The sequence below is a fragment of the Sprattus sprattus genome (genome assembly GCF_963457725.1).
Source record: "Sprattus sprattus genome assembly, chromosome: 4".
Classification (NCBI taxonomy): Eukaryota; Metazoa; Chordata; class Actinopteri; order Clupeiformes; family Clupeidae; genus Sprattus; species Sprattus sprattus.
Window position 1 is genome coordinate 24017279 of NC_137923.1, and position 135101 is coordinate 24152379.

Consider the following 135101-nt stretch of genomic DNA (forward strand, 5'->3'; position numbering starts at 1 on the left):
GTGTAGTCAATGTCCTGAGAAATTGAAGGCGTCCGTTTCCCTGAGGTGAGCAGGTTCTCTATCTCTGGCGTACCAGCCAGAGCTGCTTTACACGCGTCAGATTCACTGAAACACAGATGCTAATCCTGATGGGCTCAGTGAGCTGTGTTAGACCAGCAGCCAGATAGAAAGCAACACCTTTAATTCTGAACAGTCTACTTCAGCACCTGTCCCAACAATGACCGTTTTTTGTTTATTTATATCCCAGTCGTGTCTTATTTATGTGTGTTTTTTTGTTTTTATTTTTTTTAAAGAATGTCCTCAAATTTGGCTCTTGTAGTCCCCTTTCTATAGTTGTACATTCTTTCAGAGGCAGATTTGGCAGCTAATACATGCAGGGAATGGTATGCGTTTATGAGATGTCTTGATCAACAACATAACTGACCATGTATGGGCAGTACAACGATAAGCATGCAGGACTCTGAACCTCTGAACTGAAAACAGAGCTGTTTGAAACAAGATTTGCATGGGAGGTTGGAATGTACATGAGGCGGTCCTTGGAGATTGAAGAGACAATAAACTCCAAGTGTAAGTGATCAGAGCCCATACTGTGTGTTGAGTTTATACCCATCACATGTCTGCTGCAGCCTCAGCGTCATCAAGCTCTTGTATTGAAAAAAAGAACCATTTTCATGTGATTTCTATGTGTTTATTATGAACGACTGTGACCAAACTGAGACGTGGTGAATATGTCATAGCTTGTCGACTAATAATCATGAAGTACATTAAAGTAAGATAATGTGTACTGTATAACAAGATATAGAATTGTGGAGGTGAATCCATTAATGCAATAGACTTCCAAGTCTGCCTGTGGAAGTACACATTTAGGTCACATCACGTGATCATCCTGTTGTTTAAGCTAAGTGTACAAAAGTGTTTGCAAAGCTTTATGCTTGCTTTCTGTGGCTTCATAACAGACCATTTTCTTTTTAAGATGTAAGCATGATTCATGAAGATGTATCGATCCATTTCTCTTGTTGGTTTCTTTTTTTTTTTTTCTTTTTTTACAATATTTAATGAAATCTCACATTTGTAAATATTTGTATTACTTTTGCATATCAAATTCAGAATCAAATCTACCGTGTGTTGAAATGTATTTGCTTTCTTGAAACATTGGTATCTTTTCAAATGATTGTGTTAGAAAGCGTCCACTACTATGGAACTAGCCACTGTAAGAAGGCATAATGCGTTTGACCCAAATTAACTTGATTTTATTTGTACCCATTTCTATGCGAAGTAGAAATGGTTCAACTTATATCAGTGATTGCCCCACATACGACAGTATGTATGTGTACGTTTGTGTGTATGAGAAAGAGAGAGCGTGAACGATTGATTGATTGCCTGCAAGTATGTACTGTACCTGTGTGTGTTTGGTAGCCATTTGGATGGGCTTATGGACGTTACTGCACAGTGTGTTTTCTGTCAGCACCTTGTATGTGTTCCTGTGATTGGTTTAAAATAATGATTTAAATGAACTGGTTTCTGATGTGATTATTTAAATTGTAAATGGCCTCCAGAGAGATGCCTAACCTCGTATTTTCCCCCATAATCGGGTATTTATTTTTTTTATCCCAACCAGTGCAGATACGCTCACCCTAAGTAGGGAAAGACCAAGTCGTTCTTACCTAATGGTCTTAGTTTGTTTCATAGGAATACATAGGACAAGATGGTTTGGGGGGATAACTACCTCAGTCATCTGTCTGTTTGGGCTGTAAACTTTAAAATAACACCATAAAACACATTGGGATCCTTCACGGAAGAGTATTAGGGCCAAGTATAAGGAAAACATTTTTTGGGGGGGGAAATCGAGAATAATGTCGACATGTAAAATCGAAATGTCGAGAATAAAGCCGACGTGTCGAGAATAAAGTCGACGTGTCGAGAATAAAGTCGACGTGTCGAGAATAAAGTCGACGTGTCGAGAATAAAGTCGACGTGTCGACTCAACATGTCGAGAATAAAGTCAACATCTCGAGATTTAAATCGACATGTGGAGAATTTAAATCGACATGTGGAGAATAAAGTAAATAAACTGAAATAGCTGGTAATGGACAGATGCAAGGGTATTGATGGCTACACCTGCGTGCAATACAGAGAGGATATGTTGTATCACAAGACACAAATATAGCTGCAAGCAGCGATGGCGGTTTCCTCCTCCAGACATTGCGAACCAGGGAAAAATGTATTTTTGTGACAATTTGTCACTGTATAGAAAGATCCATGCTGCAGACTTGCCAATGGGATATTACATTTCAAATGCATTACTTTGAAGTTCCTCAAGGGCCATGGCTTTAAGCTAAGAGTGAGAAGGGGTGTGGTCATCCCTACATTTCCTTAAATGTTGTGTGTGTGTGCTTGCGCGTGTCAAAGGAGCCTGTCCCTGTGTGTGTGTGAGAGAGAGAGAGAATCTGGAGCACACACGCACGGAGGAGCAGAGAGAGAGACCTTCTACTGAAAATCACCCTAGAAATTAGCCAAGCATGCATGTTTCAAATATTCACCAAAAATCCACTTTTCATCTTACAACTTTTTTTCAGATTTGTGTACTTAACATTCTCAAGTGTCTTCAAATGAACTTGTGATTGAATCAGAGTATCACTTTTTGACCTGTTGATGTGGTAAAGCATTATTTTAGCGTTAACAATGTATCCAATTTGCTTTATATCAATCATTTTTTAAGATATGAAGTTGCCTTTGCACATGGGAATATGTTGTAGTGTCTTCCAGTGACATATCAAGTTTGGTGTTGATTTCACAAAGATTTGCCAAGATATGACTTCACTTCCTGTTTGGCGACTTTTCAGCTGAATTTGAGTGGCTGTACCGGACAAACGGTTGTGACGATCAAAATTCTAAAAAGTAACTTTTGAGGCTAGGTCTGAAGATCATCTCTGGTGATTTTGAAGAAGATTTGCCAAAAATTGTAGGAGCAGTAGGCTTTCAAAGGTTTTTGATAAAACCGGAAATAGTGGAAAATCTGTGTAACCGGAAATTGACGCCATAGGGTGTGTTTAATTCGTCTTGATCCAGGGAATCCAATGGTACCTCATTTTTGAAAATCGGTCATGCGTGTGTTACAAAAGTCCTACTTTGACCTGTTGGTGGCGCTAGAGTGGTGTACTGAGAGCCATGAAACTTGGTGTGAATGAAGAAGGGACTGTCCTTAATGAGTGTGCCAAATTTCACAAAAAGTTACCATATGGTTCTAGGGGCTGCCATTGACTCCCATGGAACAAGAATAATACTAACAGATACAATAGGTTACCTCCTACCGGAGGAAACCTAATAAGACACTTGAAAGTTAATGGATCCTGTAGGTGTGGAGCACAGGTGGGCGCGGCGTCGGAGACGCAGGCATTACCACAACAAAGGTACAAACGCGCTATGGCATATCGATTCGTACGATAAGCTGAAGCCATACAGCATTGCCATCAATTGATGTATTGATGGTTTTAGTCGCTATGTTGTGTTGATGGAAGCGTACAGAACAAACAACGACCCAAAAGTAATAGCAGACTGCTTCACCACATCCATTGCAACCATATTATGGTGCTTTTAAACTCTCATGAAAGAGTCACATTAAGTTTACACAATCTATATCTAATAGCTGGACGTTATGACAATCAAGATCGGTGCCCTGTCTTTATTTGATGATGGACCAAAGGAGTTGACTTTATTCTCTACATTTCGACTTTAATCTTGACATGTTGACTTTATTCTCGATATGTTGACTTTATTCTCGACATGTGGACTTAAATCTCGACATGTTGACTTTATTCTCGACATGTCGATTTTAATCTCGACATGTCGACATTATTCTCGATTTAAAAAAAAAAAAAAAGTGTCCTTATACTTGGCCCTAATACTCTTCCGTATTCATGCCAGTTTTTCAACTGTTTTTTTTTTTTTGTAGGTAGCTAGTTTTTATAATATCCCCATTTTTTTTGATGGTACATCTTCATGGGAATGGAATAACATTTACCATAATCTCCACAGGCTATTCGCTATGTGGTTTTGTGGTCATGGACACACAACCCTGCAAACATTTAATAACAGGTTTTACAACACAGCATCAAATCCGTCTTCCAAAATACAGTACTGTGCAAAAGTTTTAGGCAGGTGTAAAAAAAAAAAAAAAAAAAATGCTGTAAACTAAAAATGCGTTAAAAAATCTAGACAATAATTGTTGATTTGAATGGGCCATCCCAACGTTTTCCCTTAATTAATTCCTGTTCTAAAACTAATTGTTCAAATCCTTGATTGTGATGGGCTAAAAGCCGTTGTAAAATCCAGCATAACCTTACAAGTTGTCCTCATAACATTCTATGATAACATTCCATATTACTGCGCAGCGAATAGCAAGGCAAGGCAATTTTATTCATATAGTGCATTTTATACACATGTGGAGCAACATCATCTGGGACACTGAAGCGTCAAAATCAGGATACCCCTGTCGCTGCACCAGCAAAGAGGAGCCCGTTTGAAAACTATTTCAACAATTGCACTATTAATGGCGATATACAAATTCATGTATTTGTAGTGACAGTTTTAGAAAAGCAAAAAGCCCCGCAAGTCCGTGGCTTGCGCTGATTTTAGAACAGGTAAGTGGGTTTTAGGCACAACGCGAAGCCCTTACCTGTTCTAAAATCAGCGCAGACCACGGCCTCTTGTATTCTGGGTGCCATCCGTTTTGTACGCGCTCCACTGATTGCTGCCTTCTCGCTGAACAAACGGTCTGGGATCTCTCCACCCGCTTTGGTTTGGTTATGACGGTATTATGGCAGAATATGGCCGAGAGCGCTGATTGGTCCCTTCCATATGCGCCCCACAAACCTGTGCACCACGACCCTCCGTCAACTGAAAAATTTAAACAAAGATGGCGGACCAGACTTCGCTGACGGTCGTGTTTTGTATGTAAATGAACATTTTTCAGCGTTTTCGCGCTTAGATTTTTCAAAAGTTACCGAGAAATAGACACTGCACTATCCGATAACACCATTATTGTATCCAGCAATAATGGTTGATGTGATTTGCGAGGCGTCAGTCAGCCAACTGTCTAACATCAGTACGTTAGCCTACGTAAGTTAGCTACGTAAGTAACCTATGTTCTTTCAGCATACCAACGTCATAAAATAACGTTCGTAAACAACGGTGTTTTGAATAATCTCACCCTTACAAAGCTGTCTGGACGAGACACCAAGGTAGTAGAATAACATAACAAAATGAGGCACTGAAAGCGTTTCTTTCCGGGAAAGACATTCTCGCCCTGCTACCAACTGGTTTTGGAAAGAGTTTAATTTATCAACTTGTGCCTCTTGTATGCAAGAAACTTGCCGGCAGTTCTGTGTTCCACATGGTTCAGCTCATTACGTGACGTCATAACCAAACCAAAGCGGGTGGAGCGATCCCAGACCGTTTGTTCAGCGAGAAGGCAGCAATCAGTGTAGCATGTACAAAACGGATGTCACCCAGGCTAGGCCTCTTGGGGCTTATTGCTTAAATAATTCACTGCTGCAAAAAGATAATGACCGCTGTCATTGGCAACGGGTTTTGTGCTTCTAATTCACCTCTTTCATATCATTCCGCTAGAAGTACGGTCATTTTAACGTAACAAGACTCGTGGTAATTTGAAGTCAGCAAGTAATGGGTTGCTAAGGAACACCTGAAACTTCAAAGTTCTATTTGCTTCAAGAACTATTTATTTCTAAACGCGACTCATGAAACGGCAACTAAATCATTAAAATTGCTTGGAGGAATGTTTTCTATCGTTTTTGGCTGCACGTCGGGGTGTTGTTCGCCCCGTCGGGATTTCTTTTTGGATAATGACCTCCGGACAATACATTATCCCTTACTTACTAACCTTTGCCTTCAAACTAGCATCAATTCTTATTGGTAAACTTACACAAAGTCAGGGATTTTGTAGGACTAATCAACCAATAATAATATGTATGATCAACCAATAATACCAAACAGGTGTTAATGACCATCAATTTCACATGTAAATTGAAACACAGTCAGTAACTGAAACAGAAACAGCTTAAAACTGGGTGAGGAACAGCCAAACTCTGCTACCAAGGTGAGGTTGTGGAAAACAGTTTCATGTCACCGGTCATACACCATGTGTAACGTTTGCTGATTCAGACAAGGAGGAACCCAAATGCACGACAACGGACACAGTATAGAAGAAGTTATTTTACTTTGTGAGTTCAATACAGGGTAAAAAACAGGATAACAGTCCAGCGTATAAACAATCCAAGGAGCAGGCAGGTAAACAGAAACCGAAGGCAGGCAGGGTCAAAATCGGGTGATCAAACAAGGCCGCAGATAATCCGACGAGGGGCAGGCAGGGTAATCGAAATCCAGAAAACAGTCCAAAGGTCTAAACAAAGGTAGTCATGTTATAGAACAATGTATAATCGCGGGAAAGCTTGGCAAAACACACAAGACAATATGGCGAAGAGCAAGTGCGAGTGGACAGGTATAAATACACATAACCCAATGAGGAGATGAGCTGCAGGTGCAGAGATGGGCGGAGAATGCCAGGTGAGAGTGATGAGGAGCTTACCAGGCAAGTGGGAGTGGCCGGATCTGAAATGACAGGAGCTAGTGAATACAAGAACACAACCAGATGAAAACAAACTACAATTCAGGGGAATTTGTGACAGAACCCCCCCCCCCCCCCCTCTAGGGACGGCTCCTGAAGTACCACCCGGTTGTTCAGGATGCGACTGATGTGAGTCCCTTATGAGGGGTGGATCCAGAATCCAGCAACTGGGGACCCATGAGCGTTCTTCAGGTCCATAACCCTCCCAGTCCACCAGGTATTGTATTCCCCTACCGCGTCGTCGGGACTTGAGGAGGCGATGAACCGTGTAGGCGGGTGCTCCGTCTATGAGCCGGTGGGGTGGTGGGGCTCTGGAGGGAGGCTGAAGCGGACTCTCATTGACAGGTTTAACCTTGGACACATGACAAGTGGGGTGGACCTTCATTGACCTGGGCAGACGGAGACGAACCGCTGTAGGGTTGATGACTCTAGAGATGGGGAAAGGACCCACGTAACAGGGAGCCAACTTCTTGGATTCCACTCTGAGAGGAAGGTCCCGTGTGGATAACCAGACCCACTGCCCCAGGGTGTAAAGGGGTGCCGGGATGCAACGTTGGTTGGCGGACCATTGGTAGCGGTCGGAGGAGAGCAGAAGAGTAGAGCTGGCCTGCTTCCAAGTACGTCGACACCGCTGGATAAATGCCTGAACCGAGGGGACGCTGGCCTCTTGCTCAGGGAAGAGCGGTGATTGGTAACCCCGTGAGCATTGGAAGGGAGAGAGGAAGGGAGAGAGTCCAGTAGCAGTAGCAGTAGCTTGGCAGACAAACAGGCGGTTATTCGGACAAGCACTGGGAGCAGGATGTTCGGCATTCGAGCGTTTTACTTTGTCCTCCACCTCCAAGGTTACGGCACCAATCACACATGCCGCAGGAAGGATACCTTCGGGGTGGGAGGGAGAGGCCTCCGACTGGAATTGACGTGACAGAGCATCAGGCTTGCTGTTCTTATCCTGGTCTGTATGAGAGTGAAAATGCAAAACGGTTAAAGAACAGAGCCCATCTAGCTTGACGAGAGTTGAGCCGCTTGGCCGACTTGATATATTCTATGTTTTTGTGATCCGTCCAGACCACAAACGGCTCCTCCGCCCCTTCCAACCAGTGTCGCCATTCCTCCAAGGCCAGCTTCACAGCCAACAGCTCCCGGTTTCCCACGTCATAATTTCTCTCGGCTGGCGACAGTTTCCGAGAAAAAAAGGCACATGGGTGAACCTTCTGATCTTCAGCCGAGCGCTGGGAAAGTATTCCCCCTACACTGGTGTCCGAAGCATCCACCTCCACAATGAACTGGCGAGAGGGATCTGGAAAAATCAGAATTGGAGCAGAGGCTAATCGTGCCTTCAACTCACCAAAAGCCCTCTCAGCCGTGGAGGACCACCGGTAGGGCACATTCTGGGAGGTGAGAGCGGTGAGGGGAGCTGCCCCTGAACTATAGTTCCGGATTAATCTTCTATAGAAGTTCGAGAAGCCCAGAAATCGTTGCAGCTCCTTGCGTGTAGAAGGTAGGTTACCAGCATTGACTATAAAGCCAAGGAAAGCTATTTCTGCGGTGTGGAACTCACATATCTCAGCTGGTTCTCCAAGAGCCTCTGGAGGACTTGACGAACATGCAGAACATGCTCCTGTTTAGATTTAGAAAAAATGAGAATGTCATCAAGATACACAAAAACACATATGTTTAGCAGGACCCGGAGAACATCATTCACCAACCCCTGGAATAGTGCAGGTGCATTGGTGAGGCCAAAAGGCATGACTAAATATTCATAGTGGCCACTAGGGGTGTTAAAGGCCGTCTTCCATTCATCCCCCTTCCTGAGCCTTACCAGATGGTAGGCGTTGCGAAGATCGAGCTTAGTGAAAATGGTAGCCCCTTGCAAGAGCTCAAACGCAGAGGAAATTAGTGGGAGGGGTTATCTGTTCTTTACGGTGATGTCATTGAGTCCTCTGTAATCAATGCAGGGTCGCAGACTCTTGTCCTTCCCCACGAAAAAAAAACCTGCCCCAGCCGGGGATGATGATGGCCGAATGAGTCCTATCGCCAAGGAATCCTTAATATATTTCTCCATAGTCCTGGTCTCTGGAGCAGAAAGGGAGAAGAGTCGACCTCTAGGAGGAGACGACCCCGGAAGAAGGTCAATGGCGCAGTCATATGGGCGATGTGGCTGCAAAGAGGTGGCCCGAGCCTTGTTAAAGACCTCTTTAATATCCATATAATCCTTAGGAATACCTGAAAGATCTGGAAACTCAGAAAATACAGGTGTAACAGCAGGTGACAGAGCAGATCTCAAACAAACAGCATGACAATGAGTACTCCATTGCATTATGGTCCCTGATGCCCAATATATGTGAGGATTATGCCTCCTTAGCCAAGGGTATCCCAAAATGACAGGTTGATGAGGTGCGTTAATTAAGTGAAAAGAGTGTTTCATGGTGGTTACCTGACATGTTCATTTGCATAGGAATGGTTTGGTGTGTAACTCTGCAGAGGAGACGACCATCCAGAGCAGTGGCGTGAATGGGTGTTCCCAGCACCTCTCGACCAACTCCCAGCCTGGAGGCAAAAGACATGTCCAACAGTTTGGCATCAGCACCAGAGTCAATCAGAACAGCGACAGTATTCTGATTCCTAGCACAGCATAATTGTGCCTGAATCAAGGGTCGAGAGGGCATTTCAAAACTCATGGTTCGGCTCACCAGCGCCCTCTGGATGACTGGTGAGCCACATCTTTTAATGGACAAGATGAAACATAATGGCCGTCCTGGCCGCAGTACATGCACTTGTTCTCCTTTAGGCGGCGCTGTCGTTCAGTCCCTGACAGGCGGGTATGTCAGAGCTGCATAGGCTCTGAACTCTCGTGAAGAACGCCAGTGTCTGTTTCAGTAGTCAAAAACTGAGAACGAGATGGCTGGCTACGTTGCATCTGTGAATCTGAGAACGTGTCCCTGCCTTTCCTCCGTTTGCGTAAACGGTCGTCAACACGAATGGAGAGGGAGACAAGTTCATCTAGGTCCCCAGGAAGATATTTGCCCACCAGCCCGTCCTTGATGCGGTCTGCTAGTCCATTGTAAAACGCGTCTAAGAGTGAACTATTGTTCCAATCACTCTCCGCCGCCATGGTGCGGAATTTACTGGAGTATTCCGAAACCGATCCTCCGCCCTGCGTCAGCTTGAACAAGCCCCTTGCCTGTTCCCTTCCTGGTGTCACATGATCAAAAACTTTTTTCAGTTCAGCAGAAAACAACGCAACAGAAGTAAAGGAGTAGGATCCCCTCTCCCATTCAGCGGTTCCCCAGTCTCTTGCTTTACCTGCGAGCAGCGCAATGATATATGCAACCCGGGCCTTCTCCGTGGGAAAAACAGATGGCTGGAGATCGAAGGCGAGGCCACACTGGACTAGGAATGAATGGCAAGAGTGCGTAGCCCCGGAGTAACGCTTTGGGAGAGGCAGGAGTGCTTGGTCTGATAAGGACAGTCTTCGAAGCTGCTCCTGAATGGAGCTCATGCCCCTACTGTGACTATCCGACATCTCCTGCAAGCTCTCAGTGATTGAGGTAAGTTGATCGTTGTGTTGTCGAATCGCACTAGCCTGTGCGTTCAGCTCCCTTTGGAGTGCTTCCATGTCGGCTGGGTTCATTTTGGCCAGATTGTACTTTAACAGTTTCTGATACAGACAAGGAGGAACCCAAATGCACGACAACGGACACAGTATAGCAGAAGTTATTTTACTTTGTGAATTCAATACAGGGTAAAAAACAGGATAACAGTCCAGCGTATGAACAATCCAAGGAGCAGGCAGGTAAACAAAAAACCGAAGGCAGGCAGGGCCAAAACCGGGTGATCAAGTAGTCCAGCAGAAATGTCTGACAAGGAGCAGGCAGAAGAATCAGATCCGAGGGACAGGCAGGCAGGGTCAGAACCGGGAGATCAAACAAGACAGCAGATAATCCGACGAGGGGCAGGCAGGGTAATCGAAATCCAGAAAACAGTCCCAAGGTCTAAACAAAGGTAGTCAGGTTATAGAACAATGTATAATCTCAGGAAAGCTTGGCAAAACACACAAGACAATCTGGCGAAGAGCAAGTGCGAGTGGACAGGTAAAAATACACAGAACCTAATGAGGAGATGAGCTGCAGGTGCAGAGATGGGCGGAGAATGCCAGGTGAGAGCGATGAGGAGATTACCAGGCAAGTGGGAGTGGCCGGATCTGAAATGACAGGAGATAGTGAATACAAGAACACAACCAGATGAAAACAAACTAGAATTCAGGGGAATTCGTGACACCATGGCAAGATTGAGCACAGCATCAATACACAACGTAGTTATACTGCATCAGCAAGGTCTCTCCCAGACACAGATTTCAAAGCACACCGGAGTTTCCATATGTGCTGTTCAAGCTCTTTTGAAGAAGCACAAAGAAACGGGCAACGTTGAGGATCGTAGAAGCAGTGGTCAGCCAAGGAAACTTAATGCAGCTGAAGAAAAACACATCAAGCTTATTTCCCTTCGAAATCGGAAGATGTCCAGCAGTGCCATCAGCTCAGAACTGGCAGAAACTAGTGGGACCAAGGTACACCCATCTACTGTCCGGAGAAGTTTAGCCAGAAGTGGTCTTCATGGAAGAGTTGCAGCCAAAAAGCCATACCCTGACATGGAAACAAGGCCAAGTGATTCAACTGTGCATGAAAACATAGTAACTGGGGTGCAGAAACATGGCAGCAGGTGCCCTGGACTGATGAGTCAAAATATTTGGCTGTAGAAGAAGGCGGTTTGTTCGCCGAAGGGAGAGCAGTATAACAATGAGTGTCTGCAGGCAACAGTGAAGCATGGTGGAGGTGACTTGCAAGTTTGGCGTTTGCATTTCTGCGAGTTGGAGATTTGGTCAGAATGAATAGTGTCCTCAATGCTGAAAAATACAGGCAGATACTTATCCATCATGCAATACCATCAGGGAGGCATATTGTTTGCACCAAATGTATTCTGCAGCAGGGCAACGACCCCAAACATGCAGCCAATGTCATCAAGAACTATCTTCAGGGTAAAGAAGAACAAAAAGTCCTGGAAGTGATGGTATGGCCCCCATAGAGCCCTGATCTCAACATCATCAAGTCTGTCTGGGATAATATGAAGAGACAGAGGATTTGAGGAAGCCTACATCCACAGAAGATCTGTGGTTAGTTCACCAAGATGTTTGGAACAATCTACCAATCGAGTTCCTTCATATCTAGAAGAATCCACATCTAGAAGAATTGATGCTGTTTATAGAGGTGGTTACACCAAATATTGATTTAATTTAGATTTCTCTTCTGTTCATTCACTGCATTTTGTTAATTGATTAAAATAAACTGTTAACACTTCCATTTTTTAAAGCATTTTTAGTTTACAGCATTTTTCACACCTGCCTTAAACTTTTGCACAGTAGGCCTACTGTATATCTGTTGATTAGTTAGCTACTTTCATTAGCTGCTGGTCTTTGAAAGACTGTTAACAAGTTAGCTAACAATATTTTAGATAAAAACTCTTTGGTTTGATGGCTTGATGCAAGAATAAGAGGTAGATACCGTTGCGAAGGCCAAAAACAGATCAGCTGGTGTGAGGTTGACATTGGACCAAACTCAGTATAGGGGAAGGGAAGGGGTTGCTGGTGGCACAGCCCACCAGGGATACAAATGAGGGATACGGGAATAGGCTATAACACAAACCATTGTCTGTCTGCAGTCACGAACATTAGTATGTTGGGTGATTATTAGTGCTGTCAGTTTAACGCGTTATTAACCGCGTTAACACAAACCCATTTTAACACAATTTTTTTTTTGCGCGATTAACGTGCGTTTTCTTTTTTTTTTTTTTTGATTAACCTTCTTTTTGGCCTCGCAAACTGTGATTTAGGCTAACGTTACAGTTTGAGTGAATGGTGAGAGCGATACGGCGAAATGGATGATTTAAAGCTTCTGAATAGAAAGTTTACCTATAAAAGTTGTGTTGTGCAAAAGAAGCGAGCTTCACTGCTTTCTGAAAATGTCAACAGGCAGCTGGCTGAAAGCAAAGAAGTAGTAGGCTTACCTTTTATTGGTAACCTAACTGTTACGGTTCATTGTTTATAAAATAAGAGGCCTGACGGCACACTTGAAAAAAAGTAAATATTAAGCCATGGTTTAACTGCACTATAGGCTGAGTCCTTGTTTATGGGCCATTTTACCGAATTGGTGCAAAGTCAGGTCGGAAATATTTTGAATTTTTGTATGTTTTATTCCCAAAACTTTGTCCGTATGTATGTTGTACCATATCTAAAGTACACATATCTAGTAAAAGAAGAGTCAATTTTTATTGTATTTTCAGAATGTGTTTTTCCTCTTCCCAAAAATCACATTTACTATAGTAAAAAAATATTATTATTGACCGGTTCAGATTGTGTTTCCTTCACTTCTTTGAAGAGTATTTTTACAAATATTTCTTGAAGGTTTTCACAATGAAATCCATAAAAAAGAAATTTTTACCAAATTTCCAAATTTACAATTCATCAAAATCTAAGTGCAATATTTCTTTGTAAAATGCAAAATACTGATCATATTGATTCCAGAGTTGTTGTTTGATGCAATTGAACATACATTAATCCAATCAGTATCATAACATTTTAGTTGATTACTCAATATACTTTTTTTTACGAAACATCCAGTGTTTCGGTAGTGCTGCACTGTTTCGGTAATAACTGCACTATTGGATGGATGTTAATTTTTCTCCAAAAATCTTCCAAAAGGTGCTCTGAGCCGCCCTTTAGTCCAAACAACACATTTATTTAAAAATGATGGGATTGAACTACTTACCATTTCATTTTGTCACTACCGAAATCATCAGGTCACTATTATGTTTCAGTAGTGACTGTTTCGGTAGTGACAATTCTAGCTAACTTTAAGCATAAATAAAGAATTCTAGCAAGCACACGGCTAGCAAACACATCTTTAAAGTGATGTACACACATACAAACATAAGATTTTGCATAAAACCCCAAAAGGTTTACTTAATTGAAGAAAACATGGGTTTCGGTAGTGACAATTCTTAAGGTTACACGTCGATTTTCAGACTTTGGAACACATCAAAACTATGGGATTTAGCTACTTACCATTCAACCATGAGGGACAGGGATGCAGTGTCACTGCATGGTCAAAAATGCAGGGTCGTGGCTAAAACACAGGCTCAGCCAATGGACTAAAACTCTTGTGTTTCGGTTGTGACATGAAAACTGGGGACACGATTTTTTGAGCATAGTTTAATTATTTAAAAATGAAACCCACAATAAATCTAAATATTCCAAATTCTGTTTAAACCCAACTCTCCTAGTTCGTCTTCTCTGATGAGTCCAATTTTCAGCTTTGCCCAACACATGGTCGTCTGATGGTTAGACGGAGACCTGGAGAGGCCTACAAGCCACAGAGTCTTGCACCTACTGTGAAATTGGACTCATCAGAGAAGACGAACTAGGAGACCCTCCAGTCCGCTTTGGTTCAACCCTTATGGTCTTTTACAAACCTCAGCCAGGCAAAGTACAACGTTGTCCCGGAAGAAAAACTTGCTTCCTTTTGCTCTGACAATGTTCCCCAACTCTGAGAAGTATTTTTCCAGCAGGGCAATGCTCCATGCCACACAGCCAGGCCAGTAAAGGTGTGGATGGAGTATCACCAGATCAGGACCCTGTCATGGCCAGCCCAATTTCGAGACCTGAATCCCATAAAAAAAAACTCTGAAATGTGATCAAGAGGAAGATGGATGGTCACAAGCCATGAAAAGAAGCCGAGCTGCTTGAATTCTTGCGCCAGGAGTAGCATAAAGTCACCCAACGGCAATGTGAAAGACTGGTGGAGAGCATGCCAAGACACATGAAAGTTGTGATTTTAAACCAAGGTTATTCCACCAAATATTGATTTTTGAACTCTTCCTAAATTAAAGCATTAGTATTGTGTAGTTTAAAAATGAATATGAGCTTGTTTTCTTTGCATTATTCGAGATCTGAAGACACTGCATCTTTTTTGCTATTTTGACCAATTGTCATTTTTCTGCAAATAAATGATCTAAATGACAATATTTTTATTTGAAATTTGGTAGGAATGTTGCCAGTAGGTTATAGAATAAAACAAAAATGTACATTTTACTTTAACACATACCAATAAATAGTAAAACCAGAGAAACTGATTTTGAAGTGCTCATTTAATGCATTGGGTTTATATAGACCATAACATTTTCTTACTAAATATCTATGCCTAAATACCTAATTGTTTGTAAATAGTTTTTATTGTTGAGGGACTGCACTTTACACGAATTCGGTAGAATGGCCCTTATCTGAAATGTGCACTTTATAATTTTATTTTGTACCGCCCTGTTTGGCAATGTTGTTTTTCAATAAAACAAAACACTGCATAAAGCAAGCCAATCCACTTTTCCATGATAAGACCATTAAATAAAATATAAATGATGGGAAAAAAAAGAATTGAAGGGACATTTAGAATAGATACAAATTTGCGATTAATCGCGATTAATTTTGAGTTAACTATGACAAAAATGCGATTTATCGAGATTAAATATTTTAATTGTTTGACAGCACTAGTGATTATAAGTCACACTTGCGCTATACTTTTCCGCAACATAACATTTTAACTAAGTTGTGTTTATACCACTTCTATAATAATACCCATTCACAACCCCTTTCTGTCGCTGACCTCGATGTGGTAAAAATGAGAAAACTCCAGGAAGGACAGTGCATTTGCATTAGCCTAGTTTCTGCATTATGATGAAATCACTCAAAAATGTTTTTAAAATTGATTAATTGCATGTAATCAATCTACACAAAATGACAAAGCAAAAACAGATTATTGAAGTGTGTTCATTTATTAAAAATAAAAGACCGAAATATCCCTTTCACATACGTATTCAGACCCTTAGTTATGGCACCTGTAGTTGCGCTGTGATGCATCCTGCTATCAATGGTCCTTGAAATGCTTCTACAACTTGTTTGGAGTATTCCTGTGCCTAACTGAATCTTTTGGACGTATTTGGATGTTTTAGCTTTGTCTTTTTCTGGTCCTTGACGTAGTACCCCATTCCGCTGGGATCCTTTCCATGTTGTCAGACCCTTATACTAACGTTTGTGAGCCAGTGGAGGAAACAAGCGGTTTACTCTGCCGTGGTGGCTTGCCTAGCATTCCATTTAATTGCCTTTTTTGCGGTTGCCGGTTTTAGCGTTCTAACTCAAAACTGGACTGATCTATCGTTTCCCTTTTAACTCTGTTCACAGTAATTTTTTCCCAACTATTCAACCAACCTATTACTGAAATGTAAGTAACTTCCTGGTGTGGCTTTCACTGCTTATGTGCAGATCAGGCAGTGAGCATTTCATACTTGCCAGTTTTGTCAAGCAAAATATAGGGCCCTCGACACCCTGCGTTGGGGTAAAGTGTCTTATAAGAATGTGCAAAGGCTTCTGAAATTTGTAATGGTTCTGTCACAAATGTTCTTGGGTTATCAGTTTTATTCATTTTAGTTTTTTCATTACCACTTGAGAGGACTGCTGTTTTCTTAGCTGAAATGCCAGTACATTTATTTGTTAGGTTAGTGGGCAGCCTACATTGTGCAAAAGCTGTTCAGGTGCAACCCTTCTCTTTCTCTCTCAGGTAAGAATAGCCTTAATAAAAAAAACACCTAAAGTTTGTGTGTGGAATATAATATCAGTATGTAGGCCAATATATTTTAGGCATGTCATGGGTCCATGTTTCTTCACGTTGTTCTACAAAAAGGCATGTAACACTATAATCTGAGAGGTGCTGGAAAGGTTAATTGGGCCTTTACGTTGTAAAAGAGTGTAGTTTGGAATAATTTACTCACTTTGAGTAATGTAACGACAAGTCGTTGCGTTAGACATTTTAGGGCATGTATTCTCTAGTGGAATACGTTTTTTAAAGTAAGCCCTCAATATTTCCGAATGGTCGTTTAACGACTGTGGTATTGTCTTCTTTTCTCTTTTTTTTTTACCAACATTGTTGTTCGTATTGAGACATGTATGCTTGAGACATCCGCTTGCCAAATAGTGCGCCCTACTGACATCATTGCGCATGACTGGAAAATGCAGAGAGAAGTGGGCCTACTGTTTTGAGTCGAAGGCTCTTGCAGCCCCAGATCAAAACAATCCACGACGTGAAGGTATATTGGTAAGGTTATATATAAATATATGTACAAGCTATTGTATACTAAGATTTGTATTCACTAGTCGCTAAAAGCATGAAACCCTTCGACGTATTTATTTGGGCGCGGACTTACCGAAAACACTAGGGACGAATAGGAGTTTCCGCAAGCTAGATCGACAAGGCCTAGTGACCCACATTCGAGCACAGCGAATGTCTATGCGAGTAGGTCGTGAGTGCGAGGGCGAATGTGTGTCAATGCGCTGATATTATGTCCACGGAATGTATGACTCGCGCCAATCCATTTGGGAGATACATGTTGTAGCAATATTGCGGGGGTCTACTATATTAGGCTATTTGATGCATTTGCGACTCCCTTAGATTAGACATTATATTAAGCGCTGTATGTTAACGTACCGTAACGTTATGCGTGACAGCTTCGGGCTTCAGTCCTGGGTGAGGGACACGATCTAGCAGGCTAGCTAGCGAACATGGGTAGTTTGAAACTCCGTAAACCCAGTTATTAAAGAATTTGTCTTAATTCACACACACGCACCATAACGTTACAGCTTACTTGATATAAACGGTGTTGTCGATATCACTGCGTATTTACCTGCCATGTATTGCAAGCGTTAGCCAATTTAGCTGGGAAGCTAAGTTGCTGCTACAGATTGTGTCTGTTGATTTTGTGTGAACTTACAGAGGAACTAGGTTTATGATAGCTGTCTAGTTTGTAAGGAAATTAACCGGTCTAAACATTTGCTTCTTTCTCTGTATCTTTAGAACACCGTTCGAGACATCAAATTGAAAGCCACCCATCACAGGTCTCTTGTAAAGGCTATGATGCTCAGTGGTAACCTTAAAGCAAGAATGTGAGTGTCTGTATTGGCTGATGTGGTCTGGCATATGTTAACATTAATTGGTGAGTTGGTGAGTCATTTGCTGTAATTGGCCCCTAAACGTGGCGTGTTGTGAGGCTGTATTTTTCCCTCAAATGTAAACTATATTTGTTAGATTGTTTTAACTTTATTTGGGTGCAATGAATCTTGCACTATATATTATTCTGTTATCGGTTACAGGAATGGCTTTTCCTCCAGCAACCTTTATTTGTGCAAGTAATATCTGTAACGTTTGCTGTGGTTAAATAAAGTTATAGGCTCTAATGTTTAACAATCGTGGTCATTATTGAAGGGAAGGAAGCCGTAATGTTTGGCAGTAATCTGCGCTATCTGAAGTCAAGTACCAGCCCTAACTTCACGTGGAGTGGGACCTCACAAGGCAACAAACACGCTGCAGCGGCCTAGTGGTAAACTCACTCACTCACTCACTCACTCACTCACTCACTCACACACTCACACACTCACTCACACACTCACACACTCACACACACACACACACACACACACACACACACACACACAAACACATACAGATCTGAATTTCTACAAACCGCCTCATTAACACTAGGCCACAGTATTTTACTCCCTTAAACTCCCTGTATTGGAACTGAGCAGAACACAAACCAAGACTTATATTTTATGTCACTGTCTGAAAGTGGGTTTCCATGTCCATGTCTGCAATACAGGCACTGCACCAAATGTCTTCCTCACGTCTAAAGAGTCTTCCTCCATTAAGGCAGCCCTGAAGCAACTCCAAGATGACAAGTACTACAAGTATTGACAGGTGGGTGCTGTAAAAACATTCAGACATGTGACGAGAGCATCTTTTAAACATTTTCAGGTGCACATATCCTCTTCATGTGTAGAAATATCCTTCAGTTGGGATGAGTATTTGACTTTAGAGGAATTCGGATAGCAATCCCCATAAGCTATTTGTGGCAATATGTATCTGCAATGGGGAACTTAAAGAAACCCCTCTTTCTCCTTCTCTTTTGTGACCCCTTGCACATGCATGCAATTGCGCTGCCATTGATAGTGAGCTTGAGGAAAGGTTTTTTATTTTGTAGGGATGAGGATTTTGATGGATTGGAGGAAGATGAGAAGGATAAAGCCAAACGGTGAGAGGGTCACACGTTCATCTAAAATTTAAACCTGTAACCTCTCATCGAAGTTGAGGGATTTGAGAAGAACTAACACACCTGATTCCCCATAGAGTTTCCAGAAACAAGTCAGAAAAGAAGCGCAGGGACCAGTTCAATGTGCTCATCAAGGAGCTCGGCACCATGCTGCCGGGCAACACGCGCAAGATGGACAAGTCCACCATCCTACAGAAGAGCATTGACTTCCTGTGCAAGCACAAAGGTAGGGTCGGGTGTGAGGAAGGCTATGCTTTCATAAACAACCACTTGATGGTGGGTAGAATGTGGTACTCTGAGACATGTTCCTGTAGTTACCATAGGATGGGAAACATTACTGAAAGTTGTTTACTTTTCAGATAAAACTTGCCTGCTGTGCTCATTAAAGTTATATTCACAACATTAAACGCTGGGTTCTTGACCTTGATAAAAGACCTGATAAAAGTGCTTAATGAAAGCAGCAAAAGCCTGTACGCTAGGCTCAAACACATAGTCGTAACCAATATATAAACATAGTTTATAAATGAGTTATAAGAGGATATTTAGTTCTGTATGTGTTATGAATACTTATTTGAAGTCTTGCATCAGGGCAAGGACTGCATAGAACGTCATTTCACTGTTGTTGACCATTAAAGAAGTAATTGCCTGTTAGAAAAAGGATGTGGTATAGAGGTGTTTGTGACTTCAAAAAGTTATTTTAGTTCTTAGCAGGGTATAAGATATTCAGAGGAGTTTGTGTGTGTGTGTGTGTGTGTGTTTATGTGTTTGTGTGTGTGTGTGTGTGTGTGTGTGAGACAGAAATTGCAGCTCAGTCCGAGTCAAGCGAGATTCGTCAGGACTGGAAGCCGCAGTTCCTCAGCAACGAGGAGTTTACACAACTCATGCTGGAGGTGAGGAGGCTGTGGCCATGGTGCTGTTTACTTCCATTTTTGTCGAAGGATGGGGTGTTTTCCAGTTGCACAACGATAATGCCTAAAAGCTTTCATGCAAAAAGAGCGACTGTTTGCTAACTGTTTGTTGCTTACGCTGAAAATCAAAACGTCACTTTTGTTTCAGGCTCTGGATGGATTTTTCCTTGCAATAATGACAGACGGAAATATCATTTATGTGTCTGAGAGTGTTACTTCCTTATTGGAACACCTGCCTGTGAGTATTCAAGTATTAAAGTTGTGTGGGTGTGTTTGTGTCTTCCACAATCATTTGTAAATTTGTCTCTGCCTTAAAAGCGCATGTCATACAACCAAAAACAAATGAAATATGAACTGAGTAATATAATAGTCTTGTTGTATAATGACCCCATATAATCAGGTTTAACAATCGTGGTCATTATTGAAGTAAATAAATGTATATGTTTCTATGATGGCAGTCTGACTTGGTGGACCAGAACCTCCTGAACTTCCTTCCCGAAGGGGAACATTCCGAGGTGTACAAAGCCCTCTCTTCCCATCCCGAAGGGGAAAACCTGAGCCTAGAGTACCTCAAGAGTAAGTGCCTCGCCCCCATCACTGCTCCTCCCTTGTCCCCGCCTACCTAACAGCCACCTTGGTCCTGCTGCTGAATGTCGTTATGTGTTCTAAAGAGCCCTTTCAGAATGTCAATGTTTTGCAGTCCACTTCCTTGTGTTACAGTTTGAAAATTAAATTATTACGACAATGGTGTGAAATTCGGTAGCGGTAACACGAAATTAAATGGGCAAACTGTTGACAGGGAAAACAGAATAGTTTACACAAGATATTGAGGATGGCACAATGAAGTTGATACACTTGTTTCTGTATTAGCCTGCTGAGAAGATTTCAGGATGCGGAGAAAGAGAAAGTTTTCATTTAAAAAAGTGTAAAGTATAGGGGGCAATGCATAGTCTGTAGTGTCTGTCAGAATGATGCCGGTGTTGAAAATGAATGGGGGAAAGTTTTAGGTCTCTAGAGGTTCGCCAAGGCTTTGCATTTGTTGAAAGATGGATTTATGCCATGGTCTTAAGTGCTCTAGGACTGGTAGAAATTGGTGAATTGCTAGATACATTACTAACCATTGTTTTTTAAGTATTGTCATTTGCAATAAACCCAACCCCGAGATGAGAGTTGGAATTGGCGGTCACTCAGCGAAATAGCTTCATTGCAGCTTTAATGATTAGATAAAGATATCACTACACCTGCTGATTGATTAAACCCTGTATTTCAGATGATGTTTTGCATGTGTTCATTCAAGTCACCTAGTAGGCAAATGTGACGGCTAAGGTTAACATTAACCATTTTGCATCCTTGCCTGCAAGCCATAATAAGCAGTGCTAATGTAGCTTGCAAAGACCGTCTATTCTACCCATACTTTGCATAATTGATTACAGCACAAGCCACATATGAAATTTCATTTGGATTTCATGGTAATTTCAGTTTGTTCAGCGATTGGTGAATTGTTGTCATTGGTAATCCAGCTACCTCATGTCTGTTTCTCATTCTCACAACTACAAAAACACACAAATAAGCTACATCACCACATTTGTGAAACGTCCCATTTGAAGCCAGTATAGAATAACATAACAGTTGCTCACACCAACAATTTCTCACAACTACAATGCAGACACCCACAAACAGATAGATTACACACAGGGTACGTTTAAACATGGCTTCATAGTGTAAAAGCTTACACAGCAAAGCTAATGTTAGCGTTGGGATAATAAATCAGGTAGCTACATTTTATTATTATCAGGTAGCTACATTTCTATATGGCAAGAATTTTTTGGTGCACACACACACAGCTGGGGGACCAGTTGGGGGTTAGGTGCCTTGCTCAAGGGCTCTGGATGTTAAGGGTGGGAGAATCTCTGTTCATTTACTCCTCCCGCCCACTTTTTTTCCTGCCAGTCAAGGGGATCAAACCGCCGACCTTTCGGTAAAAAGCTTCTCTAACCTTTAGGCCACAGCTCCTCCAAAACACTACACACACTGCCTGTGGCTACGGACGGTTCGACAATAACAAAACAAACAAAACAAAATCCCCCAAAAGCAAACCAACAGAAATAGAGCAACCATGGTGGCACTTTTCAGGCCCTTCAACTCTCTCAGTTTGTCGCCATCGTTATCTCCTGACCGGTTGGGGCTGCGTTGGGTTGAAGAGCTTGGTTAGAGCTTGTTATGCTAACTTCCACAATATAATTTACAAACCAACACCTGCCTGGCTTCCTGTCCCTGTGAGGGGTGCTTTTACTGAACTGTCAAGCTTGGCTCCTGGCCCCCTCGTCCTAATCTCCTTTGCTGCCCACAGACTTCAGTGGCTGAGCAATTGGTCAACTGGCAGCCATACAAAAGGCATGTTTGGTGCCTGTGCCTGCGCAACTTCCGTTACCCATAAATCGGACTGTGCTTCTAAGAGTTTGTGTCAGGAGTTTGTGTTTGTTAACCATGGAGGTCTTTCGGTTGTTCTCCACCATTACCACTCTCAGTGATGGTTCTCTACCTCTTCCGGGCGGCGGGGATACTCCGTCAGAGACACTAGCCTTTATTCATTGAGGCTCTGGTTGCAGCCTCGTCATTCGGTGGGCTACAGAAAATGGTATCCCTACACTGAGGTACAGACAACGATCTTCCAAGTCTACTCTACACAATGCTTGTCCACGGTAACTGCTGAACACACTGCTTCCTAGTACAGCCTGCTCTCTGCCATCCTTGTGCAAAAAGCTTGCTAATTTTAGCAATATGTCTGCCTAACCTTGTGGAAGGCTCCAGTCTTGTGCAGTGAGTGCACAGGCAGAATGCCTGCAGGTGTGTAGGTAGACAATTAGGTTGTCCCAGCAGAATTAAATGATTTAACAGCCTACTAACTGCCACAGACTACAAATGTTTTTTATTATTATTTATTTATTTATTGCAGAGCATCTCTCTTATTCATTGGTGTTGGAATTTAAAGAGGATTTCAATAAGTATAACAAAAATGCTTCTGAAATGCATTGCCTACCCTATTTGACCAGCTCAAGCTGTAACATTAGCATGGTATGACCTCTAACAGCAAACTATGCCTCTGCTGTTAGATACGTTAAAGCCACATCTTCAGGCTATTGTGACATGGATTGCTAAATCAACTATTCCAGTACATGACAATTTTAAGAAATAAGAGTATGATTAATCTCTTTACGTTGGATACACTTTAGGGCCATTTTTTTAAGCATTATGACTTGCATATCTTGTGAACATATTCCATGCCGAAAAACTGATACTTCCAATGTTTGTAAACGCATGCCTTTTACTGCCTTTAACATTTAAAGTACCTGTACATGCAAACCTTAATAATTTAGCACATGCATACTGAATTTACCCTGTGTGATAAAAGCATAATTGAGAAACTACATTTTTGTAAAATACCATAGGTATGTAGTCTTCTGCAGTGTGAATGTGTAGAGGTAAGAATATGAACGTCAAGAGAGCAAAGGGAGGTGGTTTTCAGCCCAAATCAGTTTTGAATTTAGAATGTTGTCCATTACAGTAATGTCAGTCAGCTCATGTCAACTCATTACAAGGAGAGAGTGTGCCAGTTGAATTTCTTTTTCATCCTATATACACATACAGTTGTCTTCAGCAAAATCTACAACACACAAGTACTTGTGTTCAAAGTAACCTACAAAACAAAAAAAACAATATGGACAACAACCAAAGTGTTATGCATAATACAACAAAGTGTGTATAACAGTATTGTATATCATATACAACTAGAATGCGTTTCGTGAACGAGCTGCGAGAGTGTGCTTGCTCTGTTGCGGCCATCAAGCACAAGCAACTGCAGTGGCCGAGTGCGCATATGTTGTTGAGGGGCCTCACAGACTGATATCTGAGAACAAAATCTGTATAGTACTGGGTTTTCTGTGTTCAGTACAACGTTGAATGCAGGTTGTAGGATGAATCTGCCAACCTTCCAGTGTGACCATCTGCAGTGACACTGAATACACCTTTTTGTTTTCAACCAATATATTTTAGCAAGCAACCAAGCTCAACCATTATATTTTGGCTCCACTGACGTTTAGACATATGAGGGTATGTTTGTTGTTCTGTTTTTGTTTGTTTGTTTGCTTGTTTATTGTGAAAGGGTCTAGTGTGTTCGTTGGCATAAAAAGTTAGTCTTCCCTTATAAGCCTAGTTAGTACATCTGATTAGAGCTAGCAACCATGAATTGCAGATTAAGGGGTCCCCTATATCAGTGGTCATTTTGGCAGCTATTTTAGATTCAGTCTTATATGCATATTAGTTTTAGTCACATTTAGTCATAGTTATCCTTCTTAATTTCAGTCTAGTTTTCAAAAACTGAGCACACTACAACAGCTACGCTGTGTCCAGGTACATCCTCAAACGTTTTTCAGTTAACCGAATGATTCAAGGTCTCTCATGAATCATTACTCCCAGGACACGGGTTAATGTTAACTCACGCTATCGGTCACGCTTAATCAGTATAAGCTACTTTTGCCTATCTACAACGTATAGGTCTAGGTAGCTTACGTTTAGCCCCGTACTCAGATATTACAGCTGCTTAACACGGCTAGGATAGCTAACGTTACCGTAGAGCACACTACAACAGCTACGCTGTGTCCAGGTACATCCTCAAACGTTTTTCAGGTAACCTAATGGTTCAAGGTCTCATGAATCATTACTCCCAGACACGGGTTAATGTTAACTCACGCTATCGGTCATGCTTAATCCTCTCCAACCACATTAGCAACAAAATAAACTGGTGAGCTAACAAGTTAACCATTCTTTCAGTATAAGCTACTTTTGCATATCTACAACGTATAGGTCTAGGCCCGTTTAGCCCCGTACTCAGATATTACAGCTGCTTAACACAGCTAGGATAGCTAACGTTACCGTAGTAGGAATACAAGCCTTAACCCACTATATCCACACAACTAAATTCATTAATTACTTCAAAGGTTTACTTCACAACTTGAATTAAGGAAAATTATCCCCCGTTACGGCAAGCTGAAACTGCCAGTGGATACTCCCATGGATGGGAGAAGTTAGCTGCTACGGCTAACACTATCAGTTTCCATTAAAATTTCAGTCAGTACCCTTCAACTCACCTTAACGAAGTGGAAATACGGTAGCTAGGTTAGAAACTGTAGTTACTCTTATTCTTTTTCAAAGTTGAATTGAGAGGGACTGAGAGAGAAGGTTCCTTGGATTTGGCGCAGGTGTCGGTGAAGCTCAGTGAAGCACAGGTGCAAGCCAGTTTAATGAGCCTATTATGATGTCATAATGCCCCACAGTTCTGCCATGCAAGTCTATGGGGGAAAAAGGGGATGAAAAAAGAGGAATAAAAAAGGAGTGACAAGGAGTACAGCCACGAAAAGATATAGCAGGTTGCACCGGATCAGGCCGGACGTTTCTGTATTTGAACGCCGTCTCTATCTCAATCGGGCGAGGCGTAGTTAGCTGCAAGAAAAACGGGGAGAATAAAGAAATAAAGAAAACTTATGAAGAAAAATACTGTGCTTCCCTTCGGGCAAGCACACTAATAAACAATAATAGGCTAATATCTAATAATAGTATTACATTGTAAGGCTTGTAACAACTCTTCTCATCCATCATTCTGATGTACTTAAGTCTTTAAACGCTTTGTGATACTTCGTCAATGTACGTAGGCTACAATGGCTGTCACTTGTTTGCCTAGCACTAGGTTGGTCATTCCACTACGAGGTACCACTAATGAAAAACAGTCTTGATTGCCATCCCTTGCTGTGTAGAGAAGGTAAAGACAAAAAACGTTCTTCAGAGGAACGAAGTGGTTGAGTTCTTCCTAGATCTCAATAAGGTGCATTTTACGGAATGAATAGACACCATCAACTCATTTTGAGCATTGACTGATTCATATTTTTGTAGCAGAGTGTGTGTTGTCTGCCTGTGCCAGAATGTCAGGGTGTCATTGGTGTCTGATAACTGCTGCCTTGTTAGATGATCTTTATTGCTAATCCAAGAGGTGGAAGGGAGCCAAACCTTTCTTTCGTAGGGGGAAGTATTAACATCTATGTTATTGCATAGGTAATGGTGTGCAACGGCTGACTGCTTAGGCAGCGCAATCACATTCACATTTCCCTACAGAATCGCATCTCTAGTATACAGTGGGGAAAATAAGTATTTGAACCCCTGCAGAATTCGCAAGATTGGCCACTTGCAAAGAAATGTGTGATCTAGAATTGTAATGGTAGGTGTATTTTAACAGTGAGAAACAGAATATCAACAAAAAAATCCAGAAAACTGCATTTTATAAGATTTATGACTTTAATTGCATTTGATGCAAAAAATAAGTATTTGAACCCCAAAGCAAACAGCAAGAATTCTGGCTCCCAATGGCCAGTTATGTGCCCAAGAAGCACACAGATTAGTCCTCATTAGGTCTAACAAGGTATACCTGATCTCAACTGGTGACCTGTATAAAAGAAACCTGTCCAAAGAATCATACTTCACACCTTCAACCTCACCACCATGGGCAAGACCAAAGAGTTGTCCAAGGACGTCAGAGATAAAATTGTAGACCTGCACAAGGCTGGAATGGGCTACAAAACCATTGGCAAGCAGCTTGGTGAGAAGCAGATAACTATTGGTGCGATTATTCCTAAATGGAAGCAACACCAAACAACTGTCACCCGCTCTAGGTCTGGGGCTCCATGCAAGATATCCCCTCATGCAGTATCAGTGATCATTCGAAAGGTGCAGAATAACCCCAGAACTACACAGGGGGAGCTTGTGAATGATCTCAAGGCAGCTGGGACCACAGTCACCAAGAAAACCATTGGCAACACACTACCCTGTAATTCTTTGAAGTACTGCAGCATTCGCAAGGTCCCCCTGCTCAAGGAAGCACATGTACAGGGCCATCTGAAGTTTGCCAATGAACACTTGAATGATTCTAAGGAGGATTGGGAGACAGGATGTGTTCAGATGAGACCAAAATCAAGCTCTTTGGCATCAACTAGACTTGCCGCGTTTGGAGGGGGAAGAATGCTGAATATGACACCATCCCCACCGTCAAGCATAGTGGTGGAAACATTATGCTTTGGGCTGTTTCTCTGCCAAGGGTACAGGACGAATCCACCGCATCGAAGGGACTATGGATGGGGCCATGTAACGTGGAATATTGGGCTTGAACCTCATTCCCTCATTCCCTCCCATTGAAACGCAACCTTAAGGATTTGGAGAGGATCTGCAAAGAGGAGTGGACCAAAATCCCTCCTGAGATGTGTGTAAACCTGGTGACCAACTACAAGAAATGTCTGACGTCTGTGCTTGCCAACAAGGGTTATTCCACCAAGTACTAAGTCATGTTTTGCTAGGGGTTCAAATACTTATTTTTTGAATCAAATGCAAATAAAGTCATAAATCTTATAAAATGCAGTTTTCTGGATTTTTTTTAATATTCTGTTTCTCACTGTTAAAATACACCTACCATTACAATTCGAGAACACACATTTCTTTGCGAGGGGCCAAACTTGCAAAATCAGCAGGGGTTCAAATACTTATTTTCCCCACTGTATGTCTGGTATTACTCGGAAACTGTTGATTGTGTGTGATTGAGTGTTGGTCTGGTCATTCCACAGCCAAGAATCAGCTGGAGTTCTGCTGCCACATGCTGAGGGGGAACATGGACCCCAAGGAGACACAGGTCTACGAATATGTCAAGTTCATCGGCAGCTTTAAGTCTCTGCATACTGGTAACCATAAGGCTTTCTTTGTTTGTTGTGGTTTATGTGTTGTGTTCTTGTTAACATGTTATTTAATTGTTGTTGTTATTATTTTCTATTAGCATATAGCATATCCACAGATATTTAAACATTTAGGTACACTGGCTTTTGGTATCCATAACAGTGATGTCTTACTATGGCTGTTTGTCGCATTATACCCTTAAATTATATCTAAATCATGAGTTAATCCTCCCCCCTTTAGAAAAATGAATGTCCTTTTCAACTTAAAAAGATTTGATGCGCATTTCATGCATTTCTGCTCAGGATTCCCTATTCTATCAGGTCAGAATTCATCTTTAAAAAGTTGGGTGTCTATCTGCCTGTTTGTTTCTCTCTCTCCGTATCTCACACACACACACACACACACACACATACACAAACACACATACAAACACACACACACACTGTCACTCTCAATCACACACACACATGCATACACATCCACATGACACATCAGTCACTGTGGTTCTCGAGAGGGATTGATTGGTTGAAACTTCTGTTACTCCTGGCTGACTGGCAGGCTGTTGTGTAAAGCTACTGCACAGGGGGTTCAGGGATCTGCCACTCACTCCTCCATCTCCATCTCCGTCTTCCCCTCTCAGCTTCTCTAGTGACCAGGAACGGCTTGGAGGGCGTGCTGCAGCGGGCACTGCGACCAGCCTTCGACGACCAAGTGTGTTTCATAGCAACCGTGAAGTTGGTCAAGCCGCAGTTCATCAAGGTGAGAGCTGAGCCTGGTTTGCCTGTCTCGGAGAGTCTGGACAAATATTGACTTTGCATTAAAAAGAGCTCACTTTCCAAAGGTCACAGGAATCATGGCGTTGTCTAATGGTATCTTTTTTGTTTGTCTTGGGGTTTGGCTTTGTTTCTTGTTGTGTTTTGTCTAACGCTTGTGCTGAACTCTCTAACCATCTGATCATGCTTGTGTTGGTTAATTAGGAGATGTGCTTAGTGGAAGAGCCTAATGAAGAGTTCACCTCCAGACACAGCCTGGAGTGGAAGTTTCTCTTCCTGGATCACAGGTGGGCTTGCTTCATATGACTACATGGATGAGGATGTGTGTGTTGTACTGTTTTATGCATTTGTGTTGATCATTTTATTTTAATTTTCTGTGTGTGTCAGGGCGCCTCCTATCATAGGGTATCTCCCATTTGAGGTGTTGGGGACGTCGGGCTATGATTACTACCATGTGGATGACCTGGAGGCGCTAGCCAAATGCCATGAGCACTGTGAGTGATGCTATCGCTGCTAATCTTAGCTCTCATAGATGCACGTCTCACATGAACACACACACAGAGGGACCAGGGCCGTGCCCCTGAGGAAGGTTCTGGAATGGCATCTGAGATGGTCTCTTTCATGTTACCTCAAGCATTATCTGATCTGATTGTCAAAATGTCTATTATCTTGCTTTTCACACTCTCTTCTCCTTATCTCTCTTTTTGTATCTGTTTCTCCTGCCGTCTCTCAGTGATGCAGTATGGGAAGGGGAAGTCATGCCATTACCGCTTCCTGACCAAAGGGCAGCAGTGGATCTGGCTGCAGACCCAGTACTATATCACCTACCATCAGTGGAACTCCAGGCCAGAGTTCATCGTCTGCGTGCACACAGTCGTCAGGTGAGACTGGAGAAGCGCACACACACAAGCGCACACACACACACTCACATACACGAACACACACGCACGCACACTCACACACATGACCTGTTACATCCAGCTGCTTACAGGAGGATTTTGTTGTGTTGAATGAAAAGTCAGGATTGGATTTACAGATCATCTGATGAAATAGCACACGTGAATCATGGTTTTTAGCATTGTAAAATGGGTTACAAACACTTATAAAAACACACATATTTTGCCAGTGATAAAGAGACAGCTGCTGAGGGGGGGGGGGGGGGGGTGGTGGTGTTACAAACACTTGTAAAGAGAGACAGATAAGTAAATAAATAAAAGTTACATGAATTCTTAGGTATTCTGGCAGAGTGTTCCAAAGGCTGGGGGCATAGAAACTAAAAGTCTGCAACATGGCCCCTCAGAAATATCAAATTACATCACTTCCATATGTGTGAAATGGATGTCAGCAGCTGAATAGACAGTAACTGCAATTATATTGCTGAAAGATTGTCGTGTTTTTATCCCTGATGAAATGCCAATGCTCTATTTCTTGATTCAATCTGAGATAGCTGGATGTCATGAGACAATAGAGGCTGTGACGAGTTATAGGGTTACAGAATTAAAACACCTAAACAAATAAATAAAAGATATTCCACTGACTGGAGGGTCACTTTGGAGAATACAAGGGGAAATAGTTGGGGTCTGCCTGGGGGGAGTTGTGAAGGGTGTAAAGGCCTATCCATACGACTGTAGAAAGGAAGGCCTGGCTACTCACTAATAACCATTTGAATGTTAATGAACAGGCCCATTCGCATAGTAAACGGAAACATTTGTCATAAAATAAAAACACTGAAATCCTTCTCTGCTTAGCATTTTGCTTTTAAATTGCATCAATTCAATAGCTTTGGAACACAATTTGCTCCATGTGCACATAGATTATGTTGATGAACAGTTTTCTGTGTTAGGTTCTTGAAATTCCATGCAAGTCAGCTCATGCATGGACACGAAGTCTTACTGTTATGCATTTTCTTTTGTTCTCATTCCATTATTCTCTCTCTCTCTATCTCTCTCTCCCTCTCTCTCCCTCCATCTCTCTCATTCTCCAGTTATGCTGAGGTGAGGGCAGAGAGACGTCGAGGGATGGGCATAGAAGAATCCCCACCTCAGATCAATGATAAGGTGAGATCTCACCTCATAAAACAGCCTCTAACTACCCTGTTCCCTTTAAACAGACCGTGACAAAATGACTCCAGGTCAGCAGGTGTGGTGTTATCACTCAGATGTGTGTGCTTCCTCCTGATTCCCTCTGAGCAGAGTCAGGACTCAGGCTCGGAGTCGCAGCTGAACACCTCCAGCCTGAAGGAGGCGCTAGAGCGCTTCAGCCGGAGCCGCACACCCTCCACTTCCTCCCGCAGCTCCCACAAATCCTCCCACACTGCCATCTCCGACACCAACACCTGTGGCTGTGAGTGCCTCTAAATATACCCCAAAAACCCACACACACACACATTTTAAGACAGAGGGGATTTCATGTGTGCTTTAACCTTACCGAAGGACGGTGGAACATCATCATTCTATACTCTGTAAAATATTTTGCAACCTGTGACACTAATGACGAGCGGATTAATTGGTATGATTAATTAGTCACGTGATTGTCTGTTTGCATTGCAGCCACGCTCTCCAAGCTGCAGGTGGACCCCAGTACATCGCCCCACCCAGCCGCTCCATCCACCGTCGAGATGAACTCACAGCGCCGCTCTTCCATCAGCAACCAGGTTAGCTGGGGTACTACTGGGCTCTCAAATAGGGTGAGGGCACTCAAGGCAACAGGTTAGCTAGGGTACTACTGGGCTCTCAAATAGGGTGAGGGCACTCAAGGCAACAGGTTAGCTAGGGTACTACTGGGCACTCAAATAGGGTGAGGGCACCCAAGGCAACATGTTAGCTGGGGTACTACTGGGCTCTCAATTAGGGCGAGGGCACTCAAGGCAACAGGTTAGCTGGGGTACTACTGGGCACTCAAATAGGGTGAGGGCACCCAAGGCAAAATGTTAGCTGGGGTACTACTGGGCTCTCAATTAGGGCGAGGGCACTCAAGGCAACAGGTTAGCTAGGGTACTACTGGGCTCTCAATTAGGGCGAGGGCACTCAAGGCAACAGGTTAGCTAGGGTACTACTGGGCTCTGAAATAGGGCGAGGGCACTCAGGGCCAAACGTGTCTTCCTGTGCTTGAGGCGCGATTTGCATTCACGGCAGTGGTGTAAAAGTGAGCTACACTCCGCGCCTTTAGGGGGAGCTCAGTAGCAAAAAAAACATTCAGTGCCAGGAAATCATCTTGAGTGGCTTTGAGAAATCTCACTGTACACTGTGCTTGTGTCTCCTCTTGTGTTCCCCCTGCAGTCCATGTGCTCCCAGACCACAGCTCAGAGCACCACGTCAACTCTGGGGCCTCAGCCTCCGCCCCAGCAGCCTCAACCCCAGCAGCCTCCGCCTCAGCAGCAGCAGCAGCAGCAGCAGCAGCAGCCTCAGCAACAGCCTCAGCAACAGCAGCAGCAACAGCAGCAGCAGCAGCAGCCTCAACAGCAGCAGCAGATGCAGCCGGATGTGCAGGTGAGGCCACACGTGCACACAGTTATTAGAAGTGCTATATGTTTCTAGTTGTACACTGATAGCGTTAGTGTAGAATTCTTGTGGTGTTACTTTCCCAAGTTATTGAATAGTTTTTTTAATAACTGAAGGGCTTCCCAGCTCTGTACGTGTTTGCCGGCTAACTTATGAAATATGACCTTGCGTGTGAAGGCTTATGGAAAAAGGCTCTGGACTATTCATGTCGGTTTGAAAGGGTTTCTTGCCCCGTTGAGCTTGTTCGTTTTAGAGAAATCCATCACCCTTGTCAGGCCATCCATGGACAGAAGAAACAGTGGCTTACACAGAGAAGCAGTGCATCAGGCTGTAGCAGCCTCTCACCATCTGACCCTCTGACCCTCTTCTTCCTGTGTCCTCCGGCTGTGTCCAGTTCACGGCCCAGCTGAATGCCATGCAGCACCTGAAGGACCAGCTGGAGCAGCGCACACGCATGATCGAGGCCAACATCCAGAAGCAGCAGGTGGAGCTTCGGCAGATCCAGGAACAGCTGCAGCGCGTGCAGGGCCCAGGAACGCAGGTACGCAAATGCAACCAAAGAACCTACCTCCTGAACCTGAGATCTGTCTGCCTCTGCAAACAACCCAGCAAGAATCAATGAAGTTCCTGACCAGGTCTAGAAAAGTGAAGTGTTCAGGGAGGAGTTTGTTTTAAACTGTTAAGCTGTTTGAGCAATTATTTAGTTTAATTTTGAAGCCCAGGCTTTTGTTCATATTGGGATGTAACTCTGTACATATAGAGGTATACTTCTACCTCTATATGTACAGATTTAAGGTAGAAGTATACCCAGCTGATACAAGTCTTGCAAGCACCGTGACGACTCCCCATTCTCTCTCTCTCTCTCCCTCTCCCCCCCTGTAGATGTTCCTGCAGCAGTCGGTGGGGGGTGGGCTGAACGTACAGCTGCCCCAGGTGGGCACGGCCGTACTGGGAGCGGGCGCTCAGGCGGGTGTGCTGACCATCCAGTCGGGCCAGCAGAGCGTCAGCAGCTCCGAGCAGCATCAGCAGCAGCAGCATCAGCAGCAGCAGCATCAGCATCAGCAGCAGCAGGTGGCAGCCCCCCAGCAGCAGGCCCTGCAGAGCTCCACCCTCTCCCAGGTGAGACACACACCTGTCCCTTACTCATACGCACACTCTCACTCTGAGGTCATGTGGAGAAAGGTGGAGGTCATTTTCTTATTATTATTATCATTGAGAGGACGGGGGTTTATGAGAGAGAGATGTGGGGGAAAGGGGCACCCATTCATCCAGTACCGGTTTCTGACAGTCAAATCCTCCATTCTAATCCAAGGGTCTGACCTGAAGTTTCTTTTGTGGTTGGAAAGAAAAGTTGAAATGGTTGCAAAGGAGTTTCCGGCTGTGTACACTAGTGGCCCCTGTCTTGTTCATGTTCTGCAGTCTTTCTTAAGTAGAATTATGTAATGTACTCTTTTGAGTATAGAGTGACTTGGAGTCAAAGTATTAAAGAAGCTGATGTTATTGTGTGGAAGATAATGGATATTGATTCCTGATGTCATTGAGGCGAGTCATGTCTCTTAAGTGATTTAGTCTTGTCATCTTTGGCTCGGCCAGATGATGTCATCACACTCACCCTTCTGTGTGTGTGTGTGTGTGTGTGTGTGTGTGTGTGTGTGTGTGTGTGTGTCTGTGTGTGTGTGTGTGTGTGTGTGTGTGTGGGTGTGTGCCCTCAGACTCAGCATTCATCACAGGGTGCTCTGCCCACTCCGCTGTACAACACCATGATGATTTCACAGCCTGCCCCTGCCAACGTGATGCCCATTGCCACCAGCCTGGCACACAGCAGCTCCCAGGGCACCACCATCACCACCTTCACCCAGGACCGACAGATCAGGTACACACACACACACACACACACACATTGTGAACAGTAGTGGTTTTAAGTCAGCAATACCGAAACTCTCGTCCTTGCATTTAGGCTGGCAGTTACAACGGGTTAGTTGCAGGCAAAGGGTGTATTTCTGTCTCCTAGTCAGGTGATGCAGATGCTACAGTCACAGTGCTGGGATGCTTAATCAGGTTGTAATGTTAAAGCCATGTTGCCTGTGGCTTCACTTACAACCTAACCTAACTAATTATGCTTTCTTGGTTTCTCGTTTTTTTTTTCCCCTTCACTCTTTCTATTACTCTTTATTTTTTGTTTCTTTGCTTGTTTCACTCTTCATCACTTTGAACTTCATGCCTCTGTGTTTCTCTCTCTTTTTCTCTCTCTTTCTCTTCCCCTCTCTCTCTCTCTCTCTCTCTCACTCTCTCTCTCTCTCTCTCACTCTCTCTCCCTCTCTCGCTCTCTCGCTCTCCCTCTCTCGCTCTCTCGCTCTCTCTCTCTCGATCTCAGGTTTCCAGCCGGTCAACAGCTGGTCACTAAGCTAGTGACGGCCCCCATGACATGCGGTGCGGTGATGGTCCCCACTACCATGTTTATGTACAACCCCTTCACCCAGCAGCAGGGCCAGGCTCAGGCCATCACGCTGCAGCAACAGCAGCAGGGCCAGCCGCAGGCCGACTCGCAGACGCAGGCCTCCCAGGGCCAGGTCACGCAGACAGGCATCCCACAGCAGGCGCAGCAGCAGGCGCAGTTTCTGCAGGTAAACAGCAGGGGGCAGCAGCAGTCTTAGTTGAGGGAGGAGCGAGAGTGTGTAGAGGCAATTGCCATCAGTCAGGGAATGGGGGTGTCACCTCCTACCACCACTGGGGTTTATATGAGCGCTCAATCAGCTGTGGTGTGAGCCTTGCGGGTTAATGTTGTATTCGCATTTTTGTTTTTCTCCACAGGATGAAAGATGTTAGGTTATTTTTTCTCTGAATGTCAGATCCCTCTGGATCTCTGCTAGGCTTTTTGCATTTCGGACGGGGTATGTTTTTGGAGCTTACCTTCTTTGTGTGGTTGTGTGTGTGTGTGTGTGTGTGTGTGTGTGTGTGTGTGTGTGGGTGTGTGTGTGTGTGTGTGTGGGTGGGTGTGTGTTGCAGGGGACCCGTCTGCTTCACAGTAACCAGTCCACCCAGCTCATCCTGCAGGCAGCTTTCCCCTTTCAGCAGCAGGGCACCTTCACCACGACCACCACACAACAACCACAGCAACAGCGTCAACAACAACAGCGTCAACAACCACATCAGCATCGTCAACAACAACTCAAGCCTCAGACTCAAAAGCAACACAAAACCCTGTCCAATCACCAGACAGATGGTGCCAGCACCCAATCACAATAAACCAAGGGGTGGGCTCTCAGCATCTCTGAGCCTGTCAAACTGAGCCCCTGCGATTGTTGGACCCTGGTCTGGCCCTGTGATTGGTGTTTTTTTAATCTTTTAATTTTTTGGGAAGCTCAGTATTGCCACAGGACCACAGGTGTTTCATGATTTTTTTTTTGCTTTCCACAATTGAATCATGGGTAAAGGGGATTAACCCTGGAGTACAAAGGAACTGGCTGCTGTGTCCATCATGGAATCAGAAACAGTGCATGACCCTAACACTACCCCACCCACCTGCCCCTGACATCATGGTAACTGTTGTCTGGCTGGGGTCTTCCATATCTTCCATTATCTGCTTTCAATCAGGTGTTCCTGTTTTTTTTTTTTTTTTTTTTTTTTTAAGAGTAATAATTATTTATTCAAATGGAGAAAAAAAAGACTGTTGTTTGTCATCTTCACCAAAATCTCAGAGGGCCCCTGTGTCTCTGGATGGTGTAGTGCACCTAAGGGGTTTGACTGAACAGTGGATGTCAAACAGACTGTACAGTCCCCGTGTAACATAACCTGTAAATATCTAGACATAAAGGAACAAGAGAAGTGAGTATTTTATAAGATGCATGACCAGTGTAAACTTTTATTGCTCTTAATTTTTATTTTTAATGTTTTAATTTCTTTTTTTTGTAGTGGTATTGTTCTGAACAGGGGGAAATTGAGAAAGTTCAGAAATGCTAAAGGTTTAACATTTAAAATTTTAATCGAGAGCTTCTTCAGACTTGTTCGGGGAATTTTTTGGGGGGGTGTCACAGTTTGTTTAATATGGGATTTAGGCTTGAATGGAACACTTGGGGAACTTCAATGGTTGTTCTTTTTCCTTATAGGTATATAAATGTAACTGCATAAAATTAGCCCTTCTTTTAGAAGAATCTTAGATTAAACATGCTTGAATATACCTGTAAAAAGTTTAAAATAATCTCTATACAATGAAGTGCCAACAGGTGAACTAGTAAGAAGTTGTGTTTTTGAAACTACCTGTTCAATCGTTAAAGCCAGTAGTGGTAAAACCTAACATAGGCTTAGGGATAGGACTGATTTTTAAAATATAGTTATACCAAATCATACCCTACCCACTCCCCAATATATTTTCTAGCACTTACTGTGATGAAACACACAAAACATGCTCCCCCACTTTCTGTGCCGCCAGTCTTTTCAAATATACACCCTAGGATAATGTATGTATGCAAGCACATGTATTTGTTGAAGCACTAGAGTGAGTGTGTGTGTGTGTGTGTGTGTGTGTGTGTGTGTGTGTGTGTGTGTGTGTGTGTGTGTGTGTGTGTGTGTGTGTGTGTGTGTGTGTGTGTGTGTGTGTGTGTGTGTGTGTGTGTGTGTGTGTGTGTGTGTGTGTGTGTGTGAGTGTGTGTGTGAGTGTGTGAGAGAGAGAGAGAGAGAGAGAGTACGCGCTTCCAGCCCAGGTTTCTTCCATAACTTGCAAAAGATGTTGAAGCTACAGAATGGTACGCATGCTTCTTCATGTCTCTCAGGTATAGGTATACACACACGGCCATCCTCTGCTCCGGAATAGTCACAGGATTCGAGTGAGGGAAGGAGGGGGGGCCCCGAGCAGCCTCTGCTTCTCTCACAGCTGCACAGTCACAGTAAGCCATATCAAATGCAAGCCTTTGCGTCAGTTGGATCTAACCCTATGCTTTTCAGTGTTTGTGTGCGTGCGCATGGTGTGTGTGTGCATGCCTGTGTGTGGGAGAGAATGTTCTTTACAGTGTGGTTTACGTCTCTCTGTGTACATGCTGCATACAGTGTTTAGATTTTGGAGAATGTCTGCACAGTTCAGGTAAAGTGTAATGTATGTGTGTGTGTGTGTGTGTGTGTGTGTCTGAGAGAGAAAGAGAGTGTGTGTGAGTGAGTGCGTGTGTGAAGATGTGTGAGTGAGTGAGTGTTGTGGGAGGCAGATTTAGTGGATGCAAGTGAGAATGAATATAAATGGTTTGTAATGTCATTATCACACAGGGGTTCACCATGTGTTACCCCTGGCGATAACCAATCAGTTCTTGCTTTGCAGTAAACAAAAGATTCTAGAGACCTCCTCTTCGGCTAGGTTAGACGTTTACCTCTGAAGTCTCAAACATAATCCTTATTGTGTAAAACATTTTTTTATATGATACAAATCAGAACCTACTTTATTTTCTTACAGCTTTAGGAGTTTTAATTGTGCAGGGGATAGATAGTGTGGGCAAAAGAGACCGTCGTCACTGTTGAGCTGAAGAAAGGGTTTGTCAGTGGACATAGGAAAAAAAAAAAAAATTAAACAAGCTGTGACACTCAGGCTTTGTTGAATGATCTACTTCCAAATATGACCTTTCATTTTAACCACCCCCTTGTTTACTTTGTTGATGTTGTTGTTATTGTTGTTGCTACTATTGTTGTTGGTGGGTTGGTTGTTTTTTTTCTGTTTGTTTCCATGGACAATGCATTTATTATTCAGTGGTGTATTCCTCTCACACAAATGTCACTCAAATGCAGCACCCCTCAGATGTATGCCAAGTAAATGGATGGGCTAAGTCATGTCCGTAATCCACAGTCAGATCAACCTCACGTCCAGTGTTTTTGCGAACTGTGGCCGCTGAACAGATGGAAGAAAAAGAGAGCCATGCAGAAGTCATATTTAAGGAGAACTTAAGATTTGTACGCAGGCTTTTCTGCCTTATTCGGAATTGTGAACATGTTCATTTGTCATTATCAATACTGTATGTAAACAACATGAGTGTTTTTGAGATGTTCTATGGTGCTACACTACAGTATAGAGCGTGTCATTGAAGTATGCTTACAGAAAAAAAAAAAACATGTCACAATGGTGTCAATTGAATTATCACATAATTTTGCAACGGTTTCGTAGAAGAGATTGCCAATAACCCTTGCCCCTTATTAATATTCAATATTAAAATAAACAATACAAGAAACTATATGTAATATTTGTTGTTACTAAACATAACAAAATGGCTGTGTTAATTGAAAAGTAACCAGGGAAACCCTTCACATTACATTTATTTAATCAATCTTATCCATGTATCAAAACTGCAAAACTTTTGTCAAAACAAGTTCCATTTTAAACACACTTGCTTAACCAGAGCACATAATTGAGCATGAATTCTCTTTAATTCACACACATAACTGTAAAACTTCACTGCAAGTATGTATACTCCCTTTGGCCCATCGGTGCACCGCTATCAACTTCTGTACTGTACAAAAACAATTCACTCTCAAGCTACACAGAGTTGGTCTATACACAAGGGCAAATGGAGAGATGATCTCATATTTTATGGCCATAAATAACAGCAGTGAAGGTCGTGCTCACTTCTCATCGACTGATCCGTGGCCCAGATGTTGTTTTTCACGTATCACATAATGGACAATGTGTTTCACATCGTGCTGGCTCAGCTAACACACAGAAACACACACACACACACACACCCCTCCCCAAGCACCTGAAATATCACACCAATCAATAGTCCTGCCACACTTACAGGAAACTCAAAAGGCATTCTTAGGCCTCAACCAGAGGACCACACATAAACAAGGGGGGAGCAGATCTGGAGGACTTTTACAAGCCACTAGAGACGTGCAGCACTAAATTGTTGTAAGGCAAAATGAAGATAGGTAGGTGCTAAGGTAGGTTAAGTGCTGTGAAAGCTGAATGAGGAGTTTAGAAGTTGACCTGAAAAGGAACAGGTAATAATTTCACAATACAGTGACCAAGTAACCCATGGGATTGTTATTAAGCAGCTGAAGGATCATATAACTCACAGACCTATAGTGGTTGAAGAATGCAGATGGTATACTCATAGAGCTGCTAACCGCTCATTGTGAGGCAAAGCTACTTGTAGAGCCACATTTTCAACATACAAACTACCAATGCATGTCATCAGAGGAGGAGTGATATTGCAGACTCTTACACCCAGGTCGAGAGTTGTCTGCGCCATGCTATCATTCACAGCGATATGACTACCTATTATTAGACCCAGGAAAAGGTAGCAGGAGGCTTGCATTTAGCAGGAGAAATGCTGAATAGGGGTTGGATGATTGTCAGCACGAAGTCTAGGCCAGAGAGTGCTCAGACAGTCTCGTCCTCCAGGAAGACTTCAGAGCTGGACAGGAGTGGCTGAGTCGGGGCTGTGGTGCTGCTCACTGAGCTTAGCCTCTGAGACGGCTCCCTCTGCCAGTCTGGAGGAGCAACACCTCCGTTACTGCTGTTGCTCCCAACCAGGTTCAGGTACTCCTGAGGAGCACAAGAGACAGGATGTTAACTAATACAATTATATATTTCTTAAACTAAGGGCAAGGATGTTAAAATGTATGTAAAAATACAAAGTTCCTCTGTATGAATTGTGTGTCTGTTCCAGGCAATTCATTACATTTGTTCACATTTTCTCAGGCTCAGTTAAAAATAGTCACATACAGAAAACACGTCTGAAAACAAGGGCGTCTAGATACATCAAAAGCATAAGAACATCAGGGTTCCCCAGAACAACAAATACCAGAATTCACAATAACAGACCACTAGACACTTATTAAAGGCAACACTTTGAAGTAAAGTGAAGTAAGGTAGTCGGCTGCCTACATGTTTGGTGTGCTCTGACAGCAGGAGCTCAGTCCTCTCCACCAGCTTCTTGAAGGGAGGCCTTTTCAGGGGGTCAGTGTTCCAGCAGCATCTCATCACCTCATAGCTAATGGAGCAGGGAAACCACTTCAGTCACGATACACACTGTTTACTGGTCAGGCTCACACACACACACACACACACAGAAATACGGATACACATATCTATGCTAGTCACGTGCATATGTAGGAAATATTATTGATCACTGTATGTGATTTTGTTGCTTAGTAAATAACTTTAAACCCATGACAATATTTCAAACAAGGACCTGTAGAAATGGCAATAAAAAACTACCACAATAAACATTAACATCCCTTACATTTCACTGGGTGCAAATTCTGGCTCACTCATTCTGTATCCTTCCTGGATCATCTTATAGAAGGCCGTGCTCACATGAATGCCTGGGTAAGGACTGTTACCTGTGCAAGAAATGACTGAGTGAGATCATAGACTATTGATCTAGGGTCAATATTGCCTTCATAGCAAACTGGTTTATCAGGAATCAGATATGATCTGTGAATTTGAATAGTAAGATCTGATAAAGCAAAAATCAGGCTTTAGTCAGTGCAGACCAGAAATCCAAAATGCAAAGCCTTACCAAGAGAGAAGATCTCCCAGAGTAGAATGCCATAAGACCAGACATCACTCTCAAATGTGTAGATGCCTTCAAAGAGACTTTCAGGAGACATCCACTTCACCGGGAGCCTGGCCTATAAAGGAATGCAATCACCAATTCTTCTTACCAGGCATTTTTTATGTTGGAGCATTTTACTTGCTTCAAGCGTTTCAGTCCTTAATTATCTTAATTACTTATAAGTTAAAACGTATTACTGATATTTTATTACTGGTTCTGAGCAAGTTAATGCTTGAAACTAGAACTGCCATAATTTGAAGTACAAAACTCCTTTGTCAAAGTCAGAATCAAGATAAATGTACTAGACTGGTCACACTAGTTTTAAAATATATTTGGGTTATTTAAAAAAAAAAAAAAAATTGGTAAGTCAAATTTTCCTGTTTGGTTGGCAGATATTTTTTCTTATTTTAAGTAATACATCCCCCATTTTATTACATTTTTTTTTTTGCAGGGTAACGCCTATAGCGTATATGAACAAACTTTAGAGTAGGACTCTGGAGGGCTGACTAGTGTATGAATTCACAGGAGAAGCCCATGGATCACTGAATCAGAGGAAGTGACTCACGTTGCCCCTGAGCACATAGTTGCAGTCATTGGCCATGTCACGGGCCAGACCGAAGTCACAGATCTTGGCCACTCTGCCTTTTGTGAGGAGAATGTTCCTGGCAGCCAGGTCTCTGTGGATGCACTGAAAGAAACGTAGGGTCAGTCAAGACACGCATGCAACTTGGTGTTCCAGTGAATGATGCATTCATCGGTAGTCTCTAAAGCCGGTGACCAGCAACAGGAGTGGCCTCACATTTTTGGAGGTGAGGAAGTCCATGCCTTTGGCTACTTGGTAGGAGAAGCTGAGGAGGTCCTCTGTGTCCAAAGACAGGTCATCCTTATCTCCATTGCAGTCTGGAATAAGCCAAAAAGTCCAATCTTTGCATCAGAGACAATATGAACACGCAGTCCATACTGGTTTAAATCTAAATCAGTAATGCAGGACGTCTACATGTGCTAATCTCTAAATTGTCAAACTGAGTTGTGGTTGTACTGCTTACCAGAGAGGTTATGCTTCCTCTGGTACGATCTCATGGGCATGTAACCATTGTCATTGCCATCCCTGGTGAATACAAGAAAGGCATGCACACGCACACACACACACACACGCACACACACACACACACACACACACACACACACACACACACACACACATCCCATGCATGTACATATGCTAGTGAGACAAATCATAAGAGAAGGCACACTACATACACACCCTTGCATACATTACACACAAACTACATCACCTACACAGCACATACATGGAGAAATGGAAGTATGACAACAAGAAGGTAATGTATGAGAGAATGTGGGCCACCCTCTCACCTCAAGGGTTGGGGCTGACTCAGGAGATTCTTGTAGTAGCCATCACCAGTTTTCAGACTGAAAAACTCCTCCTTCTTTCGCCGTAGGAAGCTGAGCAGGTCCCCATAACAACAGTACTCAGTGATCACCAGCGTTGGACCTGTCCAATTTAGATCATTAGACGGAAACAGGAAATTCCGTTACAGCAACTCTTATGGCACACGTCCATCACTCCTGATCAGATGAAATCTAACTGAACTCAAAAGCCCTGAGGCCAGTAGAACTGGTTTTCTCCTAAACTTAAGCTTATTTCTCTTAGCAGGACATGTAAGGAGACATTAAGAGCCTTGCCAGAGTAGAGCCTTGGCTCAGTCCTCTCACTGCATCCATGACGCCGGCTTAAAACCTCTTACCTCCCTGGGTGCAGGCTCCGAGCAGGTTAACAATGTTGACGTAGTTTCCAAGATAACTGAGAACTTTGAGCTCTGACATGAGCGCCTCCTTCTCAGTGCAGTGGGCACTAGCTGTGGGAGAAGCAGTGTGTTTCATTTGAGTTTATGCATGCTGTCCATTCTCACAGGTACATATGCTGACACACACGTACACACACACACACACACAAAGGAAAACTCACGTTTAAGCATTTTCACTGCAACAGTGGTGACAGAATCTGGAGAGCAGAGTCCATAGGCTGTGGCCTGTACCACTTTACCAAAGGCACCAGATCCTAAAACCTTACCTGAACACACACAGACACAAAAACACAAATACACACACACATTTTTTGAAAATATTGAAAACTTTGAAACATTGAAGTCATATAACTCAATATGTCAAGGGATTCAGCATGACTATGCTTTCTTAGTAATCATAACCGTTACCAGAAATTTCAAGGAACATAAATATTCCTCTAAAAAGGCTTGAACCGAGTAACTGGATTAAAGGCCAAGTGAAATTAGATTATGTTTGAGGCTTGCAATTTGAAGGCATTGGTTTGTTTGGAGATTTGTCAGTGTGCGAGACTGAGAAAGACTCTCTTCCCTTGATCTCACTCAGGCACACAAACACGTCCACTTCAAAAAAATCATTAACCATCGACGGACAAGCCTCCTCCAATTTCCCACAGGCTAAGACATCTCCTAATATCAACAACACACTAAATACACAACTGCAAAAAACACAGTACATGGAAATGCTGGGTTAAGATGGCAGTGGTTGCTTCACATATTTACCAAACCGCAGTCTCTCACGGGGGAACTCCCACTTTTGGTCATAAGGCAGCTGGGTGGGGTCGATGTAAATATAGTTGTTGCCATGGATGCTCTCTATCACCTTCCAGTGAATCTGGTATTTGGGTTTCTGTTGAAAGGAGAGATAGGGATGGGCCAACGAACTGTAAAGCAAACTATAGCTGTAAAACTATTACAGAGGGAGGGTTAGTAGTTACCTGCATATACTTGCATAGAAGGACCACCAACGTGAAACTGAGCCCAATTGCTGCACATACAACACCAGTCAGCAGTGGAGTAAACAGTTTGTGTGGCACTGTTTTCTCTAAAGGGACAAACACATGAATGTACAGACACACACACACACACACACACACACACACACACACACACACACACACACAAACACACTTATCAGAACATGATTTGAGCAAGTACACATCTAAATCATATTAATATTTTTGTTTTATGTATCACTTGTCTAGCTGGTATCTTACAAACCAAGGAAGGTGATACAGATAAACCAAAGACACAAAATATATCTAGCTGAACGCACTTAAACAGAAGCAGAGGTGGGCAAACGGGTGGGTTTACTATGTTGTACTTGGGGGTAAGAATAATGATTTCCTTTGAAAGCTCCTCAGTCTGATGCACCCATTCCTGTCAATTTCCACTACCTTCATCGTCATTGTCATATTATTATACATTTTTTATCGAAAGGGAAAGTCAAATGAATCCCTCCGAGACTGTTCATCCTATTCTCATGAAAAGTTTCGTCTATAGACAGGGCTACAAAATACACATCTGATTATCTCAAGAACTGCTTAACCTAAAACTGCTGTGTATTTGGTGTGCTTTTACTTGGCAATGTTGTCTTTCTCCTGTTGAAGCTCCTGTCAATCTTTTGGCACTTGGCATGCTTCGCACATACTACTTGGACCCCGATGATTGCAGCTATATTATTAAATTATTTTAATTCACACACGCATAGCTTCTGACCTCCAATGCTGATTGCTTTGGCTACATAGACATGCATAACAGGTGTAATACATATAATTTTATATAAAGTTACTCACTACTTTAGTAGTAATTATATAAAGCTACATACATTATCTATCTATCTATCTATCTATCTATCTATCTATCTATCTATCTATCTATCTATGTATTTGTATTATTTTACTCAAGTAATTATTTTGATTGGAACTTTCACTTGAGTCCTTATTATTATAAAGTAACAATACATTTACATGAGCACAGCTTTTCCCTACTCTACCCACCTCTGTACACAAGTGATCATAACCACCAAAATATGCACCCTCCCTCACACACACACACACACACACACACACACACACACACACACACTACACATATGGTGATATGGAATATAGGAGCGCGTTTACACGCTCCCTGTATTTAAGGCCCCTGCTGGAGGGAAAATAATCTCGTATTTAAATCCCTGAGTGCAGACGTGGCATAAAGTAATCTGCCTCAATCTGCCACAACACACACCCACCTGTCATATTGACAAAACAATACACAATCTGCTAGCAATACCTCTGTTTGTGTGTTTTTACTGAGTATTATGGATTATTAATGTGGATCCAATATCTGTGTATCTAATTGAGGGTAGCGAGGCATGTTAGAGTGCCAGATTGCCCTAATAACAGACTCAATGTGCATGTGTGTGAGAGTGAGAGAGAGAATAATGTCATTATGTGCCTTAGGTATGTGGGTATTTTAATGTGTGTGTGTGTGTGTGAATATGTGTGAACACTTCTCACCACTGATGGAGAACAGCGTGTACGCCTGCTCTCCCTCTGCTGTGGCCACACACTCCAGTGTGCGGTAGCTCCCTCTGCTAACGTTCAGCCGGCTCTCCACCAGACTGCGTCCGAAGCCTGTGCCTGACACAGACACCATGGCGACCTCCTCCTCCTCCTCGGTGGCATTGCCCAGCATTGAGCACCTGAGCAACACGGATCAGATGGAGTTCACTGAGTCAGAGTGGATGCCAACCAGGCCATTCAGGGTTTCAGTGAGTGCACATCAGGCTAATTAGAGAAACAGGCCTAAACAGAGACCATTTCTCAGGGTTTAAGAGAAGCTCTTCAACAAACAGACAGACAGACAGATGTCGTCAGAGCCTGATAAATGAAACCAGCTGCCATACTGGTCAAATCCACTGCCATCTAAGAACTTATGGTTTGGTATCTATAGTGACGTGGGGGTAAACATGTACACACTGAGGTGTCATTAGAGCCGTACCTTGTGTGTGGAGGCTCACAGAAGTACCAGGAGATTTTGGGGGCAGGGTATCCTGACGCTACACAGCGTACCTGTCCATCAATTGGACCGTCATGAGACACAATCACAGGCTTACCTGAGGGGGAGACGGAGACATGGAGAAAGTGAGACAGGTGGAAGGAGAGGGATATAAGGACTCCAATAAATGCACTCACAACATTAAAACCCCTGAATAATTGCAGAGAATGATGCATTAGAATGGTGTACAACAAAAATAACATTGATTAATGGAACCATCTGTTACTTATTCATTCCAAACATTTGTTTCCGACACAATCCCATTAATACTAATAAATAGTCTTTCATTCCAAATGTAATGTGCATGGGTTGGGTGGGTTGACGAGGATAAACCGTCTGTGTGTGTGTGTGTGTGTGTGTGTGTGTGTGTGTTTGTGTGTGTGTGTGTGTGTGTGTGTGTGTGTGTGTGTGTGTGTGTGTGTGTGTGTGTGTGTGTGTGTGTGTGTGTGTGTGTGTGTGTGTGTGTGTGTGTCTGTGTGTGCTTGTGTGTCTGTCTGTGTGCGTGCGTATGTGTGCTTGTGTGTCTGTGGTACATTTTTGAAGGCCCACATCCTGTATTTGTAACCAGAACTTACAAATGACATGAACAGAGAATGAGTGATTGACTGAGTCATCATTGTGGCTGGCCTTTAAAGTGTAGATGCCTCCTTCATATCCATGGACACGCACCAGCCTTAGCTCACTGACATACCTAAAAATCATTCACAATTACAGCGAATTAGAATTTACCATTTCTTATACAATTAGAATAAATGCATTACACTAATTGCAGTGACAATGAATGTGGAATGTCCAGGTTCAATAAGGTTGCTCAGGTTCAAATAAAAATGAAGGTATTCTGTCCTAACTTCAACAAAAATCAATTTAATCTATTTCATCTGTTATTCCTTGTTATTTGCACTGTGTTAGCACATGAACACACATGCATCTGTGTGTGCACCTGTATCTCTGCTTGTGTATGGTAATAACGTGCTCGGAGGTGTTGTGGAGCACTTGGTCCTGGTGTGCCCAGGAGAGTATGGTGGGTGTTGGGTAGGCCTCCAGCTCAGCCTGCAGTGTCAGGCTGGCCCCCTCACGAACATGCAGCACACTCTCTGCAGGCTCAGTCAGGTTAATGAAGCCTCGCTCTGAAGGCACACAAGCACACGCACATACACATATGTTTAAATTTGTTCATTTATCAAAAATATTTTATTGAAAAGTGTTAAGTTTGCTGCTGTTTGTGTCAAATACCTACTGTATGTTTGCCCTTAAAAGCCCTGAAAAGTAGATATTTCGCTATGTATATACCAATGGATATACAGAAATGCTAGAGCTAGAACATTATGCATCACTGTTTGCAGGTCGAGAGACACTTTTCGTTTTTGACAACAAAAACTCTAAAGTGTCCCTTGAACTTTTTGCAGCATCAATGCCAATACCAATTTATTGACTATTAATTGTCCAGTTTTGGACGTTAGGGGTGATTCTAGCAGATTGGCAAATAGTTTACCCAGGGAACCTCCACTGACCATAGACATCCAGCCATATGGATGCAGTAGTGACTCCCTTCTCATTCTGTGCCTCGCAGTAATACATCCCAGAATCTCCCACCATCGCTGAGGTGATCCGCAGCGTTGCCGAGCGCTGGTAACCATGGGAGCCCGGCTGGATATGAGATGTGCGTGTCTCAAGTGCTGTCTATCATCAGGAGAAACATGGGTGTCAGAAGCAGTGTTGTGTTTCTGTGTAACTAACTGACTGTAATCATTTTCAAGAACATAATACGTCAAGTGTAAAGCTAAATAAGCAGAAACAGGCTATCTTACTGTGCCCGGGGGAGCGATCCATTTTACACTGAAGTCATAGTTGACGTTGGCAGCTGCGCAGACCAACTCAAACTCCTGCCCTTTAGTCAGGATGGCATTCTCTCTCCTTGATAGACTGATCTTTGGGGCCCTGTCAGGAACTGGTGCCAAAAGCATTGCACATATGTGGATATAAACATGACAAGGCTAAAAGAATGATCATTAACAGGAACTACGGATAAGTTACATCTTGTAGCAACATCTACTTATGCAAGAAGTACCCTGTAGTCATTAATCCATTAAGTACACAGTTCCTAGGCCACTTAAAATAAAATGTGGTTGGTAAGTCCAAATATATGAGATTTTCTTTCACAGTTCTTAACAAACTGAAAAATAAACTCACTAGACATAAAAATGGAGCTTCTTTCATTTTCCCTCCTCCTCCTCTTTCACTTTCTCTTTCTCTAACACTTACCAAATCGTACTTCGATGACGTACTGGTTGGATTTGACCGTGGTCTCTCCAAGCTGTCCTGCGCAGACATAGCAGCCCTCCTGCTCTTTGCTGATGTTGCTGATGACAACGCCTCTCTGCGGTCTGGCGGTGTAGGTGAGGCCGAGGGGGAGGGGCTGGCCATCACAGGTGTGAAGGCTCAGGTTGGTGACAGCTGGGTCTGTAACCAGGCAGGGCACAGTGCAGGACTCCCCCTCACGTACCAGCAGGTCATTTACCATAGAGCGTGCAAAAGCATTCACTGGGTCTGAGATAGAGAGAAAATGTTAAGACACTGGCAACAGGAAACTAGCTTTCCTTCACAACACAGTGGGTCATGAAAGGTCTCCCCCTCTGAACCCAATGCACCACTACATGCCAAGAAACAAACACACACACACACACACACATTACCTTTCACATAAACATATAAAGAGCTCTCCTCCTGCGTTGCTCTATTTCTGCAAGTGTAGCGACCCATGTGCTGTTCCTGTGCCGAGGTCACGGTGATAAAGGCCACCTCATCTTCGTCACTCCTGCCCTCTGTTCTGCGACCCTTCTCCCGTTGCCACCTCACCTCCCCCTGTTCGTCATGGCAGGAGAGCTGCAAGCGTCTACCCTTCAGGACCACCACCTCTGGAGAGTCCGGACTGATGCGAGGTTTGGCCCAGCCTGAGTCACAGCAAAAGAGTACACGTCAAAGAAAGGGGCCATAAATACTAGCCCCTACTTTATGACAAGTTCAGTGATGTCAGTGCCGTAAAACGTAACCCAATGAATGCAATTTACACAGTTAAGAAATCCGGTCCCCCGCTTATCTTATTCCTTCCACACACACCTCTGCAGTCTGGCTGAATGTTTTTTTCCCCTCACCTGTCATTCACAAAACAACATCAACAACCATTTATAAATCTTTCAAAACTAGTGCTGCTTATAGGCCCACATCTAATTTGCCTAACGCTCCCTCCTCCAAGGAGAAACATTAAACTGATGTTCTGCTCCCGTGGCTCTTCGACTAAGGTCGAGGGTATGACGTAATTTGTTTTGGCAGTCTGCAATTTATGGACATGTTAATTCAACAACAACTGTACATGCCAATAAGTTACTGCGAGACTGTTTAACGAGTGAAAATAAAGCCTGCGCTAATTTCTCAACAGGATCCTCCTTGTCTATCTGTCCAGATGTCTCTCTGAGTTGATAATTTGTATGATGCTAATCTCTCTCTCTCTCTCTCTCTCTCTCTCTCTCTCTCTCTCTCAGTCTCTATGTTTGTGTATATCTATTTACAATACTGTGAATGTATTATTTGAAGTACACGACGAAGCTTGAGATGACTGGGCAATTGTGCAGATTTTTCTAAACATGCTGAAGCCTCCACTGACTCGGCCAATTAGACAGATGAATAAATATTCAATGTCTCAGGCAACTATCTCACACCTGTTGCCCTGCCGGCGTTAGCGATCGACAAAAGGTTGCAGGAGTTTGGCCGCAGGCCAAGGCATACCTCCACTAGTCAGCCAGCCAAAAAAAAACTATCGACAGTTTAACTGTCCCTAGAAAACCACCCAAGGGTGAAGTTGCCGTTAACTTAAGGACGGCAGTCATTCTTGGAAACCGATTTTCAACAGCGTAAAACTGATCTTAGCTAAATGAATCGTAGCCTTGTGTAATTTTTTTTGATGCAATTTCAGTCGCAAGACCACTCAACAATTAATAGGCAGCAAACCTGTGTTGCTTATCAGCATCAGAGATAATCACGTATCTTTGTAAAATATGACATGACATTGACACTATTGCTTGTTTTAGCGCGCGTGCTGTTCACTGTTCACATCGAGCTCACCACAAATTGAATCTCTTTTCGTTTGCTTTTTACTCTGAACATGTAATAGAGTAATATTAGTAAGGTGTTTTATATAGTTAAGCCAACATAGACTATACATCTACAATCATTCACCTTTAATAAGTTAATTAATATGGTGCTGTCGGTTGTTTTACCTGTTAATATGGTTAGCAAGATCTGAATAGTGAATAAAATCCAGGTATATCCCATCGTGCCTTCTCCATGCGTATGCGTTCGTGTGTGTCTGGCAATCAAATGATCCGACGCGTCCCCAAAGGTGGGGTGCTCACAATAGACGATGGCTCCCTGATGAATACTAACGTCTTAAAGAGACAGGATGCCTAACGCTAGCAATGGTCCGAGCCTTTCTATCGAACTGGACCACAGCCAGTGCTGAGACACTCTTACGGGAAAACCTCATTGGCATTAGACTGAATTTGGCCCTTGGTTTCAGATGGTTTTCTGCTAAAGTGGTTCTTTAGAAAGGAAAGGCTTTCTTCAGCAGTTGAAAAGCTGTTCCCCTGATGACTATACTGACACTGACAAATCATTTCATGCAAATAATTATACTTAATACTAATTAATCAATAATGATTTAAGACCTGTTCTGCTGTAGTGATGGTATGACTCATGAGCCTTGATAATGCATGAAGATATCTGCAAAATATGTGTGTTTGTGGAAGCCTGTTTGTGGATGTGGATGTGGCTGTTCCAGTGAATGCTGATATTGACTGTCTCGAGAATCTGCACACATTCACTTTGAATGTCCTATGATATCTGGAGGGGGAAACTCTTCGTGGAAGTGTTGCCCCAAGTCTATGTGTATTCACAAAACCTCCTAAGAGTCTTCAAAGGTTAGAATGTGCTGTAAGCACCAGATTGTGTTGAACTGTTACTGTATGTATTAGGGGGCAACAAATGACCTACAAACTAACAATGGTTAGCCCCAGTGTCTGACTACAAAGAGCCTGTTCACAGCATGAAACATGTGACATTGCTCACTAATTTGGTAGCCCTATACGTAGCATGTGTGATACCAGTGATGGCCAATGAATGCTACATAACTCAGTGCACTCACACACAGAGCCATAAAAACCCCAGAGCAAAGATTATTCAGGTCACATCTTAGTTCTCTTATGGTCAGTCCTGACAATTCATCTCCACATGCTTCTCTTTAACCATTTTTAAGGTGTAAACAACCCCCCTCTCCTTACACCCTCCTATGGCACCATGACTAGTGATGCATGCACTTGTAAAGACTGAGGTCTAACTGCGTGTGAATGTTTGGTAAGTCCCTCCGGGCTCTCTGTATGTCATTGTGTGTAAACAGCGCTCGTGTAGGTTACAGGCAGCTGCATTATTGATGGCCAGGCCAGTGAGTCTGCGAACCAGAGGCCGAGTAGTATGGCTGACTCACTCTGAGTCGGACTCGCTCTCCCTCTGCAGAGTGACTCACCATCCCACTTACAGACACATGAGACAGCCAGCGACGGACCACCAGGGACAAAGCCTCCTCTAAAAGCTGTGAAATCACCTGGAGAAAGGAAGAGAGAGACAGAGAGAAGGTGTATTCTGACTACTAATGAAGTTGTTTAGTATGTAGGGTACATGCTTCTGTGTGCGAGTGAGCTTGCTTCCATCTAGATAGAAACTATGTAGGGATGAACGCCCGTGTTCTCCTCATATATACTGTATATATATATATATATATATATATATATATATAAACACTTTAGACTTTCATGACATTGATTTTCAAGTATGGAGTATCTATTCAACAACTATCATAACAGACCACATCAAGCTACTCTGAAAAGCTGCCCTATTGATCTGCTGTACTCTCACTCTTCTTGATGTAGTTTACGTACATGGCTGATTAGACCAAAACATAATTGCATGAAAGCCTTCTGCTGCATTTCTGCTGACTCTGCAATACAGCTTGACCCTTGCAGTACATGTCAGCCATTTGGTACCCATCTCACAATGATATGACTGATATGTTTATATGGCAATAACCCCTGTGGGTTTTAAGTGTTCTTCTGCTCAAACCTGGGGCGCGGCTCTAACTTTCCCCATCATCGCTGTCTGACTGACCCAGAGAACTTCAGCCTGTGAACCCATTTGACCTTTCTGTTAACTAAATTCAAATGTTAGTGGTTATCACTTTTGTATATGGTGCATTGCATTTCTTCTGGAGAGAATGCTTTATGGGCTTTCCATACTATACTCAATCATTTCTTAGGAATCTGTTTTTGTTGTTGTTGTTGATCTTGTTGTTATTGTTGTTTTGGATTAATCAATAACAGGATTACACGCTTGGTGTAATCACCCTAACTGCTTACGGTGTTAATTACTAATAGAGACAGATCAATCTGGTTAATCACAAAAGACGTTGTTAAAGAAGGACACGGAAGGGTCTTTAAAACCATCTTTTATTTGAGTGAGCTCAAGGTGTAATATAGGATGCTGCGTGAGACAGAGGGGTTAGGGTATATGTATCTAAAGAAAGATATATATATATAAGAACGGCTGGGAAGGAAAGAGAATACATTACAAAATTGCGTTGTAGGATCTTTCATAGGGGTAGGTAGCCTACTGTAACAAACCACTTTTAACACAGCGGTAATAGGCTCACGGTACCCTACTTCATAAAAGCATCCCATCTCCTGCATGCATTAAACCCGAAGCATTAAACTCCATAACAAACCGCAACACCAATCACTCGCTTCGGCTGGTTAAGAGACTGCCAGGGGCAATAACTTCTCATTGACCTCTCTTGGCTTTTTTGTGATGACACAGGCAGTAACGGAGAGTCGTAAATGACTCCCAAGAGAGCGTCAGGCTCTGATTAGATCCATGACAACGGCTTGATCCAACATTAGGTAAAGCATAGGCTCCATGCCAAATAGCCCCCTATAGAAGCCTACCCGAGTAGGCCGATCTTAAAACAACACTAGTCTTTAACTTGAAAAAAAAAAAAACATTCGACCCGTTTGGATGGATTCGTAGAATTGCCAATTTTCATGGTCAGTCCATATGTCGGCAGCGGTTTCCCCCTAGTGGTACAAAAAAAAAGACCTGGTATCCAGTAGTCTAACACCTAACAGACTAAGCCTACAACTGAAGCATCATTGCTGGCTGGCCATATAAACACAGGTTGCCTCGATGTCGACATTATTGTTAAATACAATTGTTTCTGCACAATCACGGCCAAAAACAACACTAATTCTTCAACAGCTCTGTCCTTCATAATTATGAGAGTGCACAAATGAGCTGTCCTGGGTGCTGAAATAGAACTTCACCTTGGTGCCTTAGGCTATCATTACCTATCGGTAATAATTACCCATATATTCTAAATTTAAAAATCAAACCCTTTTCTAATTCGCTCACCACCAATTACCCAAAACTAAAATAAATAACGGAATTTCATACTATAACACACTGACCCATAGGTTTTAAAACGTTAACATGATTTTCCTTGCGCATGGAAGTGTTCCAGTTTTAACCAACCTAACAAATGCATTTAGCCTATATAATTTTACCCCCTTCCAGACCTGATAGCCTACATGTGGCAAACTGTATAATGTGGCCGGCTTCGGACTAATGTGTCAGTGTATGCAGATGGACTCGTAGAGCCTCATGGAAAGGGCATATTTTATCCCTGCTGCAGTGATTATCTTGAAGCCTATTCGTCTGGTAATGGATATATATATTGACTCCTTAATTAATACAATCCTGACACTGTCGGTATGCCCCTAAACGAGTCAATGCTTCATGACCCGTGGACATTCAAGGCTGAAGCGACATTTCGGGCAGGCTGACATATAGTTGGTGACTGCACAGTGCCATAACACACTTGAGCTGAACAGTGCACAAACCTGTGATGGTTGCCTTTGGTATTTCAAGTGAATTTCATTGTATCGTAATTAAATTACACAAAGCCTGTATGGAGCATAGAGTAGGCCTATTGCTGATTAGGGGATGAGGTCGGGTGAGCATAAGCAACAAAAAAAAAAACAGTCCCTGACAGGGAACCCTAGCGCACGCATGCAGATAAGGTTTCCTACGCGGGCAAAAAAGATCCGCGCAACTGCCTTATAGTATTTCCACTCGTGTCTTGTGACCATCGCGCATGCCTTTAGATGGAGGTATTTGAACACAGGTTATGGCGCTTATTTTCTCACAAGACATTACTGTACTATTGCAAGGTATGTCGCTATGAAGATGGATTAAGGGATGCCTATTGAGTCTCAGTGCACACTCTTAAACGTAGGCCTAACTCACATAGACTGGTAAGTGCGCGACGGACTCATGTTACTCGACTAGCAGGATGGGACAGGCCGCCCATAGGCACTGAGATGCCGAACCTGTGGAAGAAGATAGTGTTCTCGTTTGGCTCAATCCTCTGCATTACCTCTGCCGTGGTCTTGGTAGTTGCGCTGGCAAGTGAAAGCTGGGTGACTGGGACCATTCTTTGCAAGACTGGAGTGGACCTGGTAAATGCTTCAAGTCCAGAGCTGGCACAGTTTACCGGAGACATTTATTTTGGTCTCTTCCAGGGAGGGAAAACAAAGAAGTGCGGCCTAGGGATCCGGCGATCGAAAATCTACAGTGAGTGTCTTGATTGATAGTTAAGTTACAGATTCATGTCTCTAAATGTATGCCTACTTTTTATTTACTGTGTATTTCAGTTTAGCTTTTTGCCCGAGTAGGGTCTCGGTATGTACGTGTGTCTATGTGTTTTATAACAGTGTTATTATTACTGCCTGCCTGCTTTGTAACTTCACAGATAAACATGACAGGTCACAAAAATCAAGTTGCAGAATGGACACTGTACAAAGCCACATTACTTTATTGTTTAGTGACCCTTTAGGGCTTTCCCAATAAGACACTTCTTTGGTCCTTTGCTGTTCCTTCACTATTAACCTGCTAAGAGTTTTGTTTTTTGAACCTATAGGCAATTGTTTAGATTGTCTTGTAAATATCAGCAAGCTTGTTTTCTAATATACTGTTTATTTTCAATTTTTTTTATCTTCTAGTTTTCCCCAGACTTGTGAAGACACTGAATGAAGGACTTCATGCAATTGTCATTCTGTTCATATTTGTTGCCATAGGTTTTGCTTTTGTGAGTTTAGCATTCTGTATTTACAATGCTAGGAAAGTGCCATATCAGTCTGTTAAAGGACCACTTGGACTGTACCTCTGGAACTTTATCGCAGGTTTGTTGTGTTTACCACATGGTTTATTTTAATGAAAGGTCAGCATCTTTCAAATAAGCAGTTTCATTATTAACTTTTTCTCTAGAATACGGAACTTAAATTTGTAGTACATAATACAGGTGATCTCTCTCTCTCTTCCTCTCTCTCTCTCTCTCTCTTGCACTCTCGTTCTCACTTGCACTCTCACTCTGTCCCTCTCAGGTCTATTTGGGTCATTGGCATCCCTTTGTTTCCTAGCATCAGTGTGTCACCACAACCTGACAGAAAGAGTGGCCAACTACAAAGAGAGCTTCTTCCAGTTTGTGGTTCTGGAAGAGGACTTTGGGTTCTCCTTCTGGTTGTGTGTTGCCAGTGTTGCTTTGCATGGCGCCAATATCATTGTAGTGGCCATGAGTAAGATTCACCTACCGAAAATACAGAGCAAGAAACCCGAAGAACCTACAGTAACAGCAGATGATCTGCTTTACTGAACAATGGTATGGAACCAAAAGATGTGTTAGCTGTACAATATGTAAATAAACCCTGACATGAGCTTTTCACATGTATTTCAAATGTATAATTCGCCATAGTCTATGCAGGCCTATGAGTGGTGTCTGCCACTATAGGATAGTTGCATCACAGTAGCCAAAATGTATTAAAAGAAGGCTTACATTAAGTTTGGTAGGATGTTTTTATCTAAATTGTTTAAATGGAGCGGGGAAAAATATATCTTTTTTTATCAACGTCTTCATTTTTCAAACAATATAGCCTAGCACTAGCCTAACACCTATGGCACATGGTATAATCAGGTAGGATTAAATATAGGCGGAATATTCGCTCATCAATCAGCAAAACCTCGCCTAACCACTTCGTGGCGCTAGTGTATAACTCGTACTCGTGTCCTTGGTTTTCAAAGACGTAATAAACATGCGACACATTGAGGTCGGATGCTGTCAGATGTCAACCTTCTACATCGAACACATGTAACTCATTGATATATTTGGCTCTATATTCTAAGATCATATTTAGCGCGGTCTCGACTGAAGTGGAGAATGTTTTTACCTGGGAGACAAGCGTTGCAGTCTGCTTTAAGGAGACACAACTGTCGATTATTCTCAGCAACACAGAGCTGCAGGAATGCTAGAAAAGTAAGTTCACGCTAACGTCAAGTTTTGTAACTGAACCAGCCTATCCAGACAAAAGCAGTGTGTCAAAGTGAAGTCAAACGTTCATCAAAGCTAAAGAACACTGAATATGTCTTGTCCACGTTTGAGCACGGTTATGTTCTTTAATATTTCGTGGAGCTTATTCGAATTAAAGTTCGTTTATTGTGGTGTTCTAGGGACTGGTTTTGGGAGTTTATGAAAAGGAGCAGAATGGTGACAGCGCACGTTTCACGGAGGCTGGTGCAGCATTCGATAGTTACCTATCGGGGAAGTTGAGTGAGATGCTCTCAATGTAAGGTTTACTAGAGGCGAGCCAACACATAAAGTAAACAAGAAATTGTATTTTGTGTAAATATGGCAGAGGCTAATGAAACAACATTTCTATGCTCAGATCTGGCCCCCCCGTCAAGAAAGGCAAGAGCCGTGTATTTTATGGTCTTCATGAGGTAGGCAAATTGTTTAAATGTTGTATTCATTGTATTTAAAACTGTGTAACGAATATGTAGGCCACATGATTTAAACAGTAGCTCTTCTGTCTTGGCTTGAGGACTTCTCGAGTGTGGTAGTTGTGGGCCTTGGGAAGGGCTCAGACGGGGTTTGTGGAAAAGAAAACTGGGACCGCTGCAAGGAGAACATCAGAGCTGCTGTGTCATGTGAGGCCTTAATACCCTTTGTGTGGGGGGTGTTTGTGTATGTGTGTGGGGTGTGTGTGAAGTGGTGTAACATGTTTTGGAATTGTATTTAATTCCAGAGCCTCTGAGTTGCTGATGTGTATTGTGTGTACTGTATTGTTTTTATCCTGTGTTCCTGATCTTGTGTTACTACTGGTGTGTGTGTGTAGCTGGCTGTCGGATTCTGCAGGACCTGGAGGTGCCTGTAGTGGAGGTAGACCCGTGTGGTGACGGGCAGTCAGCAGCAGAAGGGGCCTTGCTGGGCCTCTTTGACTTTGATGAGCACAAGACCAAGAAGAAGTTCAAAGTCACTACTCGGCTACATGGCAGGTAGAGCTGTGACTGGAGTTTAGTTTGTGTCTTCGGATTTTCTTGCGATCCTGAGTTGAAATACCTGATGCTTGCCTTTCCAGGACCTGTTATGATGGATATTTAGCCCATTTTATCTTAAATTTATATGAACATCAGTCTGAATTTTTTAAGCAGGACCAACTGAATCAGCACCGATACGACTAGTGATCATCTATTACAATTGAGTTTGTCTAGATAGATTTGACAGTTTTGACAATGTGACTCCAGCTCAGACCTTGCTGCTTGGAAGAAGGGTTTGATCTATGGTGAGGGACAGAACCTGGCCAGATGGCTTATGGAAGCTCCAGCCAATCATGTTACCCCAACAGTATTCGCTGACATCATCGAACAGAAGCTAGCACCTCATTCAGAGAGAGTGATCATTCACAAGAGGTACTACTTGCAATCTTCTAACAGGTTTTTTTTCTCTCTGCATGCCATTCCTATTACCTGTTGTATTTTCAATCTCTCTCTCTCCCTTCCCCCCCCCCCCCCCCCCCCTCTCTTTCTCTCTGTCTAGATCAAAACCATGGATAGAGGCGCAGCAGATGGGAGCGTTTCTAAGTGTGTCCAAAGGTTCAGAGGAACCCCCAGTCTTCTTGGAGGTCCATTACAAAGGCAACCCAGACGCCGGCCAAGCACCTCTGGTGCTAGTGGGGAAGGGCATCACCTTTGACAGGTAAAGCCCAACATCACTGTAATAGCAACATTAGTGTAATACGCTAGCGCTATAAGTGTAGTATCATAGCCATATGTGCTCAGAAGTTATACTGGCCATATTGAAATTTCTCCTTCAGTTTTGCATGGTAAATATGTTTTTTTTGCGTTTCTGTTTGGCACCTGTATGGCACCTCTGCTCTCAGTGGTGGCATCTCACTGAAGCCTCCCTCAGGCATGGATGCCATGAGGGCAGACATGGGCGGGGCTGCCACAGTGTGTTCCGCCATCGTCACGGCAGCAGCTCTGAAGTTGCCAGTCAACATCATAGGTGAGCCACCTTAATCCCTGCTGGAATAGAGGTTCAGTGGTAATACTGTGTGTGGTTGTGATATAGGCCTGAACTGAGGTTGTGATATTTAGTACAGTACTTACTGTGGAGTGCTTTACTAGGTCTTGCTCCTCTGTGTGAGAACATGCCCGGCGGCAATGCCACAAAGCCAGGGGATGTTGTCAAAGCAAAGAATGGAAAAACTATCCAGGTATGTTTGCTTTTACATTAATAAGCAAAATGTACTGTCTACACATGTTCTTGACTAATATAGGTTACTGGAATGACAGCATATTGTGCACATGTGCATTTTTTCATAAATGTACATGATTTGCCAAAGTGCTTGGTATGTCATGAGTATGTTAAGAGCCTATTTTCTTCTAACTTTTCTTCTAACCCAAAGGTGGACAACACTGATGCCGAGGGCAGACTGATTCTCGCTGATGCACTTTGTTACGCTCACAGCTTCAACCCCAAAGCCATAGTAAATGCTGCTACATTAACAGGTATGTGTATGGACAGAAAGGGGACCTGCCGTCTTGTCCGTAGTTGTGCACAGGGTCGGAAGATGGTATGGTCACAGCTTATTCGATTATGTTTTAAATTCCATTCTTGCTCTCTGTCCAAGGGGCCATGGATGTAGCGCTAGGTTCAGCAGCTGCAGGGGTGTTTACAAATTCTGACTGGCTATGGGGACAGTTACATAAGGTAGAGTCTCGTGAGGCCACACATTTTCTGCATTTGATACACAAGCACAATAAACACAATCTGTTTTTTTACATGATTTGTTTCAGGCAAGTGTCATCACAGGTGATCGGGTTTGGAGGATGCCTCTCTTTCAGCACTACAGCAGACAGGTGACGGATTGCCAACTGGCTGACCTCAATAACATTGGAAAATACAGGTTGGGTCTCACACACACTCCTAGTGAAAACTCTGCCTTTTTGAACTTTTCCATAACATTTTTGTGATAATTTTGTATTTGTTTTGCAGTTACTGTATCTTGTATATGAGAACATATTTACAACAAAGTTTGAGTTCAAATAGAACGACTTTAGTTCTGTATATACTGCAGACTTATACACTTTATCCCACTTCTCATAATGCCATTCCTCTTCTCAGGTCTGGAGGAGCTTGCACAGCAGCAGCATTCCTCAGGGAGTTTGTGACTGCAGACCACTGGGCCCATCTGGACATTGCTGGAGTGATGTCCAATAAGGACGAGGTGCCGTACCTGCGTAAGGGGATGTCTGGCCGACCCACCCGCACGTTGGTGGAGTTTGCAGCTGGTCTTGCCTCTTAAGCCTGATGAGGCCACAGTGACTTCTATTTAGTTCCAAGATTTCAAACTCAGTGAAGTACATCTGGTGACAAAAGTGACTTGATTATGTCGAATGGACGCATGGCCCTGAATTGAATTCACTGGTCTATGTTGACCTCAGTAAAGACGAAATAATGCTGTTCCATCCAGTTGTCATCATTGTTCTAAACTTTTTTGGAATGCCATTGTATATTACGGTTATGATATATGTAAGGGATAATGTATATGCCGGTCATTATCGAATAATTAATCCTGACAGGACGAACAGGACCCAGACGATTTCTTTTTCAAGAATGACCGCCAGACTATACATTATCACTTTCTAAGTGAATGAGCAACTGAGTGTAATTGTTATAATAATAAAAATGAGGGAGGAGGGCCTTCATTCTGTAATCCAGCATTGATGTTTCTGATTCATATGAGTTTATATATCAACATAGCACACAAGTTCTTATCAACAGCATAAAAATGTGAAAACATCTTAATAAATTTGTACAAAGTTTTAAAAATTGGAAAATATTGTCGAGTCTTGAAACTACCTTGGAGGATTGACATGTTTACTGTATCAGTTGGTACTCCATAATGGTAGGGGGCGATACTGGTTTCAGACATTGTTTTTGCTATAACCCCACACTCATCATCAAGCTGCTCTCGGTCAACAGTCATGGCTTCATCCATGAGTGGTATGTTTCTGGGCCAACAACAGTCCGCACCACATCCCTCTGGAGGTCCCGGTGGTCCTGGACAGCCTGGTATGCTTTCGGGACCTCCCGGTGCCAGGGGATCAAATGGCAATACTTTGGTCGACGATCTAGAGGCGGCTTTCGAGGTGCGTACACTTTCAACATTGTTAGCCAGTTCTGGTAGTGTGCACTGCTCACACTGCTAACAGTAGCTAGCTTACGTTACTGATACGAGCTTATTGAACGTTTGTGCGTAGTGTAGTATTGTTTTGTGAATTGTATTGTATTTCCACTTGATAGTTGGTATTCTGACTGCAATAGCTAGCACACGGAGCGAAATAAAGGAGGAAGCATGACGCTCCACCATCGGAACCTGTAGTCAACACTCGTGTTCTAACCGTATTCTAACGCTTAACTTTCACTAATAGTAATTACATTCCTGCACTTTTTTATGTAAAGTAGTATTTATTGTTACACTAGGTCTATTGCTAGTAGCTTGATTGTTCTTTCCTTTGTACGTCGCCTTGGATAAAAGTGTCTACTAAATGACTAAATGTAACTAGCTGGCGGATACGTTACACAGTAAACCCATTACCGAAGTCCTATTCACGTCTCTGATAAAACTGTTTTTTACAGGCAGGCTTTGCGTCTCTCGTGAGTCAAGACTACGTGAACGGAACAGATCAGGAGGAAATTCGAACAGGTGAGTTGACAGTCTGACACAAGGGTAAACGCATCACCATTAGCTGTCTCCAATCTTTACCACCCTTCCCTCCTGTAGTTCATCCTTGAAGTGTCATAATTCGACGTTTTCAAATGATTTCGATTAATTGTATGTTTTGGTTTAGGTGTTGACCAGTGTGTCCAGAAGTTCTTGGATGTCGCCAGACAGACGGAATGCTTCTTTCTGCAGAAAAGGTTGCAGCTATCTATACAGAAACCTGAACAAGTGGAGAAGGAGGTATGAAATGAGATTCTTGTTTCTTTAATTAGAACACAGCTAGAAATGTAGCTTCACCATTAACAATGTGATTGAAATGGCAGTAACCTAAAAGATAATTTAGTATAAATTGAGGATTAACTAATTTGTTATGACTCTTTACCTCTGGAACAGGACATATCAGAACTGCGCAACGAGCTCCAGCGAAAAGAGCTGCTCATCCAGAAGCACTTGACCAAAATCCACAACTGGCAGCAGGTCCTGGAAGATATCAACGTCCAGCACAAGCGTCCAACAGAGCTGCCCCAGGGCCCGCTAGCCTTTCTTGAGCAAGCCTCAGCCAACATTCCTGCCCCCATGAAACCAAACTGAGGCTCACCATTTAGTATTGGACTGTGTTACATTCTGAGGTGAATGTTAGAAAACATCAACAATGTCAGAGTACCCTATAAAGGTCAACTCTGATGAAGTGATTAGAAGTCGGATGAAGTCAGTTTGGTGGCATTGAATTGTCAATAGCCTACTGATAGTTTTTTGGGTGTCCTATTCGTCCTCAGTTTTGGTTGGAAATTTCGTATGCCTAGGGCTAGTGTTGGATTATGTATTATACAAATATGAGGAGATACATTTCTGAAAGTAAACATGGTTAAGTTTTCATCTTTACAGCTTTGTAAATATTTTTCATCCTGTTTTGTATTTTTCCATAATAAATGTCTTTCTTCAAGAGTGTAAATGCAGTTGTGTTTGCCACCCTCTGACTTGCATTAGATTACGGCATTGTACAAGCTAACCTTGTGTAACACTTACATTACAACCTTTGTATCTAAAATCGAATCCAGAAATGTTGTTAATGCATCTGTAATTGGACTACGATAAAACAAAAAGTTAGAGTGACCTACCACAGCCAGGGATCAACCGGAACTTCACTTGAATGTAGGCCTACTGCCAAAACCACCAAGCAGCCTAATGAGAGCAAGTAACACGGATCAAAACAGAGACACCTAAAATAGCTAGACACCTAAAATAGCTACAGCCAAGAAGGCAGCTACGTACCGGTAAAGGGAAAAGCAGCCGCACAGCCTCGGGCTTGCAACGCTCGTGTAGGAAAATTCCACGATAAACAATGACCCAAAAAAAACCAAATAGACAATCCAAAGCAGTCCTGCGGCTTACCTGGCTACCACCAGCGCAGTGCTTTTAAAGAAGTCCCGAGACTAGTAATTGATGCATCAGCGTTGCATCAGGTGTGGCACAAGTCACCTTCATTCCAACCCACTACAATCCATGATCTGGCAACTTTAGAACATTGGACAAACATTTTGATTTGATTATTAATAAAAAATCGTTTGGACTGGAGATTACCGGGAGAAATTACAAAACGGGAGGGGGGTGGGAAATGGGTCAGAGATGCGGGAGAAACCCGGCAGGTCTGGCATACACTCCCAGTCAAAGAAACCCTTGACTGATTGGTGTTATTCAGTTCATCAGCAGACTCTGTCAATTGTTTCTTGCCAAAAATGTCATATCTTTTGGTAACTTCATGTCTTGTCTAATGAGAACCAGTCAGGTTAAGAAACCCACCACGGGTGCCTATGAGGAAGAATACGGAGAGAAAACTGCTCAGCAGCCAGAGTGAGAATGAGCTGCCCATGGCGGTCACAAGGAGGCAGAAGTCAGCACGTCTCCTTAGCACCACAGAGAGTGAGGAAGACTCTCTAATGAAGAACCCCACAGTCACCTCAGTGTTCCCAAGGCAAAAGACATCAGAGTAAGGATTTTTTTTAAACGTTCTCTATAATTTGTATTAAATTCTGATTGTATCTTTGCAATATTTTTGAATAAAAAAATTATAAAGTTGATCTTATCATAGTTTACCTCTGTGTATTTGTCTTCCAATTTATTTCTTGTTTCCTTTCCTACAAGTTAAAAAACGGAAACACCAGTGTTCTAACAAAATGTGGTGGTTTGACAATTTTTACTGGCAGGTTAGAGAACTCTGCTGATCCTGGAACGAGAGGCAAATTGCCATTGTATTAATTTAGGAGTTCACTATCCTAACTCTGAACCCAAAAGTTAATTCACTTATGCAGAACAAGGACAGGCATGCTCCAGGAAAATAATTAAGAACCCCATTTTGTGCTTTTACTTTACTGTCAAGCTAATCTCTTTCTGGGTGACTACTAATCTGAGGAGTGAGGAGTGGATGAACAGGGAAATGTCTTTTTGTTTGAATTATCCTGTTAAGCTCTCTGGGACTGTGCAAAACTCAGTGCTAAGAAAATCCTTAAGTTATCATTAGTAAGGAATGTCCCCTCCTTTTGGGTTTTAGAGTCACCAGGGACAATTGGATGTCCATATACTGTATGTTCAAATTATCATTACATTTACATAAAAGTGTGTGTGAAGAGAATACATTGAAAAGTTGAGTTTTCTGGTAATCTGTCTGGTGCTTAGTATACTCATGTTGATGTCTGTTCACCTGATTTAGCTCCAGGTTCTCCGTTCCAGTTTGACCCTGAATCCCTCAGATGACATTGTGGGTGCCACCCCCGTGCTCCCTCAAGCAGTCACCCACAGGAAGCGCCTACCCCATGTGCCGCTCTGGGTCGGCCCGGCCCAGGCACTGCTCTCTCTCTCTCTCTTTCTCTCTCTCTCTGTGTTTAGGAGCCCATGTACAGCTGGCTGGCACTACCTATCATGCCTGAACATGATCTGAACATCTCCTCCATCCTGACCGGCTTCTCCCCAGACGCCTCCCTCAGCACACACATGTGGAGCCAGCTCAAAGCGGCCTTCTCTGTCCACAAGAACAAAACCGGTATGACACTACACCCAGACATTCTCTTTCCGTTCAGTCCTCATACCTCTGGGATTGTGTGTTGTCACCAGAATATGTGTTGTATATCCAATGTTCAGGGGCGGCCCTAGCACATTTGGCGCTCTAGGCGAGCCCACCCCGAAATACTCTTGTTGCTCATGATATTTCTGAGGTGCAAACTGAAACACTGTGTGTGTGTGGGTACATGCAGTCATTACTCCCCGGCGTCTTGCCCTGGCCGGCGTTCAGTGATATTTTTCATATTTTTGCCTCACCATCCTGCACTTCTTTGCTTCACCTGGTCTAGAGCTCACCCAGCTTTTTTTTTGGTGAGTCCTTTACTCACTGAGTCCTTCCTGTATTTACTCACCCACTAACCCTATCCCTAATGTCAATCCCAACATACTGCCTCAACACCTGAGCATGTGTGACCTGATCCCTCATACCTGCCCCAACACCTGAGCGTGTGTGACCTGCCTCCAGCCTACATCAGCGACGTCGAGAGGGTGTACCAAGAGTGCCAGCAGGAAGGTCCGCTGACGTTTGACGAGTGCATCTCGCCCTCCAGCATGAAGCTGTGCCGCAAGATCGGAGAAAGCACCTTCGGCGAGGTGTTTTCCGCTATCAACCCAGGCGGCCAGCCGGTGGCGCTCAAGGCAAGTTCACCCGGGCCTGCGTTCACTGTTAGATTTCAGATGCTGTGAGACTGCGTGTGCTACAGTGCAGATAAAGTAAGCAGTTAAATATTTGTCATAGGTATTTCTGTGTTTTATTGAGCCAGGCCTACCATGAAGCATAAATTCAGAGGTCCTGGAGATGGGTGTGATTTATGGATTTATCTGTGGATGGATGGCTGTGTTTTTGCTGGCGCTGCTCTACTCTGCGCCGCTATTCCCTCTCTACTTTCTTCTCTCTATTTCTCACTCTCTCACTCTCTCTCTCTCATTGTGCATTCTGCTCATATCTCTTCCTCACCGATGATGCCTAGGTATTGATTGCTCTGTCGCCTTGCGCTGTCTGTAGATTATTCCAGTGGACGGCAAGCAGAAAGTCAATGGAGAGGACCAGAAGAGTTTTAGAGAAATCCTTCATGAAATTATCATCTCCAAGTACGTTTGAACTTGGCTCCGTTATTTCTCCAGTATCGACTTTCATTTTATAGAAAATGTTGTGTTATTTGGTGTTTGCTTCAGCACTTTGTTGAACTGGGCATTTGTGTGTGTGTGTGTGTGTGTGTTTTTGTGTGTGTGTGTGTCTGTCTACAGGGAGCTGAGTAGCTTGGATAAGAAGGACAACAACAGAACAAATGGTTTTATCAGCCTGAACAAGTGAGTGGAGATCAGCAGTGGGGCCCTTGCTCTTCTCTGTACTAGTCTCCTATACGCATATTTACAGTGGTCTGCCCCCCCTCTTTCACCGACACCAAACTGAGCTCACTCACATGGGTGCATGTGCTTTACGGTGTGTGTTCTCAGCCGTGTCTTCTATTGTGCTGTGTTTTAATCTGTGGTGTGTGTGTGTGTTTGTGTGTGTGTGTGTGTGTGTGTGTGTGTGTGTGTGTGTGTGTGTGTGTGTGTGTGTGTGTGTGCGCTTTCTCTCCCCTGCAGCCTGTGCTGTGTGCAGGGCACATACCCTTCGCAGTTGCTGAATGCCTGGGACAAGTTTGACAAACAGTGGGGCTCAGAGAATGACCGGCCAGGTAAGCACCTCCAGGGCTTATAACATAAGTTGTTCCTCATTCAGATTTCTTCAGCGAGGAGTAGTTCTTCCTGGTGCTGGAGTTTGAGTTTGTCGGGAGCGATCTGGAGAACTTTAACAGCAAGGTAGAGATGAACACGTCCATATAGCTACCATACATTGTTGTAATGATCCTATTTTTATTGACTGCCTATGAGTTTCGAATACACATAAGCGTCTTTTTACAGGCGCAGACGCTTCAGTAATGCCTTGACAAAGTGCGGAGGCCAAAACAGACTTTTCACAGCTAATAATAATCACTCCGCGATGAAAGCGCACTGATGAAAACCGTTCATTCAAAATTCTGACGTTGAAAATGGAACTATTTTTCGTGTGTAAATGTTAATTTGTTGACTGTAGAATTGTTTTGTAAAAGCAATACTCGTGGGAGTGGGGTAGGTAAGGGATAATCACACTCCCACTCGTGCTATATTCCTTAATCATACCACATCTTCCTAGCCTGGATACCAGCCCAAACCCCGCCCACAACATTTTTGGTCAGGGAGATTTGGTCTGGCTCTGGGCTAATTGGGAGAGAGTTTCATCGGTAGGATAAAACCGGACCAATCAAATTGTCAGGGCGGCCTTTATACGTTGATGGACAGATACCAACGCTTGAGTTGAATTAAGCGGTAGATTCGAACTCCGACCAAGATGGCCGCGTCTCGGGTGCTTGTGGGGAATATTTTATGTGAATTAAGCTATCTACACGACTTTTTAATGTCTACATTGACTCGGTTAGTTGTGCATGTGCAACACGAATGTTGCAGAATATTGTTTGTCTTAACTAAAGCTCTCTACACCATTATTGTTAGATCATTGCTAACGCGTACACAAAAAACCCATTGAAACAAACTGTACCTTGTCGCCTTAATGCTAATTAATTAACGTGAGCAGGCATATCTCAACAGACATTGACAGCGCATTCATTTTGAAAGAGGAACAGAGAAACGCGATCAAGGCATTTGTCGATTGAAAAGATGTTTTTGCCGTCCTTCCTACGGGATCAGGTAAAAGTTTAATCTATCAGATGGTAATAGGCTACTACGTTGCGCTGATTGGTTCTTGGTATCCAATTCAGCGAATAGGCATTTTCTTTCCTGGTTCGTTGAAACACGCCCCATAATCACAGCCCAAAGGTTCGGTATCAGACTCATATTCTGACTAGAATCATGAGTATGACATCGTCAGGCTAACATCTTCCAGCATCAAAACAGGAAATAAGTGATAAAGTAGTTAAGCCCGCCTGTTGCTTGATCTGATTGGCTGCCTGGGCCGAGTGTGACATTGATGAGCGGTGCGCTTCCCTGCCTTGCGCTGGAAAGTTGAGAATAGTTCAACTTTTAAGCGCACCTTAAAAACGCTACAAAGACGCAACGCGTGGTGGAGAAAGGGCGCACACGCAAAGCGCGCCGTACCATAGGAATCAATGCATTTTCTCGCGTCCCGTTTAAAAAAAAAACACGTATGTGTATTCGAACCCAATGGTGGGCTGTGTTCTATTGGCTGGAAAAGCAGCCCAAGTAGATGGCTTTTGAGATGTCTTTGCTCATGACAGTCTACTGCAGCTGTGGTCGGACACACAAATTAGCCTTCCCCGGGTTGTGTTAGTAGCTGACCACCCATGTGTGTGTCTTAGTGTCGGTGTGTGTGTGTGAGTTCAAATAGAGGTCCCCAGTGTGATGGAAGTGGGCAGCCAGTGTGTCTGCTGCTGACATGTCTGTCAGTCATATGTCAAAGTCTGCTCTAGATCTATGTGCTGTCAGCGGCCTCAACATCAGGATTGCTGTGACACTGTGTGTGTGTGTGTGTGTGTGTGTGTGTGTGTGTGCGTGCGCGTCGGTGCACGTGTGTGTAGCTGTCCTCTCTGGCTCAGGCGAAGAGCATCCTACAGCAAGTGACAGCTGCGTTTGCTGTGGCTGAGCGGGCCTTGTGTTTTGAGCACAGGTCAGAAAGCATACACATCACGCAAAACATGTCTGTCCACACACACACATACACGACGTACCACAAGCATGCACCCATACATTATTTCACACATTGCTCTGAAATATGGACCAATCAAACCATACCCTAACCTATGTGATCTGTACCTTCGCTTACCCTTCTGGTCTTCCATAGGGACCTTCATATGGGGAATATCCTGGTCAAGTCCACAAAGCAGAAGGGATGTAGCTACATTCTGAATGGTGAAACTCACTCCATAGAGACCAGAGGGGTGCAGGTCAACATCACTGACTACTCTCTGTCTCGTCTGGGGATAGGTAGGCCACCCGCCTGCCTCAGCTGGCTGTTGATTGTGTGTGTGTGTGTGTGTGTGAACATGGGTTGTGTTGGGCTGTGATATTGTGTGTCTTAATTTGCGCAGGCTGTTAAAAAACAGACATATGAGCCTGAGGGAAGCTCTAATCTCTTTTCAGTTGTATAAAGTTTGCAAGATAAGCTGAAATAAATGGGTCATTGCCTACACTTGCCTTCCCACTCTCCCTCTCTCTGCCTTTCCTGCTTTCAGATGGTTTAAGTGTCCCATGACATCTCTGCGGATGAAGAGCTGTTCATGGGCCAGGGAGACTACCAGTTTGACATCTACCGCAAAACGCAGGAGGAGAACCAGTAAGCACATCCCACTCATGTCCATCCCGCTCCCGCTTGTCAGGTTGCCGTCCCACCGCATTGTTCCCAGTCTCGCTCTGAGTCTCCTGCCTACACTGGCCCTGCTGTCAAAAGCTATTAGGCCATTCCCCTGTGAGAGTGTGCATCCATGTGTGCTGTTGTAATACTTTAATACCAGCATTAATCTCCTCCTCTATTTCCTCCCCCCTATCATCACTCTGAGCTAATCACACTCTCGCATGCGCTCTTCCACTACTTCTCCCTTGCCGCTCTCTCTCTCTCTCTCTGTCTTTCTCTCTCTCTCTTTCTCTTTCTCTCTCTCTCGCAGTAATGACTGGAGTGAGTACCACCCCCACACTAATGTGCTGTGGTTGAACTACCTGACAGACAAGCTGCTGGGGATGAAGTATAAGAGCAGAGCTCAGGGAGCCCAGGAGAGGGCGCTCAAGAGCGTTCTGCGTGCTTTCCACAGGGACCTGCTAGTCTTCCAGTCGGCCACGGACACGCTTCAGCACAGCAGCCTGTTCCACCGAGGGCACACAGAGCTGCCGGGCGCCTGAAACATTTTGGAAGAAGACAGTCTGTGTTCTACATACACTGTTTCTGCATGCTGCACTGCTGTTGGCAGGGTGTATTTGACTGCATCTCAGTATATGAACATAAGTGGGTTTGCCAGGACTTACTGAAGCTGTATAGATGTAATGTATACTGACACTTACTGACAATAAATCCATATAAGTGAGCGCTAACAATCATGGAAGAAATTGTGTGTATAAATGATATTAAAAATAAAATATTTTTATTTGTCACATTATACACAATACATCAGCATTGAATAAGCACATGATATTTGCATGGTTCGGCCAGTCACTCTCTCTGTCGCTCTCTCTCGCACTCACACAAACACAAACATACACAACATGATAAAACAAACTCTGTGTGTTTATACAGTCTTTGATCTGCTTTGAGGTAACTGAAGTGTGTTTTGAGGTTTTTCATGACACACTGAGCGTTGTATACGGTTATAATCAGGTATGAGTGGGGGCAGCCTTGGGCCAGGGGTCCTTTAGAAAGAGAAATATTTAGTGAACCACTCTTGTCTCTGAGGGTCCTGTCCATCTGGTGGTGCCGTCTCAATCACTCTTTGTTCTGTGGGGGTCCTAGTGGTAAGGGTAGAAAGAGAAAAACAAGAATTAGGATCAAAGGACGACAGGCTTCTGAAGTCTTCATCCACAATAACTGGTCCATTTTTTTTCTTTGAGTCTTAAATTGTGTGTTCTCAGGCAAATACTTGTCTTACTTAGCCCAATTGTGCCCAAAGTCCCATACGACTGATGATACAGGAACATCTTCACTATCTAGCGGTTGTTACCATGGAAACAGACCTGACCACTTTGTGTTGCCATGGCCACAGTCCAGAACGTTTCGTTAAACCTTGCAATACACTTCCAAAGGTGTTTCTTTGTGTGTTATGTGTGTTTTTGTGTTGGTGTGTGTGTGTGTGTGTGTGTGTGCTTGGAGACATCTCTTTCACTGGAGACTTTCACTGGCTCATTAGGCTTGGACTGGCCCATTATGGAAGTGAGGCTTTCTAAGCGCTTGTCCAATTTCTCAGTAGAAAACAAGCAATAGAATTTAGTTATATTTAGTGCATAGGTCAGAGCCTAGACATGTAACATACATTTTGCATTGCTTTGGCAGTACCTTTAAAACAAAGTTAGACTGCAAAATGAAACACAATTGTAAAATGATCAGATCCTGTACACCACTACAGTCATCTCAATATTATTATCAATGGTGGAGCAGTGCCTGTACATTTATAATAATAATAATAATAATAATAATAATAATAATAATAATACATCACATTTATATAGCGCTTTTTACATTATACTTCAGGAGCGGTCACTGGACGCTCACCTCATGTGTGTGTAGTTCAGGTGTTGGTGCGGGTACTCATGAGGTGGCGAGCGCCCATGCCTCTGGCCAGGGGAGAGGTTGGGGGTCAGAGTTGAGCCTGAGTTTGGGGTGCTTGTGCGTGACAAGGGGAGACCCCGGGAACTAGGCTCAAAGCTGGGCGAGCGTGCAGTCTGCGGAGAAACAGATGTCCCAGCTTCAGGGGTTTGGTAACCCCTCTCGTAGGCGCTGAGGTTTGGGACGCTGGTTACGCGAGGAGGAGTCTCCTCCACGGCCTTCTTCTGTAGGATGCAAAGAACAGCAACTCCATTACTGCTCTGGGGAAGCCTGTTTCTAATGACTGCTATCATATCAAATATAACAGGTGGGCGCTGGCACTATTGTTTTAGCCTGTTAACATATGGGTCACTGGGATTTAGTTCCTTCAGCTCACTCCATGGGTGTTGGTGTGTGTTTGAGAGAGAGAGAGAGAGAGAGAGAAAGAGAAAGAGATAATGCACCTTTAATGTGGGTGTCAGACTGCCATAGTGGGTCTTGCTGTCATAGTGTTTCAGAGTTCCATCACCCGCAGGAGGATGCTGGGACAGCTGATGCCGCTCTTCCTACCAAAAGAAAACACAACCCAAACCTCAGTACGATTCCATTTGTGTCACATGTAAGACAGCCTTAGATTGCTATGTTCATACATGTGCTATAATGCATGCTTCAGCGTGGGTGCAGGTCTCACCACCAGTCTCTTGATGAGCTGGTCTCTCTCTGTGAGTTTGTCCTGAAGTTTAGAGATGGTGTGTAAATCCTCCAGGCGTGACTCTCGCCTCCTGCTCCTGTCCTCGCGCTCTCTTAGCCTTTACACACACACACACACACACACACAAACACACGTACGCAGTCAAATCACATAATTCTCACTTATTTTCAAAAAGGCAAACTGAAGGTAAACAAATCAATGGAGTGCACTGGATTTTTCTTATGGTGTACGTATGTGGTTCTGTGTTGAGTGTCTGTTTGTTTGTGTGTGTGTGTGTGTTTGTGTGTGTGTGAGGCAGGTCTATTCATAATTAAAAGCATAGTACTCTGTTTCCAGGGCAACGATGCGGGCTTGTAGGCGTGTCTGAGCAGAGATTAGGGTCTGGATCTCCCTCCTGTGATCTCTCTTCATGCTGTCCACATCCTGCCTCCTGCTCTTCTCTCTCTCCTCCTTCCCCTCTCTGCTTCTCTTCTGCTCTTCCCATGAGCTGCCCAAGAACACACACACACACACACACACACACACACACACACACACACACACACACACACACACACACACACACACACACACACCCACACACACACACACACACAAAATGAGATACTGCCTCAGTTTTGTGGCAGTCTGATAGGGCTTAATTGTGATAGGCCCTACAATTAGTATTACAGATGGAATACAACCCACAGATAAGAGCCTATTTCTTCTAGGGAAATTACAGTCATAGCTGGGATGAAAATGATGAGAAAAACTGATTATTCATCCACGATTGTAATGGAGCCCTTCTTCCCATATTCCCCCTACCCCTCTCTCTCTCTCCCTCTCTCTCTTTCTCTCTCTCTCTCAGTCTCAATCTTCTCTGTCCCTGCTTAGACGCCCGCTGACTTCTCTCTCACCTTGAGTACGTGTGTTCCTCAGGGCCAGAGGCATCTCGTCTTTCCCTCTCTCTCTCCCTCTCCCTGTCTCTTTCTCTCTCCTCCATCAGTGCGCTGAAACGCTCCTTCAGCTCTGCGTTCTCCCGGCGCAGCTCCTGCACCTCGCTGCGGCTCTCGTCCAGCTGTCTCTCGTATGACTGCTGCTGATTCTGCTGCTTCAGGTCCTGATAGAGAGAAAGAGAGAGAGGGAGAGAGAATGAGAGAGTGTGTATGTATGTGTGTGTTAATGTGTGTGTGGATATGTTTACCTGCTGTAGCGCCACCATCTCCGTGTGTGTGCGTAGTTCAGCCTGCAGGTCCTCAATCTGCTGCATGTGTCTCTGTGTGACCTGCCTGACCCACTCTGTGTGCTGCTGGGTCAGCTCAGCCTTTTGCTTCTCTGCTCACATACACACAAATATGCAGTCAGCATATATAACACACACACGCATGCACACCAGTAATTCAACACACATAAACACTATGTGATGTTCACATAATATTGAGTGTCTTATATATTAGCATATGAATGCTGGAAAATAACACAGTTTGGCCATTTGATATGTGTACCTTATCCCACTGCCCGAAATACCTATGGGACAGTAATTTAGCAATCCTTATGCCTTAATCTCATTATGTGTAGGCCTATCACTTTAAATAGGTACGCTCCTGGTTTGTAGAGAGGCAGGTGAACGCTCAAACGGGGGAGGTTTGTTTTTCTCACAGTGGTGTGTTGAATTGAGAAGTGGAGAAGTTCAAACTTGAATACGACCTAAACAGCCAAATGCCAGTTTGTGTAATGCTCTTTTGTTTATATGTATGTTTATGGAATATATTTCACCTACTGCAGTCTCTGGACCAATCCACAAAGCAAGTTAAAGGAGTATATGAATACGGAGGACTTTTGTTCCTGTTTTTTTGTACAACGGCAATGTATTGCTATTTTTGATTTTGAAGAGGACTGTTTTCCTTCTTGGGATAACATTTACACACGGGACTTTAGGATTTATTCTTAAGGCAAATCGAAGAAGCAGGCCGACACTGCGGCCTTGCGAGACTCTTGTTCATTTTTTGACTGATTCACGTTTGGATCATTTTTTGTTATGTAAATTATCACGGACAGAATAGCGAACAAACGAACACAGACAGTATATGTACTGTATTATTTCTGTTTATGTGTGTCTGTTATGTTTATTTAGCCTATTGGCGTATGATAGAGATATCCTGATAGAATGATAACAGCGAAATGTGTGGACTTTCTGTTTGATCTAAATATAATTGGTTATAACTTAGAGAACAAATTATTGAATATTCACTACAAATGTCCAGGAATGTGTGTGTCCAGATGCTATGGTCTCTGCTATGCAGCTGTGAGCTATGCTCCAAGTTACTCAGCTGAAGGTTATGCTGTATGTGTGTGTGATGATCAGCTTGTGTGGTGATTTGTGTGTATATGCGTTTCCCCTGTGTGTGTGTGTGTGTGTGCGTGTAAATGTGCATCTTTGTGTGTGTGTGTTTGTGTGTGTGTGTGCATGTGTGTGTGCATGTGCATGTGTGTGTGTGTGTGTGTGTGTGTGCATGTGCATGTGTGTGTTACCCAGCTGCAGCTTGTTCTGGGTGTGCAGGCGTTGTCTCTCCGCCTGGAGGTCCTCTTGAGCCCGCGCCTCCAGGGCTGCCACGGTCAGCTGGTGTGTGTGTCGCTCCGCACGCAACACCTCCTCCTGACGCTCACGCCATCCACTCTCATCCGTCGCATCCCTCTCTCCCCTCTCCTTCGCTTCACCTCGCTTCTCCTCTTCCTCCTCATCCTCCTCCTCTTTCACCGCCTACAGACAGCAAAGACAAGCACACCAGCTGTACTCCTCATGTTCTGATAGTATGTCCCCAGCAGCAGGGCTCCCTGTGTACCGTACTCATTTATATCAGTAGCGTCGCGTGAAGAGAACTATTTATGCTCTAGCCCTGAGTGGGTATCTGTGATACAAATGTTTACATGTGAAACATGTGTATACTCTCTGTCTATATGTGTACATACTTTTGCCTTGGTGTGAAATCTAAACATAAGCACACACATACAGCTCACATACCACACATGCATATATCCTCTATACATATATCCATAGACATACCACACATGCACATATTGTCCGATATAGAACAGCACATTCTCCTACACATGTACACACATTCCACCAACCCTCTTGCTTCACGCAGACTTTGATTTACTAAACAGCAGCTGTCTGGTTTGTGAACCTGCTTACACTCGCGTGCAGACACGCACACACACATTCACATACACACATGTACGCACACACACACACACACACACACACACACAAACACATACACACACATACACACAAAAACACACTCCACCACCACACCCCCTGGGCTCAGTGGGCAATCTTGTGCAGTGAATTATTTATCCATCTCTCTCTCACTCTCTCTCTTTCTCTCTCTCTCGCTCGCTTGCTTGCTCACTCTCACACTGTCAGTCAGTGAGCTCTTTGTGTGAGAGTGGCACTGCTAGCCTACTGAAAGCCTTTAGATGTTCCTCGCTGCATTTCTTATTTCTCCCCATATGGGCCACTCTGATACTGCTCGTGGTCTGCCTGCAATATAGGTCACCTGAGCTCAGCAGTCAACACAGGGCAGCACTGAGCAGAGCCCTGCTTGGGATTCAGGGGATTTGGGGCTTGTTTTTTTCTGGAAGCTCAGGTATGCTCGGGTTTCCATTACGGTGTTTTTTCTTGAAGTGGGATTAAGAGTTGCACAACCTGTGTTTCTGATTAGAAGTGTGGTGTTATCAGTCTGTTTCAGATAAAGCAGCAACAGCTGAAGAGATCTGATATGAGTAGAAAAATAAAGAGCTGGACCTGGGCTTTGTGTGTGTGTGTGTGTGTGTCTATGTCTGTGTGTATCTGTGTGTGTATGTATGTGTCTGTGTGTCTGCGTATATGTGCTTTTATTACGTTGCAACTATATAAATGAAATGCTCTCCTGTCTGGATGTAGCAACAGCTCAATAAAGAGCCTCCAACGTATACAGAAAGGTGCTATGCTATGCTGCTATGTGTGTGTCTGTGTGTGTGTGTGTGTAGCTACCTTGAGCTGCTGCCTCCTCATCATCCTCTCTTTCTCCTGGACGGTGGCGTGGAGCTGTGCTCGCAGCGTGCTGTTCAGCTCTCTCGTCTTCTGGATCTCCTGCTTCATCCTGTCCATCTCTCCGCTGCCCTGCCGCTCCTCCCTGGCACCCTCAGTCACACCCGAGTCCCTCTTCCTCTCCTCTAACTTCAGCACACACAGAGCAACAGTGTGAGGGAGTGAGCCTGTTTTTCAGTGTTTGTGTGTGTGTGTGTATGTATGTGTGTGTGTGTGTTTGTATGTATGTGTGTGTTTATGTGCGTGTGTGTTTGGTAATAAAGTAGTATGATGTGTTCATCGACATACAGCATGATATACTAGCTGCAAAAACATTGCCAAAAATACGAAACAACTTATCTTTCTGTTTTCTGATTCTTATATTGCTAAAATATTGAAAAAAGTAATACAAATGTTTATTGTGATATGTATGAGTGTGTGTGTGAATATGTGTGTTTGTGTGTGTGTGTGTGTGTGTGTGTGTGTGAGTACGTGTGTCTGTGTGTGTGAATGAATGCGTGTGTGTGTGTGTCTGTGTGTGTGAATGAGTGTGTGTGTGTGTGTGTGTGAGTGAACGAGTGTGTGTGTGTATGTGGTTTACTTGTGTTTGCAGCTCCTCTACTCTGGTCTGCCAGTGCTGAGTGACCTCTCTGATCTCCGCCTCTCTCTCCCTCTGGAGCTCACACACAGCAGACCGATGCTTCTCTGCAAACCGCTGCTCATTCTGCACCCTACACACACACACACACACATCAAAGGTATTATTTGGATTCAGATATTTATGATTCTGTTGAGAAAAGGGTTGCAGCACTTCTAGATTGTAAGGTACCACCCTTTACTCAGTACATTGGAAAGTAGTGATTAGAAATGTAACAGGTTACAAATAGGACAAAAAATGAAGTGTGACGACAAAATGGTACACACACACACAGCTTAAACATTTGCAACCAGTCAGTGTAGTGCTGACCCATATTCACACTAAGAACACACACACACACACCCCACCTGATCTCCTCCAGGTTTTGCTGGGACTGTTCCAGAAGCTTCTGCTCCAGGGCCTCCCTCTCGGTCTGCAAGGCCACCACCTTCCCCTGCAGTCTGGACCTCTGCTCGTCAACCTCCACCTGGAAACCACAGCCGTCACCCGCCAGCTTGTCACACACTACATGTATGCACACCAGGTTGTACCAGGCAAACAGTAATGTCTAGCAGATAAAGACACACTTTCTTGTTCCCAATCCAGGCTAGGCATATTTGAGTGAGGGTTTTGTATTGCTGCCTGACTCTGTCCTTGGGCTTGTTTAGGTTGTGGTGTTGTTTGCTAAAGCAGGAGCCCAGAGGGAGAGAGGGCGAAAGGTGGAGCCTCATTGAAGTCTTATCAATGCATGTGACATTTAATGTTTTTGTGTGTGTGTGTGTGTGTGTGTGTGTGTGTGTGTGTGTGTGTGTGTGTGTGTGTGTGTGTGTGTGTGTGTGTGTGCTAGACTCTAAACAGATAAAGAGATACATTTACGTAGGTAATATGGCCATTTGATCAGCATAATATTTAATAGCATAATATGATATAGTTAAGTATAGTATACAGTAAGATGATAGAGCTATGTTTAGTTATGATTGGCTGAAATGGGGCATGTGAATTTTAGTTAGAATAGCAAGGTTGGCAGGACACAACAACAGTGCACAACTCGCTGGCAATAGCTGCAACACGCGTCACATGCTGTTCCTGGGATCCGTAAAGGATAAAAAATATGTTTTAGTTCTAGTAAGTGTGCGAACAGCAGTGTTCTGTTAGAGGCTCTTTACTCAGTAGTCTAGTCACAACGTAATAAAAGCTTGGCTTCGTTTTTCTGCATCTAGGAGGAATAGATGGCTGATAATGTCAATATGCGTAGACGAAAAAAAAAACATGTCTTTGAGATCTGTTTTATGTATGAGTCAAGTAGGGGGTCTTGGTTGATAATTACACCAATATTATTGGTGCTAGTGTTGGATATTTATGAGATGCCATAGAGTGTGGGGGTAGTTGGCTATAGGATGTAATTCTCAATTGTTTAGGGCCGACAAGCATAACCTCAGTTTTATCTGAGTTAAAGAGCAGGAGGTTGTTAGTCACCCATGCTTATACATCTTGAGTAACTGTACAATTTCATCAGGTTTCATGGGTAGGTAAAGTTGGGTGTCATCAGCACAGCAATGGAAGTTAATGCCATGCTTCATTATGACAGAACCTAAGGGAAGCATATACAAGGAGGAGAGGAAGGGTCCAAGCACAGAGCCTTGGGGATAACTTACAGTGGTGTGATTGGATGGCTTGCTTGAAAGGTCAGAAAGGTAGGACCTAAACCAGGATAAGGTGCAGCCTTTGATGCCAACATGATGTTCAAGTCTCGGTAGCAAAATAAGATAAGATAAACTTTTATTAATCCCGTTAGGGAAATTCAGGTGTAAATATTATGATCTATAGTGTTGAAACAACCACTCAGGTCTGCACCCATGCACCCATGATTAGATGCGATTAGTAAGTCATTCAGGCCATTTCAGTGCTGTGATGGGCTCTTAAGTCAGATTGGAGGTCTTCTTGGATATTGTTTTTATGTAGAAAGGAAGTAGGTTGCTTTGCTATTACTTTTTCAAGTAGCTTTGACAAGAAAATGAGGTCGGATAGAGGACTATAGTTAGCCAGATTGTCAGGATCAAGTAGTGTCTCATTAAATAAAGGTAGTGTGTGTTTAGGTAGTTTTGTAGGGATCGGGTCTAGTAGGCACATTGATGATTTAGATGAGTAGATCAAGAGAACTGTTGCTACTCCACCTCCACATTCTGTTCTGTGGGGCATGTGGCAGTTTAAGGCCAGCTATTTGTCTGGTTTTAGCCAGGTTTCAGTTAGAAAAAGTTAGAAAATCTCAATATGGTTGTCTGTTATCAACTCATTTACAAGTGAAACTTTTGATGTTAAGGACCATATGTTAATAAGGCCCAACTTTAGGTTTCTACTGGTAGTGTTTTGTACAGATATAGTTTTTTATCTACTCTCGTTTCCTATAGTCTTTATCTAATTTTCCTGATTAATACATTTATCAGTGTGGTTTATGGTGTGCTTAGATGTTCTGGTTAAAAGATATGTATCTGGGTTCCTATCAGATGCTATGGATGCACATTAGTAGTAGTACAAGCTCCTGTATAACTTTGGTGGAATTGTGAAGATATTCCTGTTGTTTGTTTTATGGTTTATGGTCCTGTGTGGGCCTTATACAGATGCTTGAAGGTTCTTCAGCAGTCACTGCACGGTGCACATATAGTTTGCCTAACTGTACCGGGCTTATATGGCACATTGCTAGCTGCTGGTGTGGCTGGTCTGGAGTCAGTGGCTGGCTGGTGAGGTCTGGCTGTGGTGAGGTCTGGCTGCTGTGTGTGTGTGTGTGTGTGTGTGTGTGTGTGTGTGTGTGTGTGTGTGTGTGTGTGTATGTGTGTGTGTGTGCGTGTGTGTGTGTGAGTGTGTGTCTGTGTGTGTGTGTTACCTGCATCTGCTCCATGGCAGTGTGTGCCTGCTCCAGCTGCTCCTTCAGCACGGCACACTCCACACCACACACTGGCCTCTGCTCTGCCGTCGCCTCGTGGTTCTGCCTCTCTCTCTCCAGCTCCATCTCACGCTTTCTCTCCGTCTCCCGTTCCTTCTCCTTCTCTCGTTCCCTCTCCTTCTGTCGGATTGCCTCCTCTAGTCGAGAAATCTGGGAGACACATACACACGTATGCACTCATATGTACACAAACAAAGATATGGATGTGAAAAAAAACTGTTTAACGCAGGTTCAATAATTAATATTCAATGAATTTAGTAACACCCTAGACTAACTTTCTTCATTATTTTCTGCAGTTGTTCATATTATGTATTGCATCGTCAAGTAATACCCTCCAGAAATAACCTATGACACTAGTAACAGGAAATCAATGTACTAGACCTCTGTTTGTTTCACCTTTTGCATGAAAGGTAATAATAAAGTTTATTATTATTATTATTATTATTATTATTATTATATAGACCTCTGTTTGTTTCACCAGTGGTGTGTGTTGACCTCTCACCTCTGAGACTGACAGCTGCAGGCGCACCTTCAGTTCATCCCGCTCCACCTCCAGGCTCCGCCTCTCCTCCTCACCTCTCTTCCTCAGCTCCTCCGTGTGGGAGAGGAGCTCCTGTTATCATGGAGACAATATTCATAGAGAACACAAAGAAAAAAAACAGACTAAACAGACAGGAGATTAATTTGTGAACCCTTTGTCTTAAGTCAAACCATTTAACTTCCACTACTCTGCTCCAGTACATTAGTGAGAAAAGACTTCTTTCAACATCCCTTATATAACGTGGTAATTGGGGAGGTGTGCAAAAGGGCATGAATGTAAGATTGTGCTTTGAGTGCACCTGTGAGGGTGTGTGGCCTCAAATGAACTCAATGGCCTACTTTAGCTCAAGGATGTCTGTGGCAAACAAGCTGAATAACACCTCCCGGTTAAAATCACAAACACTGCTTTAGGTTAACGTGTGTGTGTGTGTGTGAGTGTGTTAGTGTGCGTGAGTGTGTGAGTGTGTGTGTGTGTGAGTGTGTTAGTGTGTGAGAGAAAGTGAGTGAGAGCGTGGGAGAGAGGGAGGAGATGCTCTGTACCTTTATTGTGAAATTAATATTCTGCCTGCTGACTTCACCAGTACTACAGATTTACTCTGCCTGGGGAATACTGCATTACCATTTTAATTTAAGGGATAGTTTTACTTGTAACTTGGATTTAGAATGTCTTCATCCGGTAAAGTTACAAATGTACATCATTTAAAAAGTGATCAAAGTAAGACATGCAGACATCTTCAAATCCAAAGCCTGTTGAGAGAGAGTGTGAGAGAGAGAGAAAGCGAGAGAGAGGGAGAGACAGACAGAGAGATGACTGGATGATCTGGCACATGGCTAATGCTACAGCCCTATCAGGTGAGCTGAAGCTTTCTGTAAATCCCAGGGTGAGACTCCCAGACTATCCCAGCTGCACAAAAGCCCAGTGAGCCCTGCCTGCTTTAGTCACAGACAGCTGATCTGGAACAACCATGGATCAGTGAGGTCTGTAGGGTGGAAACTCAGCCAAAATCTACTATGCCTCGGCGGCCCATCGGCCATATTGCTCACAACTACTGCTGTCACTTTGGATCAGTGGTTCTCTAGGGCCATAGTCAGAACCATGACCCGTCGTCCTACTCCCAGCCTTTTCCAGCGGACCAGCGGAGCAGCGCCAACTACTTTATTTAGAAGAAAGAATTTTATGGGAGGTTATTTTGCACACTGAATGGAATCTACAACATAATACTCAACCCAGCACTTAACTGAAATGAGCAACTACAGCATGAAACCCCTTTTGTAGTTGTCGGAGGAATTCTAAATGAACTAATTTGCTGTGTTTGAGTAAATGCTTTGCGGCAGGGGTGCGTAAGCCTCGTGCGGTGTGTGTTGACAGGAAGTGTCAGAGAGCTCTGTGAATGAGCCTCTCAGCAGTGTGTCTTCTCTCATTAACCCGACCTCCCGGAATGACAGCTGCAGACCAGCATTTGTTGTGTTTATGAGCCCTATCAAGAGGAAGAATGACAACTGATGTCCCCATTGGACTGTTTGCATTTACACAGATGTGCCATTGTTATCATCACAATGCAAAGGAGGTCACTGCAGTGAGATCTCACATCCACATCCCTCATATTGTCTATATCTGGGCGGTTTTGGTCCGACCCATGCCTAACTTCCCTGTTATTCTAGCCAAAGACTTTCAATCCTCCTTCAGTTTAGACATTTTAGTTCAATATGTTAATATACGTCTGGCTATGCGAGGCTGCTTCCCTACAGATCGGCGGCACACTTGATGGAGCAGGAGGTACTGGTACTCACCTGCTGGCCACGTTTCTTCTCGGCGTCCAGCGCGGCGCTAGCCTGCCTCATCTCGGCGGCGTGTTTGCGTATGACCTCCTCCAGGGCGCGCTTCAGCTGCTCGCGCAGGCGTCGCCGCTCCTCCTCCATGTGCTGATTGACGCTCTTCTTCTCCTCCTCCACCTCCTCGCGTCCCTCCTCCTTCTCCTTCTCCACCTCCTGCCGCAGCCTCTGAACCTCCTCGGCGTGAGCTCGCTGCAGCTCCAGACGCATGGTGCCCAGGGTGTCTGAGTGCTGATGCACAGCCATATAATATTTTAGTTATTTTACCTAAATATGTAGCATTTTTCCAACATATATTTAGTTATCCACATATATTCAGTTATAAATCAACATATTTTCATTGGTATTTACCACAATACATACAGAACATACAGTTATATTTTGTCCTTCATGTATAATATGCCTACTGTGTGAATGAATCGGAATGGGCTTTGGGTAAAAGATAGCTGTAAGCCTTGCTAAATGAACTAGGTTGGCCTAATCTGTTCTGATCATTTTTGTTTTCGGTGTACAAGGCAGGCATAGGAGTGTAGTGTGGCCTTTGTACATAATTCACCATATTTTAAAGTTTATTTATTTCCTTCAGAGGTATGTACCAGCTGTAGCTTACCTGTTTCAGCATGCGGGCATGGTCACTGCTCCGCCCATTGCTCTGCAGTTCCAGCTCCTTATTGCGGAGGTTGATGCGGCTCAGCTGGGCCCTCAGCTCCTCCACCTCCGCCGACACCTTCACCTGAGACGAACTCTGACTCATCAGCTCATCTGGTAGAGTGGCAGAGGCCAGGCAAGGGGCAAGGGGGGTGGGAGATATGGAGGGAGACAGGGAGACATAAGGATGTAGAGAGGAGTAGGGTGAAAAAGAAGAGATAGAAAGAGAAGATAGAGCAAGTGAGATGGGTGTTAGCCTGCATCTGTCTTGAGGGGTATACCAGATACGGAGCTGAGACAGAGAGAGTTTCCAGAGGGAAGCTCTATCTATGAATCATCAGGTCCGCATCTAGACTGCTCAGATTTACACATTGCCACACCACATACCGTTGCACTTGAAATTATTCAAAAAGATTTGATCATGAGGAATAGGCATACGATTGGAATACAGAAGTGTGAGCTCTAACTTGGGCCTCAAAATACTGACTTTAGTGGGTTGAATCAATTTTCACATTTTCATTCTCATATTTTATGTTTAAAGTATTTCTTAACGCAACATTATGTTCTCAAAGCCATCTCTCTAAACAGATAAGACATTTAGGAATTTTCACCTATTTCTTGCAGATCATTTCCAAGTTTTGCAACAAGATTTACATATTTTTCAAAATGACTGTGTCTTATCTAGATTTTTGACCTACTTCACACACTGTGGCCTTGATTGAGGCCTAGGCTCCTTAAATGTAAATTAACATGAAGCAAATAGTCTGCTCACGTTACAAAATTGCCAAATCAGTTACTTTAGGCTGCGAGTGATCAATTTATAGTAATTATGTGGTCTAAGAGATTTCATGTGTAAACTAACAGGAGACAACCATGTCTAAATCAGCTTTTGCTGAGTTTCGCTGGCTGAAGGCAAATGGAAAAAGCACGACAAAGCAAGACAAAAAGCCAACATTTGTGCTGTATGTAGCCTAGATCGATTTTAAAACTGAGAGACATCTTGGTGGACAGAGTAGACATTAGGGTGGGCACTAATGGCTTTGGGAATCATTCTCATTTTGAGAGTCTTAATAGCAGATACAGGAAGAATGTTAGTACCTGACTTCTTCTGCAGTTCATTCTCCTGCAGCAATAGCCTTTCCTTAGCCACGGCAAGCTCTTCCTCAGCCTTCTTGGCCCCAGACTCTGAATCCAGCACCCTGTGACGACCATCCTCCAGCTGCTCCTCCAGGTACTGAGAATGAGAGAGGGAGAGAGAGGATAAGACAAGTGTAGAATGAGAGAGGGAGAGAGAGAGATGACAAGATAAGTGTAGAATGAGAGAGGGAGAGAAAGAAAGGATAAGACAAGTGTAGAGAGAGAGAGGATAAGACAAGTGTAGAATGAGAGAGGGAGAGAGAGAGGATAAGACAAGTTTAGAATGAGAGAGGGAGAGAGAGAGAGGATAACACAAGCGTATAATGAGAAAGGGAGAAAGAGAGAAAGAGAGGACAAGACAAGTGTAGAATGAGAGAGGGAGAGAGAGAGAGGATAAGACAAGTGTAGAATGAGAGAGGAAGAGAGAGAGGATAAGACAAGTGTAGAATGAGAGAGGGAGAGAGAGCGGACAAGACAAATGTAGAACGAGAGAGGGAGAGAGAGAGGAAAAGACAATAGTAGAATGAGATGAATATGAAGATGAGAAGAAGTAAGAAACAGAGGGAAAGAGAGAGGAGGTGAATTTGGAGATCTGGTATGGTATCCATGGTCATTTCATGGTGTTATAAATATGAGAAATAAAGATAAATAATGTAATGTAAATGAGTTGAGGTGCTGGTCATATCCTACAATAAGAGGAACAAAAAGAAGTTCCAATGCATTGTCTTTCTATTCTTGGTTATTCGTTTGTGGGATGTTAACATGCCAATACATTGCTGCATTATAAAAGACTGAAGGGCTATTACCAGGTGGATCTGTATTCTGAGTTCTGCTTCAATGTAATCTGGTCTCAGGGGTGAATGTGTAATATTGATAACACTGTTGGGCTTATTATCTGCAGTGCTAATAAGAACATGTGGCATCACACACACACACACACACACACACACACACACACACACACACACACACACACACACACACACACACACACACACACACACAGTAAAGCAAAAACAATGCCACACATTCACACATGACAGAGCATAACAAAACCAAAAGCCCACAGTCACACTCAAGCACAATACACAATACGAAAAGACCAAAAACAAACATGCATGAAAACAAAAAGCCTGAGGCAGAGCTGCTCTCTGACAGCAGCTTTTGGACATGCCCAGTAAACACATCACAGCTCTGTCACACTGAATGGGCTTTAGTACGGCATGGGAGGAGAGCAGACCATGGTACTGCAGTCATTTCATCAACAATTACAGCAACAAATGTGCAGGCATGTTACGAGTTCAAACATGCACAGTCATGTGAGAGGAAATTAAATTTAAAATTTTATTTAAAACTTTATGGGATGGAAAATGGCCTCATGTGTCTGAGTGCCTTTATGCGGTGTGTGTGTACACTAATGAAAAAAAAATGGCACACTGTGTGTGTGTGTGTGTGTGTGTGTGTGTGTATGAGCTGGCAGCAGTGACGTGTGTGTGTGTGTGTGTGTGTGTGTGTGTGTGTGTGTGTGTGTGTGTGTGTGAGCGAGTAAGAGAACGAGAGAGAATTTCGGGACATGATTGTTTGACCCTGTGAGGACGAAGCCATCTGCTTCTGTGCAGGCAGCTGTGTTTGCTAATTGAGGGTACTCATGACGAAACCTTTAATCTTCTCTACAATAAGTGGAGGAAGTGGCTTTTAACTCCCCTAATTATACATTTGCACCAACGTGGCTTTTGGGAGATGGTGAGTCGATGAAGACGGCCACACCTCTAAGACAGCAGCCACAGCTTTGGAATACAAAAGACCTTGTCGCACTTGTGACTGTGTTTACATCCATCCAAACATTATGGTGGCTTGAGGCTATGTCTTACTTTATTTCACTTCATTTATTCGACAGTTTTGACACTGCCTGAGCATGTCTGTGTGGTTGTGTGTGCACAGATGGCCATCTTTAATTTTGGGGCACAGTCATTCGCTCTGAGTCACTGAGAAAAGCTTACTGCACTTTCTGTCTCTAAATGTGTATGTGTACGAGTAAGTTAAAGGAAGGCATTTGGAGGCCTTTTCCTTTTCTATTGTCATACTGACCACCCTGTGTTTGTGTGTAGTTCTGTTCAACTAGGAGAATGAATTAGAGGATTCCTGGTGGTCTGACTGCCATCTGTGTGTGTGTGTGTGAGTGTGTGTGTGTGTGCATGTGTTTGATTGCATGCTTGTGTGTACGTGTGTTTGAGTGTGTGTGTGTGTGTGTGTGTCTGTGTGTATGTGTGCTTGAGTGCGTGTGTATGTGCATGTGTTTGAGTGTGTGTGTGTGTGTGTGTGTGTGTGTGTGTGTGTGTGTGTGTGTGTGTGTGTGTGTGCGTGCGTATTCACCTCAATCTTGTCCTGTAGTTTCTGGCAGTGTCTCTTGCTCTCATTCAGTCTCTGCTCATTGTTCTCCAGCTCCCCCTCGAACTTCCTCAGCCTCTGCTGCAGAACTGCATGCTGGGATTTGCGGTTCTCGTGCTCCTTCTGCTGCCACTGGCTAATCTGCTCGCTGAGGTTCTGCTCCAGAGACCTCTTGTTGGCTACTTGCTCCTTCTCATGCATCACCCTCACTTCCCGCATCCTCTTCTCCCACTCTCCCTCCAGTCTCCTCCTCTCCTCCTCCCATCCCTCTCTCTCCTCCTTCAGCAACCTCAGCTCTTCCGCCAGGGCACGCACTTGCTTCTCGCTCTCCTCCGATGCTCGTTTGCTCTCCTCTTCGGCCATCTTCTTCCTCTCGTCCTCCTCCCTCTTCTTGTCCTCCTCCCTCTCTCTCTGCAGCTCCTGGTACTGCTGCCCCAGGGCCCGGCTCTCCTCCCTGGCTCGCTCCAGCTGGCTGTGGGTGCGGTCCCTCTCCTCTTCCAGGCTCTGCAGCCGAGCCTCAAAGTCCCTCCGCAGCTCCAGGGTCTCTTGCTTGAGCAGGGTCACCCGCTCGGCGTGCTCTTCCTGGGACCGCTGGTCTTGCTCCTCCACCTGTGGAGACATGCAAGAGTAGGTGACTGTGACGGTCGTGGTGCGACCGCACATGAACTCGCACTTCTCCCCATCTCTCCAACCACTAGCGCACCCCAACAGACATGGATTGCACACACACACACACAAACATAGTGAATTATGTGGTTTATAATTGTGAAGGAATTCTATGTTCGTGTCTCGGGTCCGTCTTGTCATTGTGTTTTGTTTAGTGTTTGTGTTTCCCCCCCCCCGTGTGTAAAAATGGTGCTGGCCGCCAGGTGTATGTTCATTGTTCTGTCTTGTTCAGTTAGTCTAGTCTTGTCTTGTATGTGGACCTTTTTGAGACTGCTGAACCTCTACCCCATTTAGAGGCTTAGCAGGTATTTTAATTGATCTATGTAATGCTGCATTGTGTCCTTTTCCTTGTTAATAGTGTTTTGATACTGCTGTTTTTGTCCTCTGCCTCTTGAGAGGCTGAGCAGGTGATATTACTGGAGACTGCTGCTTTTTGTCCTCTGCCTATTGAGAGGCCTAGCAGTTCTCAAGAATATTTGGAAGCATAATAAAGCTTTAATCTGAACCCTCACTCTGTCTCTGAGCTTTCGGGCCAAACCCACACATTTTCGACGGCAACCGAGGCTCGGTCCGTCACAGTGAAGCAGCTTTGGTTCTTAGATGTTATGGCAGGTAAACAGCCCTGTAGGTCTTTTAATTCACCATACCTTTGGAAAGCTAATTAAACATTTAAAGTGTTAAATATGATTGTTTTCCCTTGCAGCCCTAATTACATTTAGCCTTAGTAGACTCTTAATAGACACATAGTCCTACTTCTACCCCATCTATGCCTCACCCTTCAGACAGACTAGCAGTGTTCAACGGCCCCTCACCTGAAGCCGAAAGATCTCAAACTCGGTCTGCACCTGCTCCCCTTTCTTCTGCTCTTCCTCCACAAAGGCCTGCAGCTCCAGGAGGCGTGTCCTCAGAGCAAGCTCCTCCCCTTCTTCTTCCTCAGCAGCTGGCTGCAACTGGCTGCCCTGCGATTCCGTTGCGATGCGGCGGAGTGACTGCAGTGTGGCCTCCTGCTCCTCATTCTTGGTGTTCAGTGAGTATATTACCTGAAAATCACACACCAGGTGTGGTGAGAGGAGCGAGGACTAACACCCCCCAGCATTTAATCATAACCGACAAGCATATTACCATTCACTGACTAACTGTTAAACATTTAATAGCGACATCAAATATGATATCTTATCTAACATAAGCAGAACATAATGCCATGTAGGTACAATTTTCCTCGACAGGGGCTGCAAATTAATTTGGTTGCTTTGACTGGATGCTTCTAAATGCTGTTTGGAGTTGCTGAGAGTGGTGATTAATCATCTCCCTACAGATCATGTATTCTGCGTGAGCATAACCTCTGAGGTATGTGTAAGCAGTGAGGAGGAGACTTTGATGTAGTGCAGACTGAAGCCTCTCTGATCTTTCAGGCACACATCCTCCCAAGAGCTTGTGATTCTTATCTATTTGTACATTATGTTTGTACAGTGTGTGGTCAGATTTGACTCCTTTGGGCCATTTGTTATTTGTCAGTGAATCTGGATTTCACACTTCTGTTGGGAGAAATACATGTATGCTTGCTTATGCATGTGTGCGTGTGTGTGTCTGGTGAGGTTTCCGCATGTGTGTCCACGTCTGCTATGGTTTGTCTTTCCATGTCCCTGTCAGCAAACCCTCCTCACAGGCCTCCCCACTCCCAGTGTCATCATATCCCCTTACGGACCCCTGACGTCTCATTTATACCAGCCGAGGCTCCTGTGTTACCGTGACGCCTCTCTGTCTGTGATAAATCGCCATGGCAGCAGTGCCGGACATTCCACCCTGTGATTGACTGCAGCGACCTCTCTCCTGCTCACTCTCTCTCCCACCGAAGCCCTACTCCACATCCGCCCTTCAATAGTGAGCCGAGCATATTTTTACTGAGGGCAGCAATAACAAAATCAAGGAAAGTCACCTCAACCATTTGTGACAAGTGTCCAGGAGCCTTTTTTTAGCATGCTGTAAATACACTGTATATCCACAGAGTGGCTGTGTAGGGGCTTTTGGGACAGAGATAGAGCACAGTTTAGAGGGACGCTAGCATGTCTCAGAGAGATGACAGGAAGACAGGAAACACAGGAAGTCTCATTTTTATTGTCACATCCTCTTCATATGCGGACCATGTCTGAGATTTTCTCGCCCCTCCAAGGGTGATTGGATCTGAAATCTAAATCAATAGTGGCATTCATGTTGGTGCCAAGATTGCTAGCTTCACAGTCAGCAAAGCATGAAATTAATATTCCTGTTGAATCGATAACAGGTAGAAGTGTTTGGTAAAGGCCGAGCAGAGGAGCAGGGCTCTCTGTGGTAACACAGCTTTGATATTTGAGGCTGTGCTTGGATACTGGGGAGGCTGTGAAAACAAATAACCCTCCCCTTCCAGGCCTCGCTGACTCAAGCCCAATCTCACATGGAGGACATCGCTGACTCTATCACTCTCTCTGCCACACACACACACACACACACACAAACACACACACAATAACACACACACACACACACACACAAACACAGTGCGAGAGGCAGACAGCTGTCAATCGGAAGAGGGAAAAGCCCTAATCCCCATAGACAGATAGATCTACATGCTGTTAAGAAGATACCGTGACATAAGCAAGTAGTTGTTGACATTCTGATGTCCATGAATACATTGAACTTAAGGAAATTGACCATGGACCCTCAAGGAAACTCTTTAATTTAGAATGGCTATAGATCTGTACTTCTAAGACATGCAATGGTATTTCCGCATTTTTAATGTCTTAATGAAATACCACACTACCACATTATTAAACCACATCATCACCCTATTCACCAGCCTATTTTATTGACTGAGACAATGACAGCTTGCATGTCACTTTGTCACTTATGCTTGCCTAGTACAGAGTGCTTGCTGGGTCTGCTCCCAACTACCTTAATGCTCTTGTTAGGGCAAATGTTACACCCAGGATACTGCGCTCGTCTAGTGAGCATCGTTTGGCTCTGCCGTCTGTCCAAGCACGGCAACCAAGACTGTTCTCATTTGTAGTTCCACGTTGGTGGAACGAACTGCCTAGCACCACCAGAGCAGGGGCTTCCCTCTTTACCAAAGTCTTCAGAGAGTCCCTCCCTTCCTAAACTGCCACTTTGACTAGTGCCTAACCTTCACTTACAGCTGTTACATTCCTGCACTTCTTTTCTATTTTCATGTTTATTTTATTTGTATTCCTATGCAAAGTAGTATTTATTGTTGCACCAGAGTTCTAATGCTCGTAGCTTGACTGTTCTCTCCCTTGTACGTCACTTTTGGACAAAATATGTACATGCAATCCATAAACATGTTCTTCCTGGCCCTGCTGTCAGAATGAAACGGCAAGGCAAGGGTTTAGGCTGAGTATTCTATTGTGCTTGACTGTCTTTTTCCTCTCATTTCTTCACCTGCTTTCTGAGAGAGGCTCTGTAACTCCGTCTGCTGCCACATCCTATTCATGTCAAGGCATCAGGGGTTATGCATTCTTTTCTTCCAGCTCCTCATCTACACAGCTGATTTCAGTCTTTTCTGCTCTCTTGCATCAAAAGGACATTTTCCACTGTAGTGATCTGCTGCTGCCTGCCAGGCCTTTGGCTATCTATGTCAGATCTGAACATCTTTACCTTGCCCATGCATCCTCTTAAAACAGCACACCCTCCCGATCAATATCTCAAGTGTTCTTTAACCTTCATCCATTGCTAGATAGAGGTAGAAGTCAAAAATAAGAGGAAAAGGGAACGCATTTCATGTGAATTCAACAGAGTTTCAAGGGGTGCCTGATGTGTGTTGTAATAGGGATATATAAATGTACAAGTGCTATTTTGAGTTCCAGAGTATGTCTGTGTATGTGCACGTGTGTGAGCAAAGATACAGATCTGTGAATGGCTGTATGTATTTGTGTCCACGTGTGTCTGCATGAGCTACGTACGTGTGTGTTTTCGCCGAGGCATATGCACGTACGTGTGTGTGTCCGCGTGTGTGTCTGCACGAGCTACGTCTGTGTGTGCTTGCATCAAGGCATATGCACGAACACGTGTGTGTGTGTGTTTGTGTTTGTGTTTGTGTTTGTGGAAAGTTTAGGGAAGCAGAGCAGTTGGCAGGATTCATCTTCCCCTCTTGCCATGTAAACACAAACACTGCTCAGTTATCTTTAGCAAGTCACTGGATGTCTGAGTTATCTATGCATATGTGTGTGTGTGTGTCTGTGAGTCTTTGAGTCTGTATGAGAATGTGTGTGAGTGTGTCTGCGTGTGTGTTTGCATGCACATGCCAGGGCTCCCAGCTGGGTTAGAGTTTCGGCTCCTGACCCACTTTGTTTAGAGAGTGAGGGCACAGTCTGCCCTGCTTCTGATTAACCTCTATACTCATAAAAGATAATTTACGCGTCAGATCGCAATGTGCAGACTGTTTAGATGAGGTGTGACATTTCTGCACTAGGACTCAAAATAAGACCTCAGTGGAAGTCTTTCATTTCAGAAAAACTGCATTATGGCATTTCAACCATCCATAGTTTTTAATTATTATAATTGACAAGAGTGGTCCATTTTTTACACTGTGCTACACTGCATTTAGAGAGTTTTCCTTGTGAGATTATACTGTTGGCCTGCAGCAGTGATTTCAGTTGTAAACTGGCCTCTTTGGAGATGCTTTTTTCTTTCCCTGGGGGTATGAAAGAAAACTGACAAAATGTGGCTTTGCAATATATGAGTTTTTCACACCACACAAAACAAGGATTTGTGAGCAACATATATTTGTTCACAGCCAGATGTTCGTTCAGCACCTTGCTATATGAATAGGAGTTTTATGTTAAACGACTTGCTCAGATGAGCACGTCTTGTCTTGGAGTCCTGCTGTGTTTGCCACTGGACAGCCATCACTGGACATCGACACTGACACAAATGCTGACACAAGCAAAGACACACGCACCTAAGGCACGATTGCATGGTAGGCTTATCCTACCTATCGTCTTGATAAGAGTACGTTTTTTGTATATCTAACTGCCTATGTAGAACAGTATCCCCCGGGTTTGACAATGGAAAACACATTGTATGCACTGTTTAATTCAGAAGTTGACAGCACCAGGCTGGTTTGTAGGCTTTTATACCTGCGGTTATCAGGTTTTAAATGTAAGCTGGGTATAGACCAGATTTGTATTCATGCCCTCATGCGTTGTCTGCAGGTGCTGCTTTGTTAGTGGACAGGAAAACTCATTGGATGATGGTAATAACAATATAACCCACTTTCCATTCGCTAACATGCTATATGCAGTCAGCCTATGCAAAGAAAGTTCATATTCAATGCATTCTTCGATTTTTAAACTATTTTCTTTCGTTAAATTGAGTTTTTGCAATGCAACAAGGTTACAATGCTGACTATGTCGGAGGTCAAAAACACTACGTAGGATCGTGGTGAACTAAGCATTGCAGCATTTATGTCTGGGCGTGTGTGATTATATCGTCATACTGCATCCTGACCTGAGCGATGGCATCTTTACGATACTCTAACACATCATATGAGCATGGGCATGCATATCCATTTAGAACGTATTCTTACCTTGGTAAGCTGCGCTATTTTCTTACACATTTTCGTGTGCATCTGATAGTCATACAGTTCCTGCTCAACGTTGGTGAAGTCTGCAGCAGTCCCGTTACAAGCACCGGTAGGTTGATTAGTCGATTTACCTGAACTCGAAGCCATAACCTCCCGGTCAAGTTTTCTCTTAGATTACACTGAAAAGTGGTTAATCACGACCCAATGCGCGCTACATCAACCAGGTTCCAGTTACCTGTTATTTAACGTGATCCCTGTTGCCATTAAACACACATATCTGCTTTGCTTTGCTTTATGTGCGGAGAACGGCATAGTGAAACCCCGACGGAAATGTGCTCTCCAATGCCGTTAAGTTTCCCGTTAGCTGCCCGGCCTCTCAACCCGTTGAGGTCACATTCTAATTCCATCAGGGACAAGCCAGGGTAGCTGGCCGCCACTGTCAAGTTTTTTTTTTCTAAAGGGGAGAACGATGCTGCTGGCATGCGTTGGTCCCCGACCACCTGTCTCGGGGAAGGGGTGGAGAGGGCGTGATTACAGTGTTACATTACAACTGACAGCACCACTGCAGTGGAGCACTACTCCCACGCCCTCTCCCACAAGCAAGGCTACTAGCTCTTTTCAGAAGGCTAAAGCTCCCTGCATGGACTGTAATAATAATAATAATAATAATGTTGCATATTTACTCTATAGTTCATGTAACATCTAAACCAAATTAGGTTATAATGAAATGCTGGCGTTTCTTCTAATGATGTTCATATTGTACAGCCTGGCCCACACAACATTATTGCCTACATTTACCTCAAATATCTGGAAGTATATGTATAGCACTGATATGAATGGGTTTTCTTGGCAAATACCAAACTGCAATTGTCGTTCCCTCTTCGATAATGCCCTTCCTAGGCACCTAGAATAACCAAATTCTTAAGAGCTTAATGTTTTATCTGTGTACTTTCACATAGTCCACCTGCTACTGTCATTAATTTAATATGCCTCCTGAACCATTCCGTAAAACATCCTTTCGGCCACGCCACTGGGAAAACCGAGCATTCAAACCTATCCAACCTCTTTCTCTTGTATTTAAGGGGATGCCAGTTGAGTTGGGCGTTCGTAACCTGCTCTTTTTTGGTGGTCAGCACTGCCCCCTTGTGGACACTGTTTAGTCAGTGCTAAAACAAGTTACTCCATACGTTGGGCATTTTTGGTTAGTTGTTTGTGTTCATGCATATTATTGTTATGCCCGTGGGCTAGAGCATTTGAAGTGAACCGTTAATGACAGTAGTCCGTCATATGTGGCTTGACGCGTAGGCGATTAAGTTGTTATTATTTGAGCTTTTTACATTTTGAAGCAATGGATACTTTTCCATTTGATAATGTAATGATAATAATGTAATCAGACCGTAGGTATACAGAAGTCCGTAAGTTGCACACGTTGTAATATGAATGTCAACGGTTTGGTGGATTGGTGGAGCCGGAGTATGACAACTAGCTGACTTTTATTTTGAAGTATGTAGAGCGGTCAACCCTGTGTCTGCAGTCGGTCCGCGCGGTGGTGGCACATTTTCGTTCACACACGAGCTAGCGCTTGCTCAGTCGGGTACCTCCTGCATTCATTGAAAGTAGAATTGCTAGTTGCTCTGTTAAATAAACACTAACACACACATCTTAACAGTTCCGGATATAAAGGAAATTCAGGGGGCAGCACAAGGTTTGTTTCTGTAAAGGTTTAATGTCATGTTTGACGATTTAACGTGTTATGTGAGCTTGCAGATATCGTAGGTAGCTAATGTTAGCTGCCTGCCTTGGTTACACACTAGACACTGATAAATTGAGGACTGAAGTAACGCTAGCGATCTAGAAATTCTATGCTAGTTTTAGCAAGCTGTAAAGACGTTGTGGTCCTCCTGTCAGGATTAGTTTTTCAAGAATGACTGGCCTACTACATTGTCCCTTACTTTACTATGAATGAGTACAATTTAAACCCCAATTTGCTGGTCAGCTGTCGTCAACGTTACAATACACAACTTACAGTCACTATGCTAGCTTGCGTAGCTTCTTTTTCACGGTTATAACTGTCATTTGGCTAACGTTAGCTGCTATTTGCTGTTTTTTATTTATTTATTAGCATTTCTTAGTGAGCTTGCTATAGTTGTTAAGACGTTGAGTTGTGCGAAGATGTAACGTAAGAACGCTTTAAATGTGAGGTAATAAAACATGTCAACGTTACTGCTGGCTGTGGAAAAACGAGTTGCCGCGCTAGCTAATGTGACAACGTTATGCTCAACTGCAGCAGCATCAGTCAAGAGCTGACTCGCGTTAACCCTGCTGTGCGGGTGACCCGGTACGTGTCACATTTCCATAGTAAAGCACAATTGCGAGCTATCTTGCCAGTTCAGTATCTTCTAGACAAAGGTAATAGTGACGATATCACGAAATTTGATATTCCAAACATTACTCTATTGGTACCCATACCTACAACATTATTATTTTGCCATTTTATGTTGAACAATGTACTCGTAGCCCGACCTATTATCCCGCACGACCTATTATCCCGCAAGCGCTGGTACACGTTACTTAATATTGATTTCGGTGTCATCCAGGATCGCAGATTTCGGAAAACTTAAGTCCCTGCCCAAAGAGGCTATTTAAATTAGCTTTGTAGCAAAAATGGCACATATACAGCGTATTGAAGTGTATAAGATAGTGTTGTAATACTGCGTGTACAAACCAGCCTGATACAAATAGTAGAATTTTGATTTCGCGACGTTCGGTGTAAATTCTTTTTCTTATTGAGCTTGATTCCCAACGGCATTTTACATCAATGCGGGATAATAGGTCGTCGCCAACTTTGTTGCCATTTCGCGACTGTACAAAACAAATCGGAAAATACGTTAAGAAATGTTCATGCTGAGAGTCAAACAAGACTTCGTGCATGTTCTACACACCTGTCACTTCTGAAATATGTAAGGTTGATTCATTAAACCATATTTATATTGATAAAAACATATTTGTTAAGCGGATTTTTTGGTGGCCCGCGGGATAATAGGTCGCGTTATCGCTGGGTATTATTTGCATGTGAAACAAAACTGGCAGATAGTCAGATCAATTCAGCACTGAGCGTTATCATATCAGGTGTCATATACTGGAATGGCAGTTTTACAACAAATGTTACCCTAACATTTTGACGGTCGCTTAATTGTAAACCTTTTTGTATTTGTGTTTCAAGATGAGGCTACGGTGGAGCTGGACGTGTTTTTTCCTGCTCTCCGTCGCCATGGCAGCCTGGGCAGAGGTCGATGAGCCAGAAGAAGAGGAAGCTTTCGTGGAAGATTCGGATGAAATAGAGGCCACCGACGCCGAGGCAGATGCTAACGTTTCTTTCCAGGTCGGTGGTAGGGATAGGAAACAAACATAACCTATTGTACTTACTTGCAAGACACAGACTGGGCAAAATGCAAGGCAATGTTAACTTACTATAGCTTGCTTGACTACAAAATATTTTGTTTTGTTTGTTATTACATGGTCTTAACCATGTTGAATGTTTTGCATCATTGATGTTATGCCCTGAATAGTGATTTTAGAGTTGTTTACCCTCATAAATGACAATTTCTTTTCTCACTTAGGTGACATACAAGACTCCAGTTCCCACAGGAGATGTGTTCTTTGCTGAAACGTTTGATGATGGCTCAATGGGACGGTAAGAGTTCCCAGTACTTACACTTCTGACTTCTTGTTTTGGTTGTATTTGTAATTATAATTGTTATGTCCCACTTTTTTCAGGTGGCACCTGTCTAAAACTATGAAAGATGATGTGGATGATGATATTGCCAAATATGATGGTTTGTACATTCTGCTTTATATGTTTTTATATATTGTATTGTTGTCTGCAGTTTGTCTGTGTGTTTAATTGAGAGTGAGATACGCAGAATATCTGAATACTAGACGTTATTTGATTTAATCAATTTTATTATTTGTCATGTATAGCGAGGGTGTATAGTTTTTCATGCTTTATTGAGGAACTAAGAGAACCATTGTCTCTTCAGGCAAATGGGAAGTGGAGGCACTAAAGGAAAATAAAGTTCCTGGAGATTTGGGTCTGGTACTGAAGTCTCGGGCAAAGCACCATGCCATTGCTGCCATGCTGGATAAACCTTTTGTTTTTGATGACGAGCCCTTGGTTGTTCAGTAAGTGCCCCACTGCTATTATGAGAAATGCTATAGAGTTATGCTAACCATAGGAACACTCTTCTGAGTAAACAGTTGTTAATCCTATACTGTATGTTTAGATACGAGGTGAATTTTCAAGATGGCATTGACTGTGGAGGTGCTTACATCAAGTTGCTGACAGATTCGGCGGATTTAGACCTGGTAGGTTGGTTCTTATTTCTGATAATGGTTCCTTTTTCTTTCTTTTCTGTATAGAATAATGCAATATCATTAGTCATAATGTAATGCCTCAGACTCAATCTAGCACCTTTCATACAGGACACAAGGCAGGTGGAAATGAATAAGTTAAAATACCATGCCATTCTTTAGAAAAGTACCCGGTTTCTCTTACATGTTCCTGTGCCATGGTCTTGGTTCACAGTTTGTCTTTATGTGTATGTTTCTCTATTTCAGGAGCAATTCCAGGACCGCACACCATATACCATCATGTTTGGGCCAGACAAATGCGGGGAGGACTACAAGCTGCACTTCATATTCAGGCACCACAACCCCCTCAACAAAGACATGGAGGAGAAGCACGCCAAGAGGTCAAGTGTAGACCTCAAGAAGTTCTACACAGACAAGAAGACTCACCTCTATACCTTAGGTTAGTAGGCCACCTCAAGCACTTTATAAACCTGAAATCCTTTGTCTATAGTTTGTCTGTGTTTAATTGATAGTGAGAAAAGTAGAATATCTGAATACTACATGTTATCTGATTTCATTATTTGTCATGCATAACAAGGGTTTATGGGATTTGTTTGTATTGAGGAACTAAGATAACCATGGGAAGTAGACACTAAAGGAATATAAAGTTGCCAACACATTCTCAACATTACTCTATGAAACTGCATATGATTTCTCCAGCGCTGTGCCTGAGTGACTCTTCCCCCCCCCCTTTGAACTCTGTTAGTGCTCAACCCTGACAACAGCTATGAGATGTTCATCGACCAGTCAAGAGTAAGCCAGGGAAACCTCCTCAACGATGTCGTTCCTCCTGTCAATCCCCCTAAAGAGATTGATGACCCCAAAGACCGTAAGCCAGAAGACTGGGATGAAAGGGCCAAGATTCCAGACCCAGAGGCCGTCAAGCCAGACGACTGGTGAGTTCAATTGTGTCTGGTAGAGGCAATGCAGACTCAATCCAGTGGCATCAACAGAAAAGCATCTGTTAGCTCTCTCTCTCCCCATCACTCTTTCTTTCTTTCCGTCTTTCTTTCACAATGCAAGGCAAAGGCAAAGATTCACAACGGAATGTGTCCATTTGTGACGTCTTAGGAAATCCTTAGAATGTTTACTTTTATTCACTATACACTTTTTTTAAGGCACCAAGCCAGTAGAAAAGTGCCTGTATTCACAAAGCATCTGAAGGCTAAAAATAGCTCAGAACTAGGAATGCAGAGGCAGAAACACTTAAAAGTTACCGTATCAATCACAAGGGAAATATTGTGGCGCTAGGAAGGGGTGTAAAAATGCCACCAACCAACCGAGAACAATCCATCCATTGCCAAACATTATTTGGATGCATGTTGATATTTTAATTGTAAAATTAAACTAGCTTCTGTCTAGACAAAAACGTGTCTTCAGAGTATTTCCCTTTAGCTCAGCAGTTCTAACTTCTAACTTTCCCTTAGTAAAAGTTGGATCACCGGATTTGAGAATAGGATTTAGTAGGCAACCTTAGGAAACAGGTAATTGGGTAATGTCATGTTGTTGAATGGGTAAATGCTATTGAGAATATCGGTTGTCAACTGCTGTAGGGATGAAGAAGCCCCAGCCATGGTGGAGGACCCTAAAGCTTTGAAGCCAGAGGGCTGGCTGGATGATGAGCCAGAGCTGGTCTCTGACCCCAGCGCTGAGAAACCAGATGACTGGTAAGGCCAAGAAGACACCTCAAAATGTTTTTAACATTGTCCACTTTAATGATTGTGTAGTAATATTCATTGCTATAAAGTGAGGAAGTACTGAACTGTTTTCCCCAGGGATGAGGAAATGGACGGAGAGTGGGAGGCTCCTCAGATTCCCAACCCAGCATGTGAGATGGCCCCAGGGTGCGGAACCTGGAAAATACCCCAGATCAACAACCCCCACTACAAGGGCAAATGGAAGGCACCCCTTATTGACAACCTCAACTACCAGGTTATTCACTACAGACATTGTCCTGTATTACTGCCGAGCGGTTAACCAAATGTCAATGTTTTTTTTTTCTATGCTTAATCATACACTGCTTCGAAGTCGGTTTGGTGAATAGAATGATTAACTCAGTGTTTAACTCCTGCCAAGTATTGACCTCAAAATTGGTATCAAAGCTTCTTATTGAGAAGTTGTTAGCATGCTATCCACTTGTTAAAGAATAAGTTCCAAACTGAAAACAAGTTAGGATCACTCGATAGCACAAGTCAAATCAAGCAAAGGAAAGGAATTAAAGAATCAAGTTGAAGGATTTTGGTAATTTGAAAGAACCATGCATTCTATCAAAATGTGCTGTATCCAAAGTGCACAAAGACCTATAATAATATATGGGCGTCATCCAGGGTGTGTGGAGTCCCCGTAAGATCGACAACCCAGACTTCTTTGAGGACCTGCACCCATTCCGTATGAGTGCCTTCAGGGCGGTGGGGCTGGAGCTGTGGTCCATGACCTCTGACATCTACTTTGACAACTTTATCATCACCTCGGAGAAGGCGGTGGCTGACCGCTGGGCCTCAGACAGCTGGGGACTCAAGAAGCTGGTGGCCAGTGCCAATGAGGTTACTGCAGGCACACTCACACACACACACACACACACACACACACACACACACACACACATAGAGATGCTTTTTACTTACTAGAGTCTCTAATAGATAAAGTAAGAACACATAACTAATTTCAGTGCATATTAGTATGCAATAGAGCAGTGAAAATATACGAATGTCAGTAATGTTGTCTCTGGACTGAACAGGCTAGTCCCTTGGCAGGTGATGAACATTAAATAAAGAAAAGAAATTATGTGAATACATTTTAATGCAGCTGTGCTGGGGTTTTGTCAGCTGTGGTTTTGTTTATTAGCAGAAGATTTTCATAGAGCTTTTCAAGGGAATTTGACACACTAACGCACACACACACACACACACACACCCACACACTTGCAGTTCTGCATCTGATCTCCCTTCCTCCTCTGCCTCATGACTGACTCAGACACATGGACACAGACAGTCATAGTCACACACATTGGTGACCTTCCTTCTGTTTGTGTGTCCTCTAGCCTGGCATGTTGAGTCAGCTGATCGTGGCTGCAGAGGAGAAGCCTTGGCTTTGGGTCATTTACATCTTGACTGTGGGTCTCCCTATCGGCCTTGGTGTGCTCTTCTGCTGGCCCAAGGTAAGAGAGTTCTTGCAAGGCACCCTCTTCTCTATTCCTGAGCAACCTACTGCAGCCAGCCCATTAGAGTTAGCCATCAGTCTTCCTCAGATGCCCATTCCATCCAGACTTTTGAAGTAATTATTATTATTTTTTTCAGAGAAAATGATTTTTTCTAATCTTCAGCTAGGTTATCCTCTTGTGTATTGGTCTGATGACACAATAATGGAACCTGTGTACTTTACAAGCCCAAGTTACTTAATTTCAGATGTGTAAACATGGGCTAAGCTATGAGGATGTTCAGGTGAGAGTGAGGATCTTTTAAATTATTCTGGTTTTGTTCCTTCCTATTGCAGAAGGCAGATGATGACTATGTCTACAAGAAGGTGGATACCCCCAAGGCAGCGTATGTGGAAGAAGAGGAAGAGGAGGAAGAACAGGTTGAGGAAGAGCAGGCTGATGAAGAGCAGGCTGAGGGAGACGCAGAGGGAGAAGGAGATGAAGAGGAGGATGCAGAGGAGGATGCTGAAGCTGAAACTGCTGAGGCCAAGGGAGATTTGGGTAATTTACATAGTCACTCACCTGTACCTCTTAGTAACGTTGCTTTTGTTGCATCACTGAAAGTAGTGTTCAATTACACCACTGCTTGGACTCATTGAATCTCTTTCCTAATCTCTGGGCCAGACCGCAGTGTGCAAAATGTGCTTGTTAGACATCTGTATGTCTTCTATTTTCATGTTAATTTGTACAGTCGTATGCAAAAGTTTAGGCACCCCTGATAATCTTTATTACTTTCATTTATAAATTGTTGGGCGTTTGGATCAGGAACTTCTTTGTCACATATATAATACTACATGGACACAGTGATATTTTAGAAGTGAAATAAGGTAAATTAGATAAACAGAGAATATGCCAAATGTATAATAACAAAATTAGACAGGTGCATAAATTTGGGCACCCCAACAGAAAAATCACAATAATATTTACTGGAGCCTCCTTTTGCCAAAACAACAGCCTCTAGACGCTTCTTATAGCCTCTGATGAGTGTTTGGATTCTGGATGAAGGTATTTTGGACCACTCTTTCTTACAATACAGCTCCAGCTCTGTAAGGTTTGATGGGTGCCTAGCGTGGACAGCTTGCTTCAAGACATCCCATGTATTTTCAATTATATTCAAGTCTGGGGACTGGGATGGCCATTCTAGAACATTGTAGTTGTCCCTCTGCATAAATGGCTTAGTGGATTTGGAGCAATGTTTCGTGTTATTGTCCTACTGGAACACCCAACTCCGCCGTAACTTCAGCTTTGTTACAGATTCTTGAACATTATTGTCAAGAATTTGCTGGTACTGAGTTGAATCCATGCGACCATCAACTTTAAATAGATTTCCAGTTCCTGTACTACCCACACAGTCCACAGCATGATGGACCCCCCACCTAATTTTACTGTGGGCAGCAAGTGTTTTTCTAGGAATGCTGTATTCATTTGCCTCCATGCATAATGCCTCTTGTTTTGACCAAATATCTCTATCTTTGTTCCAAAATGAGCCTGGCTTGTTCAAATGTAGTTTGGCAAACCTCAAGCGAGCTTGTTTGTGGCGTGTGTGCGGAAAAGGCTTCTTCTGCATCACTCTCCCATACAGCTGTTTTCTGTGTAATGTGCGCTGAATGGTTGAGCAATGCACAGTGACACTATCTGCAGCAAGATGACCTTGCAGATCTTTGGAGGTGGTCTGAGGGTTATTCTTGACCATTCTGACCATTATTCGCCTTTGCCTCTTTGTTATGTTTCTTGGCCTGCAACTTCTAGCCTTAGCAAGAACTGTGCCTGTTGCCTTCCACTTCATAATAAAATTCATCACAGTGGAAACTGATAGCTGAAACCTCCAGGATAACTTTTTGTAGCCTTCCCCTAAACAAAACTGCTGAACAATCTTTGTTTTCAGATCATTTGATAGCTGTTTTGATGCCCACATGTTGCCACTGTTCAGAGGAGAATCAAAGAGAAGCACAACTTGCAATTGGCTACCTTAAATACCTTTTCTAATGGTTGGATGCACCTTTCTATGGAATTGAAGGCTTGACGAGCTAACCAGACTAATTCTGTGTTGCATTTTATCAGCATTGAGTAGGTACAGGTATTTAAATCAACAAAATTATGAGGGTGCCCAAACTTTTGCACAGCCTATTTTTCACATTTGATTTAATTTCACACCAATAAATACTGCTACACTAAATTTCTTTGTCTGGAAAACACCCTAGCACTCAGTGATAACTACAAAATAAATATTTGACCACTGTGATCTTTTTTGGTGAAGACAGAGTAAATTATCATGCAGCCTTAGAGGGGTGCCTAAACTTTTGCATACGACTGTATGCAATGTAGCATGGTTTTCTTTTGGGTTGTTATTGTTGATGTTGTTGCTGCTGTTTTGAGCACTGAACCTGCAAGGTCCTTGAGCTCACATGTGACCTGTTCATTGGCAGAAGAAATGGTTGATGAGGCAGAGGGGGGTGCTGGAGAGGTTCTTGGCGATATCCAAGACGGAGAGGACGAGGAAGAAGCAACCAAGTCCAACGACACTGCATCGGATGACGAGGTATGGTGGGAAAGAACCAGTTCAACTCTTCAACGGCCCAACCTGTCTGCGGATATGTGCGTGCCTCACACGCACACTGCTCAAGTTCAGTGATACTAACTAAGGCTTCTGTATTTGTGTCTATTTGTCCCGTGTTTGTCAGATGAAGGAGGCAGACGAGGAGGTCCAGAGCACAGGTGACGGACTGAAACAGACAGTCAGGAAACGCAGAGTACGGAAGGACTGAAGGACTGGCTGACGGTGAAAAACCCTTCCCTCGCTGCTGCTACTTCCTCCCCCTCCTTCCCTCTCTCTGCTCTGCATGTCTCTGGTGGATCAGTCTGCCCAACTGCATGCAGGCTTTCTGTTTTTTCACTCTCTTTCTCATCCCCTCTCCCCTTCTGAATTCTGTCAACTCCATCCTCCCAGCTTCCAGCCTCATTCCCCGCTGCACTCCTTCCTGTATGTCCCCCTCATCCAGTCTTCCTCCTCAGACAGAAGTTCTCTTGTAAGGTGTTGCTGGGATTTCTGTCCATCAATTTGGAAATTACCACCGACAAATGAATTTCATATCCAAAGTTGTGAGGCCCAATCCGGAAGATGGATGAAACGGCACATTTTAGGAGAAAAATAAAAATGTGAAAATAAAATGTAGTGAAGAATATTAAAAGAAGTTAAAAAAAAAAGCCTTTAAATTGCTTTCTAGGTTACCTTTAGGATTCTATATTGACATATTTGTTCTCTATCTTATTTAAAGAAAGTCATAGTCATGTTTTATTAAGTTATGAACATTGAACGCTAAAAAGATAAAAATGCACTGATGCGCAATTTACTTCAGAAATTGTTTCGTTTTATGAAAATGCTGTTCTATAGAAGTTAGGATGTTTATTTTGTTACTGGCTTTTTAACATGTAGCTACTACTGTCTAGTTTCTGAGCCGGGGCACGTGAAGCCTTCACATTGTCTACTGAACGAGATTTGTTTTTGTTTTCTTTAAATTCAAGTGTTATGTACAGACATTTCTTCTCAAGCTTTTTCTAGTTCATGTTTCTGCCCACTCAGGGCAGATCCCTGTTTGCAAACTTGTACATGGCTCTTGGAAATAAATATTTAATACAAAATACTGTCTTATGCCATGGTTTTTTCATTGTGGGGCAAAAAGCACCAAACTTATTTCACCCAAGTCGGCAATTATAGTATGTATGTAAAGTAGTAGTTAGTAATACAAGGAAAGGATAATAGTCATCCAGCTGTCAGAATACATAAAACTGTAGATTGAAAGGCCAAAGAATACAATTTTATTTAAACAAGTGTTTTTAGGCAATATAATTATTTCATGTACACATGTATGCACAAGGCAGTTTCTTTCATACAATGAATGTGATGAGAGGAAACATTCCATGACAAACTCAAAATAATGCCAGAACATGAATCGTGTTTTAGAGCAACCTAAGTCTCTTTCACCTTTCTGCTAATGTGTCTGCAATAATCCATTCACGCTGTAAAACTTTAACAAATCTTATCTGCGGAAATATGATAGTTTTACTATCATTGTAGAGGCAGGCATTTTCAGTGTCTCCTGTCCACCCTTCAAATCCTGGAGTAACAAATCTGCAGTAAGTGGATCCATATGCCTCGTGCAGATCGATATCACTTAGGTTTCCCATTCTGTTTCTTCCACACAGGCATAGAAAACAACCTCAAACGTCACTCTATCCTTTTCACCCTAGGAAAGCCAGAGCAAATAGAATTTTGTACACCACTCATTTAAAGTAAGGTCCCTTTTTCATGCACAATGTTGTTGTAATCTACATGCTGATTTGAGGGGTTTTGTTGTGAGTTCCTCTGAGTTGTGGGATAGTTAGTGACTTCTAAAGTTAATTTGAGAACTGTAGTCTGGAAAATCAGATCAATATCGCCACCATCACACTTAGAGGAACATAATTCTTTGTGCAGTATAATAAACGATACACAGTTCATTTTCAGACATACAGTATATCCTGTGCTTAGCTCCTTAGCACATACAGCCTTGATCTTTTGAACAAAATGGATATTCAACAAACATATCAAAATGTAACTTGAGTGTGGTAGGAATTATTTTGGATCCAACCCTTGTGAACTAGTCAGGGCACACACCTGTACAGGCTCCTGCTAACCTTCAACCATGACACAATAATACTTCTCATTCCAGAAAATACTCAACTCTACCCACATGTCATACATAACAGGACAAATATACAAAAGAAAATCATAAATAACATTAATCATACAAAAAAAAAACTTTAAGTGAAGTATGTGTATTTAGTGAGGAGGGTCATAACTGCGTAAACGGGGTCTCGTATTGAGGCCAAGGAGTCTGCTGGGGGAACAGGGAGTAGGGTGGGGCTGGAATAAGAAGATAAGCGGGAGGTTCTATCACCCCCCCTCTCTTAAAATTCATTCTTTTCTATTTCCGCTTCCCTTTGGTGTCAGTGGTCTGGAACACGCTGGAGGCAGACATGAGGTTCTCGATATACTGGCCCAGAACCTGGTTCTCCGACTTCAGCTTCAGATTCTCCTCCTTCACTGCGTCTACTCTTGCCGAGAGGTCTTGCGGAACACAGAAAGACAAAAGCAATCAGTTAGACCTTCTAATCTTAACAACGACTGCGGAGCATCTCACTCCCGCAAAAGTGAAAAGTGACTTCATAAGAGCAGGCAGTAGATGAGAGCAGTTATCGTTCAGGATCAGCTACGGGCTGACGGCCAAATAAAATCAGTGGGTCCTCAGGTGTGTGTAGTTATAGTTCAGGTGGTATGAGCCCCAGCATCAAGTCCACAGTGCAGTCATGAAGTGATACAATGACACTTATTATTCAGGATCAACAAAATAGGGGATACATTTAGGGGTTGACAATTACAGAAAGAAATATTGGTCATTTTTAATGCTAAACTGCACATTTATTTGACCTACTATTGTCAACAAAAAGCACATCAGATTGGTTTAACAGAGCCCATCATTTAAATTGTGTGTCATGCCATTGCTTTACTTGTGGTGGGAAAGTTAGGGTTAGCAAAGTGTAAACATTAGGCTATATTTTATGGCCTGCCAGACCACTGTTACTGTCTAGTCCTGAAATCAATACATAAATGCTTTTTGAGCATCTCAAATCAATTCAAACCCTTTAAGACAACTCTGAGAGGTCTTCTGTTAGGTCAGCCATTTACCCTCATGCATTGTAACGGACCATTAGATTGCTAAGTGCATCTGTAAGAGCATAAGGAAAAGAAGAGCTCAGCAGTGTTTAGTACAGGAGAGGCTTTGGAGACTGGATAGAGATGGCTGAAATGAAAAAGACGGCAAACCAAAGGAAAAGAAAGAAAGAAAGTAGCTAACAAAAAACACTTAAGTAATACAATATGCTACTTAACTCCCCCCTAAGCTAGAAGTCTAAGAGGGTATTTGTAATGCTAAACTAATATGCCTTTCTTGACATATTACATGCAACTGCTATGGCCGACAGGTATTTTTTTTTACCTTCTAATGTGTGCTGCAGCTCCAGGACCTGATTGATGAGCCTTGTCTTTTCCTCCAGTTCCACCTGGTTCTCCACGTCCACTGGCGTGACAAAACATAAACCTCACAATTATTTAAGGAACAGACCATTGATAAGATACATGAACAGCAATGCACCTAAGAACAAATCTGTGAATGTTTTAAATGGGACCTGTACCATCCAAGTCACAATTCATGATGAAGTAATCGTTGTGGTTCCTGGAACGCAGTGCTGCAGGTCCTCTGTCAACTGTAATAGAACAATTATGAGCCGATTTTAACACAGAACACTAACCATGCATACTTCAAGTGTTAAACATGAACTCTGGTACATTTAACTTTAACCCGCTTTTTAATTAAAAACACGTACAAGGTTATAACATATGTACTACACGGGTTTCCAGCAAAACACCCACTACAGCCACACAAAACTTCTTCCCTTCTTAATCACGGGAGGGAACTCCATATAGGATGTAGGTGTTGGTGTAGATATATCAGAGCTAGCCATCTGCTTACAAACAGAAGCAGTAGCAAGTTCGTGGACCGATTTCTTTTTCACAGGGGCACGCTCAATCTATCAACTGGTGTACTATCGTTAACATTAGTTCCAAAACGATAAAAGTTAACGGCAATCTACATGTGTACGTTAACTGTGGCTTTAGTCCTAAGTCGGTTAGCATCCATGTTAACGCTGACTATTGGGCGGGGGCACAGCTGAAGTTAGCATAAAAACATAGTTCAAGTCACAAGTCGGTAGATAGCGTTATGCTACCTAGCTAGACATCCTAGCTGAATTGTACTTGCAAACGTCCTTCATTAATGTTGTCCACGTTACACAGCAATTAACGTTATATCAATACGTGAAACAACATATGATATAGTGGCCTTTGCCATTTGGCACTTGGCTGTTTCACAGGTCGGTTTCATGAATAACGCTAACATTACCACGCTAACATAAACACTGCTGTAAGATGTAGCTAGCAAGCATATGTAAGGCTACATGGCTAAACTTAGCTTCTCTTTCCAAAGCTGGCCCTTGCCTATGTTTCCAGCTGGGTGGCTAAAACAAGGTGATGGCCATTGCTAGCAATGCGAGCTAATACTACTATGTAATAAGGACATAAAATGCAGTGCCGTAACGTTATTTCCTTGGTTAAAGTCCAAAACCTAATATCGTATGCCTCAGTAGTACAAACAACGTGTTCCTCACCGTTGGTACTAAATACTTCGTTAGGCTACAGAACGTCCCAAAGCCAACACACACTGACCGTATTCCTCCAACCGATGACACAAGCTACCTCATCTTCCTCCTGCACTCATAACAGAAGTGTGGTGTAACGTTGTCTATTCCGATAGATGGAGACAGAGTCGGGATCTTGTGATAAATGAATTACAGTAAGATCACCTATATTTATGTTAAATTACTACATTCAATATAAGAGCTTTAATACATGAATAGCAGGCGCTGTTTGTGTAAAAATGTATACCATACACAAATAGAAGATTTACAAATACTAGAGTTTTGAATTGACAAGTCAGTGCCACCTGGTGGTTATTAATGGCAAATGTAGACTGTCATTGCCGAAGGCCTTAAAAATGTGAGCAATTCAGACATGGCACTGAAATAATACAATAAAACAAATACGTAGACTCTAATAAACTGAAATCACTCAATTACTCAATGGAATGACCTGAGGCTATATCAGTGTTGAATTGTATGCATTAGCAAAAAATAAATAAACAAATCAACACATTTTTGCTGCGTGAAGCCTAGACTTCAGCCAAAACCCTGAAAAGGGGATACATCTCCATATGATCTCTGTATTCAGCCCTAGTGATTATGTCCCCATGTGCTCAGTGCAGGTCACCGGTTCGCAATGTCTATATTATGGGTGTACATTAAAACAGCTGGCAAGAGCAAGATAAAATGTTAGTGCAAGTTTATTTTTGTCAAAGCTAGGCCTATATTTTGTAGTCCACATAAATTGAGTTTTTGGCCAAAGTTCTCTTTCGAAGTCCTAGGCTCTTTGTCATTCATTTATAACTTGAGAATTTTTTTTTTTTACATTATTTTTTATTATTTTATTTATTTATTTACCACACACACACACACTGATAACAGGAATGCATATATTTTAGATTTTTTAATGTGCCACCCATATTTATTTTAGTCTATATCATTACATTTTAAACACATACACGAATGGATACACTTTCTATATATGTATGCACTATATTAAATGAAATTCAATTGATAAGATACAACACTAACACTGAGTAATGTAGTTAGAAATAAACACCTTCGTCTTTTCTATCCATCAGCATTAAAACACACACTAGAGTGGAAACCCTTTAGTCTGTTTAGTCAAACACAGCTACTATGACTAGTAGGCTTTTATTCATGTAGCACAAGCAACTCTGTTCAAGACCTTAGTAGGCAGACTTCTGTTCTTTCTTAACATAGTTGTCTGTCATGTGGTTTTATGAGTTTGTGTGAGTTTATGAAAGTGTCCACTTCAGCTAACATGTTGGATATGTTTCCACACAGAGTTGGTATTGTTTGAGAATATGCCAGCATCACAAACACATCGTATGAACTGATATGTGTACAAATACTCTGGTATTGCTGAAGTCTGTTCAGAATTAATTAAAAATGTCACAAAATAATCTTTCCATAAACACAAGCCCTACTGCTTTGAGCTTCCTGAAACCTATTTACATAGGCACTGTGTTCCTATACAGCTGGTGTGCCTGGCTTGTCGGATTTAAGTGAGGGTGAACCTGCCACACAACCTGCTATAAAGTCATTATCGGTCTTACCTGAGTCATCAGCCAGTGAAATGTTGGTAAAAGTTCCATCCTCGTCATCTAGTTCTCCTTCCATTTTAGAGCTTCAGTTTGAGCCCAGTCAATACTGGAACTCCTGCTCACATACACTGCTGACGCTGACGCTGTTGCTCTCTCGCTCTCTCTCTCTCGCTCTCTCTCTCTCTCTCTCTCTCTCTCTCTCTGTAGAACACCTGTTGTGTTACAACCGCACCCTCTGAATTATTCACTGTAAACACAGCGATTCACTGGACCTCTGGAGTGGCTCAGATGACACCGTCGTCACGGTTACAGTGTGGGACTATGAGACTTCAGGTTTGAGCAGGTGAAGGTAAGGTTCAGAGTTCACTCACTTGCTTTCTCTCTCTCTCTCTCTCTCTCTCTCTCTCTGTTGTCATGAAACATTAACTAAAGTGTGCCTTTTGTCTGCTCTCTGAAACAAACAAGTCTCTCGTCAAGGTTCCTTCCAATCTTCCTTCCATTCTTCCCCATTCTATTCTATTCATTTCCCTCCTCTTTTTTCACACCTTTACTCTACATACTCACCAATAAGCCCTGATAGCTGTCAGGCACATACCAGCTCACTCTGGCAACAGATACTGTGGCAACATGCTGTGACTGAGCGACTGGCTGGTTTGTGCTAGCTCAAGACTTCATGGGACCTTTGGTAGAGCTGCATGAGTTTGTTTAGACAACAGCTACTTTCTTATGTTTGTAACACCACACAGTGTAAAGTGGTCCATAACAACACTAATTGTAACACACGTCACACAGTGTAAAGTAGTCCATAGCAACACTTATTGTTACACACATCACACAGTGTAAAGTAGTTCATAACAGTACTAATTGTAACACACTGTATTGTCCTGCATCTAATTCCTGAACCAATAGGTTTGTCAATAAGGTATTTATTAGTTAGTGTAGATTGTCAAAAAGGTATTTAGATTGTAGATTGGGTGGAGTAAAGTTAGGTTTGCATTGTTGTTAGACTTTTCTTTGTGCCCCCTTTTTGTTAAAATAACCTAAAAATACAAATCAGCTATTTATAGTGCGGTACCCCCTAAAGTATCAAGTTAATTGATTTTGATCCAAGTATCTTAAATCTGATCTTTAAACTTTTCCCTTGAAAAAAATGTCTAATTTTAAGTATAAAAATAAATATTTATGACCATACATCATTTCTACACGTAGGCCTATAAATGGTTTTATTTGGAGTGATAGAAACATTCTCAGTTGGGCCCAACTTTGTTTGAGACAATCTCCCTTTGCACACTGAGTGTGCAGCAGCAACAGAAGTATCTGCTTAAGTGAAACAAACTTCATTTTATGTTGCCTGTTTAATTGTATGATATCCCTGCATGCTTTGATCTCTTTGAAATAAGTACAGCCACCTTGTGCCAGGAGGCATAAATCACAGCTGCATGAGCTATGGTTTTTAAAAGATGACTTAGCCAGGAGGAGATAGCCCTGTAAACCCAGGCAGGCACTGGCATTTATGGGCCAGCGATTACACAGTAGAGGGCCACGCTTCACGTGCAGGGCTTGTGTTAATGAAAACCTCGCTGAGTGGAACTACACCCCTCCCTCGGTTGGGGAGGGTGGCCAGTGAGCTGAGGAAAGGCTTCTTGTGCCAGTTTTCAGGAATTAAACAAATAAAACTCGCCCTGACACCTGCAGAATATCTGCTTCTGTTTGCCTGGTGTCATTGTTGTCAGAGGTGTTTGAATTAATCTTTCTATGCCTTTGTTGTGTCACCCCTCTCTGGCATATTTGTGAAGACATAGGCTACATGGAGATGTCATCCTTAAGTCTTGAGTCTTTCACCTATTCTCTCTCTTTGAGATGTACTCCAGTAGACCACGCGAACATTTATCTAATTCTCTTTTCTGTCCCCCTCTCCCTCATATCCCTCTAAGCATCCTAAGAGAACTCAGCATGACATGACATGTGTTAATGGCTGTTATTGTTTCATAGCATACCACCTGATGAATCAACAAAGCATTAGCAGGTGCCCAGATGGAGAGAATGGATGAAAGAGAGCTACAGACTACAAACTTCTGGAGGAGGAATCCATGTGTCTTTTTTGTGGATTATATTATTCTTCCTATTGCATGCTGCAGTAAACAGATGCCTGCTCTTGGCACTGGCTCTCCCTTCAGCCATAAAGGAGCGCCGCCCCATCTGCCCGTAGGTTTGTCTGGCACTGAGAGCGGTGGCACTGCCAAAGGGCAATGGCCAGGAACGTGACCAGTTTTATTTGTTGAGTGAAGAAGAGAGGAAACAATGTGCCCTCTTTACTGACTCGTGCATCAGGAGCGTAGAAGCCATTGTAGTAACACAGTTATAAGACATGTTGTAAAAGATGTTCATGGTTATGTATAACTTAACATTGAGCTATACAGAGCTAAGGTTAAAATAACCTAAAAACACAAATCAGCTATTTATAGAGCTGAACCCCCTAAAGTCCCAAGTTAATTGATTAGGATTGTAATTGTAACACACTGTATTGTCCTGCATCTACATCCTGAACCAATATGTTTGTCAATAAGGTATTTATTTATGAGTGTAGATTGTCAAAAAGGTATTTAGATTGTCGATTGGGTGGAGTAAAGTTAGGGTTGCATTGTTGTTGGTGGCATGAAGTGGAAAGAATACAAACTATAGTGTAGCGTAAGTGGAAGAGTGCAAGTTAACATACCTTTCTATGAATTAAAAAAATAAATATATACAGTAAAATGGCAAGACCCTGTGGGAACTGACCTGAACAATCCCCTGTTTCACTTACCTGAAGTCACTTATTTGTACCGCAATATGTTCCTGTTCTTGAATTGTCTGTATCAGAAGGAGGTTAAGAACAACATATCACTCCAATTACTGAACACGAAGTTAGCCTTAACACTAAAAGGTCTATATCCCTCGTCCGGGATATTTTTATTTTTGAGTTTTCGTCTTAGAGACATAAAAAGAACAACCACGGAAACATTGAACCCTTTTCTAATATTATTGCTGAGGTCTTCTAGAATAGAATCATACATTCCATTTGTGCATCAATGTTTTTAGTTAAGCAAAATGTACAAAAACATCAAGGCATGTCAGACAACTTAGAAAAGTCTAAAAGGCCTTGGACCTTAGAGTGTTAATATCTTTCTTTCTATTCGGTACAGTGCTTCAGTGCTTCAAATGCAGAATTTCTGATTTTTCTAACATTATAATGTATATGTTCCTTTGTCTTTGTCTTAACCCTTAGCATTAAGGCAAGGACTTGCTTAGGAGTTCTGGGGCCGTATTCACAAAGCCTTTTATCTTACCACTAGGAGTGCTCCTAACTCGCGCTAAAACCTTTTACGTAGGAGTAATTTCTTAAAAGTGATTCACAACGGCTCTGAGACCTACTCATACTAAGGATAATACCAACTCCTACGCTTAAGATAAAAACTCTGTTGCTATGGATGACGTCGATTCTCATGCACGAGTTTAGAAGGGGTGAGGACGGTGATTGGTTGTTGACAGGCTCTCTCATTAAAAACTAATTTGTGACGTCCCTCTAACAATCCCACTATATCAACTGAAAATAAGAGAATAACCTAGGCTTCAAATTAAATCATATTAAATAGTTATGGACAGTGCAGTTAGCAGAATGCACACGCATGATGACAAGTTTGTGCATCCAACGGGAATGACACTTTGCACGATAAGATAATTAGAAAGCAATCAATATATAATATGGCAATTGCATGTAATCAAGGCAGTAATAATTAAAGCACCCAGCAAACTGTTAGGCTATTATATTTCCAGCCCTTGACCACTTCAAATATCAGCACATACGGCCCTTCAAGCCCTCCAATCTTAATTGATCAAAGCGAAACGAACGTGAACCGTAGCCTAAGCGAAAGCCTACTGGTCCCAGGACCAATAGCCACTGTCACCCCAGCGGCATCCAGCTGGTAAGTTCTCAAAAACCGAGTGAAATGCACGAGTCATCGGTACATCCAGGCCACGGTGGACGAATTATTGTAATGTGTGTCCCATCACTGGACATTCCTGCGATCGCCATGGAATTTACTTTGATATTGTGTAATAGGCGATTGTCCAAAAGCAACTGGATAAACTGTTGGATGATGTTGGGTCTACAGTGCGTTGATAGTTTGATGAATTAAACGGCTGACTGATGATTCCCAGTGTCGTCATTTGCGTTTTCCGCAAAGCCAAATAGGCTATCTTTATGTTTCCAAACATTTCACTTCGGGACACATCGTTGTTTAAAGGCGTCATTGCATCCCGCGCTAATTCTACGACAATATTAATACCTTCACGGTTTAAGCAATGTCTTTTATCAATTCCAAGTCGGCTGCAGCCATCTTACGATTTTTTGTGAATAGGTCTTAGTGATTTAGGGGTCCTCATGAGGAGTTTTAAGCTGTCCTAGACTTAGGTGCTACTTTTAGGGATAAAATATTTTGTGAATTGCTCTTAGTAAAAAAAATTAGGAGTCCTACATTTAAGACTGACACGCCCATTATTTTTAGGAGTTTCTCCTAAATTCGCCACTTATGAGCTACTTTTAGCCCTAAGATTCTTTGTGAATACGGCCCCTGAGCTCTAAACTGGTAAACCTATCATGGCCTAGGGACTATGGAATACATTCTTAATACTGTGAAAAAATAATAATGTTGTGTTGTTACAGAACTCCGTACTTGAAAAGGGCTCTTCCTGACTATGCACACTGAACTGTACTCATCCATATTTAGCTTCCCTCATTAATTTGACCAAACCAATCATCTTTCCTCTGCAGGATAGGAAGTCACACCACCAGTACACCTACAGGTAACAGCGCTAACATGACTACATCCAGAACACACATATCACTAGGGGTCAAAGGTGCCCTCACACTCACCTTGTGGTGAGCCGAGGCTGGGGAGGAGTTTAAGGGCCAGCCTGGGGGGATGGAGCTGAGATGTCCAGCCGTGGGCCAATCTGCCAATGCATCAGCGTAAGACAGCAGGCATATTCATAGTAGCAGCACAGCCCACACAGTAAAAACATTAGAGACATGAGCCCCACTGGTGAAACACTAAGTACAACAGTGTAGGAGAGCCGACGATGGTTTTATTCCCTTCTGCTACAGAGTGGACATTCTCTGAATGTGTGCTGTTATAGCAGCAGATTAGCCGTTTCTGTGAGCATGTTCACGTAGTCATTGACATAGCAACGTTTGTGCACAGGCTGGCAAGGTCATTAGTTTGTTGTCACCCTCTGAAGTCACTGATTTCACAGGACTGTTTGCCAACAGGAGTGTCACACACAGTGTCTCTCTCTGTCATTCCACCTGCACACACACACACACCCACACACACACACCCACACACACACACACACAAACACACACACACACACACACACACACACACACACACACACACACACACACACACACACACACACACACACACACACACACACACACACACACACACACACACACACACACACACACACACACACACACACACACACACATATATAGTCATCCTCTAGACAAGAGAAGAATCCCCCTCCTCCCTCTTCAAAAGCAGCTCTTCAAGTGGAGGGGTAGACCACTTCCACACTAGGCCACTGCAACATCAGAGGTCATAAAAGCGACTTTGTTCTTAAGGTCATAAACACTTTCTTATCTGTGGCAGCTATCTCTCCCCCTATGTGTATGGCCCCCAATTCTACTAACAAGAAGAGGTAGAGAGGCATGTGTATGTCTCTGTGAGTGAATGCACGTGTATGTGGAAATGTAAGGAAGAGGTCAGTTATTTTCATACATTTCAGTGGGTACCTAAACATTTATTAATTTCTTACAGTGATATTAATTTATGTGTGAAATGAACATTGTAATAGCATAGATGCAAACATGAGTTTGCACGTCTGTATTCATGTGTGTGTCTGTGATAGAGAATGAGTGTTTGTCTGGAGCGTCCTATGTTACTCCTGTGTTGGTTAGTGAGGGTGGGCCCACGAGGAACTCCAGTGTGTGGTGGTTTGAAGTATTAATGTGTTTATGTTTGTAATGTTTGGACAGCATAAACCTCCTCTTTCTTTCCCCTACCCCTTCACCTCCCCTCCTCTCTCTCACTCCCTCTCTGTCGTTCTTTTCTGATTGTTTGGTTTCCAGACTTAGGGAGAGGTGGCCCTGGAGACACGTCAGGAAGAGGTGTGGGAAGGGTTGCCCTGGCGACAACACAGGAAGTGGCCGCTGTCACCAGCATTGGGGGTGTCCATGCAGATGATTGCAGTGACCTGTTGCCAGCTGCCTCCCAAGAAAAGAGCCCTCCACCCCTATACGCCCACATATAACACCATATCATTTACCATTAGACTAACACCCCCCCTCCCCCCTCCCTTAAAAAAACAAGTTGCATCAGCAATATTCAAGTGTGGTTTGAAGGCAGAAAGCTGTAATTTCCCCTTTAGATTTGTTATTATCTGTTCCAAACAGAACACAAAATATGTCCTTGTCATGTATACTGCAAAACATTGTTTCCACAATTTGCCTTCAAATTAACATTACAAATCTGGATTAAAAGTGTGATAAGACCCTCAGTGGTTGATTCTACCTCTTCTCTGATGAGGCTTCATCACATTGCCATATTCCACTGTCCATGGGCCAGGCTTGGATGGCTTCGTGTCTCATACTTCTGTTATCTAATAGAAGAAGCACACTCATTTTTGGCCTTCCGTGACAGTTTTGTATTCATTATTAGATCCTCACTGCCTAAACAAATGACTAACCTTTCTCCACATAACCCCCCCCCCCCCCCATACACACACACACACACACACACACACACACACACACACACACACACACACACACACACACAGACACACACACACACACACACACACACACACACACACACACACACACAGACACACACACGCTCCCACACAAACACACACAGTCATATGCATTCCACACAGGACAAGATTATTCATGCCCAAACCCCAACAAACTCCCCCCTTTTCACCCATAGTGCACTATTTCTCTCCTCTCCTCTCCTCTCCTCTCCTCTCCTCTCCTCTCCTCTCCTCCCCTCCATTCCACTCTCCCTCTCCCTATTCTGACCCCTTCAGGACAGATTTCCAGGAAACTCCCCCCTTACCAGTTCCATCTGTCCTCCTTCCCCCTCCGTCATAGGCTTAGCACAGCAGGTAGGCTCTCAGCTCTGCCTTCCGAGGGCCTCCAGGACAAACACACACACACACACACACACACACACACACACACACACACACACACACACACACACACACACACACACACACACACACACACACACACACACACATGCGTACATACAATGGATTTGTGATAGCCTACTAACTTTCACACAAACACACAAGCATACATGTCGCATGGTTGTAATACAGCACAGTATTTCTTGTACTGTTGTATGTGTAAACAATCCTTTTAAAACACATTCAGAGGGCATTGCTGGTTGTACGATGTAGATGTGATCCTCCTTGGTAATGGGAAGCTGTGTGGCTCTATGGGAATTCAACATGCCCACATCAGAATGTAATTCTGTTATTAGGTTGTCCTGGAGTCACCCCATGTCCTCTTGCAGCTGGAGTGCATGCTTCAGTTATCAGCATACAATCTACACCAGGATGTGTGTGTGTTTTCATGTTTCACTGAGAAAATCTCATTGTGGAGTTTGCCTGAAAGATCTTAGATCTTTTGGTATAGCTCTGCCTTCTAGAGGCACATGGGTGTGTGTGTGTGTGTGTGTGTGTGTGTGTGCGCACACAGATACATTTGTTGTCCACATAACTTTATCCGTTCACTACCTGAAAAGTTATTGTAAGAATTAGCAGCACTGGACAAAACAGCAAACTGTTCTGTATGAGATTTCTCTTTAGCTCCTCTCTCTAGCAACTTCATATGAAATATAAAATTCTGTTATCTGTGTTTCATTACATAGAGATACAGTATGTATTCTGAGTGATTGCCAACGATCTGAATGAACGTGCAACTTTAAACATTGCCATAGGCCTGTGTGTGGGAAGAGTGCCAAAATGAATGTTCAGCTTCCTTTCATCTTCCATCATATAAGTCCTTGGTGAGGGCCTTGATCTCCAGTGAGTTTGGTGATGGCAAACACATACACATTCTGATAACAATATACTTTTTAATACACAGAATAGTCAGTTGACACGCAAACCTCTGGTCATCCTCTCTGTCATGCGTGCTTACACAGGCACACACACACACACACACACACACACACACACACACACACACACACACACACACACACACACACACACACACACACACACATACACACACACACAAACAGACACACACACTAAGAGAGAGGATTGTCCCCAGTGTGACTCCAACTCCAAAGATCTGCTCCACGGTTTGTACGTAGCTGAGAGGTCTTCTAGAGTTATTTTATGGCCCCTCATGCAGCTCCACTCTCACCTGCGCCAGCCCCCCCCCCCCCCCCCCCCCCCCAAACTGCTGAGAGCCCCACCTGAACACATCACCAGTCACACAACACACCGTACAACACACCGTACACATCACTAGTCACACTACACAGCACAACACACCGTACGCATCACCAGTCACACTACACACCGTACAACACCTGAAAAAAATCACCAGTCACACTACACACCGTACAACACACCGTACGCATCACCAGTCACACAACACACCATACAACACCTGAACTCATCACCAGTCACACTACACACCATACAACACACCGTACAAATCACCAGTCACACTACACCATACAAATCACCACTCACACTACACCGTACAAATCACCAGTCAGACTACACCGTACAAATCACCAGTCACACTACACCGTACAAATCACCAGTCACAATACACTGTACAAATCACCAGTCACACTACACACTGTACAACACCTGAACACATCACCAGTCACACTACCCACTGTACAACACCCAATCACATCACTGGTCACAGTACACACTGTACAATCCACCAGTCACACTGCACACTGTACAATCCACCAGTCACACTACACACTGTACAAATCACCAGTCACACTACACACCTGAACACATCACCAGTCACACGAATGCTCATACCCTACTACACCATACATAATCGGAACATTCAGCACTGAAACCACCCAAAGCACAAGAACATACAGCATTTATGGCACATACCACACAATGCCTGAACATCCAGCAACAACAACAACTCACTCCACACGACACACACACACATCCACCTCTCTCATATGGTACACCTGACCATCCAGCATTTATAAAACATCTGAACATAGCAACCTACAGATGTAAAGAGGACCTGACAGAAAATTGGACTGACTGTTACTGAAGTCAGCCTCAGTGGCAATACAATGTAATTCAAACATTTAGGCTGTTGTGTTTAATGGTGTTTTTTATTGCACATTTTACAAATACATATTTAAATATCCCTACGGCAATTCAATATAGTTTTGCTGTGCATATCTGACATTACAAAAGACTTATTTTCCCATATCCAAGTCAGTGTGACTTTGCAAAAAATAGAAAGCAGTTATTAGAGACTTAGAGGACTGATTCACCTGTTGAGGTTAGAACTTCGCCTCTACCACAAAACAAATAATGACACCTACTCACAATTCCCTGCTTGTAGAAACAGAGTTGTTTTTCTCAGTTTCAAAACTCTATTTGGGTCAAAGTCAAGTATTGGCATAGTAAGTAGGAAACACAACTTGCATTCTGAATTGAGCTGCACATTGATATGCCTATGCTTTATAACGAAACTCTGGAAAGAACAAATGACATAAGCATGGGCCTGAATTATTGTGTAATTTTGGCAAGACCAAAGTTGATTTTGGAGCTAAAGAAGTACTTAACATGAGTTATGGGGTACACAGGCCTATCAGCTGTCCGGCAAAGCAACCCCCCCCCCCCCCCCCCCCAAGAGAGGACAAGCTGATTTGGCTAATACTTTAATGACATCACAGTGCAAACATGGGAACTGACACCACAAAAACACTCTTGGCTCTCTTGAGGGGCTTATAATAGGCTGTAGTGTGCAGAAATGTCTTGTGGTTGTTGTTGACTCATAGAGGAAATAATGGAAAAAGTTGTTGACTTTGAAGACACAAAGGATTCAGACATTGTACATCTCCATAAAACATAGTGGGCACGGAAAGGCCAGGTGTTTTTACTGCTTGTAAGTAATGCTGCTACACCTGCGATAACTCAATTTATGACGTGCTATGGTAATGGAAAGGACTTTTTTCCCTGTAGTCTGGTGAAAACAGGGTGATTATAAAATGTTGTTTAGAGAAGGAGATTTTAATGATGGATGTTTAGCGACGTATGGCATGCAGGCTTTTTACTTCTTTAAACAAAAAGGTGGAAATGTGCAGATGTGAAATAAGCATGCATCTTCCTATGCATCTCATTAGCTGGCAATTAGCGTGTTCAGCACTCCTCTCATCTTTCTCAGTCTGTCTTTCGCCCTTTCCTGCTATCTCTGAGCCTCTGCTATTCTCCATCTTTGTTTCTTTAGTTGTGTTTCACTCCAAGGGTCCCTGTGCCTTTTTCTCGGTTTCCAGTCAGGGCTCTCAACTTCACTATTTTTGCATTGTGTTGCACAAAAAAATGGAAAGATTCTCATAATGCCATTGTCTGGCAAAGCCTGCCTGCTGGTTCCAAAATGCAACCTTGTCTCCCTCATGGCCTGGGTGAAGACCCTCACCTGTTGGCTGCTCTCTCTCTGGCCGGGCTATACCAAATTGTTGAGACACTGTTGTTGCTTTTCTCTGTTCATCCTCAGTGTCTGGGTGACTAGTGTGTGGTAGTACATTGTCACTTTTAGGGCCAACACCTGAACACATCAGCAGTCACACTACACACCGTACACATCACCCGTCACACTACACACCGTACACATCACCCGTCACACTACACACCGTACACATCACCCGTCACACTACACACCGTACACATCACCAGTCACACTACACACCGTACACATCATCCGTCACACTACACACCGTACACATCACCCGTCACACTACACACCGTACACATCACCAGTCACACTACACACCGTACACATCACCAGTCACACTACACACCGTACGACACACTGTGCACATCACCAGTCACACAACACACCGTACACATCACTAGTCACACTACACACCTTACAACACCTGAACACATCACTAGTCACACTACACGCCGTATAACACACTGTGCACATCACCAGTCACACAACACACCGTACACATCACTAGTCACACTACACACCTTACAACACCTGAACACATCACTAGTCACACTACACGCCGTATAACACACTGTGCACATAACCAGTCACACTACACACTGTACAACACCAATGCCAAAAAGCAACAGGGACTTCTCAGATCATTTTGTATTTCAGTCAAATAGGTCAAGATAATAATTTGGTTGTTCTGGGTATGGGTCTCTTCTTCACACATAGTTTCCCAAGGCATATACATAGTAGAAGACTGTCTATTAACATTTCAAAACTTCAGAACCAGCTGGCTGAGAGAAGTCTAGTCCTTGTTGATTTCGTAGCTTTTCATGACCGTTGGCAAACCCTTGTGTCATTATTAGATTAATTCTGTGTTTTAGGGTGCTTTCCTTGATCGCTCTATCGCTTTTTCTCATCGTAATTGTATGTTCCCTATATTGGTAACCTGTAAGGCAGTACTTTAAGGTGTTTTCCTTGGTGCCCGTCCTCCATCCCCGCCGCCACTCCCACCCCCACCCCCACCCTCCGCTTTCTTTCATTCTTTGCGAAACATGCTTTGATACACATAGTGAGTCCATGCTTCCCCAAACTCCTCCTCACAGGGAGGACTGGAGACATGTGGTTAATGCATCTTCACCAACCTCCCACCTCTCGATCCCACACACTGTAGACACTGGAAGCAGGCCAATCCATATGCTATTTAATTACTGCCACAGCAGTAACATGAAAATAGAAAAACAGCTAACTTGTGCTGATCGGGTGAACTGCCATTTCTTCGTGTGCAAGACAGGGATAGTGCACCAAAGAGATCTGCCATCTGCACAAAATATATTTTCACACCAAAGAATTTGAGAGAAATTAAGGACACATTCATCTTTTGCACTGTATACTTAGATGTGTAACAGTTGGCTGAGCTCTGGGAAGCATGCAAAGGTAAAAGCTTTACCCTCAAAGGCAACCAGATGGACAACGCTGATGGTCACAAACTGCCGTCTTTACATGGTCATTGTCTCCAGCCATTCCAGGAAGACATGCGAGTGGGAGGTTAGAGAAAGCAAACAGAGCAGGCCTGCGGGTGACCGCACTCTGCGCCCAGACACAGGCAAGGCAGACACACGCTGTGCCTTGGCCCGCTGGCGGAGCGCTGGGCTTGTGATAGCTGAGGGCAGGAGAACAGGTCCCAGACCTGCTGCGAACGGGACGGAGTGGAACCCAAGCCAGGGCCAAGGCCACAAAAGCATTCTTGCATGAACTCCATGCCACTTATCTTCCACCAAAGACAGGCCAGAGGCAGGAGCCAAGCCACAGATACAGTGAACACAGCTCACATAGATGCTGGTGTGTTTTGTTTGGATGGATGTCTGCTGTGCATGATTCTTTTGTGTGTGTGGGTGTGTTTGTGTGTGTGTGTGTGTCTGTGTGTGTGTGTGTGTGTGTGTGTGTGTGTGTGTGTGTGTGTGTGTGTGTGTGTGTGTGTGTGTGTGTGTGTGTGTGTGTGTGTGTGTGTGTGTGTGTGTGTGTGTGTGTGTGTGTGTGTGTGTGTGTGTGAGTGTGTGTGTGTGTGTGATTGTCTGAGAAAGTATTTAGTGAGATTTTGTTTGACATTTTTTGATCTGCCACAACCTCTAACATTAAGGGCTTTCATTGTGGTTTGGTATTTCTTCTTTTATTCCTTATATTGGCTTTTTGTTTTAAAATTGCCATAAACTGGTTGTACATGCATATACCAATAGCTTCTATATCTGTGTGCGTGTGTGCGTGCGTGCTTGCGTGCGTGTGTGTGTGTTGCCTTCGCATCAGATGCCTTGAGGCAGGCTGTTGCGCTTAGGCAGTATATCATTAAAAAGCTGTTGACCCAAACAATGCAAAAACTATGAGATGATCAAAAAGTGGTTTGGTTTGGAAACACGAGACACGACAAAGCAAATAACATCTAGCATCTTCATGTAAAGTGACCCCTCAGAGACCTATGACTGAATCCGCCCTCACTGGAGACAAACCTGCACTTTAGAGTACACCGCATCCCTTCCTAACGGTGCTTCTTTCCTTCTTTAAAGCAATGGAACTGCTCAGAGTATTTCATGATATTTTTGCCAAGGCCATTCTGACAGAATATAATTCACTCAAATTGTTTTGGTTTTGAAAAAATGGGGACGCACATTGCTCTGGGTTTCAATGACGACCACTGAAGGAATCAGGTGAGCGGGTGTCCTGAAAAAATACAACTCACCCAGAGACTGTCTATACACACCTCATAATAAAGATGGTCATCCAGAGTAAGCTTCTGTCTTATTCTCTCTATGTGTCTTTAGTCTGTGTAATGGCTGTTGTGTTTTCTTTGGTTAACTGGATATTGCACGAGATGCTAAAACATACACACGCATACATACACACATACACACATACTTTTTGTAGGAATTTTCGTCCGGCACTCTGAGCTGTAGAGAACACTGCAGACATGGCTGTCAAACTCTTATTACTTACAGACAAATTAGTAATAGATCATTTGAGTATTTCTGACATTTGTAATGGACATGATATCATATTTCATTTTTAACTTCACGTTTACTTTTACAGTTCTCTCATTCTAACTTAGTCGGACTCTAAATGAGCCTGACTCATTGACCCTCTCTTTCAGGATCCTTGAGGCTCTCTTTCTTTCTCTCTCTCCCTCTAGTAGTGGTTAAACCGGCAGGACCATATCTTTAGTAAAACTGCTGCACTGGCATGGCTTACAGCTATTTGCATAAATGTTTGTAGCACGCTGACAGGTTCAGTAAAATAGGTTGTGAGAAAAGGTATATTGGGAGAAATTAACACTTGACGATGACAAGCATTTGTTGCAGAAGTATTCTTTTTTTCAGTATAACAGGCTCTGTTCTCACTACATTAACGTAACTTTTAGAAAGTATTATGCTCCAATGTATTCAATTTTGTCAAACAATATCGTCTGAAACATCAGTGAGCTCCGACAGCATTATTTTTAAATATTCTAAGCACACACCGCCTCCTTGAGGTTTTCATTGCATGGTCAAGTCATTTACGTTCAATTTCAAGCAAACACAGAGACTCTCAAACACAGGCATGCACAAGAGTGCACACACACACTTCCACAACTCAAGCACACACACACATACACAACCAACACAAACAACACACATAGACACACGCACACAGACACACACACACACAAAAGTCAAAAACAAATTCACAACTGGAAACACTGAGAGTGAAGCCTTGTTAAGTTGTAATGGTGGAAGTGGGTGGGGTGATAGGGAAAGAGCAATGGAAAGAGAGGAGGAGACAGACAGAGAAAGAGAGAAACAGAGGGAGGGTGTGAGTTGGGAGAGAGAAGTGTTCTAGTCGACAGTGGTGTGTGTATGCCTGTGTGTGTGTGTGTGTGTGTGTGTGTGTGTGTGTGTGTGTGTGTGTGTGTGTGTGTGTGTGTGTGTGTGTGTGTGTGTGTGTGTGTGTGTGTGTGTGTGTGTGTGTGCTGTTTGAACCATTGGAGTGTGTGGGGGTGGTAAGTGTGTGTAGACAGCATTCCAGTCATTCCATCAGCTCTAAGCTGACTGGACTGGGCAGCAGCACCAATTACAGAGAGATGCTGTTCTCACTTCTTACGCACACACTCGTCCGCACACTTATTCACACGTTCACTCTTTTACACTTACGCATAAAATGGCTCACTCAAAAGCGTGCGGCTAGACTATACACACTCATACATATAGCTGAAGAAATCTTCAGTTGGATCTTGTCACACGTGTATGGATGCAACCGGTTGTGTAGAACTATTTCCTCTGGTGTTTTGTGAACAGTTTTCAATGGTTTCCCTGCAAGACTCTGAAGTGGCCTTATTTTCTTTACATGACAACACAGAGCCTTAGTGTAGAGGAGCAGAGTGTGTGCTCCAAGGCCTCCCACACCACACAAAAGTGACATTTTTTACATGTCAGCACCATTCAGCGTCATCAAGGGGGCCAAAGACTTCTATGCACAATAGCCAACGAACATACTCACTCACTCACTCACTCACACGACACATGCATACAAACACACACTCATACACCCCACAAAACAAAGAGAGAGAGTGAGAGAGTGAGAGAGAGAGAGAGTGAGAGTACGAGAGAGTGAGAGTGAGAGTAAGAATGAGAGTGAGAGCGAGAACGATGAAGTGAGAGAGAGAGAGCGAGAGAGAGAGAGAGAGAGAGAGAGAGAGTAAGAGAGAGAGAACTGCTTTGTGTGCTCTAGCTGAATTGGAGAAGCCCTCTGATAGGGTCTGATGTGGCCAAAGAGTTGAGCTCCTGCGAGACAGAAGGAACTCAGGCTAGCTGAAGTTGGTGTGGATGGCCCACGGCTTGGCTTCTCCAGGGATACACACACCGCATCACAGCTTCCATCTCAAGCCACAGAGCAGCTGAGACAATTTTCGATCATTTTCTGTCATTCTTACAGGCTGACAAAAGTATGTGATGAAATCGACAGAAACATTTCTCAGTCTGACAAAGCTTGTGTTTTTTCTGCGTGGAGGAAGATTACCTGCTTCAATGACAGCTGTCTCGCTGCTTACTTAGTCAGCAGTTTTGGCTCATTTGAGTCATTCTAACAATGAGAGCAAAAATGTGACACTTCAGTTAAAGAATGCTGTTCGTAACTGTCTTTTGAAACACTCTGCACACTAGACTGGCAGTACTCTAGATTCTGCTTATATTGCTGCCAAAACATAACAAGTAGTTAAGTTGATGCTTTTCTGTACTGATGTTATGATTATATATCACTTATTGTCAACTGCCAAAAGAGCAGAGGTCCAGTAAATATTGTGAAAACAAGCCTTAACCAGACGTCAGAGATCAAATACTAGGCTGTACACCTACATTTCCCTGCATATTCATAAGTTAGATAGTGTTGCTTTTATTATGTTAAATACCTGTTCCCTAACATATTGCAATAGTCACTTTGTGGGAAAAGCTACAGCTACAGAACGTATTAACAATAAGATCCAAGGCTGAAGTTCCAATTCCAACAGATTATTATTTATTTTTTTTAGAAATTATGAGATTTTCGTGTGTGTGTTTGGGGGGGGGGTCATTACAGCATCGGTAAGGGTGAGGGGGCCATTACAGCATCAGTGGGAGGTGTCATTACAGCATCAGTAAGAGTTCATGTGTGACCCTTTGTGACAAAACCTTGAGCCTTTTTAGCATTATACTTTAAGGTACCACAAGATGCTATTTTGTGATGGGCTTTCTGTGGAGTTCAAAAACAGATAGTTTCTAGCCTAGACCCTATGTCAAAATCTCCTTTCCTTTCACAAAAAAAGTCTTATAACAAAGAAGTGGAATGTTGTGCATAATTAAAGTGGATATCCATCCCTTTTTTACTTTTGATTATGTAAAGATTTCTTTAAACCCTCAACCATGAACATCTTCTGGATCATATTATATGTAAAAATATCTAAGTAGATATTAATGTCATTGATGTTTATTTAGGTTTGTCTTATTTTAATGTGGGCCTATAGTCTATTAGACCTATTTACTGCACCTAATGGGGATCGCTACCTGTCATCTATTTAGTGTAGAGCCGAAACCCCTGGTTCAATTGTGGCATTCCATGCCGTATTTTTGGTGGCGCTGTCGGGCTGCTCAGAGCTCCGTAACTGGTCTCAGCTCTTGTCCTGATATCACTCCGCTAGCATGGAGGAGGAGAGTGCTTGATTATTGTGATGGTGGCAGCAGCTGCGAGCGACTAGCAGATCGGTGTCCTTAGGATTTCCTTTTGAGCGTCTCTACAACGGACAGGCTATTTGAACGCACGCCGTACAGTCTTTACTGAACGTTGGATTTTGTCGACCAAGCTAATGAAATGCAAGTTCACGCAACAACTCTGGAGCCTGTTCGCTGCAGACTGCAAAACTTTTTCTTAGAGGACAACACAATAAAACGGCGAGCTCGCAAGATCGGCTGTTCGGTGTGATGGTCGCTCGTAACATCCGGATGTTGTATGGGGTTATTTTAGAGTAGTGTAGCCGTTCAGGCGGGGGAAGAGAGCCGGGGAGACCCGGCAGCTTTGCTGGCTGGTCTTACACGCTCCGACATTGTTGTCTCCTTTCTCGCACAACGGGTACGGTGATACTGAAACATTATTGAATGGTTGAGACAGTGCTTCTCCCGGAGGAGGGAAGCAACCACCACTGCTTGTTTACAGTCATTTGAAAGTACACTTCTTCAGTAATTCGTCCCTGAAAAGACTTGGGGCAGAACTGAGAGAGATTTGGAAGAACGGGGTCTTAGGCTTGACAAAGTTCTTCCAAAACACTGTTTCACAGCACAGATGATGGGGGATTTTGCAACCCCCGCTGCCGCGAATGGCAGTAGTATTTGCATCAACAACAATGCCATCGGCAGCGGGCTAAGTGCGAACAACAACACCTCCACGAACAGCGTGGGCATTCCGAAACACAGCACCGTGGTGGAGCGACTCAGGCAGCGGATTGAGGGCTGTCGGCGCCACCATGTGAACTGCGAGAACCGGTATCAGCAAGCGCACGCCGAGCAGCTGGAGATCGAACGCCGGGAGACAGTCACTCTGTATCAACGCAGCCTGGAGCAGAGGGCGAAGAAGTCAGCTAACAACAAGCAGCAGAGCAAACAGCAAGACCCCGATTCTGCAGCATCTACAGAGCAGAGGAACAGCACACTAATAGCGGTAAGCAGTCACTTCTTAACCCCGTCCGCTGGGTCGTGATGGGGAAGACATAAAAACAGCTCATCTGTAGCCTACCTGTGAGTGAAAGTGTTTCTGTGGCGTAACGTTAAGCTATGTGTGCCCTTGTTTATCGAGTGGCTGCTCAGTCTACACTCAGTTTCAAACTTTCGACTGTGTTGTCTTTTTCTGTTTTGGAAATGACAGCCAACATCATATTGTTTCAATGCAGTAACACGTTGCTTGGTTAAAGCAACATGTTTGGAAGTTTAGTTTCTCTGAACAACCCCTTAGACCCTATATTCTACGGAATAACAAGGAGTGTAGACTTATTGGACGATGTGAACAGTCTCTTGTCAGAGTTGCTCCTTTCACGCGAGCCAGTTCAGTGGCGAATGAGATGATGGAACAGGCAGGTTTCTGTTGCAGGCTTGCCTAACTGCAGCTTGGAGTGTGTGGTGTGATGTCATACGTTTGATCTCCACCTACTACTACCAGTGTTGTCGTCAGACTTGTTGAATTGTTATGGCAAATACTTTACTTCTTAATATAAATATCAGTGCAACCTCTCGCAAGGTAGCCTGCACTAGGCACGTTTTTTAGCACAAGATGTAGTCTGAGGTTACTTTGTGTTGTTGCTTTACTTGATTGCCACATTGTTTTGTGTGACAATTAAACATCTTTGCAGGAAAGTAACCCCAAGATGTTTTGGGCAAAGACACACATGATTGGCGGCTTCTGATTACTGACTAGGCGTGAACCGCTTTCCTGCGTCGTGTGCACTGTCTGAACTTTAAAAGGAAGAGGGAGCGACAGGGAGGGGTTGTAGGTGGAGAAATGATCAGGAAGAATGATCGGCTCTCCGCTTCAAGCGCCCCTGAGTAGCCTACCATAGAGAAGGCTTGCCCGATTTACACGCCTGTGATCCAAATTATCAACACAGTAGCCTTGGGTATCACGCATATCTTTGGGCTTCTATCGCATTTTTTATGATTGAAAAAAAGCTTTTGCGCTACATCTTCAGAATTATAATTAAATTGTAGGCTGTTTGTTCGTGACTAGCCTATAGCCTATATCTGGTCTTATTTTGGTCCAATGTTGCAGAACCGGAGGTCTCCGTCGATCGATTAGTTAGCTGCCTTACAAGCGCCGTGAGGAGATGTTTCCTTTTGTGTCGCGGCAATTTCTCTTTGAAATGCTAAGCGGATCTCGTAGAGGCGCTCTAATTTTTGAGGGCAACAGAGGCAGGGGCTTGCAGAATGGCTGTAAGCGAGTCGGTGGCTACGCAATAGAACAGGACCTCCCACTGGGTACTGTGGACATTACACTGAGCCGCCCATTAACTGGTAGGCAACAAATGCTCCAAATTGAGGGATTACGGTTTAAAGAAACAGTAGCACCCTTATTACGTTTTCCTTCCTCCGAAGACGAAGGGGAATGCAGTGCCGCAGCTAGGTGGCTGTATGAAGTCGGTTTTTGACTCTTAACCGCGTTCTTGAGGAATTCAGTCTACACGGATTCTATGAGCGTTTGGAATCCAGCGGATAAACCACGTTGGCGATTTAGTCAACCTTGTATGTTAGGGCTAAGGGATCTATTAGTGGACAGTTTCTCGTTTCAAATAATATGCATCTCTCGGTGTGGTCAGCTTCACCAAAATGTACCGACATTGTTCAAGTTATTATCACGCTTTGTTCTTGATGCCTCTCAAACACACAAGCATGCACTCTCAGAGAGTGTTAAGACGAAAGTTTCTGCCCAAGTGTCTTTGGCATGCCTCCAGGACAGGATGGTAAATGCCTTTGCTCAGTGCCGGTTAAAGCCGTAGAAAGCTAAACGAGTTTCTTTTAGGCCTATTTGAAATATGCTCAGAAGCATACCTAAACGTGGCTCATAGCACAACTTGGATGGTATTAAAGAGATATTCCTCTCTAAATTTACCTCAAAGCTAGTCTAAGAGGTTCTTAGAGGCTCAGGGTATAAGTCAGTGATGGGACCCAGAAGATGTTGGTCAAACATAATACGTTGATGGTCTGAATGGGTCAAGGGAGGGTGAAAGTGTATGCCTTTCAGTCTATCCCATATTAGCTTGGTACACCTATACCTTTGAGTGTACCACGGACTCTATGAGCCTGTACACCTACATTGTCAGGTTCATCTGTCTCCTCTCTACTCTCTATAGGGACGAGAACTCTGGGCTCTCTTTCTACCTTTTCACTTATCTGTCAGCCCTGTGCTGGTCTGGCCCCCAACTCCTGCTGGGAGGAGTTGACATTCTTTAAACATCAGTCCTAGATCACACACACACACACCATCACATCATTTTTCAGCATTACTTCAGCAGCAGTGCAAAAACAGTGTTTGTGGTATCGCGTTGTTCCATGTCGTCTGGGAGACGTGCCCAAGTTGCTAAATTTAACTGTGGAGTTGGCATCGAAGCGTGCAGCCTGGGTGACGTCAGACACAGAGAGCTCTGCTCAAGAGCACTCCCCTGTGCACGTTGTTTTGTTTAGTTTGGCCTTTGGTTTCATTTCTGTTGTGCCTTTTTGTTTGTTTGCCTGCTTATTCAGTCTTTATCACACACCTATGTGGGACAAAATGAAACATAAGAGTAGTTATGGAGCTCTGTTACGGCAGGGAAGTTGTCTTTTTTCACATAAAAGATAATCACCTGGACACCTAGATTGTCAGAGAGCCAGCAGAGGAAGGTCAGCTGTTTTGATTGCCCTTTAAAGCAGCAGTAAGGAGTTCTGACCTAAAACCAGAGAGCTAACTACCTGAAAGGCATGAAGAAACCATTCTTACTACTGATGGCATGCAGGCCCTACAAACACCACCAACAACCCAGTTGACACTGATAAAATATTGCTAGCATAATAACTGGTCTCTTGGTCAATGTAGTTTGCAGTGTTGTGCTGTGAAAGCTTCTCTTCTATTTCATGGGGTGTTATGTCCCAAAACACAGAACAACATAGAGCCTGTCCTGGATGGGTATGTGGAATGGCAGGCATGTGTAACTTTTCTTCACATGACCATTTACTTTCAAAATTAATTTGAAGACGATATCAAATCTTCTTGCATATAAAAACGTATTATTATTATTTTTGACAACAGACCACCATTTTTCGTTCGTGCTGGAGATGTTTCAGGGACAAAGTGACACTCCATCTGCTTCAGATTGTTTGCACCTTGTTTATTGGTGATTCAAACTGATTACGTTCTTGTCATCCTTCCTTGAGCACAGAATGGCTGCTTTCCAGCAATCCTGCCTGAAGACTTTAGTTTGAAGCCTACTAATATTGAAGTTTGAAGCCACATTTTTTTCCTCTGCAGGGAGAATGGCAAGCTCTATATTCTGTCTCATTAAAGGGGAGATGGGTACAGCTTTTATATGCCCATTAAAGTTTGGCCTACCTTCCCCCTGCCCTCTCTACTATGCCTGTTGGTGGATGTCCCTTTGCAGTGTAGGTAAACACAAAGAGGATATTTAAGAGGGAAGTGTGTGTTATGGTGGTTTTCTTTGGTTATAGCGAAAGAAGAGACCATTACAATGAGAATACTGCAAAGACGTGCATGAGGGACAGTACAGACATAAAGATGATGACGCACATGCGCTGGGGCAGCTGGTCTCTTGAGCTTGTTTTTGTTGTCTCTTTCTTCTCTCTCTCTTTTTCTCTCTCTCTCTCGTTTTTTTTTCTCTCTCTCTCTCTCTCTCTTTCTTCTCTCTCTCTCTCTCTCTCTCTCTGTCTGACAGACACAAACACACACACACTCTGTCTGTCGAACAACACACACATCATGTCTCTGTCTACACACATAAATACATGTTCACTCTCACACATTTTCAGTCTCTTTCTTTTTGCCTGTCTCGGTTACACACACACACACACACACCCACACACACACACACACTCTTTGTCTTTTTCTGTCTCGCTCACACTCACAATGATCATAACACTTAAAACATTAAACACTTACATTCTCATGAGAACTACCCCCACTCCCTCTGTCTTGCTGACAAGACAGTACACACAGGGACAAAATCTACACCATACAAAACATCTACCCAGCCCAGACAAAATGTCTACACATTGGTGTGGTGGAGTTTCTCTCTCTGCAGTCCACACACACACACACACACACACACACACACACACACACACACACACACACACACACACTTCCTCACCCTCGGAGCGGAGAGGTCTGTGTGCTTGTGCTCGCCCACCTCTCACTCTGGGCTGCTACACACGGTATAGAGACGCACTCGACTGGAATGTAGGACGAACTGACTGGTCAAGGCGTTAGTTGCTGTTTTTTTTTGGTGCTCTAGGGTTATTTAATGCAGTTGTCATTGTTTGTCTTGCTCTTTATCTTTCTCTCTCTGTCTCTAAATTCCATTTAGTCTCTTTCTTCTTTTCTATCTCAATTTCTCCCTGTTTTTGTTGAGAGGTCCCGTACGCCCGCCTGTGGATGTTTTTAATTTAGAGAGTCGACAAGACCACATTCCCTTCCACCCACCCATATGCACGCTCGCACGCACACACCCGCACACACACACACACACACACACACACACATGAGCTTGCTCACATACTCACTACAGCCTCTATGTGTTCTCAGAGATTTGTGTGTGTGTCAGGAAATCTCTGGCTTTGACTGGGAACGCAGAGAAATTCAGCTGGAATGCCTCATAAATCTGGCAGTTTTTAAGGTACAATGTTTCTGCTGGAAACTCTGAACACAAAGAGATGCACACAAACATTTATTTTTCATCTTCATAATTCATCATTTGAACCCCAAAAAAATGTAAATCCTATCAGAAGTCATGAACTTAATGATGGTTGTTTCTGTTTCAAGATAAACACAGATAAACTCTGTGGTTGACTTAGGGTTTGTCCTATGCCCAAATAAAGTACCATGCTGTAGAACAAACACTTTGCTTGAAGTATTGCTTTGTGTCTAAAGAGTTTGGTTTCCTACTAGATAGGGAGGTGACTTAGTCCAGCAGTGCCCAGTTCAGTTTGAATAGCCACTATTCTTCTCACTGTGCCTGAGAGCTGATAGAAAGCCATATGTGCCTTTTCCCCCCAGTCAGCCTTGCTACGTGTGCTTGTGTGTGCGTGTGTGTGTCAGCAGACTAAAGGAATAGTATCACAGGGTTCCTTCGTGGGGCTATTGACTGCCCTACACGGCTGTCGTCGTTGAGCTTAGCTAGCCTGTGCTGACTTTGACCAGCAGTCACTTGAGCTGAGCCTAGAACATCACTCCGTTATCCATGGAAAGATGGCATCCAGTCCTGCCTTTATCGGGGCCATTAGGCAGGTCTGTCAAGATCAGGAGCAGTGTAGTTGAGATGATCTCAACTTTACCGTTACATTAAACAAGAACCTTTAGCAAAGTCACTCAGGGCGGGCAGAGTTAGCATGCTGTGGCAGTAGCACAACAACAGTGATGTGTCGTGTTGTGTCTGTCTGTCTGTCTGTCTGTCTGTCTAACCGCTTCTTCATTCGTCATGGTGCTGTGGGCATTTTTTGTTAAAAGTCAGACCAAAGTTGCCAGATCCTGTGTGTGTGTGTGGGTGTGTGTGGGTGGGTGTGTGTGTGTGTGTGTGTGTCCGTCATCATGACAAATTCGGTGTGGAGTGACCGTCATTAACCTTGAGCAGAGGGTGACACTGCAGCTGTAGAGGGTGAAGGGAGAAACCGGTCTGAAATGAAAGTGAAAGAGGCACAGAGAGATGGAGAACTTTTAGACCTCTCTTTGCCAGGACCTCAATGGGTTTACATTTTTTTTAATTAAAGACCAAGTTTGTTTTGAGGTGAGGTAGTCTTGAGTCTAGAGTGTCATGGTATTGTGATGAGATCATTTAAGGTCTGATGTGCACTGACAGAATTGTGCTGATAGATAGTAGGAACATGGAATCAGGCTTACTCTGCTAGGCCCATTGCTCATAGCTTTGCCAGAGAATCACAGACAAAAAACATAAACTTGCACGCACACACGCACACATCAGTGATTGCGTGCATACACACACACACACACACACACACACACACACACACACACACACACTATGTTTGGGAGCATTATAATAGGCCCTGCACCTAATGTGCCAGAGTCTGAGGGAACATCAGATAATGGCCCTGTGACAGAACAAGATGTCACTTCCTATTTGGGGCCAGAGGGGTGGATGGCTGCTGGCTGGTGGCTGGTGGCGCCTCAGCAGCAGCAGCAGCAGCAGCAGCAGGAGGGTTCCTCCCTGTGCCACAGATGATGGCTGCTCAAGACCCATTTGCTGCCTGTAATGGCCAACAACATGGGTGACACTGCCACACAAAACAATGGCCTCCGAGGTGAGATGTGCAAAGATGAACACTGAGAGATGGACAGAAGAAAACAGAAGGAAAACAGGAGAGATTGAAGTGAGTGAGTGGAAGGAAGGAAGAGAAAGAGTGAGTGAGAAGTGTTTGTATTAAACGTGGCAGGGCAGATGAACAAGGGATGGGGAGAAGAGATAAGCCAGAACAATAAAGTGGGTGCGACTACTTTGTGGTTGTTACCCAATTCATGAAGAGAATATTCAGTCATTGATAACACTCAGTGTGCTGTTAGCTATTTCTGCCTTGTCTGCAGTCTTATTCAGAAACCTTGTACTTGCACATTGTTCATGTACTTGAAAGTAACACTATGGAGTTTCTGGAGCAGCCAGGTAGGGGGCTACTTTCTGCTGGACTATTCAGTATCTTATTTGCTGTCCTGCTTTGTCTTGTGTTGCACTTGCTTGATGTTTGAATGTGTTAGGAAAGTTGTTGGCAAGCTAGCCAACATAGCTATCACAATAACATTAGAAAGAAGCCGATGTAAAGCTCTTATTACTAGCATCAATCAGTGGTGTAAAGTAGTTAAGAGTGGCCCAGCTGCAGGCTATTCTAACGGGCCCTAGTCAGTGGCGTAAGGCAGTGGGTCCCGTAGCATAAGGGAAGCAGGGTTCCCATGATCATGGAAATATTGGAAAAGTCATGGAATTTAAAAATCCCATTTTCTAGGCCTGGAAACTCATGAAATTCAGTAAATTCTTTAAAAGTTTCGGAAAAGTCATGAAATTCTGTCGTATACAGGTCTATGAAATTATTTATGTGATTGTACTCTTCCATGGATTATGTTTAGTTGTGCACATTTCTGCAGCTTGATACAGATTCCACTTGGATTGACCGTTACTACTTGCATTGTATCTATAGCCTAACTAGCCTTTTAGAAAAGGAACCGAAAGGGTTGTTTACTTTTCATTCAATAATAGGACAATAGGACATAGGGCAATTTTGTGCACTTAAAGGTTTTAAAAGGGGATGGACATTTCATTAAGGGTCCCAGAGACTAGGAGATCCCTAAGACTAGGAGTGCTATTGGTGGAATTCAACCAAAGAGTGAGTGTTTGGGACAATACCTACAAACCGGGGGTTCTGAATGAGACAAGTGGAGCTAGTTCAGGTTTGATAGTTGAAGCAAGCTGCTGTAGCAAACACGAAAGGCTAAAGTCTATAAGAAGGTTATTTAAAAAAGAAAATTGGCATAGGATTTACAGACTTATGAAGAAGTGTTTTTTTTTTCCTTCTGTGCAGTAGAAGTGAACGGTGATCAGTCCTTTTTGGTCACTGGCATTTTGATGGACAATTCATTTTGTGGTGCATTAATGAGCACTGATGGCATGATACAGTTTACTATTGGCTTGAATACATGTACTTTTTTTGAGAATTTGGCAGTAGAATTTTCATTTTTGTCGAATTAAACCTTTGCAGTTTATTGGCGCCTGATGCCAGTACAGCAGATGAGATGAGAAGCACATTCATGCCTGACTGCTGTCTGAGGTGAAGCATGATGGGTATTCATGTCATGCGTAGGGCCTCAATTCCAGCCACTTGGTGTTAGAAGTGATTGGATGGTGAATGCTGACAATGAGCAGATTTGAATCATCATGCTGTGTCATGTACCCAAATTACTTCCACCATTAGGAAAAACTACACAGCACAAACACAGTATTAAAAACCCAGGTGGGGAGGGGAATAGAGCCTGAAGTAGCCACGGTCAAAAGAGCTAAAACACATCTCACTAGATTCTTGGAGATTACAGAGCTCAACACAACAAGACACAGTGGCAGGGACATGTTTTGTTATCATATTATAAAGTCAGACGAAACCTTACTGGCCACAAAAAATATTGTTTATATTATATACAAAAAAAATTACTGGGCTTAGACATTTTCTCAGTGCTGAACAAGCCCTAGCAGACGCACGCTCACAGGCTGACACCATTAAGCCCCTCCCTAAAGATCATCATTTCCTCTTGTGACTGTAAGAGCCAAACAGGTCCATTACACTACAGACACTCTCTGGGTTCAGCTGTATTGCAAGTGCATTTTGTCGGCCGTGCATGGCCAGAGTGGAGGAATGCAGACCCCAGATCAGCCCGGAGCCTTTGCATTGACACGGGATGGCTTAAAGACAAATTAGTGCATTATTGATGCACAGGGAGCCTGGAAGAGTCACTCCTTCTCAACCGGCTTCAATGAAACCAAATGAGAGACGCAGTAAATAATAGATGAGGGAGGCAGGCTGTTCCACTGTTGCTCCTCCACAGACACACATACACACACACACACTGGCTTATCTAAGCATATCGAGGTATCAGAGGCAGAGTATAGTATAGTTTATCATTTGGCCACACCCACAGTACTGTATGTCACATTCACCTACATTACAACAGTTTCTCCTGTGATCTCTGTCTCTCTTTATGGTGTCGGTTAATGTAATGCCTCTGGATGCTATATCTTTGGACTCGGACACACACACAGTACTCGACTCAAACTAAAAAAACTGTTGGCACTTCAAGATGGTATAGGAATGTAACTGACGACATTGCAGAAACTAACCCTACCTGGCGTTCCCTCATGTGAAAGGCGTGTTCTGTAAACGGTTGTGCAGATGAACTGAGATATTTATTTGTGCTAGGTGGCACACACATGCATACCCATACACAAGTGTGCATGGATGCAGTGAAGCATATGCACGCACGCACGCACGCACGCACGCACGCACGCACGCACGCACGCACGCACGCACGCACGCACGCAGGCACGCACGCACGCAGGCACGCACGGTGTAGCAGATGAGGCAGATGGTGAACATCAGACGTAAGCCTACTCACACAGGCTAGGTTAGGCCCCAAACGCAATCCATATGAATGGCTTGGACTAGCTCCTTCAAACAGTACCAGATAGAGGAAGTGAGGAAGTCAGAGGGAGAAGTATTGGATCTGTTTCGTATTCACAAGCTAACGATTTGATTCATTTCGATTCAATTCCTATTCGATTTTGATGGAACACTAATGGAACAGATGTAATATATTTCTGGCCACTTGTGGACATTTTGGCACTGTTCGCATGGAACGCTAGAAAAATGCTTAGCAAACTCTGGTTGGTGTACAGCCCTGCGCAGAACCTATGACTTCTCGAGCACTGGTAAATGATTGTTTCCATGAGTAATTTGTATATTTCCTTAACCCCATTACTAAAGAAAATACAGGACAACACATGATTTTTTTTACCAGAATAAGTCTGGACATTTAAAAAAGTGATGGAAAAAACAGTCCTCAGAAAAATGGTACTTCTCGTCACCCTACTCTAAAGCAACACAAAGTTACTGATGCTAACTT

General features: G+C 43.3%; 9 protein-coding genes across 18 annotated transcripts in view; 6 read left to right on the plus strand and 3 right to left on the minus strand.

Annotated features, from left to right (window-relative positions):
* Window positions 1-16749: 16749 nt before the first annotated feature.
* Window positions 16750-37934, plus strand: clockb (clock circadian regulator b; the record flags this gene model as incomplete). 6 transcript variants are annotated; one of them, XM_080837657.1, is made up of 23 exons in its annotated part: window positions 16750-16833; window positions 17590-17728; window positions 17998-18112; window positions 18392-18489; window positions 18773-18823; window positions 18919-19067; window positions 19640-19731; window positions 19898-19987; window positions 20208-20325; window positions 27411-27524; window positions 28157-28275; window positions 28494-28576; window positions 28677-28783; window positions 29023-29170; window positions 30274-30346; window positions 30482-30632; window positions 30839-30942; window positions 31568-31777; window positions 32184-32330; window positions 32672-32908; window positions 33502-33662; window positions 34164-34413; window positions 34796-37934. In XM_080837657.1, 20 exons carry the CDS (start codon window positions 18464-18466, stop codon window positions 35033-35035), a joined length of 2670 nt encoding a protein of 889 aa, XP_080693783.1. In that variant the 3' UTR covers window positions 35036-37934. The 6 variants fall into 6 exon arrangements, with proteins under 6 accessions (XP_080693783.1, XP_080693786.1, XP_080693784.1 ...); XM_080837658.1 differs by having other exon boundaries at window positions 16763-16825; XM_080837659.1 differs by having other exon boundaries at window positions 16763-16825; window positions 17590-17678.
* Window positions 37935-39143: 1209 nt separating this feature from the next.
* Window positions 39144-49562, minus strand: kitb (KIT proto-oncogene, receptor tyrosine kinase b; the record flags this gene model as incomplete). Its single annotated transcript, XM_080837662.1, has 21 exons — window positions 39144-39308; window positions 39651-39756; window positions 40009-40108; window positions 40288-40399; window positions 40889-41011; window positions 41123-41223; window positions 41370-41431; window positions 41698-41836; window positions 42090-42200; window positions 42311-42415; window positions 42909-43035; window positions 43124-43230; window positions 44693-44877; window positions 45177-45291; window positions 45809-45924; window positions 46174-46360; window positions 46745-46913; window positions 47042-47181; window positions 47496-47780; window positions 47927-48184; window positions 49508-49562. The coding sequence occupies 21 exons, from the start codon at window positions 49560-49562 to the stop codon at window positions 39144-39146; spliced, it is 2868 nt and encodes a 955-aa protein (XP_080693788.1).
* Window positions 49563-53710: 4148 nt separating this feature from the next.
* On the plus strand, window positions 53711-55041 carry clrn2 (clarin 2; the record flags this gene model as incomplete). Its single annotated transcript, XM_080837668.1, has 3 exons — window positions 53711-53963; window positions 54392-54571; window positions 54773-55041. The coding sequence occupies 3 exons, from the start codon at window positions 53711-53713 to the stop codon at window positions 55039-55041; spliced, it is 702 nt and encodes a 233-aa protein (XP_080693794.1).
* Window positions 55042-55508: 467 nt separating this feature from the next.
* On the plus strand, window positions 55509-59440 carry lap3 (leucine aminopeptidase 3). Its single transcript, XM_080837667.1, has 13 exons — window positions 55509-55698; window positions 55893-56008; window positions 56108-56162; window positions 56264-56369; window positions 56558-56717; window positions 56967-57131; window positions 57259-57417; window positions 57602-57726; window positions 57849-57937; window positions 58130-58232; window positions 58355-58434; window positions 58521-58630; window positions 58849-59440. Exons 1-13 carry the CDS (start codon window positions 55603-55605, stop codon window positions 59027-59029), a joined length of 1545 nt encoding a protein of 514 aa, XP_080693793.1. The 5' UTR covers window positions 55509-55602; the 3' UTR covers window positions 59030-59440.
* A 271-nt stretch (window positions 59441-59711) lies between these two features.
* On the plus strand, window positions 59712-61377 carry med28 (mediator complex subunit 28; the record flags this gene model as incomplete). Its single annotated transcript, XM_080837671.1, has 4 exons — window positions 59712-59876; window positions 60367-60433; window positions 60579-60691; window positions 60845-61377. The coding sequence occupies 4 exons, from the start codon at window positions 59712-59714 to the stop codon at window positions 61040-61042; spliced, it is 543 nt and encodes a 180-aa protein (XP_080693797.1). The 3' UTR covers window positions 61043-61377.
* Window positions 61378-68618: 7241 nt separating this feature from the next.
* On the minus strand, window positions 68619-91371 carry fam184b (family with sequence similarity 184 member B). 2 transcript variants are annotated; one of them, XM_080837652.1, is made up of 19 exons: window positions 90926-91371; window positions 86160-86387; window positions 84667-85290; window positions 82255-82390; window positions 81119-81270; window positions 80467-80739; window positions 78638-78748; window positions 78076-78285; window positions 75563-75681; window positions 75159-75288; window positions 74522-74707; window positions 73015-73243; window positions 71687-71817; window positions 71400-71602; window positions 70829-70990; window positions 70483-70600; window positions 70256-70357; window positions 69759-70036; window positions 68619-68998 (listed from the first exon to the last, which is right to left on the minus strand). In XM_080837652.1, exons 1-19 carry the CDS (start codon window positions 91067-91069, stop codon window positions 68905-68907), a joined length of 3630 nt encoding a protein of 1209 aa, XP_080693778.1. In that variant the 5' UTR covers window positions 91070-91371; the 3' UTR covers window positions 68619-68904. The 2 variants fall into 2 exon arrangements, with proteins under 2 accessions (XP_080693778.1, XP_080693779.1); XM_080837653.1 differs by lacking the exon at window positions 70829-70990.
* Window positions 91372-92490: 1119 nt separating this feature from the next.
* Window positions 92491-102161, plus strand: clgn (calmegin). 3 transcript variants are annotated; one of them, XM_080837664.1, is made up of 16 exons: window positions 92491-92627; window positions 94146-94304; window positions 94543-94616; window positions 94700-94758; window positions 94963-95104; window positions 95206-95287; window positions 95540-95732; window positions 96039-96228; window positions 96886-96999; window positions 97108-97264; window positions 97660-97875; window positions 98373-98489; window positions 98825-99029; window positions 100955-101067; window positions 101210-101307; window positions 101541-102161. In XM_080837664.1, exons 2-15 carry the CDS (start codon window positions 94146-94148, stop codon window positions 101291-101293), a joined length of 1905 nt encoding a protein of 634 aa, XP_080693790.1. In that variant the 5' UTR covers window positions 92491-92627; the 3' UTR covers window positions 101294-101307; window positions 101541-102161. The 3 variants fall into 3 exon arrangements, with proteins under 3 accessions (XP_080693790.1, XP_080693789.1, XP_080693791.1); XM_080837663.1 differs by having other exon boundaries at window positions 101210-102161; XM_080837665.1 differs by having other exon boundaries at window positions 100958-101067; window positions 101210-102161.
* Window positions 102162-102321: 160 nt separating this feature from the next.
* On the minus strand, window positions 102322-105896 carry LOC308364530 (short coiled-coil protein B). Of its 2 annotated transcripts, none has more exons than XM_080837673.1 (4): window positions 105850-105896; window positions 104760-104831; window positions 104564-104644; window positions 102322-103635 (listed from the first exon to the last, which is right to left on the minus strand). In XM_080837673.1, exons 2-4 carry the CDS (start codon window positions 104776-104778, stop codon window positions 103493-103495), a joined length of 243 nt encoding a protein of 80 aa, XP_080693799.1. In that variant the 5' UTR covers window positions 104779-104831; window positions 105850-105896; the 3' UTR covers window positions 102322-103492. The 2 variants fall into 2 exon arrangements, with proteins under 2 accessions (XP_080693799.1, XP_080693798.1); XM_080837672.1 differs by having other exon boundaries at window positions 105792-105876.
* Window positions 105897-124913: 19017 nt separating this feature from the next.
* Window positions 124914-135101, plus strand: part of maml3 (mastermind-like transcriptional coactivator 3) — a gene marked incomplete at its 3' end in the record, with an annotated part of 109978 nt that continues 99790 nt past the window's right edge. The window contains exon 1 of the mRNA XM_080837655.1: window positions 124914-125393. Coding sequence (XP_080693781.1) covers window positions 125019-125393 — 375 coding nt within the window. The 5' untranslated portion in view covers window positions 124914-125018. The remainder of the gene's footprint in view (window positions 125394-135101) is intronic.

Bases quoted from the DNA above. Each gene is read 5' to 3' on its own strand.
- lap3 (XM_080837667.1), top strand. From the start codon at position 55,603: ATGTTTTTACCTGGGAGACAAGCGTTGCAGTCTGCTTTAAGGAGACAC. The intron at 56,370-56,557 runs GTGAGGCCTTAA...GTGTGTGTGTAG, and splicing joins CATCAGAGCTGCTGTGTCAT to CTGGCTGTCGGATTCTGCAG. The intron at 58,233-58,354 runs GTATGTGTATGG...TCTCTGTCCAAG, and splicing joins AAATGCTGCTACATTAACAG to GGGCCATGGATGTAGCGCTA.
- fam184b (XM_080837652.1), bottom strand. From the start codon at position 91,069: ATGGCTTCGAGTTCAGGTAAATCGACTAATCAACCTACCGGTGCTTGT. The intron at 78,749-80,466 runs GTGAGTACCAGT...CCATGATAACAG, and splicing joins AGAAGAAACGTGGCCAGCAG to GAGCTCCTCTCCCACACGGA. The intron at 70,358-70,482 runs GTGAGACCTGCA...TTCTTTTGGTAG, and splicing joins AGCTCATCAAGAGACTGGTG to GAAGAGCGGCATCAGCTGTC.
- clgn (XM_080837663.1), top strand. From the start codon at position 94,146: ATGAGGCTACGGTGGAGCTGGACGTGTTTTTTCCTGCTCTCCGTCGCC. The intron at 94,617-94,699 runs GTAAGAGTTCCC...CACTTTTTTCAG, and splicing joins GATGATGGCTCAATGGGACG to GTGGCACCTGTCTAAAACTA. The intron at 99,030-100,954 runs GTAATTTACATA...GTTCATTGGCAG, and splicing joins TGAGGCCAAGGGAGATTTGG to AAGAAATGGTTGATGAGGCA.
- LOC308364530 (XM_080837673.1), bottom strand. The intron at 103,636-104,563 runs GTAAAAAAAAAT...GTGTTCCGCAAG, and splicing joins GCTGCAGCACACATTAGAAG to ACCTCTCGGCAAGAGTAGAC.